Below are 136,932 nucleotides of genomic sequence, written 5' to 3'. Positions count from 1 at the left end.
GGTATCACAAAGATAGCCTACAAGAAATTCAGAAAAGGCAAGAAGTTTTCCAGGAAACATGGAAGTTCTGATAAGAAAGGATTTAGAAAGTCTGAAGGTAAAGGAAAGTCTGACAGATGAGACAACTCAAATGTCAAATGCTACAATTATGGTGAAAGAGGCAACATATCTCCTGACTGCAAGAAAGGAAAAAGTGACAAAGGCAATGCACTTGTCACAAAGAAGAAAAGCTGGACAGACACTTCAGATTCTGAACATGAGGTAAACTATGCCTTGATGGCAAATGCTGATAGCAGTACTAAAACTGCTGAATTGAAGGTACCTCAAACAACTTATGCTTTTTATACTGATGATATTACTTAGTTGAGATTATATCTTGAAACCATGTTCATTAGTTATAGAGAACAGACTTTAACATGTGAAAGATTAACATCTGAAAATCTTGCTTTTAATAATAGAAATGACTATTTAGAAAATGAGTTAGTTTTTCTTCATCAAACTAAGAAAAAAAGATATGATGCTTTGTATGTTAGAGATGAAGTGTTAAAATTGAATGAATCTCTAAAAGTTGACTTAGAAAAGGAAAGAGAGATTATCAGAACTTGGACTAACTCTGGCAGAACAACTCAGAATTTAATAAGTAGCGGAAACTGGAAAGAGGGCTTAGGTTATGGAGATGATAAAAGTGAGAAAGGAACTGTGCAAATTGAGCCAATGTTGTTAAACAGACTGCTAAGCCAAAGGTAAATCCTGTTAAGTTTTTAGCAAAAACTGTAAAGTATGATTCTGAAAAGATGAAAGAGTCTAGGATAGAAGTTAAAGAAAAGTCAACTTCTGATAAAAGGATAAACCAGCTGAAGTAAACATAGGCTTAATGACAAAGAAGCAGCTTAAGCATAAGCTAAAAGAGATTAGAAATGTCAACAAGGTAAAGGAAGCTAGGAAAAATAGGAATGGAAAGGAAGGTGTGAATAATAGCAATAATTATATGCCTGTTCCTAATGCTCTTAGAAAGAAATGTTATAACTGTGGAAACTCTAACCATCTTGCTTCTTTTTGCAGGAAAAATAAAGATATAAACTCTTTACCTCCTAGATCAGGAGTTAAGAGTCAGTCTGTTAGGTTTAAGCCACAAAATCCTTGTTTTCATTGTGGTAGTTTATGGCATTCCATTTATACTTGTAAGGAATATCATAGTTTGTACTATGATTATTATCAAATAAAACCTTCTTTGAAGAAAGTTAATATTATTCCTTCTAGTATAAAGTCTGATGCAAAGTCTGATATAAAGTCTGATAAACATCATATTAGCATAAACTCTGAAATTAAATCCACTGCAAATGCTAACAAACTTAAAAAGGTCAAAGGATCCAAGCAAGTCTGGATCCTTAAAACTAACCAATAGTGGTCTTTGTGATTACAGGGCAACAGGAAAAATATCCTAGTGCTGGACAGTGGATATTCAGGACATATGACTGGAAATAAAGCCCTGCTATCAGACTTTGTGGAGAAAGCTGGCCCAGGAGTTTCTTATGGAGATGGCAACATGGGAAAAACTCTGGGATATGGCAATATCAATCTTGGGAATGTCATCATTGAATTAGTAGCTCATGTCTCAGGACTTAAACACAATATGCTAAGTGTGAGTCAAATTTGTGACAGAGGTTATCATGTGGATTTCTTTGAAGAAAACTGTGAAGTTGTAAGCAATTCTACAGACAAAGTGGTTCTGAAAGGTTACAGGCATGGTAACATTTATGAAGCCAGACTTTCAACAAGTTCTGATGATTCTGCAATCTGTCTGTTGAGAGAGCATCAATTGAAGAAAGCTGGAATTGGCACAAAAGGCTCTCTCATTTAAATTTCAACAACATAAATGAGCTAGTAAGGAAAGATCTTGTGAGAGGACTGCCAAAATCAGTATTTGCTCCTGATGGCCTTTGTGATTCATGTCAAAAGGCAAAACAAAGAAAATCTTCATTCAAGAGCAAAACTGAATCTTCAATTCTTGAGCCTTATCACCAACTGCATGTTGATCTATTTGGTCCAGTTAATGTTATGTCTATTGTAGAGAAGAAATATGCTATGGTCATAGTGGATGAGTTCACCAGATACACATGGGTGTATTTCTTGCACACAAAAAGTGAAACTGCATCTATCTTGATTGATCATGTCAAGCAACTGGATAAATTGGTCAAAGATTCTGTGAAGATCATAAGGAGTGATAATGGCACTGAGTTCAAGAATTTAATTATGAAAGAGTTCTGGAAAGACCATGGAATAAAGCAGGAATTTTCTGCTCCTGGAACTCCACAACAAAATGGAGTTGTTGAAAGAAAGAATAGAACACTTATTGAAGCTGCATGAACTATGCTTGATGAAGCAAAGTTGCCAACCTACTTTTGGGCTGAAGCTGTGCAGACTGCTTATTTTACTCAGAATGCAACACTCATTAACAAGCATGGAAAAACACCATATGAGATGGTGAAGAAAAAGAAGCCAAATATGAAGTATTTTCATGTATTTGGATGCAAGTGTTTTGTTCTTAAGACTCATCTTGAACAGCTATCCAAATTTGATCTAAAAGCTGATGAAGGAATTTTTGTTGGATATCCACTTTCTACAAAAGCCTTCAGAGTCTACAATTTAAGAACAAGGGTTATCATGGAATCTATCAATGTCTCTTTTGATGATAAGAAGATTACTGGACTTGAAGATCTCAATGATCATGATCAGCTGAGATTCAAAAATGAAGTTTTAAATTCTGATTATGTAAATCCTGATACTGCAAACTCTGATGGATTAAACTCTGATGTTATTGAAACTGTGGTGACTACGCCTAAGGAAAATGCACCTGTGCAGGGGGAGCATACTGAAGATCCAACCACATCTCAAAAAGCATCAGAACCTACAACAGGCTCTTCAAGTTCTGATGGGCCAAGTTCTGATAATTCTAGAAACTCATGTTCTGATATTTCTGGAAACTCAAATAATGAAGGATCCAACTCAGAGAGCATAAGTTCAGGGGGAGCATCAGAAAATGTTGATGGAGACAGCATGGATCATGGGGGAGCATCCAGTTCTAGAGAAAACCTTCCATCTGCAAGGAAGTGGACTAAAGCACATACACCTGACTTAATTATTGGAAATCCTGATGTAGGTGTCAGAACTAGAACAGCTACATCAAATGAATGTCTTTATCATTCTTTTCTTTCTCATACTGAACCAAAGAAAGTGGAAGAAGCTCTTCAAGATGCTGATTGGGTGCAAGCAATGCAAGAAGAGTTAAATGAATTTGAAAGAAATAAAGTCTGGACCCTAGTGCCAAGACCAAGGAACAGATCAGTTGTTGGTACAAAATGGGTATTCAGAAACAAAACTGACAGTGACGGCATCATTACAAGGAACAAAGCAAGGCTGGTTGCAAAAGGATACTCTCAACATGAGGGAATTGATTATGATGAAACATTTGCACCAGTTGCTATATTGGAAGCCATAAGGATATTTTTGGCTTATGCTGCTCACAAGAAGTTTAAAGTCTTTCAAATGGATGTGAAAATTGCTTTTCTTAATGGAGAATTGGGAGAGGAAGTATATGTTGAACAACCTCCAGGCTTTGTAGATCCCAAATTTCCAAATCATGTCTACAGGCTTGATAAAACACTTTATGGCCTTAAGCAAGCTCTAAGAGCATGGTATGAGACTTTAGCTTAGTTTTTTCTGGAAAGTGGATTTAGCAGAGGAACTATTGACAAAACACTATTCTACCTCAACCATGGAAAGGACTTACTTTTGGTGCAAATATATGTTGATGATATCATTTTTAGTTCTACTAATGATAGACTTTGTAAGAAGTTAGCCAAACTGATGCAGTCAAGATATCAAATGAGTATGATGGGAGAACTTAACTATTTTCTGGGCCTTCAAGTCAAGCAGAATTAAGAAGGAACTTTTATTTGTCAATTTAAGTACACCAGAAATTTATTGAAGAAATTTGGAATGCAGGATTGTTCAAGTGCATCCACTCCTATGGCCACTGCAACAAGTTGGATAGGGATACTGGTAAATCAATAGATACTACTGATTACATAGGTATGATTGGCTCACTACTCTATCTAACTGCAAGTAGACCTGATATCATGTATGCTACCTATCTTTGTGCAAGATTTCAAGCAGATCCAAGAGAACCTCACTTAACAGCTGTGAAAAGAATTTTCAAGTACCTTAAGGGTACAGCTGATCTGGGATTGTGGTATCCTAGAGAATCAGATTTTAAGCTAATAGGCTACTCAGATGCAGATTTTGCAGGCTACAAAATTGACAAGAAAAGCACAAGTGGAAGCTGCCAATTTCATGGAGGCAGATTGGTTTCTTGGTTTAGCAAGAAACATAAGTCAATTTCCACATCAACTGCAGAAGCAGAATACATTGCTGCAGAAAGCTGTTGTGCACAGATTCTTTGGATGAAGAATCAGTTACTGGATTATGGGTTAGAATTTTTTAAAATCCCTATTTACTGTGATAATCAAAGTGCTATTGCTATGACAGGTAATCCAGTTCAACACTCAATGACAAAGCACATCATCATTAAGTACCACTTCATAAGGGAACATGTGGATAAAGGTACAGTGGAATTACATTTTGTTCCCACAGATCAACAACTAGTAGATATCTTCACAAAACCACTGTATGAAGCTACTTTTACAAGATTGGTAAATGAACTTGGAATGATTTCAGGTTCTTTCTCTAAATCTGCTTAGTTTATGTTCTAATACATCAGACTTTATGATCAGTATTTACAGATATTACTATCTTTGTGTATTCTGTGCTTAAATTGAAAATTACTTAAGTGCTGATTGTTGTCTGATGTGAATTTCTAAACTCTGATAGTGATATGAATATTTCTGTGACTATTCAATCCAATGAGGATAACTGTGCTAAATGCTGACTTAGTAATCTTTAATATACTAAAGATCCCATGTTTGAAGTAATTAATTATGTGGAAATCTTTTAACACAAGCAAATTCTGATATTGAGCTTAGTTAAGTTTACTTTGTGTATCTTATTACTAAGTCAAAAACTAGAATAGTGCTTCTTATCTGTTAAGTTCTGATGTTAGTAAATCTGGTGAATGTACTAAGTGCTGATAAGCCTCACTTATCAAAAGAAAAAGAAAAGAAAAGAAATAAAAATCAGGTACTCCTTTGAGATCTAGAGTAAAAATGTGGAAGGGAAGACCCAAGTGCATTGCCGATATTAAGTAATATGCATTAGAAAAGCAAAATAAAATTTTTTTGGTGACTTTTTACACTCTATGATTACTGGAGAAATACTCTGATAAAAGCATAAATTCTGATAAGCAGTCGTGACTCACTTACACTGAGAAGCCACTGTAAAATAGAATTTCAAAAGATGTATAAAATGAGCACAAAACAGTTGAGGTGGATTCATGCATGAACTCATTCAATAGTAGGCTTCAGAATAATGACAGATTGTGAGCAAAGTTCTTAGTTATGCCTTATTTCTAAGATGTACTGAAGTGAATCAGACTTTACTCTTTGTCTGATATTTAGCTTAATGCACACACATACACTCCATATGAATGATGAAAATTACTGTGGTGATAAATGTTGTTTTAGATGAATAGTTTATGTGTCAGATTGCATAAATTCTGAGGACAAGTTCTGATGGAAGTTCTGATGATTAAGTTCTGATGTAACCATATCAGTACTTGTGTGAAGAATTACAGGAATACACATTCACTTTTCGAGTTAAGGAGCCATATTCTGATGACTTTTAAATCCTGATAATAATCAAGTTTTGATGCTGACGTGACAATATTTATTTACTTGGTTTATTTTTGGTCATTACTTGAACGATAATATTTTTACAGAATATTGGTTAATGTGAGATAAAACAGTCATAATCATTGTGGGTTAGTGGTTAACGTGTATGTCCTGAAAAGTTGCATGTGCACGGTAATTATTGCTTATTTTACGTGCCCATTAACTCTCATTCTAACCGTTTACTGACTGTTCAAATGGTGCCAGGTGTAAAGTGTATCACATGCTTCAAAAATATGACTGTTGAGTGGAGAAAGTATATTTATGAGAGATAAAAGATTTTCTGATCTTTTACTTAATTTTCTATTTTAAATCTCTTTTTTTTCTCTATCTCTCTTTTATTTTCTGAAGTTGTTTTTCTCTCAGGACTTTTTACAAACACTTTGCGAAAATTCTCTTATTCACTGAATTTCTTACAGAGATGGCACCAAAAGATGTAATTTTTGATGAAGCTAAGTTTGTTCCTAATAACTTCTCCGCTATTCTTAGCAAGTCAGAAGCCCTATTATAACTTCATTTCATTCAGGACTTTCTTGCTAGTTCTGATATTGGGTACGCTCTGACCGCACCTGATGTAGTCTCTGGTACTCAAGTGCTGGAGTTCTGGAGAAGCGGAGTATATGATGATGGTGGTGCTCAAGGGTCCCCAAGTATTATTTTTTCATCAGGGGAGGATGAACATGTTGTGACATTGGCTAAGGTCCGACAAGCACTGCAATTGCCTGAGAACTGTGTTTATTCTACTGTTGAAGAGCCAGTTCTTCAAAACATGATGGCCAGTCTGGGGTATGAGAGGACATTGGCAAAGCTGGGTCAGTTGAAGAGATCTTTCATAAGGAGGAAATGGAGTTTCTTCTTTGACTGCATAACCAAGGCTTTTATAAACAAATGCTCTAATTTTGATGCAATCCCCATATTCAGCCAACAAATCGGGTATGCTATCATTAATCAAACTGATTTTGATTATGCAAGTGTTGTCTTAGGTTTTATTGGGGATATAATGACAAAAGATAGAAATACTGTTTATTTTTCTAGATTCTGTCAGCTTATCTATAGTTTTTGTTGTGATGATAAGCCCCAATCTGCTAGTGAATTAATAACACCATTCAGACTAGCTAAAAGAGCTTTTAATGACTTATTATCTACTGATAATAAGAAGGATGTGTTAAGATCCCTCCTAGTTCCTTTATCTGTCAAACAATCCTTAATAACCTATGATCCGGTTAAATATACTGAAGTATATCCTGATGTCCAACCATCAGAACCTCATCCAGCAGCACCTACCACCTCTACACAAACACCTCAAAATTCTCAACCTCAACCTTCTGATCTTACAGTGCAGCCTTCATCTTCCAAACCCAAGAGGACTAAGAAAGTACCTCAGACTCAACAGAAGAGAAGGAGAATTATTCTGCGAGATGAATCAGATGCTGAGGAACAGGTTCTAATATCAGAACCTGTTATTGTAGACGCTGAGAAGGTTTCTTCTCAGAAAGATACTGTAACTGGAAGTTCTAGGCCCCTCAAAAGGCTTAGAAAATTAAATTCTGATGATAAAACTCCTACAATGTCTCCACCTTTGAGGAAATTAAAGAAACAGAGAGCTCATAGGGACATAGTTGAGTCAGATTCAGAAGATGTAGTGGAAGCAGCTAAGGAAGGGGATCAGGACTCTCTGATCTCAACAGAACCAGTTGTTATTGAATTACTTCCTTCTGCACAACATGAAACTGCTCAAGCTAAAATACCTACACCTCCTATGTCACCTATGGTTGATCCAGTACATACTGAAGAACCAGGTACAAGTGCTGAAATTGATATTCATAACCTGATTGTGCCTAAGGTTTTGTACTTAGAAGCTCCACCAATTCAACTCACTCCACCAACAACATCACTTTTAAATGTTGATCGAAACCTGGCTGTAGATCAGAATTTAGAGGAAAATATTGAAGCCTCTATAGCCTCACATACTGCTATTTTATCAGAGGATGCTGATACTGCAGAATCTACAAGTTCTGATGCTGCTAATGAAGAAACTACTGGTGAAGCTGCTGTTATTTTAGATGCCGGTCCATCAGGACATGCACCTCAATAAACTGTTCATAAAGCTGATTTAGTCAAGAAGTTTGTTAGGGGAAGCACCAGTACCTTGGAGTGAAACTCCTAGAGGAAAGGAGTGGACTAAAGAATGGAACTTAGTTAGTTTTGTTCCTTCTGAAAAGATTCTTGCTGAGCATCTTGCAAAAGCTGATGAAATGCTGATAAATGATGATTTCAAGGCACAGCTGAGAGTTACTGCATTGAGTACAAGGCACCTTCAAGGTCAACACTCAATAACTCATGACAAGGTGAATAAAATTCAAGAAAACTTGATCCAGCAAGATATGAATGTGAAACTTGAAAAGAACAGATTTTTCAAGCCAGCCTTTGACAGAATTGCCTACATTGAGAAAACTCAGGAGAAGCAATAAGCTCAAATTGAAGAAATTCTGAAGAATCAAGCTTCTCACCAAAATCAACTCAATGAGATCCAATCCTCAGTGGAATTACTTGTCTCTCTTCTATTACCTGCTGATGCTAAAAAGGGGGAGAAAGTGATTAAGTCCAAATGCAAATCTATTCAGACACTGAAAGGAAAGGATGATGGAAATGATGACCAGGGAAACTCTGATAAGGGTAGAGGTCAAGGTCAAGGTAAAGGAATTTTGTCAAGTATAGCTAGAATTACAAGTCAAGGAATAAGTTCTGATACTGGGAGAAGAATAATTTCTTATACTGGTAAAAGGATAAGTTCTGGTGAATATCTAGAACTTCATGAAGAAATTTCAAAGCAGTTATTTCTTAAAGAAAATCCAGGAATGGACTTTGAGAGTCTAAAGGAAGAAGAAGCTAGACTCAAAGTAGAAGGTGTCAAGACAAAATCTGAAGCTTCTGTTGTTGAAAAGAAATTTCCAAAGCCTAAGGGTATTGTGATAAAGGAAAGAACAAGTTCTGAGGCAACCAAGGCCAAATCATAAATGGAAATTGATCCAAGGTCCAAGGGCAAAGAAAAAGTTGATGAACCTGTAAAGGTTTATATGCTAGTCATGGATGAAGAAATAATTGATGATGAAGCAGATGCTAATCTTACTCTGATGCATAAGAAGATTTTTCAAGCAAACTCTAACATGCTCATATTGTTCAGAGTCAAGATATAGTAAGTTCTGATATAACAGAGAAGCAAGCAACCTCTGACATAGCTCAAGTTGGCTTGATATTAGAAGATAAGGAAAAGGAAACCTCTGACATTGCTCATGTTAAACCTTCAAAGATACTCCTACCAGAATTCACCAAAGCTAAACAGACTCAACCTTTGAAGACTGCAACAAGTGGTTTTGAAGCAAGAGTTGTTACAGGAAAGAAAGTAAGAGATAAATCTGGGTTGGGTAGTTCTGATGAAAGAAGAGTACATAACACTACCAATGATCCAACTTCCTTAAGTGAACTAGGTGTTGGAGCAACTCCTGAAAGATTGAATCGACTTGAATCTGTACAAATGGTTTACCATACCTTCTTGAAAGAACATATCTTGTTATATTTTATGACAGTTGGAAGGGTATACCAGATTAAGAAAAATGCTATACCAGTGAAGTATTTTGAGGAACTGGAACATGTTTTATTCCTACTTCAAGTGAAAAACAGATTAACAGATAGTGCTGCAGGATATTTAAAGTCTCAAATTCAAAGACAGAAGAAGCTTTATTCTGTAAAGTCTGACAGCACATACTGTCCCAAGTACAGAGATCACAAAGGTGATATTGTCGATATGAAGCCTAACTCTGCTAGGATTATAACTACTTTTCTGGGTTATAAGGCTGTGGAATTCAATCTAGAGTCTGACAAGGCATATTTGATTAGACTAGATCAGGAGATAAGAAAAGCTAAGATAAATGATCTCAGAGCAGCTATTTTTCAAACTGGAGAAGATACAGCTGAATTGATAAATGCTAAAAGGAGGATGGTCAATGAACTTGAATATGCAGAGAGATGTTTGTTGAAGAACTATCTCAGGACAACTCCTGATATCAAAGAGATCAGAAGAAATTGAAAGTTGAAGCCAAGTCAAAGATCTACAACTACTTAAATTCTGAAGTTTATACAGACTGAAGCTGTTATCAAAAGTTAAAGATGGTAAAGTTGAAAGGATTGTAAGTTGTAGTTATCTAGTCAAATTCTCATGCATTTGTACTTAATTTTTTTGACATCATCAAATATATGTTGAACTTGTATATTATGCTAATTTACAAGTTGGGGGAGATTGTTAGATATATTTGATAATATCATGTGTAATATGAATTGTGTTTAGTTTTCAGATCTTACCTAACAGGACAAATCAGTACTTAACTGGAAATCAACACTTATACTGAAGACATAACTTAAGATATCAGAACTTAAGTTATCAAAACTTAAGGTTCAGAAGATATTTATCAGGAGATAATATCAGGACTTAAGATGACTTTCAGATAAGGCAGACAGCTGATTTAAAGGAAAGAAGATCGAGACTAAGACAGAAAGAATTGTGCATGAAGAAGGAATTCTATGAAGAATAGAATACTTGGAAGAAAAGATAACTAGTTGATATATTTTAGGAAGCAGAATTATATTCTATATCAATTAAAAGATTATCTTGTAACTGTGTAGTATATAAACACGGGCATAGAGTTTACACTATAAGTGTTACGATTATCGAAGTTATTATTCTTTGTAACTCTAGCATCTCTCGTGATAATTTGTTCATCACTGAGAGAGGACAGTTCCATATTGTAACAGAGTTTATTGTGTTGAATAAAATATGTTTTCTGTTACTTGTTCTTATATTCGAGTTGATTGTGCTAAACATTGTATTCAACCCCCTTCTCCAGTGTGTGTGACCTAACAAGGTAATCCAGTTCAACACTCAATGACAAAGCACATCAACATTAGGTACCATTTCATAAGGGAACATGTGATGGAAGGTACAGTGGAAATTGTATTTTGTTCCAACAGATCAACAACTAGCAGATATCTTCACAAAACCACTATGTGAAGCTACTTTTACAAGACTGGTAAATGAACTTGGAATGGTTTCAGGTTCTTTCTCTAAATCTACTTAGTTTTTGTTCTCATGCATCAGACTTTATGATCAGTATTTACAGATTGTCTTATCTCCATGTAATCTGTGATTAAATTGTAATACATTAAATACTGATTGTTATCTGATGTGGATCTATATATTATGATAGTGTTTTGAATATTCTGTGACTATTCAATCCAATGAGGATTACTGTGCTAGATGTTGACCTAGTAGCCTTTAACATACTGTAAATCCCATGTTTGAATTAGTTGTTTATGTGGAAATTCATTAACACAAGCAAATTCTGATTTTGAGCTTAGTCAAATTTACTTTGTGTATCTTATTACTAAGTTACAGACTAGATTCTTGCTTCTTATCTGTCAAATTCTGATGTTAGTAAATCTTAAGGATGAACCACATGCTTGATAAGCCTCACTTATCAAAAGAAAAGAAAAGAAAATTGTAGTCAGGCACTCCTGTGAGATATAGAGTAAAAATATGGAAGGGAAGACCCAAGTGCATTGCTGGTATTAAGTAATATGCATTAGATAAGCAAATAAATTTTTCTTGGTGACTTTTCACATTCTCTGATTACTGGAGAAATACTATGATAATAGCATAAATTCTGATAACAGTTGTGACTCACTTACACCGAGAAACTACTGTAAAAAAGAATGTTAAAAGATGCATAAAATGAGCACAAACAGTTGAGGTGGATTCTTGCATAAATTTATTCTATAGTAGACTTTATTATTAGTGACATATTTTAAGCACTTTTCTGAGTTATGCCTTATTTCTAAGATGTACTGATGTTTATCAGACTTTAATCTTTATCTGATATTTTGCTAATGCACACACTTTCACTCTATATAAATGATGAAAATTACTGTGGTGATTAAGTTGTTTTTGACAAACAGTTAAGTGTCATTTGCATAAATTCTAAGGACAAGTTCTGATGCGTAAACTCTAAAGAAACAAGTCAGTATTTGTATGAAGAATCACAGAAACAGACATTCACTTTTTGAGTACAGAAGCCATGTTCTGATGACCGTTAAAATCTAATTATAGTCAACTTCTGATATTAAATCCTGATGCAAACTCTGATGCTTATGTGGCATTATTTATTTACTTGACTCATTTGTGGTAAATACTGTAACGATCATATTTTATCAAAATATAATTAGGTGAGATAAAAATAGTCATAATCATTTAGTAAGTGAGAAACGTGTTTTCCTTGAAATACTGCATGTGCACATTTATTACTGCTTAATACCCGTGGCCACTAATAATGTTTTGACTAATGATATGTTGCCAGGTGTCTAAAGTCTATTCTGCTTTAATCATAACAGTTGTTAAAAAGAGATTATAAATATGGGAGTTCAAAGGTTTTATAATCTTTTACCTACTTTTCTTTCTCTAATCTCTCTTATTCTCTCTCTCTAATATTCTCTGAAGCCTTTTTCTTACAGGACTTTTATCAAACACCTTGTGCATTCTATTTTCTCACTTATTTTTCACAGAAATGGCACCCAAAGACATTGTTTTCAATGAAGCTAAGTTTGTTCCCAATAACTACTTGGCTATTCTTAGCAAGGGTGGAGCTCCATCAGAACTTCACTTTATTCAGGATTTCCTTGCTAACTCTGAGATTGGGTATGCTTTGACCCAACCAGAAGCCATCTCTGGAACTCAAGTGCTGGAGTTTTGGAGAAGTGGCATGTATGATGATGGTGGTGCTCATGGGTCCCCAAGTATTATTTTTTCAACAGGGGAGGATGAGCATGTAGTGACTCTGGCTACAATTCGACAGGCTTTACATTTGCCAGAAAACTGTGTCTACAGTTCAGCAGTTGAGGAACCATCCCTTCTGCAGATGATGGCTAGTTTGGGCTATGAAAAGACATTGGCAAAGCTGGGTCAATTGAAGGGACCTCACATAAGGAGGGAATGGAGTTTCTTCTTTGACTGCATCACAAAGGCCTTTGCCAACAAATGTTCTAATTTTGATGCAATCCCAATTCTCAGTCAATAAATCGGGTTTGCTCTTATTAATCAAACTCATTTTGATTATGCAAGTGCTATTTTAGGCTTTATTGGGGATAAGATGACAGAAGATAGAAATACAATTTACTTTGCTAGATTCTGTCAGCTTATTTATAGTTTTTGTTGCTGTGATGCACCCCAATATCAAGTGAGTTAATTTAACCATTTAAACTTGCTAAGAGAGCCTTTACTGACTTATTAGTTATTATCTATTGATAATAAGAAGACTATTTTGAGACCCCTCCAAATTCCTACTTCTGTCAAACAGTTTTTGGTAAATTCTGATCTAGCGACATATTCTACCATATATCCTGATGTCCAACCATCCCAACCTCCATCAACACCTACACAATAAACAACTTCTCGACCTCAACCAACTCAATCTACCATCAGAACTTACTTCCAACCATCAACTCAATCCTCACAACAACAACGATCAGCACATACCATCAGAGCTTCATCTTCCAAGCCTAAGAGGGTAATGTCTGTTCCTCAACCTCCACAAAAGAGAAGAAAGATGATTCTCATGGATGAATCTGAAAGTGAAGAGGAACAAGTACAGGTTCATGCATCAGAATCTGTGACTGTTGAAGCTAAAACTGTGGTTTTTCAGAAAGAAACAGAAGCTGAAGGGTCAACCCAACAGATAAATGTTGAAGCTCAAAGTTCTGATACTTTGAAGAGGAAAAGAACTGCTAGTTCTGATGCTCAAGCAACTCCTTCATTATCAAGAAGATTGAAGAAAATGAGGGCAAAAAGGCACATGGCTAAGCCTCCATCAGAAGATATTGAAGAAGCTGAGGAAGGAGATCAGGAATCTCTGATCTCACAGCCAATTGTACTTGAAGCTTTTCCATCTCCAATTCAAGCTCAAGACACTTCTCAAGATACTGTGCTCACCCCTCCTCTCTCTCCAATAAAAGCAACAGATGATGCTGAAGAACAAGCAACAAGTTATGAAATAGATATTCACAATCTGAATATTCTTACTGTTCTTTATCTAGAAGCTCCTACAATAACTCAGACATCTCCAACTCATTCTCCAATCTTAAATGCTGAGATACCATCCGCACCAATTCTTGATCAGGAACCTGAAGATCAGAATTTAGAAGAGGTAGTTCCAGAATCTCCCATTGACTCACATACACTTGTCTTATTAGAGACTGATGAGTCTTCTTCCAGTGTTGGAGACAGTGTTTTGGTTGATACTCCAGCTCCCATTCTGGGAAAGGAAGCATTGGTTAAGAAGTTTGTTGAGCAAGATGCACCTGTTCCTTGGGAAGAAACTCACAGGGGAGTTGAGTGGACCAAGAAGTGGAATGAAACTGATTTCATTCCAAGCTCTAAATTTCTGAAAGAGCACATTGCCAAGGCTGATGAGCTGATGACAAGTTCTGATTTCAAGACTCACTTTAAAGTCACAACTCTAACTACCAAAAGCCTTCAAGGTCTACACTCTGAAACTCAAGAAAAGGTTGATAAACTACAAGAATCAGCTAATAAGCTAGATATGCAGATCAAGCTTGACAAGACAAGGATTATCAGACCTACTCTTGAAAAGGTTGAAGCAATTGAGAAGATTCAAGAGAAGCAACAGGCTCAAATTGCTGAGGTTCTACAAAATCAAGCCTCTCAGAAAGCTCAATTGGATGAAATCCAATCTTCAGTTGAACTTCTTCTCTCTCTCCTACTACCTGATGATGCCAAAAAGGGGGAGAAGATAGTTAAGTCCAAATGCTCTAATGATCAAGTACTGAAGAAGAAAGATGATGAAGCTGATGACCAGGGAAACCCTAGCAAGGGTAGAGGTCAAGTTCAAAGTAAAGGGCAGAGCAACAAGGTTTCTTCTAGGAAATTAATTACTGATGCAAGCAGATATTCTATTCATAAGAAGACAAGTTCTGAAGCTGCTAAAACTCAAAATATGATAGCAAGTGCTGATACTCAAAACTTGATATCAAGTTCTGATGAGCAAAGTCTGATGACAAAGCCTGATGTTCTGATACAAGGTGGAAGTCAAGACTCTCAAAAGTTTATGCAAACTTTGAAGCTAAAGGGGAAGCAGACTATAGTCTACTACAAAGATCCCAAGATTCAGACACTTGATGAGGAAATTTCTAGAAGATTATTTTTGAAGCATAATCCAGGAATGGATTTAAAAAATCTCAAGGAGGAAGAAGCTAGATTTAAAGCTGAAAAGAAAAATCTAAATCCAGAAGCTTCTGTTGCAAAGAAACCTCCAAGGCCTAAGGTAAAAGGCATTGTGATCAAGGAGAAGTCACATATTGAGGCATCAAAGCCCAAAACAAGATCACAATCTGAGATTGATCCCAAAGACAAAGGGAAGGGAAAAGTTGATGAACCAACCAAGCCACTGGAGATGAAAATTCCTCAAACCCTGATAAAACTAGTGTGCAAAATGGTTCAAGTTACTGATGATACTCTTGCTGAAGATGAAGATGTTCAAACTCTGAAAAGAAGGAAGATTTCTAAAGAATCAAAGACAACCTCTGACAGAGCTCAAGTTGTTCAGAGTGAAGAACTGTAAGCTACAACAAAAACAGCAAGTTCTGATAAAGTCATCAAGACATCAACCTCTGACAGTGCTTAAGTTGATTTAGACAAGATGGAAGTAGCTAATAAAAAGAAACTTTTGTGGAAAAATGTCAAACCATCAGATCCAAAGAAAAGCCAATTGTTATCTGATTTCATGACTGTTGGATTGAAAGCCAGAGAAGCAAGAGACAGGGCTGGGCTAGGTTCTGATGAAGCTAAGATCAAAACAGGAGTTGAAGTGCTTACAAGAGATCCATTTCTATTAACTGACCACCCTCTTGAAGATGTTACAAAGAAACACCTTGATAAGGTTATCTCTGTTCAAGTGGTACTGGATGCTCATGACAAGCACAATGTCAAGGAAAATCTGATTCTATTTCTTGAAGATGGAAGGACATATCAGATGTTAGAATCAGATGTGCTAAACAAATCACTAAAAGAAGTTCAATTCTTTCATTACCTTTTAGAGATAAAGTCTGATATTACCAGGAGATGGTCAAATTTCATATTGAAGACTATTAGAGATAAAGCAAGAATTTCTGGTTCAAGAGTTATATAATTCATTCCTAGTATTGTTAAAGATGATGGAAGTGAAACTCCAATGAAGAAGGATTCTGCTAAGCTTGAAGTGTTACTGAATGAGAAATGTCTGTGCTACAATGAAGATTCTTCTCATCCAAGGGTAATAAGACTGAATGATGGTTTAGAAAGAAACCATATCTCTGCTTTAAGGACTACAATCTACCAGATTGGGAGTCAAGATGAAGAGATGAAGCAATTTAAAGCTACAATATCTCAAGTCCTGAGGAGTAAAGAAGAAAAGCTGATATCAAGCTTTGTCAAGAATCATTATGGATTCAGATTGACTCAGTGAGATTGGTAAAAGCTACAAGGACTGTAAGTTGTAGTTAGTTATCTAGTTAAACTCTTATTTGCATTTGTACTTAAATGTTTTTGACATCATCAAATCTATTAACTTGTATATTTTGCATAATTTACAAGTTGGGGGAGATTGTTAGATATATTTGAGATATCATGTCTAATATGATTCATGTTTAGTTTTCAGATCTTAATAAACAAGACATATCAGGACTCACTGAAGTCAGGATTTACTGGAAGTCAGAACTTAATATCAGAACTTAAGGTCATATCAGAATTTAAGTGCGGGAAGACTTATAGTTAAGGAAGGAAGCTGATTTACAGTAGAAGATCGAGACTAAAATAAAAGACGATATGCATGGAAAGAGTTAGAAGACTGGAAGTCTTGTAGAAGATATCTGATTGATATATTTTAGGAGATAGAATTATATTACATATCAATTAGAAGTTATCTTGTAAATGTGTACTATATAAACACAGACTTAGGGTTTACACTATACGTGTTATCATTATCGAGAAGATTATACATTGTAACCTAGCAGCTCTTAGTGATATTTGTTCATCACTGAGAGAGAACAACAGTTCTTATTGTAACAGAGTTTATTCAGTATACTTGAGCTTTGTTACATACTTGTGTTAAATCGATTTGATTGTATAAACACTGTATTCAACCCCCTTCTACAGTGTTGTGTGACCTAACATAGTTCCTTGTGTTGGTATGATATTTGATTCGTTGGATGAATTGGAAAGTTTTTATCGGGGTTATGTTTGAAGTATAGGGTTCGAGATAATTATTCTAAGTAGTCATAGGCATTCAAGAAATGGCGGTATATCGTCATGTTTGTATATATGTCGAAAGGGTGGAAGATTGGGCCCAAATCCCTTGAAAGTTGAAGATAAGGTTAAAGGGAAACGACCTCGAGATGTCATTCCTCGAACTTGTTATCGTGCTCGTATGTGTGTTGCTCACAAATAAGCTCAAACAAATGGGAAGCAACCAAGGTTAACCTAGAGCACAATCATGCTATGGTTACATCATATAAGGTACAATTCATGCAAAGATCACGCAACATAGATCCGTTTACCTGATCTCTGATTGAGTTATTCAACAAATCGAATATCGAGACCCCGAAAGTGATGAATTTACTTAGTGAGACGTGTGGTGGTATTGAAAAAGTTGGTTTTTCCGCTCAAGACGTACGAAATGTAATACGTGACATTCGAAGACGGGTTTTTGATTCCGGTGATGCGGAGTGTGGATTGGTTTTGTTACGAGACTTGCAAAAACAAACTAATGGAAATTTTTTCTACCGAGTGGATGTGGATGAGGAGAATCGGGTTAGGGGTTTGATGTGAGTTGATCCTCGTTCGCTTAACGCGTACAAGAATTTTGGAGATGTGGTAACTTTTGACTCGACATATCGGACTAGTAGGTATGACATGCCTTTTATTCCAATTACGAGAGTGAATCACCACTACCAAAATATTTTTTTTGGATTTACACTTGTAAGGGACGAGAAAGAGACTTCTTATAGATGGGTTTTTAAGACTTGGTTGGAAGCGGTCGATAACAAGCCACCTATTACCATTATTACGGATCAAGACATCGCTTTAAGTAATGCCATTGCCGAGGTTATGCCTAACACCAATCATACATATTGTACGTGGCATATTAGTAGCAAGTTTCCCGATAAACTATCTACTTTGTATACTCAATACTCGGAGTTCAAGACGGATTTTAGTGCATGTATCTACAAGTCATTGTCACCAACGGAATTTGAAGGTAGGTGGGAGGATTTGAAATAGAAATATGATCTTGAAAATCACAATTGGCTAAATGATATGTATGCAATTAGACGATAATGGGTTTTTGCTTTCACGAAATAATATTTTACCGTCGGTATGACTACCACCTCAGGGAGCGAGTCTATGAATTCATTTTTTGATGAGTATGTGAAATCGTCGACCGGTTTGAAAGAATTCATTGAGAATTCACAAAAAAGCTTTGGAGTCACAATATTTACGGGAGGTTCAAGCCGATTTTGACACCGAGTACAAGGAAATGAGACTATTCTCTAACTCGTCAATGAAGATACATGCCTCCAAGATATACACAAAAGAGATGTTTAAGCGATTTCAAAAAGAGCTTCAAAAAATTCAATCTTTTGTTGTGAAAAGCATAAAAGGTTGTGGAGATTATCTTTCAAAGATGTATTTGGTAGAAAAGTCCACCTTGCCGGAGATTTATAGAAGGAATTTTTTCTTGACGATTTCCATCGACGAGAGTTATTCTTATACATGTAAAAAATTTGAACATTCCGGGATGATTTGTAGACACATGATCCGTTACCTTAACAAGAAATAAAAGACGATGATACCGCCAGATCTTGTCACAATGAGGTGGATAATAAACGGAAATAAAGTTGCGGGATCTCTACCGTGTTGAGATCTAGAGTAAAAAATGTGGAAGGGAAGACCCAAGTGCATTGCTGGTATTAAGTAATATGCATTAGAAAAGCAAAATAAAATTTTCTTTGTGACTTTTCACATTCTCTGATTACTGGAGAAATACTATAATAATAGCATAAATTCTGATAAGCAGTTGTGACTCACTTACACTGAGAAACCATTGTAAAAAGAATTTCAAAAGATGCATAAAATGAGCACAAAACAATTGAGGTGGACTTATGCATGAACTCATTCTATAGTAGACTTCAGAGTAATGACATATTTTAAGCAAAGTTCTTAGTTATGCCTTATTTCTAAGATGTACTGAAGTGAATCAGACTTTACTTTTTGTCTGATATTTAGCTTATTGCACACACATACGCTCCATATGAATGATGAAAATTACTATGGTGATCAATATTTTTTAGATGAACAGTTTAAGTGTCAGTTGCATCAATTATGATGACAAGTTCTGATGGAAGTTCTGATGATTAAGTTCTGGTAAATCGATAGACACTACTGATTACAGAGGTATGATTGGCTCACTACTCTATCTAACTGCAAGTAGACCTGATATCATGTATGCTACCTATCTTTGTGCAAGATTTCAAGCAGATCCAAGAGAACCTCACTTAACATCTGTGAAAAGAATTTTCAAGTACCTTAGGGGTACAGCTGATCTGAGATTGTGGTATCCTAGAGAATCAGATTTTAAGCTAATAGGCTACTCAGATGCAGATTTTGCAGGCTACAAAATTGACAAGAAAAGCACAAGTGGAAGCTGCCAATTTCATGGAGGCAGATTGGTTTCTTGGTTTAGCAAGAAACATAAGTCAATTTCCACATCAACTGCAGAAGCAGAATACATTGCTGCAGAAAGCTGTTGTGCACAGATTCTTTGGATGAAGAATCAGTTACTGGATTATGGGTTAGAATTTTTTAAAATCCCTATTTACTGTGATAATCAAAGTGCTATTGCTATGACAGGTAATCCAGTTCAACACTCAATGACAAAGCACATCATCATTAAGTACCACTTCATAAGGGAACATGTGGATGAAGGTACAGTGGAATTACATTTTGTTCCCACAGATCAACAACTAGTAGATATCTTCACAAAACCACTGTATGAAGCTACTTTTACAAGATTGGTAAATGAACTTGGAATGATTTCAGGTTCTTTCTCTAAATCTGCTTAGTTTATGTTCTAATACATCAGACTTTATGATCAGTATTTACAGATATTACTATCTTTGTGTATTCTGTGCTTAAATTGAAAATTACTTAAGTGCTGATTGTTGTCTGATGTGAATTTCTAAACTCTGATAGTGATATGAATATTTCTGTGACTATTCAATCCAATGAGGATAACTGTGCTAAATGCTGACTTAGTAATCTTTAATATACTAAAGATCCCATGTTTGAAGTAATTAATTATGTGGAAATCTTTTAACACAAGCAAATTCTGATATTGAGCTTAGTTAAGTTTACTTTGTGTATCTTATTACTAAGTCAAAAACTAGAATAGTGCTTCTTATCTGTTAAGTTCTGATGTTAGTAAATCTGGTGAATGTACTAAGTGCTGATAAGCCTCACTTATCAAAAGAAAAAGAAAAGAAAAGAAATAAAAATCAGGTACTCCTTTGAGATCTAGAGTAAAAATGTGGAAGGGAAGACCCAAGTGCATTGTTGATATTAAGTAATATGCATTAGAAAAGAAAAATAAAATTTTCTTGGTGACTTTTCACACTCTATGATTACTGGAGAAATACTCTGATAAAAGCATAAATTCTGATAAGCAGTCGTGACTCACTTACACTGAGAAGCCACTGTAAAATAGAATTTCAAAAGATGCATAAAATGAGCAAAAAATAGTTGAGGTGGATTCATGCATGAACTCATTCAATAGTAGTCTTCAGAATAATGACAGATTGTGAGCAAAGTTCTTAGTTATGCCTTATTTCTAAGATGTACTGAAGTGAATCAGACTTTACTCTTTGTCTGATATTTAGCTTAATGCACACACATACACTCCATATGAATGATGAAAATTACTGTGGTGATAAATGTTGTTTTAGATGAATAGTTTATGTGTCAGATTGCATAAATTCTGAGGACAAGTTCTGATGGAAGTTCTGATGATTAAGTTCTGATGTAACCATATCAGTATTTGTGTGAAGAATTACAGGAATACACATTCACTTTTCGAGTTAAGGAGCCATATTCTGATGACTTTTAAATCCTGATAATAATCAAGTTCTAATGTTGACGTGGCAGTATTTATTTACTTGGTTTATTTTTGGTCATTGCTTGAACGATCATATTTTTACAGAATATTGGTTTATGTGAGATAAAGCAGTCATAATCATTTGTTTAGTGGGAACGGTTTTTTTTTAAAACTGAACATGCAATGCAATTATTAGTTATTTACCGTGCCCATTAACTTTTGCCTTAACTGCTGCATGCCTGACAGGTGTAAAGGTCTGTTCAACTTCTTATTAACTGCTGTCACGTGGGGTGTCTAAGTACAAGAGATAAAACATTTTCAAATCTTTTATTTTCATTTTTATTATACTCTCTTTCTTTTCTTATTTTCTCTCACATTTTCTGACGGTTTTCTTTACAGACATTTTCTCAAACACCTTACAGGCACTCTAACTTCTCACTTATTTCTGATGGCGCCTAAGGATTTAATTGTTGATGGAGCCAAATTTGTACCAAATAACTATGCTGCAATCTTAAAACAGATTCTGGTAAATGCTGACCCACAAACATACATAGTTGTTTATCCTGATGTCCAACCCACCAACACATCACAGCCAACTCAACAGCCATCAGAACCTACCATCTCTCACCAACCTCAAACATCTCAACCTCAACCAACTCAACCATCTATCAGGACATATTTCAAACCATCACAGTCATCTCAACCTCAACCTTCAGCACATCCTGTGAAGCCTTCATATTCCAAACCCAAGAGGACTAAGATAGTACCTTAGACTCAACAGAAGAGAAGGAGAATTGTTCTGAGAGATGAGTCAGACAATGAGGAACAGGTTCCCATATCAGAACATATTGTTGTAGAAGCCGAGAAGATCTCTTCTCAGAAAGATACTGAAACTGGGAGTTCTAGGCCCCTCAAAAGGCTTAGAAATCTAAATACTGATGATGAATCTCCCAAAGTCTCTAATTCTGCAAAGAGACTTAAAAAGCAAAGAGCCAGGAGGGCTGTAAGTGTATCATCACACTCTGAAGAAACTCTGGAAGAAGCAGCTAAAGTAGGGGGTTAGGAATCTCTGATCCCAACAGAACCTATAGTAATTGAATTACTTCCTACTGCTGTATCAGCTCACAAGTCTCCTATTCAAGAACAAGAGGATATTCCAGAGAAAGTGTCTACACCTCCTGCGTCTCCAATAATTGATCAAGTACATACTGAAGACCCAGGTACGAGTGCTGAAATAGACATACATAACTTGGTTGTGCCTGAGGTTCTGTACTTGGAAGCTCCACCAACTCAACTCACTCTACCAACAACACCAATTCTAAATGCTGATGTCAATCAAAATATTCCAACCACACCAATTCTGAATCTGGATGATGAAAATCAGATTGAAGGTGGGCATCAAGATTTGGCTGTTGATCAGAACTTAGCTGCGGATTAGAACTTAGAGGATGATGTTGAAGCCTCTATAGCCTCACATACTGTTATTCTATCAGAGGATGTTGATGCTGCAGGCTCTGCAAGTTCTGATGCTGATAATGCTGAACTTACTGGTGAAGCTGATGCAAATATAGATGCTGATGCAGCTGGTCCATCTGGACATGCACCTCAACAAGCTCCATGCAAAGCTGATTTAGTCAAGAAGTTTGTTCGAGGGGATGCACGAGGAAAGGAGTGGACTAAGGAATGGAACACAATTAGTTTTGTTCCTTCTGAAAAAATTCTTGCTGAGCACCTTGCCAAAGCTGATGAAATGCTGATAAATGATGATTTCAAGGCACAGCTGAGAGTTACTGCAATGAGTACTAGGCACCTTCAAGGTCAACACTCAATAACTCATGACAAGGTGAATAAAATTCAAGAATCTTTGATCCAGCAAGATATGAACATAAAATTGGAAAAGAACAGATTTTTCAAGCCAACCTTTGGCCGAATTAAGTATATTGAAAAGACTCAGGAGAAGCAACAAGATCAAATTTCTGAAATTCTAAAGAATCAAGCTTCTCAACAAACTCAACTCAATGAGATCCAATCCTCAGTGAAATTGCTTGTCTCTCTTCTTTTACCTGCTGATGCCAAAAAGGGGGAGAAAATAATTAAGTCCAAATACAAATCTATTCAATCACTGAAGGGTAAGGATGATGGAAATGATGACCAGGGAAACTCTGGAATGGGTAAAGGTCATGGTCAAGGCAAAGGTTTTTCATCAAGCAAAGCTGGAATTACAGGTCAAAGAACAAAATCTGATACTAGGAGAAGAATAAGTTCTGATACTGGTAAAAGGATAAGTTCTACTGGACATCTGGAGCTTGATGAAGAAATTTCAAAATATTATTTCTTAAAGAAAATCCTGGAATGGACTTTGAAAGTCTAAAGGAAGAAGAAGCTAGACTTAAAACAGAAAAAGTCAACTCCAAATCTAAAGCTTCTGTTGTTGAAAAGAAACTTCCAAAACCTAAGGGTATTGTGATTAAGGAAAGGACAATTTATGAGGCAACCAAATCCAAATCACAGGTGGAGATAGATCCAAGATCCAAGGGCAATGAAAAAATTGGTGAACCTGTAAAGGTATATATGCCAGTAATGGATGAAGATGCTAGTCTGATTTTGAAGAAAAGGGATATTCAAACAACCTCTGACATAGCTCATGTTGTTCAAGATCAGGACTTAGTTAATTCTGATATGACAGTGAAGCAAGCAACCTCTGACATAGCTCAAGTTGGCTTGATATCAGAAGATAAGGAAAAGGAAACCTCTGACATTGCTCATGTTAAACCTTCAAAGATGCTACTACCGGGATTCACAAAAGCTCAACAGACTCAACCTTTGAAGACTAAATCAAGTGGTTTTGAAGCAAGAGTTGTTACAGGAAAGGAAGCAAGAGATAAATCAGGATTGGGTAGTTCTAAAGAGAAGAGAGTACACAATACTACCAATGATCCAACTTCCTTAAGTGAACCAGGTGTAGGAGCAACTCCTGAGAGATTGAATCAACTTGAATCTGTACAAATGATTTACCAATCTGTTTTGAAAGAAGACATCATGTTATACTTTATGACAGATGGGAGGGTATTCCAGATCAGGGAGAATGCAATTTCATTGAAGTATTTTGAAGAACTGGAACATGTTCTATTTTTGCTTCAAGTTAAAAATAGATCAACAGATGGTGTTGCAGGGTGTTTAAAGTCAAATATTCAGAGACAGAAGAAGCTTTATTCTGTAAAGTCTGACAGCCCATACTGTCCCAAGTACAGATCTCACAGTGGAGAAATTGTTGAAATGAAGCCTAATACTGCTAAAATCATCACTACATTTTATGGTATTAAGGGACTTGAATTCAATCTTGAGTCTGATAAAGCCTATATCATCAGACTAGATCAGGATATAAGGAAAGCTAAAATAAATGATCTCAGGGTAGCTATTTTTCAAACTGGTGAAGATACAGTTGATTTGAAGAATGCTAAAAGGAGAATGATCAATGAACTTGGATATGGTGAGAGATGTTTGTTGAAGAACTATCTCAGAACAACTCCTGACATCAAAGAGATCATAAATTGAAGCCAATTCAAAGATCTACAACTACATAAATTCTGAAGTGTATACAGACTGAAGCTGTTATCAGACCTTAAGGATGGTAAAGCTACAAGGACTGTAAGTTGTAGTTATCTAGTCAAATTCTCATGCATTTGTACTTAATGTTTTTGACATCATCAAATATCTGTTAAACTTATATATTATGCTAATTTACAAGTTGGGGGAGATTGTTAGATATATTTATGATGTCATGTCTAATATGATTTGTGTTTAGTTTTCAGATCTTACTTAACAGGACAAATCAATACTTAACTGGAAATCAGTACTTATACTGAAGTCAGGACTTAAGATATCAGAACTTAAGTTGTCAGAACTTAAGTTATCAGGAGATATTTATCAGGAGATAATATCAGGACTTAAGGAGACGCTCATATAAGGAAGGCGGCTGATTGAAAGGAAAGAAGATCGAGACAAATATAAGAAGAAATAAGCATGGAGAAGAATTCTATAAGGAATAGAATACTTGGAAGAAAAGATAACTAATTGATATATATATATATATATATATATTAGGAAGCAGAATTGTATTCAATATCAATTAGAAGATTATCTTGTAACTGTGTAGTATATAAACACAGGCATAGGGTTTACACTATATGTGTTATCGTAATCGAGTTTATTATTCATTGTAACCCTAGCAGCTCTCGTGATAATTTGTTCATCACTGAGAGAGGACAGTTCTTTGTAACATAGTTTATTGTGTTGAATAAAATCTGTTTTCTGTTACTTGAGTTCTTATATTCGATTTGATTGTAGTAAACACTGTATTCAACCCCCTTCTACAGTGTGTGTGTCCTAACACATGATCCGTTACCTTAACAAGAAACAAAAGATGATGATACCGCCAGATCTTATCACAATGAGGTGGACAATAAACGGAAACAAAGTTGCGGGACCTCTACCGTGTACCCCTCGGATGCTTGGTAATGTTGTAGAATCTCAAACGGCAAGATATAATGGATTGTGTAAAGCTTTCCAAGGTTTGTTTGTTGTTGTTAGTTGCTCCGTTCCGTGGTACAATTACTTGATGAGCGTGATCGAGAGAGAAAAAAATAAATGAGGACTATGAAAGTGATGATGAAGAAGATGATAAAGAAGATGATCCGTTATTAGATCCCCCAAGGTCACAAACAAAAGGACGTCCAAAAGCGGGTAGATTCAAAAGTGGTATCGAGACGTCAAGTTCAAATAAACAATTTTGAAAGTGCGGTTTTTGTGGGGCGAGGGAAGAAGGCCATGATAGAAGAAATTGTCCCTTGAGATTATTAGAAAAAAAAATGAAAAAAATGATTGTAATTTCTTATCATGTACTTTGAAATATTAATGAATTTTAATTAAATATTTTCAATGTTGTTAGTGTTAGTACTTGATGGCATTATTAATAATCCCCAAAAAAGAAGTGACTCCAAAAAAAATTGAAAAAAAAGTTATTTTTGAAGATTTTTTTTTTCAAAGTTGGGCGGAAAATTTTCATTTTTAATCCATTTTACAAGTAGTTATAGGGAATTAATGATAATTCACGGGAAATTAACCTAAATAAGTCCTTATTTTCATTTTTAATCTATTTTACAAGTAGTTATAGGAAAACAGGTAAAGACTATAATTGGAAACAAGTAAAGAATACCATACCGCATCACCCATCATCTGCTGAGGGTACTAGTCACGGGGCTGTATGATATCGCCCTCAGGGGGTACACAACGAGCGATCCTCATCTTACTTACCCGTCTATACCACTGCATATACTCGGCGAGAGATACAAACCCGCCCTCAACAATCTCCGGCCCGCCCGTAGCCATATAACTCTCCCACTCGGCAACATACTGCTGATGCATAGCAAGACGGTGAGGCCGCTGAAAAGAAGACTATCTCTCCAACCTCAGAACAGCGTGGTCAAATGGATCATCCGGTATATGTTGGCACATCTCAAACTGTCTCAGTACCCTATCAGAATACTGGTACTCAATGATCTCAAATGCCACCAGCGGGATATGACCAAGAGCCATATGATGGCACACCGGGAAATGAGTAGCATCAACATCATTAGGATCAACCTCTCTCTCATAAAGTCTGGCATACGACTGCCATGTCACCCAGTGTAGCTGTAAACTGTTCAAATCACCCTGATAGTTACGTGTATGGTGGTGGGGGTTTACTCTACTAACCTTCACTGGCTCGGCCCACGCGCACGCCCTCAGCCACCGAATCTCCTGTTGAGGCGCAATCTCCGGCCTCCCGGGTGCCAATCTCTCGTAAGCCCACAATATCAATAGCAGACTATACCCGTTAAAGGTGCGAACAGACCTATCAGCCGACAAAGTCAGTGATCTGTACAAGTGTGCCAAAACAGCCGCACCCCATGCATAATCACGAATCTTCGACTCCTCCATCAGCCGCTGCATATACCGGGGATGCACCACGTCCCGCGAAGATGTAGGGAAAAGCACGCCTCCAATAATAAATAACATATAAGCCCGTGTATGAACTCTGCACTGCACCTCAATCTGAGCAGCATCCATATCTCTGGTATCCGCTCTCGCCCCGTACCGGTTCCTCAACTGGTTAAAATGCAGCCCATCCTTATAGAACTCCCTGCGCTCCTGCTCTGACATAGATGGATCTTCCCAGTTCTTCATGAACCACGCCTTCGGGTGCTCAAGCTCGCCGTGGGTGAGAGGACGACCAGTAACCGGTAATCCCAGAATCATATAAATATCCTCCAAAGTATAGTCATCTCCCCACACGGCAGATGGAATGTGTTAGTCTCTGGCCTCCACCTCTCAATCAAGGCCGTAATGAGTCTGATGTCATTCTGCCGAACCACCTGGGGGTTGCCGAACGCCCCAAAACCATATGCATCCAACAGAGCCTGCTGATCTGGAAGTATATGCCACTCACCCATCCTCGATGTCAGCTGTCTAATATCTACAGTATTCATGTCCCCGCCCTCCCAGATCAGACTGCTAATATGGCCGTCCTGCATAGTCAGCAAGGATCGATCAAGAGGTCCACACTCCATATGCATAGTATCTGCAATATTTTAAACCAAAAAGCACATCAGTACAACTCCAAACAAACAGTAATTAAGAAAAAGAAAACAAACAAATGCGTGAAAATATCATCTCAACACAATCAAATGATTACAACACATGTTTTCTAAATTTTTAAGTGCAAGCTTTTTATGCTTGAGTGATGACCGGTGTCGTATTTTGTTACTTTTTAAAAGTTTTTTAAAAGATTTAATTGTATGAATCCAAGGGATTTTAACTAGGTTTTGCTTGGCAGTAGTTATCACTGTTCATTACTGCTGCGGTTAAGCCCTAAGCAACGTCTGCTTCCCTTGATGCTCAGGTTAGAGCTTACAGTACAAACCAAGCCACCTTCTTGACCGACTTTGCCAATGCTATGGTTTAAATAGGAAATCTTAGCCCACTCACTGGCACTTGTGGTCAGATCAGGATAAACTGCAGAAAAACCAACTAAATATTTCATACGTATAACCATGCCAATTGTGTTTTTCCACTGCAGCTTAATTATGGTTTTCAAATTATGTTGTCACATTATAAGGTGGTCGTTTAAATGACAGTACTTGTGTAGCATTTATTATGGTTCTCAGTGTAACTGTGGAAAGAATTAGTGGTGCAGTCACGCTTCAAGTTTTTTAAATGAAGAGCAAATTATAAAAGAGCACAAGTCATATTTTATTTGCATATACAATTATAATTCATACATACATCATGTTTTAGAAAAGAAAGAATAATTCTACTATTTAACTTTACTTTAATGCTCAGTGGACTGGAGGTCATCCCTTCAACTCATCAATTTAGTTTAAAAATGCACTGTGAATGTGAGTGTCCAAGTCGGCCACTATTAATTACAATGAAATTACCCCACCCCCCAACTTTTCCATAGTTGACCGTCCCAAACTTTTAAAAATGTTAGAAGGATCATAACAATTTCGTACCATTTTTTTTCAAATATTTGTTTCAATTTTCATTAATTTGAATTATTTCATTTCATTGCATTACATTCACCACAAATGAAACAGGTATAAAATAATACTAGTGAAAATAAGAAATAATTATATAACAAAAACGAAATAGAGTATCTAACCAACATATAGTTGGTTCAATAATTATATTGCTGCATTCCCAAGCCCTCGAAATGACCACTACTACCACTACTCCCACCAATTAACTTATTCCCCTCGAAACAACCAACAAACAAAGAACAGGACTCGAAACAAGTATTACCCTAATTTAACCTAATTATTAACTAATTTACCCCTAATTCGAACCCTAATTATCACATAATCAACACAATTTCGAACAAATATCACATTCATATAAAAAAGTCGAATAGTAATCGAACAAAATCGCACAAAATCCAGTGCGTTCAAAATAAAACCAGATGAAGTGTTGGTGTAATTGTGTGTATAATCGCACTCAAACTCGAACTCATTGTATAATCGTGTGTATAAGTGTGTGTATAGCTATAAATCGTTTGTATACCTGATGGACAAGAAGATCAGTGGAGTGATTGTGATTGAAATCGTCTCAAACTGCCTCAATGTCGCTGATTGAAATCGTCTCAATCATCTCAAATCGCCTCAAATCGTTTGTATATGTTTGTTTTTGAGTTTTAGGTTGTTTTCTGGGTAAAGAAAAACGACTACCGCAATGAACCATTGCGGATGCCGCAATGAAACATTGCGGTGGTATATTCATTTTTATTAATATTTAACATTATTAATATTTTCAAATATTCAAATATTTTTATTTATTATTAAAAATATTGAATAATTAAAATATTTAAATATCAAAATATTTTCATTTATTATTTTAATATTTATTATTAAATATTTGAATATATTAATTTCATTTTAATGTTTCAATACTTTTAAAATATTAAATATTAAATATAATATTTAATTATTTAATAATATTATAAAAATATATTATAGTATTTTTTAATATACAATCTTTAATCAGAAATATTAAGAATAATATCTTATAAAATTAATATTTATGCAGATAAAAAAGCATTGATAAATGAATTAATATAGATAAGGGCAAAAAGGGAAATTATGTATGTGGGCCACTGCCACAATGTTTCATTGCAGCCTCCGCAATGAAACATAGCGGCAGTAGCGGATCCTAGCCTTCCGTTTACCACTTCAACGGTCCTGATTTGTTGGTTATAAGGGGTCCCTATCCAACTATGACTGTGGATAGGGTCCCATCACATATATATATATAATATGTAGTCACATGATCAAATAACTATTAAAATTAAAATTAAAATTAAAATGAAAACTAAAAACTTATCTAAGAGCATCTCCAACGGGATGCACCTATTAGCTAAAAAGTCTATATGGCAGTATCATATACATATTAGCTAAAAAAATTACCCCTACAACCCTCACACCTGTTAGAAATATTTTTACATATCTTTTATCCCGTCTTCTTTATTTATTGATCGTGTAGCCATTAGCTAAAAGATTCACGTCATATTTAAACATCTCTCTACCTAATTTAAACCTAAACTCATTGATACATATATGTATTTATATTATTTAAAATATATGTTTTAAAACTCTTATTTTATATTTAACATATGTAACTTTAATACTTATTTTAAAAATTCTAATATTATACTATAATAAACTATGCTTCACTTATAATTTCTATATATTTGTAAGTAATATTTCTATGTATTAATTTTATTATACTTATAATTGTAATGATTTTTTAATTTTATAATATTTACTTTAAAATATTTACATAAATATAAAAAAATAAAAATATCATTATTTTAAACAAATATATATTATTTTCAATTGTATTGAATATAATTAGCTTAAATTTATTTTAATTGTATATTTAAAATTAAAAATAAAATAATATTCTGGATATAGCTAATGAATATAACTAACATCACTGGAGCACTGTTTTTATGTTGACGACTAGTCATCGACTAGTCGGCGACTAGTCGACAAGTCGACATGTGGGAAAAAGTCGAGGCTCGACTTGTGAGTTTGAAGTTCATGGGCTTTACCCGGCCCGAAACCCGACTAAAAACCCGGTTTATTACTGACCCGACTTGGAAAAAAAAGGTTTGTTGGAGTTTAACTTACGCTTTGTTTGTCTCAAACACAAAGAAAGAAAGGGCACAACCGCAATACGACGACTTCAATTCTATCTCTTCTCCGGCGGCGGCTCGTCTCCATTTTCTCCGGTAAGTCTATCTTCTCTTCGTCTCTTCTTCTCCAATCTTCTATCTCTTCATCTCTTCTTCTTCTCTTTGTTTCTTCTTCTTCCCTCTTCATCTTTTTAACTTCTTATCTCTTCATCTTTTTTAACTTTTTTTAACGTCGTGTGCGTATGTATATACTTGTATATACATACAAGTATATATATTAAACTTTCTTTTTAAAAATTTAATATAATTTCTTTTTACTTTCTTTTTAAAAAATTTAAACTTTCTTTTTTAAAATTTCAATTTTGATTTTTACTTTAATTATCAAAAATTGTTTTCATTATTTTCATTTTGATTTTGTTCACTGGTTTTTTCATTACTTTTATTTTTTTAATTATTCTTATTTCACATAATATTATTGTTATTCTTTCAAAATAATTTTAATATTTAATGTAAAAAACAAAGTCCCCTTATTTTTTAATTACATCTGAATTTTAATTTATCAATTTTCCAAAATCAAGTTTTCAATTTTATTTATATTTCACAATCAAACAAACTTTGTGTATATTTACACATCGTCATCAAATTATAGTGGGTCTTTCTTTTTAACTATTTTTACACCTCTGTTGCAAAAAAAAAAGAACATAATTAAAAAATGATCTCCTGCTCCCACTCTGCTTCACTGCACTCTGCTTCACTTCACTCTGCTTCATTACAGTACACCCACTGCTACACCTCTGTTGCACCTGTATAACATTATAACATTAATTTCAACATACTTTCTACAGAAAAAAATGGATATCGAAACTGAAAGTACGCGGAGGGAATTGGCTAAAGATGCTAAAAGAAAAGCTAGTCGATTAAATGATCCCGGATGGAAGTATGCTTTTTATCCTATGCCGAAAGTTAACAAAGATGTTGTTAAGTGTATTCTTTGCGGGAATTCAAATCATGGGGGAATTAATCGATTTAAACAACACTTGATTGGTGGTTATCCAGATATTGTTAAATGTCCCAAAACAACCAAAGATATTACAAAAATAAACGACTTTGTTCAAAATAAGAAGAAGATGAGTAAGGAAAATGTGCAGAATTTTGAAGAGGACAACGGCGATGATGATGTTCAGGAAATTCCATCAACCGCAGCATCAAATACCTTACCAAGTTTAAAATCTACTGCTGGAAGTAAAGGGAAGGCTGCTGCCCAACCATCTAACTTCAAAAAGCCGCCGTCAGGGAGCAGCAAGTCAATAGCTTCCATGTTAATGAAGACCCCAGAACAGGTTGTGGAAGATAGGCATAGAAAAGGGGCAAGTCAAACCACTTTGGAGAACCGCCTAAGAACTTCGGAAGAGAAAGAAAGGGTCCATATGCATATTGCAAATTTTTTTTATGAATGTGGGATTCCTTTCAATGCGGCGAACTCTAGGAGTTATGAGGTGATGGTTGAGTCCATACGCCAATATGGCCCGTGTTTAAAGCCTCCAACATATCATGAATTGAGGGTTCCTCTACTTAAAAAGGCGAAGGACGAAACTGAAAAATTGAAAAAAAAGCATGAAAAGGCTTGAAAGAGGTATGGTTGTACTCTTATGTCCGATGGGTGGACCGATAGGCGAGGAAGAAGTCTCATAAACTTCCTTGCAAATAGCCCCGAAGGTACTTTCTTTTTGGGTTCGGTTAATATTTCAAGCGAATCACATGATGCACAAATGTTGGCAAACTTGCTTGAAAGCAATATAAAGGAAATTGGTGAGAAAAATATTGTGCAAGTTGTGACGGACAATGGGGCGAACTACAAGCTAGCCGGTCAGATCTTGGAGATAAGGATGCCTACTTTATTTTGGACTCCATGTGCTGCACATTGTGTTGATTTGATGTTGGAGGACATTGGCAAAATTCCAGCATTTAAGAAGACAATCAACCAGGCAAGAAGATGCACTACATTTATCTATAGGCATGAGCATGTTCTTGATGCTATGAGGGAGAAGACTAATGGGAGGGACCTAATCAGGACTGGAGCTACGAGGTTTGCCACTGCTTTTCTTATATTGGATAGTTTGCAAAAAATAACAGAAACCATTGCGTTTCTTGTTTTGTGGGTCGGATTGAACCATGTCAAAGTTATCAAAATCAGAAAATGGAAAAAAAATTTGTGACACTGTTCTCCCGTCCGTCTTTTGGAGTTATGTTGGAGATTGTGTAGATGCATCACTGCCACTTGTTCAAGTGTTGCGCGTTGTTGATGGTGATGAAAGGCCTGCTTTGGCTAAAATTGCAGCTGCTATTGATTATGCAAAAGCCGAAGTCAAGAAGAAATTTGGAGGTGGAAAAATGGAAATCGGGAACAAAGTGGTGAAAATCATTGATGATCGTTGGAATATTCAAATGGGAAAACCATTACATGGAGCTTTTTTATTTCTTAATCTCGGGAGATACTTTGAACTTCTTGAAAACGATCCCGACTATGCCTCACGACTTAGAGAAGATTTCAATGATGTGCTTGAGAAGATGGTCAAGGATAGGGATACAAGGAACAAAATAAGTGATTATGCGGATGCCTACAAAAAAACTCGGGAAGGCTTTGCAAGGGAAATGGCATTTGAGCATAGAATGTCAAAAAGTCCTCGTAAGTTCATTTCAAAACTTTGTAAATTTCATAAAAAAAGAATGCTTATTTTGTGTTATTCTTGTTTATATATTAGTTGATTGGTGGGATGCATATGGAGGCCGTGCGATTGAGCTTCAAGCATTTGCTAGGCGTATTGTTGGTTTGTGTGCATCATCTTCCGGTTGTGAACGTAATTGGAGTACATTTGAGTTTGTAAGTGCCTCGTCTTTTTTAAAGTGTTTATTACTTTATTGCCAATTTGCAAGTATTTCTCTTAGTGTTGACCTAATTACATTTAATTAATTTAGATACATACGAAGAAGAGGAATAGGTTGGAACATCAACGTTTGAATGACTTGGTGTATGTCCAATACAACCAGAAGATTGTTTCAAGATTCAAAAAGAGACGTGAGCTAGGAAGGAAATTTGATTCACTTGTATTTGAGGACTTGGAATGGGCTAATGAGTGGGTTGGCATTGAGGATAGGTTTTGGGAAGCGGTGGATATAGCTTCGGGTGCATCCGAATCACTTGAGGGACGTAATTTTCCGACGAGAGCTAGAGGTGGTTCCACTCTAACCTATACTCGACGGAACACTAGTTCGACACAAGATCAGATTGATGAAGAAGATGAAGATAATATTCCTTTCGATGATGAGGAAGTGGAAGATGATTATGGTGTCCCACCCGACGGAACACTAGTTCGACACAAGATCAGATTGATGAAGAAGATGAAGATAATATTCCTTTCGATGATGAGGAAGTGGAAGATGATTATGGTGTCCCACCCGAGGAGAATACCCAAGGAGGAGATGGAGATGATTCCGAGATGGATGATTATGATGCATGATTGTGTTTGTTTAGTTAATTTGACTCTTTAGTTATTTTTTATTTGATTAGAGATGTTTGACTTTGGGTATTTGAACTTATTATCTATTAGTTTTTACTTGAACTATTATTTTGAAGTTTGTTTACTTATATTATATATTATAATCACTCTAAATATGATATTGTCGACTATTTACGACTAGTCGGGTGACTTGTCGACTAGTCAATTCCACAATACTCGGGCTCGACTTATCGACTTAACGACCATGCACTGGAGCATAAACCCTTATAGGTTCAACAAAATTTGAGCTAATTATATTTTAGCTAACAAGTTTACCTAATACCCTAATACCCTTTGAGATGCTTAAGGCATTAGATCAATGTCCCCCTAAAAGCACCACACCCAACTAATCTGCACCCTCCCACACACAATCTCAGTTTTTCCTCCGTTTTTATTTGATTTTTCCCGTCAAACGGTATTTTTTTTTAAATCCGACTTCATTGTGTTTTTCTGTATCTCTTAATGATCGATTTGCATACCATATATGAGATATTTCAAAGTAATTTCTAAAAAAAAATATTTGGTTTCTAGTTTTTATTCTAAAATTGGTAATTGGTTTCTATTAGAGTAGCCCCCTATGCACGGATCACACTTTTTTTATTATTATAGAAATTACTTGATTTCTAGTTTTTATTCTAAAATTGGTAATTGGTTTCTATTAGAGTAGCCCCCTATGCGCGGATCACACTTTTTTTTATTATATATATATTTTTAAAAAAATTGAATTCAATGTATAATTTTGTTCATTTGAACTTATATGTTCATAGCCTTTTAGAACATTTAAACTTATTTAAAGTGATATCATTGGTAATGAGGGAGATGTTATTATAACGAAATTATTATTTTATTGAGGCTAAAATTATAATGTCTTCATTACGTTAGGACCATAAAAAATATTATTTTAGCACGTTGATTACTTAATCGATTAACAGTAATTCTGTAAAAGATATTTGAAAAATACAATATTATTGATTGAATGATATAGTTTTATTGATAATACTATGTGTATTTTAAAAAAATATTCTAGATACATGGTATAACATAGGTATAAATAACGACCTCCCTGTTTCTTTCAACTCACGCAGCCATGTGATGAGCACAGAGTGAACTATTCTTTCGCCTTTTACTAAAGAATACCGTGTGCTCGTCACTTATACTGGCATACGCCCATTTTTGGAGGGGTCTTCCTTTGTGTTGGCACCCTACAATTTTAAGTAAAAGATTTGCCTTTTTTGAGTGAAAGAATTTGTATTGGGCTCTGCACAGTAAAATTTCTAATGCTTTTTCAAATTTGTATTAGGCTATGTCGTAGTAAAATTTACAATGCCCTTCCAAATCAACAGCTACTCCCTCGGTCCCTTCCAATTGTTTACATTTTTTAGGAAGTGTTCGGCACGCATTTTAAGGTGCATAAAAATTATAGTTATGTAACTAATTTTAACAATTTTCTTTTTCTGAATAAAAGTTGAATGTTTTAATTTTTATTCAGATAAATAAAATTGTAAAAAAAATTTACAGAACTATACTTTACATGCATCTTAAAATGCGTGTCGAACACTATCTAAAAAATATAAACAATTGAAAGGGACGGAGGGAGTATTATTTTTAAGACGCTTGTTAAAAAATTTATCATACAAAATTAAAGAAGAAGAATTTAAACATATCCGGTCAAGGTCCGCCCCTTCGGTGCAACTTATGACTATATTTTAGATATTTAATTTACACATTTATACCAATACGTTTGTACTTTAAATTTGTTTAATTAATAAATTACTTGAGGGTCTTAGTCAACAACCATTTAATAGACTATGTTCGATGATATTAGCCAGTTTATTCTTATTCTTTCTATGTTCCAGAATATTTGCTATACGAGAGTAAAGAAGCAAAACTCTGTAGCACAAGTATAGAATAAATTGACATGCCAAGTAATAACGATTTCTAATTTTAAACCTTGTGTATAATAATACACAACACACGATTAAAAAACTCAAGAAAGGAATGAGAAAAGATAAGGAAAACACTGGAGCATTGCTGACACTTGCCAAGATAGTTTATACCACATTGCTCTGTCTATTAACACAGTTAGGAGGCAACATTTTAAATAGGAAGGAGGACAGATAAAAAAATATTTTTGCTCTTGGGGCAATGACGCAGCTAGTGAGGTACTAACCGAGGTGCGTCAAAATTGCTGGTTGAAAACTATTTCCAAACCCCCTCCTCCTCTAATCAAGGGTAAAGACCTATAATTCAAGTTTTAAATATTACATTAATTTGAACGTTTTGTCAAGCTTTTTAATGTTCAGAGTCTAGAAAATAGTCCTACCTCAATAAACCTATCAACATTACACATATACATAATCCTCCGGGTAAATTACATAAGCAAGAACAAAATACTGTTGATATACGTTGTAGTTTGATTGTGCAAATAATAGTTGCTCCATCACTTTCTATCAAGAAAAATACAGATCGAGAATGAATGTCAAAGCCAGTAACGGGTGTGGCCCCAATGAGGGAATTGAATGAGCCTAAAGGGTTAATCTCTCCAGTTGTAGCAATATACATCAACATGATACTGCATCTTATATAGTAGATGCAACAATTGCATTGCATTTACGTGCTCATGCAAGGGGTTGACTCTTTCTTTCAGTTGGTTTAAGTCACGGATGGATATAGTTGATGATAAAAAGGGATAAATTTATTCATCATATAGCCATCTAAAATCTTCTTCAACATATCTGGGAAATGACCCTGGTCAAGTTAAGACTGAATTTTTAATTTTAAACTATGCTGAAGCTTGTCGCCGCAGACAAGTAACAACTAAACATGTGCACAATTGGGGCTAAGAGCCAACTAACAAGTAATAAAAAACGTAAACAGTGATCATTCCCTAAAGAGTCAAATTTTATTACATTCAGCAAACAACATTTGTGATGGGCTTATAAATATTGTTAACTGTGTTCCAGGTCAAGTCTCATTGTAAACATTATCACAATGGTATGTGCTCATATCTACTGATTGATGGTTGATAAAGAATTACAATCATATAAGAAACTTATTGTTACCTAGAAATTGCATTAGTGCAAATGGGAAGTAGAGAACCGGAAACACAAAAAATTCGGCATGTATTCCCTACATAAAATAAAGTCCATTCTGGATTTATCCGCAGGAAGAAATAGGTCACAAGAAATAACGATTGAAGTATAAAGACTTCAATCGTTAATAAAGTTCAACAGATTATTAACTGACGCAGCTAGTAAAGTCCATTTGTTTCATTCAATCAAGTATTTATACTTCATATTTCCGAAGCCAGTCCAATTGACGCAGCTAGTGAAGTTTAATAACTGAGGCGTGTCAATTGCTGGTTGAAAACTATTTCCAAACCCCCTCTTTGGCCATGTGCCATCGAGAATTTTTGGACGGGCTCCCTTCTAATCCAGGGTGAATCCCTACAACTCTAGTGATTAAATATTTAATTATTCATTAAAATCTGTTGGAACAAATAAAACAGATTGAAGTATAAAGACTTGATTGAATCAGCCTTGATGAAGCTTATATGTCTTCTCTAGCACACAAAAGTCAATTGGATTTTCTGCTTAAGATCCCTTTTTGCAATTTGTCTAAATATCTAGAGAATAGACATAAGTCCTGAATGTGTATCAAATCTAAATGGGACTAATTAAAAGTTAAGACAAGTATAAACAAAATACAAATAATTCAATGTGTGTACAGCTGAAGCAGATTGATGACTGGTTTTTATGCTAGTGTTGTCTATTTAGTTTATACTTATACAATGATGCGATCACAAAAGTTCTCATGAATTTTTTTAAAAAAAAACAATACAAAAAGATTTAGCAGCATTCTAGTATAACCATGTTCATCTAGGTAATCAATAAATTTGGAACAAAAGACTGTGGGATAAACTTCAAGTTTGAGTATGCAATTACTAGTTGGTGAATCAGTATTTTGGAGAGATACAAATCAATAATGATGTCAAAGGACAGCAGAACACTTTTTAGTTCAATAGGCAGACTATGTATATTGCAACAAGTTTGTTTTTGTCCCTCGTCGAGGTCTATGAGAATGTCTGATTTTAGGTGTTGTATAAAATTAAATTAATTTTTTTAGGGGGGAGGCCCACCACAATAGCTTGCTATTGGGGTCTTCACGAGTCGCCCTTGCACTAATGCTTAGGCCTGGCTCACCCCACCAGAACATAGTTCAATATATTCCTCAAGTAAATAGATAGAGTAAGGTTATCAGCCTTCATAACAATTTGAACATTTATTTTTATAACCAACATTCTAAATAAGATTATCAGCCTTCATAACAATTTGAACATTTATTTTTATAACCAACATTCTAAATAATCCGGGATACCTGCATATTTGCTTGTTTCAGCTTGGATTGAATATGGGTTCCCAGCGACCATATTACATAACTGCCTTGCTTAATGTCAGAAACCTGTCTATGAATGGTAAGATATCATGAAGGAATTGTATTAAATAACGAGCACAACATAAACAAAGGTTTAACCACAATATCAAATAAGAAAAGGAATATAATCAAAGCACATTAAATAAAGTCGTGGCTCTGAGAATTAAGTGTTTTGAGAATGGAAGACGGCTCAACTTGTTTCAAGTCTCGATCTTTCAAGTGCATGTTTTTTAATCAGTTTTACTTGGCCCGTGCTCCAGAAATATGTATTGCAACCTGTCACCATACTACACATCATACTAATAGGATAAAAAAAATAGGTTCTCAAGAACCCAAATTTGTACACTGTTATTAATCTTGTACGATAAAGACATTATTATATATATATATTGAATATATAACTAATTCATAAGAACATTGCTAATTCTTAAATCACATAAGCATATAAGAATTAACAATTAAATTAGGAGAAGGGTTTGAGAAAACAAACAGAGATTGGATTTAATCTCGAGTCCAGAAAACTGTCTCCTTAAAGCAGTTTCGCCCCGCACGATCCATGTTTAGCGACCTGCTTCCCAGGATAAAACGAGATACTAGTATAATCGATAGATCAAATATACTCTCAGCGAACTTGAACTGAGCCCGAGAACTATCACCGGAATATTGGAAAAATTTAAGACTAAGAAGACCGAGAATGAAAGAGATGACTCTTATTTCCTCGACTTAATAAAACTGGTGCCCTAAGACTCTATGTATAAAGAGAGGCTTGAAAGGACTTGTTTTTCTTTTCGATGTGGTACATGGTATTTATAAGAAAAACTAAGGAATAGATTTGTGCTACTCTCGATGTGGTACAAAACCACTTTTTATATTAAAAGGTAAAACTTTGGAACATCAGTTCTCATTCACCTTTTACTCATTTTGAGCGTGTAAATATGCGTTAGAATCCCCTCGAAGAGGAGAATACGTTCCAATAAATACACACCACTAACACATAATGTGTCTCACTCATATACAGTCTCAAAATGATTCACAACTTAGTCTAAAATACTAAGTTTGTCCAACAATCCCCCATAAATGAGATTGATGGTCCAACAACACGCACCACATAGGCACCACATAGACAGACAGACGTGGAGCTTGACTTGGTGATAGTTTCGGAGGTCAGATATAGCATACGATAAGTAGAGAATGCTCCTTGAACCTTCGCTCGAATAAGTATATCGACTTTACTGGTAGACAGTATGACGCGATGTCCTTGAACCGTTCGACCGTTTGTGTAAATGATGACATACTCATCACTATATCTTTCCTGACTCATTCAGTTCTCATGATTATATCCATTTCGGCCCTGGAACATCGTCCTGGTTCTGCAAGAGTTTCTAAAGAATTGTGCCTCGCAATTCTCCTTTGAAGCGGCCATACTTCTCTCTTACATAGGTGATCTTTATCTTATAGAGTAACCCGCGTTTACTCAACCGAATATTATGTATTCAAACTTGAAATCCTTGTATTCGTCAAAGATCATTAAAAGCATAAAGCTTAACCTCGTACCTTACGGGTCTCACTGTTTCATCATCATAGAAATAGGCCAGGGGTTACCCCCATAGTGATTTGGTCATCATGATTTAGTTGTCCCATTGAACCAAGTTCTTGGGATCTCCAGTCAGCAAGGTTGGTTGTCCACCATGACGCCGTTAAGCAATAGGCAAGGCTCATTCCTCTCGATGATTTGACAACTATCTCTCGGTCTAACTAGATTCCCTTGGCTTAAACAGATTCGCTCAGTTTAACCATCTAGTTAGTGGATCCAAACATTATCATTTGACTTTACATAGTCAATCATGATAATTCTCGTTGAGAATAGTTGTTTAATGCTATTATGTCCTCATCATAGATGTGAGACATACCATTTCATACACAATAATGTGATCTCCCAGTTTGCATATTGATTACACGAAATATGCATATTGAAGACACATTTTCCTTGTCATTTAGGAATATCCTTACAAAGTGGCTACTCAGCCTTTTAACTGCATTTATTTTATGCACCAGACTCGTATTCCATCATGAATCGAGCTAAGTTTAGGATTTTCTAAGTATAAAATGTATTCTCGAATGACTTTTAAGGTCTTAAAGTCAAATATCCAATTTACATACTATATTCACATAGTATAATTAGATATCTTTCGTATTGCAGTCGAAGCATATGAGCACATATTATACACCTTAAATCTCATTACAATCACTTCCAAGTGACCAATTTCCATTGTACTCGTGCATCTACACAGTTTACCAACTGTGTAGCCTATGTCTAATTCTGTACAATTTTAAAAAGTACAACAGACTTGCAATCCTTCTTGAGAGATCCTTGTTCATCTACGTTTGGATAAATATAAATCCATTCTAGCTATGACAACTTTAGCTTTGTTGATCTCTTCAAAATTCACATCACCAACATGTGACATGTATCATCTAAAAATTTTAAAGTCACGAAGATTGTAATCTTCAAATCAAAACTTTTCAATCTCATCAAGATTTTCAGAGATGATCTTCTTGTCATTACTTCTCGTAATGATCAGATCACTCACATGCAATCAATTATGACTTGCATATCATGTGTAAATAACACATGTACACTTGTCAATTCTCTGATTTTGAATCAGTTTGACATCTCATATTGACATATTTCACATTTATGAAATAACTTTACTAGTTATTACTTAAGGCTTCACTTGTTATTGATATTACCAGCTTTTAGCGTCCCAAAAACCAGCAATTTCAGTTTGCATCATTACCGAGTTTAAGGGTCCTTAACTGGCAATCCTTATTCACATAGCAACCAATTTTGAGCGTCCTCAAAATGGAAACCATGTCATTTATTTGAAGCCATTGCTTATCATAGCAATATCAAATTTAATATGCCATTATTTCATGTCAATGTTGTTTCACTCAACATGATCACCAAAAATACAGATTTTCTACTCTTGCTTTATCTAGAGCAACCCTCAGGTTCACGTAAATATATATTTCTCCAAATATTTATTTAGAAAGACCATCTCAATGTTCATTAATGCACTTTTAAATTTCACAATACAATAATTTTAGTATCATCTTAATGAACCTTATTCTCAAAACTTGGAATATTTCATAAATTATATAAGGTCATCACTTTTGACTGTAATATTTTATTATCAGTCTGACCTTATACTTCCTTCAGACCCACATATATTTTCCCAATTTGAAAATTCATTTGGGTCCTAATGCTTCTATCTCGTAAGAAGATCTATATATTTTTTTTAAATAAGATTCTGTCAAACAGAACCACTCTCTCTATTTCTTAACATCCTTTCCCCCCACAAAGGACATAGAGAGAACATACACAATCCATTTTCTAGTACACGTGCTAGAAAATCTTGATTTATTGACTCTCAGCAATAGTCAAATTTTCTCTTGATATATTCACTTATCAAGGAATTATACGAGAAGCGCATTGCTTCTATTAAATTTACGAGTTCACCTTCAAGCAAATTATCAAGACATTCGGGACTAGCAATTATCGAAGTCTTTTGCTCTTTACAGGTTCATCCTCACATTCATCCAATAACTCGTAAGTTCATTTAGATGACTTTTAATTACAGATCTACTAGGATCTACTAGCTTATCGCATAAGCATTCCTAAACTCTGTAATAGTATTCTTACGAATCTCAAAAAAAATAGATTCATATATCAGATATTATTAGACTCAACCATTGTCTATGTATCCATCCAAAATATCTCAATTGATTTTGGATCTCATGCTACCAACAGAGGTATTGGTATCAAGTTTCGAGATACCCCCACATTTCAATTATTTTCAAGAATGTTTCATTACATTTCACTATTCATAGAAAATTCAATAATTTTCTGTTTTAGATACCCCCACAATTTTAATATTTTACAAAATGTCAGAAGACATTCCAAAACTAATAGGAAATTTAATTATTTCCTTCTGTGGTATCATGTTTAAGGAACGATTAGCCCTTCGTAACTAATATCCTCAAATTCAGTGATAGTCTGAGCTGATCACAGTCGTTTTGCATCTCTCTCAGAGCGCAACTCAAGCCTGCATCTACTCCATTTATATAATGCGAGTAAGGTGCAACAACCTCATGAATATTCACGTTGCAAACATAATTTGCCCGGTGATTATTCATCATCAAATTTATTCACTACCATCTTAATTATCTGTATTAAGTTGGATTTACCCTTGAGTTTATAGAGCACACATCTCTTTATTTAGCTTCAATATTGACTCGACTACGAGTACGAGTGACAAATGTTTTACTATCAAACTAGAAAGTAAACACATATCGTGTCACTACCTCTCATCTGAGCAGGTTTTACGTCATTCATTAAAACCTATAAGATTTTAATATCATGTTTAAAGAACTTCTTGTGGTTCTTATCATTAAAAATTCAAACACCGAATTTCTTAAAAATATTTATATGGTTCACACGAACCTACATTTCTGGCTCACCTACTGGTACAACCAGAAAAGGCCCAAGGAAAAACATAAATCTTCAATAAACCCACATTCAGTGATCCTTGATCAACTGATGCGTTAGGGTTAACAACTTTTCGGATTCTCTCCGAAGTTCAGCATAAATACTGATATCAATATTCGCCGTATTAAGTATCACATGGATCACTATAATAGGCTTGTGTGTCACTGCCGCAGATGGACTGTGTGGTCAGGTGTCCTTTCTCCATCAGAGCTGTCTTGGGATGTTTACCAATGGACGGCTGGGATGTCATTGTTCCATCTTGGGTAACATGAGATAGTTGACTCTTTTATCCTGTGCCACGTGGCACCGGGGACCACCCCGGCTTGGGACTGGGGTGTTATCTCTCTTGGGCCTCTGTTCTTTTATCTGGGCCTGGTTACTTCTGGCCTATCATTTGCCTCCCACTCCCTTATGCGGGTTTTCCCAGATGGGGGAGTAGTTGTCTTGGAAAAATTTTCACTCCTTTGATTTGTGGCCCCTGACCCCGGGATGTTGTTGGGGTACAAGTCCCCGGGGTTGTGTTTGGGTGGGCCCTTTGGTTCTTCGTACTTGGAAAAATTTTATCATTTTTCCTTTGATTTGTGGCCCCTAACCCCGGGGTGTTGTTGGGTACAAGTCCCCGGGGTTGTGTTTGGGTGGGCCCTTTGGTTCTTGGCACTTGGAAAATTTTTGTCATTTTTCCTTTGATTTGTGGCCCCTAACCCCGGGGTGTTATTGAGTATAGGTCCCCGGGGTTGTGTTTGGGTAGGCCTTTTAGTTCTCGGCACTTGGAAAAAATTTGTCATTTTTCCTTTGATTTGTGGCCCCTAACCCCGGGGTGTTGTTAGGTATAGGTCCCCGGGGTTGTGTTTGGGTAGGCCTTTTAGTTCTCGGCACTTGAAAAAATTTCGTCATTTTTCCTTTGATTTGTGGAACCTAACCCCGGGGTGTTGTTGGGTACAAGTCCCCGGGGTTGGGTTTGGGTAGGCCCTGGGTGCAGATGTGACAGGTAGGTAGTACTTTAGCGCTTTTCCCAGAGTGTCAGGCGGCGGTTGAGCTTCTTGTACGAATATGTGTGTAGGTATATGTATATGCACGAAACGTTGCAGTCCCCCCCCCTTTTCTCCTCAAAAGTCGCGCCTATTAAATAATTACAGCGATGTAATCATTAACTGCAGCGATTATTTTCTGGACGCTCAGGATTGTGCCACGTGTCTTCGATCAACGGACCGGATTGCGAGGCAGTTGAGTGGGTTACCTCTCACACTGTGCCTATAAATACTCCGCCTTTCTCATTTCTTTTCTCTTTACGCAACTGCAAACACAAAAAACTTTCTGCCATTTTTCTCCAAGTCGAATTTGGGAGCTCTTTTGTTTTTTGATGGGGCCCGGATGGATCAGCTTTTCTATAAAGTTAAAAGTGCACAGTTACCATTGAAAATAATTGAAGAAACCAAAAATATTGTAATGTTTAGGTGTCATATTTATCAAAATATGGGGGCAAAACAGTAATTTTTTACAGGATCGAGCTCGAACTTCAAATTACTCGGCTCATAAGGTTCACGAGTCTTATCGAGACGATACTATTTATTTTACTATAAATATATTTGTATATAATATTTAATATTTTATTTATATTATATATATTTAATAGAATCGATTTTGAGCATAACTTATCATATTTCGAGTTTTTGTAAATATTTGGTGAAACTGATTCAAGCCTTCGACCTGAACTTGAGGCTACCGGACTATTTACGACTCAAGTTTCAAGCTTGATTTAAGATTTGGTTGAAACCGAGCTCGTGCTCGAGCCCGAACATTTTTAATTGAGTTCGAGTCAGTAAGTTTTTTTACTCGGCTCGACTTGATTATAACCTTAGTTATTGTACACAAGTGTAAAGTTAGTATTTCAAAATTGAGCCTCTAGCTCAATTGGTTGAAGTTATATGTTTGTTATAAGTGTGTCATGAGTTCAATTTTTCATATTTATTCAAATACGAAAGCAAAATAGTAATTTTGAATTAAATGCTTACCCATAAAAGTCATGTTGCAGTATTATATATATAGAGGAAGTAACTTGGATGAATATTTACTTTTAACCCTAGTCTATTTATTTGAATCCGAGTTATTACGTTCAAAACCGATATTGTAAAGAATCAGTTAAAATCAGTTTGACTTTGAGTGCTCCAAAAGTGACATATACATGACTTGAGGGATGGTTTGTCATGTATTAAAATATTAACTAGCGTAAAAGTCCGTGCGAGACACGGATCTGTATTTATATCAAAATATTATCTCTAATGAATTTATGTTTATAAGAAACTAATTTTTGAATACAATAAATGATTATTTTAACTCTATTTTATATCCATACATCAATTACGTAATAATGAATAATATATTTTTATAAATATAATTACATTTCATAAAAATTTAAATAAATAAATATGCCATGAAAATGAGATGACATAAAAGTCATCATTATATTTTTTTTTTCCTTTTCGAACATATAGACAACTTAAGTGGTCAAAACTTATTTTTGTCGTAAAGTTCGATTTTCGCTCACCCCGATAATTTTTATATTAGATACCTAGTTTAAGGTAGATAAACCTAATTACTAAAAAAATTAAAATTGTAATGTTATAACAAAAATACTTGTAGTTTGTTTATAGGGATATGAATCGGGTCATTTTAGGATCAGGAAGCGCTATCTGATCCCCAAACGGAGATTTTATTTCTTCTCAGTCCTCACCCGAATGGGAAATCCTACGAGAATTCTGGATATAATTAAAAATAATAATCATGTATTTTTATTTTTATTTTTTTTAAAAAATCTACTAATTCGTATTATACAAAAATATTAGTAATATCTCATATTTTTAAAATCAAATCATATTAAAATTGATTTATAATATAAAAGAAATGATAAATTAAAATTCAGACAAATATTTTAAATTATAATGTAAAAAAAATTAATCAACATAATTTTAGATTAATTTAAGAATAAAATAATATTTTATTAATATTTTTATAATAATTAATTTAATATAATATATAAATATGTTGTTATGTATATATACATATAATTGGGGTCGGGAAAATGAGGCGGAGAGACACTAATCCTAAACTCCGCCCGATACCCGAAATTTTATAAAACCTTTCTCGTTGCTAGGCCCGTCTCCGAAAACTTCTCGAAATCACCCAAACGGGCTGGGATTGATCGGGATCTGGAGGGACGACGTTAATTCTCATTCCTATTTATTTTATTGAGATTAAAATAATGAAGAGTAAAAAAAAGAGCAAATTCATTACTAATTTGTCTCAATTCTCAATTATTAACACTTCGGTTGACTAAGCGCGTAAATTAATAAGAGTGTAAAATATTTTAAAACTAATAAAAAACTAACATTCTCTATTAGAAGATAATAACAAATGAAGTACACTCAAAAAAATATCATGATAAAAAATAAATTTTCCAAAATGAGGGTATAAAAATGAATGTTGTCGCGAATATAAAGTTAAGAGTGCACTCTTAGCATTGAAAATAATTGAAGAAACCAAAAATACTATAATGTTTAGGTGTCATATTTATCAAAATATGGGGGCAAAATAGTAATTTTTTACAGGGTCGAACTCGAATTTCAAATTACTCGCCTCATAAGGTTCACGAGTCTTATCGAGCCGATACTATTTATTTTAATATAAATATATTTGTATATAATATATAATATTTTATTTATATTTTATATATTAATAGAATCGATTTCGAGCATAACCTATCATATTTCGAGTTTTTGTCAATATTTGGTTAAACTGATTCAAGCCTTCGAGCCGAACTTGAAGCTACCGAACTCTTAACGAACCGAGTTTCAAACTTGATTTAAGATTCGGTTGAAACCGAGCTCGTGCTCGAACCCGAACATTTTTAAACGTGTTCGAGTTTGTAAGTTTTCGACTCGGCTCGGCTTTATTATACCCCTAGTTATTGTACACAAGTATAAAGTTAGTATTTCGAAATGAGTTAATTACCCAAGTCTCGGTAATTAATAAATTTTTATCATACAGTAATATATTATCAACAAGTTAATATGGTAACATACCATCAATAAGTTATTTATTTAATGTTTGTAATTTTTTATAAATAAAATAAATAATTATAATCCCATGGTTGTACGTGAGTATAAAATTAGCATATTGTAGTGAACTGATTATCAAAGTCTGAGAATAATTTTATTCTATATCAATATTAAATTATATAAGTTTAGCCATCCATGATGTTATCAAAATATAATCAAATGGGCCTCTAGCTCAATTGATTGAAGTAACATGTTTGGACATAGGTGTTACGATTTCAATTGTACAAGCGAACAATATGTTTCCATATTTATTCAAATACAGGTGCAAAATAGTAATTTCGAATTATATGTTTTCCCTAAAAAATTTGAGCGTATCAAACTTTTTACGACACGAGTTTCAAGTTTGAAGTTTAAGGTTCAGTGAGTCTATCAAACTTTTTACGACCCGAGTTTCGAGTTTAAAATTTAAGGTTCGGTTGAACTCGAGTTCGTGCTCGAACCCGAATATTTTTAATCGAGTTCAAGCCTCTGACAGTTTGAAATTTAAGTTTCAACTCGACTCGGATTGATTATATCCTTAGTTGTTACACGAATATAAAGTTAGTATCTCGAAGCGAATTAATTACCCTTATTTGAACTAATTTTCTATATTTAAGTTACATATATAGAAATACAATTAGTATGTAATTGATAAAAATTGATTTCGAATTAATATGTTTAAGCAATATATGTAGAAATGTGATATTACAGTTTTAAATTGAAAAGTTTTAATGTTGTGCTTGATGATATTTGCCATTTTTTATGTTCCAATATGTTTGCAATACGAGTAAAGAAGCATACTCTGTAGCACAAATACAATAAATTAACTTCCTATACATGCCAAGTAAAAACGATTTATAATTTTAAACCTAGAGTATAATACACAACAAGATTAAAAATTTCCAGAAAGTAATGACAAAAGTTTAGGAAACCTTGGAGCATTGTTTCCCAGAGAATTTCGTATTAGTCATACACTAAAGTACCACATCGCTCTGTCTACTAACATACGAGGCAACAGTTTAAATAATAGGAAGGACAAGCCTAAAAGTATATTTGTGTTTGGGGCAATGACGCAGCTACTGAGGCGCGTCAATTGCAGGTTGAAAACTATTTACAAACCCCCTCTTGCTCATCGAGAGATGCTCTTGGCTTTGCCTTGTGTCATCGAGAATTTCTCGTCCCCACTTGCTCGGTAAATATCCTCATACTTCTCTCTACTCATGTCTAACTGATGATTAAAGTAAATGAGGCCCCCCTGAAAATTGTGATAAAATATACAACTCGATTAACCTAAAATTAAATAAATAATTACAGAACTGAATTAAAAATTACTCATTAAAGTAAATGAGGCTAACCGAGGCAAAGTATAAAGCAAAGTATACGGGGGATAAATGACTCTATCGACGGATAAATGACTCATTGACGAAAACTTAAATGCGATAAACATAAACGGATAAATGACTCATTGACGATGTTCTCTTGAACATTGTTAAGCACATACTGGTCATGCAGTCTTCCTTTATTAACTAGACATAGTCACTCATCTCCGGGGAAGATAGTTTAGACCTAAGTAATGAAATACATTCCATAAAGTATTCTATTGGTATCTTTTTTTCATATGATATACGCCATAACATAAAATCATGTAATACATTCTTAGCAATGAAATTCTGTTTCATTTTGCATCTCTATATTACATAAAGTATTCTACTGGTATTTTTTTTAAGTATTTGCTTGATGGATGCAAATAACTTCGAGGCAATCACCAAAGTTAATCACATCAATATAAATCAATAATTTAAGATAAAAAAAGAAGCAATTACAATAGGAATTCCAAGAATGAAGATGTCACCAACAAAGGGTTGGTGCGGTAGTAGGGAGGGAACGGATTGAGCAAGAAGGTTAACCCACTCCAGTTGTAGGAATACATCAACATAATACTGTCTGTTATATAGTAGATGTAACAGTTGCACTGCATTAACTCATGCGTAGAATAGGATGAAGTCTTTCTTTTATTTGGTTTGAGGCACATGGAGGGACCCGGTTCATGATTAAAAAAAGGATAAATTTATTTATCACAGAGTGTTAGGTCACACTTTCACTGTAGAGGGGGTGAATACAGTGTTTATTACAATCAAATCAAACTTCAAGAACTTATGTAACAGAAAACAAACTTTATTTAAACGATAAACTCTGTTACAATCTGGAACTGTTATCTCTCAGTGATGAACAAAATATCACGAGAGCTGCTAGGGTTATAGTAAATAATATTCTCGATTATGATAACACTTATAGTGTAAACCCTATGTCTGTGTTTATATACTACACAGTTACAAGATAATCGCTAATTGATATGGAATATAATTCTGCTTCCTAAAATATATCAATCAGATATCTTCTATTCCAAGTATTCCATTCTTCACGGAATTCCTTCTTCATGCATATCTCTTCTTATGTTTATCTTGATCTTCTTAACTTTAATCAGCTACTGTCCTTATCTGATCGTCCTTCAGCACTTAAGTTCTGATATCTATCTCCTGATGCTTATCTCCTGATAATCATAAGTACTGATATCCCTTAAGTTCTGACTTCCAGTATAAGTACTGATTTGTTCTGTTCAAATAAGATCTGAAATCTAAACATAAAATATATTAGCCATGACATTATCAAATATATCTAACAATCTCCCCCAACTTGTAAATTAGCAAAATATACAAGTTTAACAGATATTTGATGATGTCAAAAACATTAAGTACAAATGCATGAGAAATAGACAAGATAACTACAACTTACAGTCCTTAAAGTTTTTACCAATTCAACTTCTGATAACAACTTCAATCTGTATAAATGTCAGAATTTAAGCAGTTGTAGATCTTCGACTTGGCTTCATCATTTTCTGATCTCTCTGATGTCAGGAGTTGTTCTGAGATAATTTTTCAACAAACATTTCTCAGCATATCTGAGTTCATCAATCATTCTCCGTTTGACATCTTTAAGCTCTGCAGTATCTTCACCAGTTTGAAATATTGCAGCTCTGAGATCATTAATCTTTGCTTTTCTCAACTCCCGATCTAGTCTTATGACATAAGCTTTGTTAGACTCTAGATTGAATTCAAGCCCCTTAATACCAAGATATGTTCTGATCTGTGCAGTATTAGGCTTCATATCAACAATATCACCATTGTGATTTCTGTACTTTGGAACATATCTGCTGTCAGACTTAACAGAATAAAGTCTTTTCTGTCTCTGAATCTGTTCTTTTAAATAGTTTGCAGCAGTCTCTGTTATTCTGTCATCCACTTGAAGTAAGAATAATACATGCTCCAATTCTTCAAAATACTTCAATGGAATGGCATTTTGTCTTATATGATAAACCCTACCATCTGTCATGAAATACAACATGATGTATTCTTTCAAGTAGGTATGGTAAACCATCTGTACAGATTCTAGTTGATTCAATCTCTCAGGAGTTGCTCCAATACCTGGTTCACTCAAGGAAGTTGGATCATCGGTAGTGTTGTGTACTCTTCTTTCATCAGCACTTCCCAATCCAGTTTTATCTCTAGCTTCCTTTCCAGTAACTACTCTTGCTTCAAAACCACTTGGAGTAGTCTTCAAAGATTGAGTCTGTTTTGCTTTAGTGAATCCTGGTAGGAGTGTTTTAGATTTATTTTCTGATATCAAGTTAACTTGAGCACTGTCAGAGGTTACTTGCTTCTTCTGAATATCAGAACTTACAATTTCTTGACTCTGAACAACTTGAGCCATGTCAGAGGTTGTTTTAAGAACTTTTCTTGAAGTCAGAGCAAGATTATCTTTTCCATCAGTAATTTCTTCTTCCTCAGGAGGTACATAAGGCTTGATAGGTTCACCAACCTTTTCTTTACCCTTGGATCTTGGATCTATCTGTGGTTGTGATCTAGCCAAAGTTTCTTCAGTATGTATCCTTTCTTTGATCACAATGCCTTTAGGTTTTGGAAGTAACTTTTTACCAGAAGCTTCAGATTTAGATGTGACTTTCTCTGATTTAAGTCTGGCTTCTTCTTCCTTTAAGCTTTCCAAGTCCATCCATGGATTTTCTTGAAGAAATAACTGTCTTGACATTTCCTCATCAAGATCTAGAAGTTCATCAGAACTTATCCTTTTACCAGCAGCAGAACTTATTCTTTTCCTAGTATCAGAACTTGTTCTGTGACTAGCTTGTCTTGATGTAAACCTTCTACCTTGACTATGACCACTACCCATTCCAGAGTTTCCTTGGTCATCTTTCCCATCATCCTTTCCTTGCAGTGACTTGTTGGTTTTGCATTTGGACTTAATTACCTTCTCCCCCTTTTTGGCATCAGCAGGTAATAAAAGAGAGATAAGTAGTTTCACTGAGGTCTGGATTTCAGTAAGTTGCGATTGCTGAGAAGCTTGATTTGTCAGAATTTGATCAATCTGAGCTTGTTGCTTCTCTTGAGTTTTCTCAATATAAGCAACCCTGTCAAAGGTAGGTTGGAAGAACTTTTTCTTATCAAGTTTCCAAACTTGTTCCTGTTTAATAAAGTTCTCCTGAATCTTGTGTAGCTCTGCATGAGTGTTGGAATGAAGACCTTGTAGATGTTTAGTACTCAATGCAGTGACTCTAAGCTGGGTTTTAAAATCATCAGAATGTAACATGTCATCAGCTTTAGTCAAGTGCTCAGCAAGATGTAAAGCATTAGGAACACATGAAACTGAGTTCCATTCCTTAGTCCACTCCTGACCTGCAGGAGTTTCACTCCAAGGTACTGGTGCATCCCTAATAACAAACTCCTTTAGCAGTTCAGACTTAGGAAGAGTCAGTGGAGGAGTATGTCCTGAAGGACCTGCTGCATCAGCATCTACAGTTGTAGCAGCTTCACCAGTATCTCCAACATTTGCAGCATCAGAACTTAAAGAATCAGTATCTTGTGATAAGACAACTGTGTGAGTAGCAATGGAGGCTTCAACATCCTCTAATTGCTGATCTGATACTAAATTCTGATCAACAGCCATATCCTGATGCTCACCTAAAATCTGATCATCAGCATTTTGATGCAGAGAAGGTGTTAGTGATAACTCAGAAGTTTGAATAGCATCAGTAACAGGTGTTGTGGAAGGATTATTTGTTGTTGGAGCTTCTAAGAAAAGTATGTCAGGCACAACCAGGTTCTGAATATCAATGTCAGCACTTGTGCCTGAATCAACAAGAGACGTAGAAGGTGAATTAGCCTTGTCAGATACAGGTTCCGTAGATGGAGTTGATGGAGAAGAAGTGATTGGAGCAAATTCCTTGTCTTGTGAGATCAGAGATTCCTGATCCCCTTCCTTAGCTGCTTCCTCCTCATCATCTGAAACTGGCCTCTGTGCCCTCTGTTTCTTGTACTTCCTTGTTGATTTGGATTCCTTGGGAGTTTCAGGAACCGTCATACGTCTAAGCCTCTTGAGAAGCCTAGAACCCCCAATTGCAGAATCCTTCTGAGAAGTTGCCTTCTCAGCTTCATCTACCACAGGTTCTGAAGAGGGAATCTGATCCTCAGAATCTGATTCATCTCTCAAAGTAATCCTCCTCTTCTTTTGAGATGTTTGAGGAACAGTTTTTGTTCTCTTTGGCTTAGAGGATGTAGGCTTCACAGTAGGTGCTGAAGAAGAAGGTTGAGCAGTCGTTGGACACCTGTCAGACATGCAGTAAAAACGGATAGTTACTGGGCTCGAGAAAACAGGAATGATTACTTACCCAGTTGCCTTGTTTCAAGGAAAAAACCATTTTAGTTATCAAGAGACACAGTTTTAATTCAAAATTAAAACCGTTAGCACTGATTGAATTATTTTTCACTGCAACATTAATATTCTGAAAAAAAATCAATGTTAAAAATGACCGAGATAATTTCGATGAATAAGTGCTGACAAAGAATCAGAACTTAAATAAAGACAAAATTTAAATGGTCATCAGAATATCAAGCAGGATTTAACAACACAGATAAAATAACTCAGAGAAAAAAATCTTGAAGTAAAAACAATTTTCATTAATATATCAAGTCAATACATATATGAAATAGAAATTACATCAGTACAAGATTTTTCCCTAAGCTTCTAATCTAACGTCAACAGCTTTAGTCCTAGCTAAGAAGCGTGACAAAGCTGAGGATGAAGAAGAACAGGAAGAAGACGAGATTAAGTCATCTTCCTCTTCCTATCTTCGACAAACAAGATGGCGAGTCGTATGATTCGCTCTTGCTGACGGATACGACAAAGGTGAAGGTCTCTTCGAACGGCCACCAGATCACGTTTGATAACCTCTGGAAATTGAATCCAGAGATTGTGAGGGATATTGGTGATAGGGTAGGGAGTTGGAATTCCATTCAAAAAGACATGCACAGTCTCATCACCGTAATTGTAGAACCAGCCAAATTCAGCCATTTGTGATAGTAAATGAAAAACAAGACTGAATTTGTGATACAAGTGGGATGAGAAGAATAATGTGAAGTGGCTGTTTATATAGGCAAGAGAATGCCAAGAGACGCAAAGATATTTAATGCTGACAGGTAGAAGTAATTCTACCTCGTCTCCCTAGACTTTGAAAAAGAATAACAGTCATTTGAAAAGGAATGTGCACATGTAACAAGAGTGAACTGTTCAAGGACGAGTGCCATTATGTTTTAACCATAGACTATTAATCTTCCACTTCAACATTTCGAAATTAATCTGAGACTGTTACCAAATTTTACTCATAGATAAGTCAAGTAAAGGGTTAGACTGAAAAATCAGAACTTAGACCTATACCAGAACTTAACAGTCATCAGAACATAATGTCTTAACTCGAACAAGGAATATCTATCTTAGTAAATACTCATACAAGTTCTTAGTTATGAACGTCAGAACTTAATCATCAGAACGTGTAACTAGAACTTGTCCTCAGAATTTGTGCAAAAGTGACACAATGACTGTTTATCTAAAATAACATAGACCACCACAGAAATTTCATCATTCATATGGAGTGATGTGTGTGTGCATTAAGCTAAATAACAGACAAAGAGTAAAGTCTGATCTACTTCAGTACATCTTAGAAATAAGTCATAATTAAAATTTTGCTAAAGAGCTGTCATTATCCTGAAACCTACTGATAAATGAGTTCATGCATGAGTCCACCTCAACTGTTTTTGTGCTAATTTTATGCATCTTTTGAAATTCTATTTTACAGTGGCTTCTCAGTGTAAGTGAGTCACGACTGTTTATCAGAATTTATGCTATTATCAGAGTATTTCTCCAGTAATCATAGAGTGTGAACAGTCACCAAGAAAATATTTTGCTTTTCTAATGCATATTTACTTAATACCAGCAATGCACTTGGGTCGTCCCATTCACATTTTTACTCTAGATCTCAAAGGAGTACCTGATATTATTCTTTGATTCTTTTTCTTTTTCTATTGATAAGTGAGGTTTATCAGCACTTAGTACATTCAGCAGCTTTACTAGAATCAGAACTTAAACAGATGAGTAGCATTATTCTAATTTGGGACTTAGTAATAAGATGAATAAAGTAAACTAAACTAAGCTCAAGTATCAGAATTTGCTTGTGTCATAAGATTTCCACAGAAATAATTACTTCTTTCATGGGATCATTTGTTTATTGAAGACTAGTAGATCAGTATCTAGCACAGTTATCCTCATAGGATTGAATAGTTACTGAAACAGACATATCACTTATCAAAGTTTAGAAACATATATCAGACAACAGTCAGTACTTAAAGACATTTATCAATTAATGCACAGAATATACAAAGAGATTAATTTTGTAAATACTGATCATAAAGTCTGATAACATAGAACAAGTTTAAGCAGATTTAGAGAAAGAACCTGAAATCATTCCAAGTTCATTTACCAATTTTGAAAAGGTAGCTTCACACAGTGGTTTTGTGAAGATATCTGCTACTTGCTGATCTGTGGGAACAAAATGCAATTCCACTGTACCTTCATCCACATGTTCCCTGATGAAATGGTACCTGATGCTAATGTGCTTTGTCATAGAGTGTTGAACTGGATTACCTGTCATAGCAATAGCACTTTGATTATCACAGTAAATAGGGATTTTGAAATATGTTAACCCATAATCCAGTAACTGATTCTTCATCCAGAGAATCTGTGCACAGCAGCTTCCTGCAGCAATATACTCTGCTTCTGCAGTTGATGTGGAAATTGACTTTTGTTTCTTGTTATACCAAGAAACCAACCTGCCTCCAAGAAATTGGCAGCTACCACTTGTGCTTTTCCTGTCTATTTTGCAACCTGCAAAATCTGCATCTGAGTAACCTATTAATTTAAAATCTGATTCTCTAGGATACCATAATCCTAGATCAACTGTTCCTTTAAGATACTTAAAGATTCTTTTTACAGCTGTTAAGTGAGGTTCTCTTGGATCTGCTTGAAATCTTGCACAAAGACAGGTAGCAAACATGATATCTGGTCTACTAGCAGTTAGATAGAGAAGTGAGCCAATCATACCTCTGTAATCAGTAATATCTACTGAATTACCAGTATCCTTATCCAGTTTTGTTGCAGTGGCCATGGGAGTGGATGCACTTTAACAGTCTTGCATTCCAAATTTCTTCAGCAAGTTTCTGGTGTATTTAGATTGACAAATAAAAGTTCCTTCTTCACTCTGCTTGACTTGAAGGCCCAGAAAATAACTAAGTTCTCCCATCATACTCATCTGATATCTTGACTGCGTTAGTTTGGCAAACTTTTTGCACAGTTTGTCATTTGGAGACCCAAAAATGATATCATCAACATAAATCTGGATCAAAAGTAAGTCCTTGCCATGGTTGAGATAGAACAGTGTTTTGTCAATAGTTCCTCTGTTGAATCCACTTTCCAGAAGAAACTGAGCTAAAGTCTCATACCATGCTCTAGGAGCTTGCTTAAGTCCATAAAGTGCTTTATCAAGCCTGTAGACATAATCTGGATGTTTGGAATCTACAAAGCCTGGAGGTTGTTCAACATATACTTCCTCTTCCAATTCTCCATTGAGAAAAGCACTTTTCACATCCATTTGAAAGACAGTAAACTTTTTGTGAGCAGCATAAGCCATGAATATCCTTATGGCTTCTAACCTAGCAACTGGAGCAAATGTTTCATCATAGTCAATTCCCTCCTGTTGAGAATATCCTTTTGCAACCAGCCTTGCTTTGTTCCTTACAATTATGTCATCACTGTCAGTTTTGTTTCTGAATACCCACTTTGTACCAACAACCGATCTACTCTTAGGTCTTGGCACTAAGGTCCAGACTTTGTTTCTTTCAAATTCATTCAACTCTTCCTGCATTGCTTGCACCCAATCAACATCTTGAAGAGCTTCTTCCACTTTCTTTGGCTCAGACTGAGAGAGAAAAGAATTGTAAAGACATTCATTCGAAGTACCTGTTCTAGTTCTGACACCTGCCTCAGGATTTCCAATTATCAAATCAGGTGTATGTGATTTTGTCCACTTCCTTGCAGATGGAAGATTTTCTCTAGAACTGGATGCTCCCCCATGATTCATGCTGTCTTCGGTTTCATTTTCTGATACTCCCCCTGAAACTATGCTCTCTGAGTTGGATCCTTCAGTATTTAGATTTTCAGTACTGTCAGTACTTGGCTTATCAGAACTTGACGAATCAGAATTTGAAGAGCCAGATGTATGTTCTGATGCTTCTTGAGATGTGATAATATCTTGAGTATGCTCCCCCTGCATTGGTGCATCTTCCTTTGACGTAGTCACCACAGTTTCAATAACATCAGAGTTTAATCCATCAGAATTTACAGTATCAGGACTTAGACTGTCAGGACTTGAGGTATCAGAATATGAATCTTCATTTTCAAATCTCAGCTGATCATGATCAATGCAATCTTCAAGTCCAGTGATCTTCTTGTCATCAAAAGAGACATTGATAGATTCCATGACCACTTTTGTTCTCAAATTATAGACTCTGAAGGCTTTTGTAGAAAGTGGATATCCCACAAAGATTCCCTCATCAGCTTTTAAATCAAACTTGGATAGCTGTTCAGGATGAGTCTTGAGAACAAAACACTTACATCCAAATACATGAAAGTATTTGAGATTTGGCTTCTTGTTCTTCACCATCTCATATGGTGTTTTTCCATGCTTGTTAATGAGTGTTGCATTTTGAGTAAAACAAGCAGTCTGCACAGCTTCAGCCCAGAAATTGGTTGGAAGCTTTGCTTCTTCAAGCATTGTTCGTGCAGCTTCAATGAGAGTTCTATTCTTCCTTTCAACAACTCCATTTTGCTGTGGAGTTCCAGGAGCAGAAAATTCCTGCTTTATTCCATGATTTTTGCAGAACTCTTCCATTATCAGATTCTTGAATTCAGTGCCATTATCACTCCTCAAAATTTTCACAGAATCTTTGATCAATTTATCCAGATGTTTGACATGATCAATCAGGATAGATGCAGTTTCACTTTTTGTGTGCAAGAAATACACCCATGTGTATCTGGTGAACTCATCTACTATGACCAACGCATATTTCTTCTTTGCAATAGACATGACATTCACTGGACCAAATAGATCAACATGAAGCAGATAATAAGGCTCAAGAATTGATGATTCAGTCTTGCTCTTGAACGAAGATTTTCTTTGTTTAGCCTTCTGACATGAGTCACAAAGACCATCAGGAACAAACACTGATTTTGGCAGTCCTCTCACAAGATCTTTCTTGATCAGTTCATTTATCTTGTTGAAGTTTAAATGAGAGAGTTTCTTGTGCCAATTCCAGCTTTCTTCAGTTGAGGCTCTACTCACTAAACAGATTGCAGAACCATCAGAACTTGTTGAAAGCTTAGCTTCATAAATGTTACCACGCCTGAATCCCTTCAGAACAATTTTTTCTTTAGATTTACTAACTATTTCACAATGTTCTGCAAAGAAATCAACATGATAACCTCTGTCACAGATTTGACTTATACTCAGTAAGTTGTGTTTAAGTACTGAGACCAGAGCTACATCTTTAATGATGACATTCCCAAGATTGATATTGCCATATCCCAAAGTTTTTCCAATGTTGCCATCTCCATAAGAAACACTTGGGCCAGCTTTCTCCACAAAGTCTGATAGCAGGGCCTTATTTCCAGTCATATGTCCTGAACATCCACTGTCCAGAACTAAAATATTTTTCCTGTTGCCCTGCAATCAAAAAGACCACTAATTATTAGTTTTAAGGACCCAGACTTGCTTGGATCCTTTGGCCTTTTTAGGTTCGTTAACATTTGCAGCGGATTTAGCATCAGATTTTATGTTAACAGTTTTCTTATCAGAACTTATACTACCAGACTTTGAATCAGAACTTACACTAGAAGGAACAACAGAAACTTTCTTTAAAGAAGGTTTTATTTGATAATAATCATAGTACAAACTATGATATTCCTTACAAGTATAAATGGAATGTCATAAACTACCACAATGAAAACAAGGATTTTGTGGTTTGTATCTAACAGACTGACTCTTAACTCCTGACTTTGTAGATAAGGAGTTAATATTCTTATTCTTCCTGCAAAAAGAAGTCAGATGGTTAGAACTTCAACAGTTATGACATGCTTTCCTAGGAGCATCAGGAACAGATTTATAGTTATTGCTTTTATTCACACCTTCCTTTCCATTCCTGTTTTTCCTAGGTGATTTTACCTTGTTTGCATTCTTAACATCTTTCAGCTTATGCTTAAGCTGCTTCTTTGTCATTAAGCCTATGTTAACTTCAGCTGTCTTTTCATGTTTTAGTTTGTCAGAAGCTAATTCCTTTTTAACTTCTGATTTCTCATTTTCAGATTTTTCAGTTACAAACTTAACAGGTTTTAACTTCGGCTTTCGCTTATCAACAGGCTTAATTTCTACAGTTCCTTTTTCATTTTTATTTTCTCCATAGCCTAAGCCCTCTTTCCAGTTTCCACTGCTTAGCAAATTTTGAGTTGTTTTGCCAGAGTTAGTCCAAGTTCTGATAATCTCTCTCTCCTTTTCTAACTCAGTTTTTAGAGATTCATTCATTTTTAGCACTTCATCCCTAACATAAAAAGCATCATCTCTATCCTGCTGAGTTTGATGGAACATGACTAACTCTTTTTCTAAGAAATCATTTCTTTTCCTAAAAGCAAGATTTTCAGAAGTTAATCTTTCACATGTTAAAGTTTGATCTCTATAACTAACAAACATGGTTTTAAGATATCTTCTCAACTAATTAATATCATCAGTATGAAAAGCATAAGTAGTCTGAGGTACCTTTGTTTCAGCAGCTTCAGAACTGCTCTCAGAACTTGATTTATCAGCATTTGCCATCAATGCATAGTTCTCCTCACTTTCAGAGTCTGAGGTGTCTGTCCAGCTTTTCTGCTTTGTGACAAGAGCTTTGCCTTTGTCACTCTTGGTCTTCTTGCAATCAGGAGATATGTGGTCTTTCTCACCACAATTATAACATTTAACATTAGCGTAATCTCCTATGTCAGACTTTCCTCCTCTTCCTTCAGATCTTCTGAAATTCTTCTTTTCAGAACTTATGCCTTTTCTGGAAAACTTCTTTCCCTTCCTGAACTTCCTGTATGCAATCTTTGTGATTCCTTTCACCATAAGAGCACACAGCTTCATGATCTCCTCATCAGCATTAGTTTCAGGCAAACTTTCAGACTCTGAGTCATCATCACTCTCAGAACTTGATGACTCAGTATCAGACTTTATGATAAGAGCTTTACCCTTGTCTTTCTTTGAGGAAGGTGGTTTGGGGGATTCCTCTTCAGCCTTGAGAGCAACTGTCCTTGACTTTCCTCCTTTCCTCTTGCTTCTTTGTTCCATCTCAAGTTCATGAGTCTTGAGCATTCCATAGATTTCATCAAGAGTTGTTTCATCAAGATTGTAGTTGTCTCTTATTGTTGTTGCCTTCAAATCCCAACATTCAGGAAGAGCTAACAGGAATTTAAGGTTTGTATCTTCAAGATCATACTCCTTATTTACTAATGACAAGTCATTCAAGAGTTTGACAAATCTATCATATACATCAGTCAATGACTCATTAGTCCTAGAGTCAAAGTGTTCATACTCTTGAGTGAGTATTGTCTTCCTGTTCTTCTTAACTGTTTTAGTTCCTTGACACCTTGTCTCCAGTGCATCCCATATCTCCTTAGCAGTCTTGCAGTTGATTACCCTGTTTGACATTACATTATCAATGGCACTATGCAATAAGTGTCGTACCTTGGCATCCTTAGCAATAGATGCTATATCTTCAGCAGTGTAATCACTCTTTTCCTTTGGTACGGTCATTGCTGCTTCACCTGCAACTACAACAGCGAGCTTGGTAGGTTTGTGAGGCCCTTCCTTGATTCTATCAAGGTATTCTGGATCTGTTGCTTCCAGAAACATGGTCATCCTTACCTTCCATATGGGATATTCAGATGGTCTCAATATGGGAACTCTGATAGTCTCATAACGACTCTGAGTTGATGTCTTTGATGATTCCTCAGTTTTGGTAGGCTTAGTTGGAGTTTCTGTGTCAGACATGATTGTGTTTGGATCTTTAACTGTATGTGTGTTAACAGAAGGCTCTGATACCACTTGTTAGGTCACACTTTCACTGTAGAGGGGGTGAATACAGTGTTTATTACAATCAAATCAAACTTCAAGAACTTATGTAACAGAAAACAAACTTTATTTAAACGATAAACTCTGTTACAATCTGGAACTGTTATCTCTCAGTGATGAACAAAATATCACGAGAGCTGCTAGGGTTATAGTAAATAATATTCTCGATTATAATAACACTTATAGTGTAAACCCTATGTCTGTGTTTATATACTACACAGTTACAAGATAATCGCTAATCGATATGGAATATAATTCTGCTTCCTAAAATATATCAATCAGATATCTTCTATTCCAAGTATTCCATTCTTCACGGAATTCCTTCTTCATGCATATCTCTTCTTATGTTTATCTTGATCTTCTTAACTTTAATCAGCTACTGTCCTTATCTGATCGTCCTTCAGCACTTAAGTTCTGATATCTATCTCCTGATGCTTATCTCCTGATAATCATAAGTACTGATATCCCTTAAGTTCTGACTTCCAGTATAAGTACTAATTTGTTCTGTTCAAATAAAATCTGAAATCTAAACATAAAACATATTAGCCATGACATTATCAAATATATCTAACACAGAGCCACCACAAAATCATCTTCAACATATGGACATGAAGCTGGTTAGGTTGAGACTGAGTTTTCTATTTTGGACTATACTAGTACACGCTACATTAAGCTTGTCACCACAAACAAGTACAAACTCAACATGTGCACAATTGGGGCTAAGCGCTAACAAATAAGTTATAAATCACGTTAACAGCGAACATTCCCAAAAAAAAAAGCAATATCAATAAGAATTGAAACTTTGACGATTAAGAAAGGGATAAAATTACCATAGAGCCATCTAAAATCGTCTTCAACATATCCGGGAAATGACCGTGATCAGGTTGAGACTGAGTTTTTTTATTTTAAACTATCCTAGTACAAAGTATCTTAAGCTTGTCACCGCAGACAAGTAACAACTCAACATGTGCACAATTGGGGCTTAGCGCTAACAAACAAGTAGCAAATCACATTAACAGCGAACATTCCGGAGAAGTAAAATTAATCACATTTAGCAAACAACATCTCTGGCAGGTTTATAAATAATGTTAATTGCCAGATTAAGTCTCATTTTAAACATTAGCACAATGGTATGTGCTCATATCATTATAAATGGTTGATGAAGAATTATAATAATCATATGAAAAACTAAAAATAATCATATGAAAAACTAAGCGTCACCTAGAACATGCATTAGTGCAAATGAGAAGCAGAGTATGGATTTGCTACATAAAATATAGTGCGAAGATGTTTTCATTCCAAGGTAAAGCCCTACCGGTTTTAAATTTTATATTCCAAGACTGTATTCATTTCTGCACACACTTAATTAGGTTTTGTCAATTGGAGGAAAAAAGAATAATAAATTAAGAAACGGGAGAAAATCCCAAACCATCTCTCATTTAGCTTGCCATTCAGTTTTTAATTTTTCCAAATAAAGCATTTGTATTAGTTTGTATAGATTGCTCAGTATTTTGCAGGTCAAAGTCAAGCAGCTCAGAATCATACCTGTACAGTGTTTGCTGTCCAAGAGCACCAACTTGTTTGAGATGGCAGTCTGGCACGCTTTCACGATACCACCAGATCGGACCAATCAGTCTTCACTGTCAGGGATTTCTAGAACCGAACTCCAAGACATGCCTAGAAGATAATGTGGTGTCATGGATTGGTAGATGCACACTAAAACAGATTAATACACATCACATCTACAATGCAGAAACAATAAGCATCGGAATAGTTCACACGGTTACGTTAAGCACCTGGAAGAAATAGGTCACAAGAAATGACGACCATAGATGCGCGCATTCAGGGGGTAGATATAGTCGACGATAAAGAAAGGATAAATTTATTCATCATAGAGCCATCTTAAATCTTCACCAACATATCCGGGAAATGACCCTGGCGAGTTTTCTATTTTAAACTATCCAAGTACACACTATCTTAACTATGCGCAATTGGGGCTAAGCGTCAACAAACAAGTTCTAAACCACGTAAACAGAGAACATTCCTTTATGATATCTTAGGTCGGAGGCTCAGATACAATATGCTTGTGGTTTGAGAGATATCAGAAGCTATACCTCTATCTAATTAAGAGCTTCTATTTTTAATTCAATGAGATAAATCCATAGCAATCAACAAGATAACGAAATCCAGAATAGCTAAATTTGCGGCAATTAACATGATAATGTATACAAGAAAAAGTAATATAAATTAGCTGACTTCAACAATTGTAAGTTGCATTTGCATATTTCATAGACATGTGACACGGATACCTGTCTGTTTCGTTTCGCGCTTCAATGGATCAACTTAATGGAGGAGATGATTTTTCCTTGATGCCGGAACCGCCACAATTCATATATCCTTTTTCAACCTGCCAATGTAAGTTGACCAATGACAGAAAATAAAATTATGCTAAGTGCCACTGTACAAAACTTTTGTGATTAGGCCAACTTTGTGCCCTTACCAGATTCATGTCCACTTGTGTTTTTCACAATAAATTGAGTTCTTTAAACTTTTGTACACATAACAAATTGCTTCCTTGCTACAAGATCGAGTCAAATATACATTACAAATCACTTTTTTTCCAAATAAAACTACATAAAGGAGAGCCATTTTTTTACTAAATAAATAAAGGAGAGTTTTGCTTAATATATTATAGGCTGCACATGACAGGTACTAAATAAATAAAGGAGAGTTTTGCTTAACATATTATAGGCTGCATATGACAGGTACATGCAAAAGGAAAAAATAAGGGCACAGATTACACGACAGGTACTTTCCAGGAAAAACGTAAAGGCAGTTTAACATTTCCTCCTGAGATCTACAAAAGCCCATTCAGATTCAGATCTTCCGTAAAGCATTCTAGAAGTATTTTTCTCAGTATTTGCTTGATGGATGCTTATAACTTTGAGGCAATCGCCAAAGTTAATCAGAAAATAGTAATTAATTAATTTGTTTAATAAAAAAAAGAGGAAGCAATTACAATAATAATTTAACAGCATAAGAGCATAAACATATTCCTCCGGCTAAAATACTTAAGCTAGAAAAACTGATTGTGGATAAATGTTGTAGTGCGAGTGTGCAATTAATAGCGGGTCCATCACTTTTTCCGAGAAAAATACAGATCGAGGATGAATATGTCAAAGCCAGTGACGGGCATGGGCACTAGGGAGGGAACGGATTGAGCATAAAGGTTACCCACTCCAGTTGTACCAATACATCAACATAATACTGCATGTTGTAGGTGTAACAGTTGCATTGCATTGATGTGCGCATTCAGGGGATAAATATTGTCGATGATAAAGAAAGGATAAATTTATTCATCATAGAACCATCTAAAATCTTCACCAACATACCCGGGAAATGACCCTGGCGAGTTTGTTATATTCAGCTATCCTAGTACAAAATATCTTAAGCTTGTCACCGCAGAAAAATAACAACTCAACATGTGCACAATTGGGGCTAAGCGTCAACAAACAAGTTCTAAACCACGTAAACAGAGAACATTCCCAAAAAGAGTAAAATTTTAACACATTTAGCAAACAACATTTGTGACGGGCATATAATTAATCCTGACTCTGTTGCAGATCAAGTCTCATTATAAACTATGTGCTCATATCTACTGATTGATGGCGGATAAAAAAAAATTAAAATCATCATATAAAAAACTAGGCATCACCAAGAACATGCATTAGTTGAGGAAATGAGAAGCAGAGAACCGTAATTCAGCTTTGATTCGCAACATAAAATAAAGACCGGAGATGTTTTCAGTCCAAGGTAAAGCCCTACCGGTCAAAGACTGTTCATTTTTGCACACAATTAATTAGGTTTTGTCATTTAGAGGCAAAAAAGAATAATAAATCAAGAAACGGGAGAAAATCCCCAACCATCTCTCATTTAGCTTGCCATTCAGTTTTAAACTTTTCCAAATAAAGCATTTGTACTAGTTTGTACTATACTTGTAAGATGAAAAGCAGGTTCTCAAGAATCCAAATTTTTGCATAGTGAATAATGTTAGTGCCTCACCACATGTTAAGCCATTTCAACCCACTAAAGCATATTTCAAAAGGCAAGTTACTCACAACTTGGATAAATTATGGTTTGACAAACTAAGATAAAATTTGACGAAAACCAGAAAATTATGACCAAATTTATGAACAAGTGGAATATACAACCTTTGGTTCCTAGAGGATAAAGAGCCTCCATTCACTAATTACAGATCATTTAACCAACTAATTGAAATCTAATATCTATCATCAAGAAGCATGAAAAACACTATTCAACACGCATAAATACAGGTCCTATGGTTTGAAAAAGTCACCACTTAATCATGCTCATTCTACAGAGTAAAGTAAAATACGAAATACTATTTCGCGGGATTTCAGTACTTTTCATGCAATATGCAAATCTAATTTGGAATGCCACCAGCTTCTCCTTATTTGCAACGTCACAATTATATTAATCTTCGATAAATATATACGCTTGAGCAAATAAAAACATCCAGGGTAGGTTAGGTTCCATATTCTGATAGATATGCTATGATCTAAACTTCACAAACATAGATCATTTCCTCCTAAAACTATTATTCATGGATGTTTTATCACAACATTTTAACCCCGTTTCGGAGGCAGGCAACATTGACGGTTTCATGATTTGCTTTTACAGAAAGGCATCTAGCCAGTGACCAGCTTAGAATAATTTAAAGAATAACAGCTAAAAGTTAAAACCATAACAATCCCATAGGAGAGCAACTCAGCATTGTTATCCGTAACATCTAAGGCCTTTCATGAGTAGAATTAAAGATTAAAGGCCTTAATGTTAGCATGCCAACATGTTCTAGATTTCTCAAAAATTATCTCCCACATTGGTGAAAAATAAAAACATAATGTTCTTCAGATAGTAACAGTTCTAGTACATTGCTTGTCCCTTCGGGGACATCCGATAAAATTGGAACAATACAGAGAAGATTAGCATGGCCCCTGCGCAAGGATGACACGCACAAATCGAGAAATGGTCCAAATTTTTTTGCCAACTAAAAAATCTATGAAATGGAACATAATGTTTTGGTCGAAACTAGCCAACAAAATGTTTTTTGCAACTATCCAACAATAAAGAAACCACCATACTTCGAGATTTTCTTAGTGATCGAATCCATAAGGTATCGTAAGATACATATATACATATATATATATACATATTATTATATATAGACGAAACATTAAAAGTGGTACTCAACTTATTTTACCTTATTACCCTTACTTGGTTATAAAATTTAAATAAATTAGATTATTTTAAAATCATTTACATAAAATATTATATATCGTTGCTATAACTGTTTTTTTATCAGGCACCCCAATTTCTATACACTTCTCACCCGACATCCTAATCATCTCCGTTCTTTACGTGAACCCCTGCCACACTGCTTTCACTTTTTTTGGTTAAGTCTGACACTTAATTCTTAAATATGTAATTTATCTAAATTATGTGTTGTTTTTATTTAATTATCATTACTCAATCATTTTTTATTTAATTTTGGTACTCCCCGGAGTATTTTAATTTATTTTAAAAATTTACTCAAAACAAAAAATACTAGAATAAATTAAATATTAAAAAAATAAGTAATATGATAATATATATTAGAAAGGACCCTTGCCATGATAAAAGCAAGTACAAATCAATCTTAATTTAATACATATTACTACTAGTTTTAGTTATATAAGAAGTCTTGGGGATTACATATATAATAATACTAAAAACTATTTCAGTTTTAAGCAGAAACTATTCTCCGCACCTGTATGCACTAATCGCACAATATACCAGTTGAATCGACCAACTTGTGCGGCATTTTAATTCTCAAATGAAATACAATTAATCGACTAACTTGTGCTTTAACTGTATTGAGCCTAAAGGTTAACACTCTCTAGTTGTAGTAACACTTCAACATAATACTGCGTGTTATATCGTAGAAGCAACAGTTAGATTGCTTTCACGCGCGCATACAAGGGGTCGACACTTTCTTTCATTTGGTTTGAGGCACAGAGGGATATAGTTAACGATAAAAAAGGGATAAATTTATTCATCATAGAGCCATCTAAAATCTTCTTCAACATATCAGGGAAATGACCCTGGTCAGGTTGAGACTCAGTTTTTTATTTTTAAACTATCCTAGTGTCACCACAAGGTGCAGACAAGTAACAACACAACATGTGCACAATTGAGGCTAAGCGCCAATAATCAAGTTATAAATCACGTAAAAAGCGAACATACCCAAAAGTGTATAATTTTATCACATTCAGTGATTCAGCAAATGACATTTGTGGCGGGCTTATAAATATTGTTAACTGTGTTCCAGATCAAGTCTATTATAAACATTAGCACCATGGTATGTGCTCATATCTATTGATTGATGGTTGACGAAGAATTATAATCATCATATAAGAAACTAAGGGTCACCAAGAACACGCATTAGTGCAAATGAGAAGCAGAGAACCGTAAGCACCAAAAATTCGACATGTGTTCGCTACATAAAAATAAAGTCCGGAGATGTTTTTATTCCAAGGTAAAGCCTTACCAGTCAGTATTAAAATTTATATTCCAAAACTGTATAAATCCCCAACCATCTCTAATTTAGCTTGCCATTCAGTTTTGATTACAAACAAAGCATCTATATTCGATTGTATAAATTGCTCACTAGCCTGCAGGTCAAAGGCAACCAGCTCAGAATCATACCTGTACAGTGTTTGCTGTCCAAGAGCAACTTGTTTGAGATGGCAGTCTGGCACGCTTTCTGGATACCACCAGATCCGAACAATCTGTCTTCACTGTCGGGGACATCTAGAACTCAGCTCCAAGACATACCTAGAAAAGATAGTGTTTTTCCATAGATTAGTAGATGCACACTAGAACAGATTAATACACATTTACATTGCGGAAATAATAAGCATTGGCATAGTTCACACAGTTAAGCATACGGATAGGTTATATGATTCAAGTGCCCTACGACCTTAACAAAATTAAATTTCATTCTGGATTTATCCGAAGGAAGAAATAGGTAACAAAAAATGACAAACACATACGTTTTCCTGAAATATGAAAAGGGTCATTTTTAAAAATTTTAACGTTACGACAAACTGTATAGTAGCTTCCGTAATTTTGGACCTATTCTGGTCCGTCCAAATATAATGACACATTGACGAAGTCCCCTTGACTGGATATATACGGGTCAGATAGCCTTGTCTTGTAACCTTCTTTCCTCGCGCTCGATATGCATATATATAGTTCGATAAGCCTAAGCCAAATGATATTTTTTTCGAGAATTCTAGAGACCGAAATTTCGACACCAGTAGGATCCATAAATAAACACAACCCTGGCTAATAATCTCTGCACGAGATACTCACCGCATCGCTGATTGCGAAAAGCGTGCAAGGCAAAAGCAGTTTAAAAAAAGAATGTGCAACACATTATTTAGGGCTTCGGCCCTCAATATCCTTGCGCTTGGGGCAGTGATGCGGCTACTGAAGTTTACTAATTTAGATGCGTCAATTGATGGTTGAAAACTATTTCCAAACACCATCTTTGGCCATGTGCCATCGAGAATTTTTGGAAGGGCTCCCTTCTAATCCAGGGTGAATCCCTACAACTCTAGTTTTAAATATTTAATTGTTCATTAAAATCTGTTGGAACAAACGAAACAGATTGAAGTATTAACTATTAAATTGTTCATTAAGATCCCTTTTTGCAAATTGTCTAAATATCTAGAGAATAGATATCAGTCCAGAATGTATCATATCTGAATGGGACTAATGTCAAGATAAAAGTATAAACCCGGGATAAAGGGAGCTTGTAAATAAAAAGAAAATGCAAATAATTCAATGTTCGTGCAAGCTGAAGCAGCCGAAAAGTAAATTGGATTTTATGCTTAAGATCCCATTTTGCAAATTGTTTAAATATCTAGAGAATAGACATAAATCCAGAATGTATCAACTCTGAATGGGACTAATTGAAAGTTAATATAAAGTATAAACCCAGGATAAAGGGAGCTTGTAAATATAAACATAATACAAATAATTCAATGTGTGTACAAGCTGAAGCAGATTGAGGACTGGTTTTTATGCTAGTGTTGTCTATTTAGTTTATACTTATACAATGATGCAATCACAAAAGTTCTTGTGATTTTGTTTTAAAAGCAATAATACAAAAAGATTTAGCAGCATTCTAGTATAACCATGTTCATCTAGATAATCAATAAATTTGGAACAAAAGACTGTGGGATAAACTTCAATTTTGAGTGTGCAATTACTAGTTGGTGAATCAGTATTTTGGAGAGATACAAATCAATAATGATGTCAAAGGACAGCAGAACACTTTTTAGTTAAATAGGCAGACTATGTATATTGCAACAAGTTTATTTTTGTCCCTCATCGAGGTCTATGAGAATGTCTGATTTTAGGTGTTGTATAAAAGCAGAGCTGGCCTATGGTTATAGGCATACCTTTCTCGGCCTTTTGGCTAAGATCAAGTGTAGTATCTGTTCTTATCAGTTTAATATCTGATATGTGGGCCACTGGCCCACACGATATTAAATTAATTTTTTTAGGGGGGCGGCCCACCACAATAGCTTGCTATTGGGGTCTTCACGAGTCGCCCAAGTGTTGCACTACTGCTTAGGCCTGGCTCACCCCACCAAAACAAAGCTCAATGTTCTAAAGGATAAGGTTCACAGCCTTCGTAACAATTTAAACATTTATTTTCATAAACAACATTCTAAATAATCTGGGATACCTGCTTGCTTGGAATGAATATGGTCCCTGACTCTTCTACCTTTAATTTGCCATATCTGCAATCATCAACTACTTGAATAGTCCATCAAACGGAGCATACATGTCTACAATCATGTTTTGGCCTTGCAGTCATTTTTCACTTGGAATCAAGGACGCGGAGGTAGGAAACTTTGAACGATCCTGTTCCAGTATGGTCTAACATGTTTTTATATTTCATTGAATACGGTATTTGGCTGCCATCTGCTCTGTGATAAAAAATCTCCAGTGTTACATAGATTAACATGCATAGCAAATCTAAACATACAATTAAATCAAGTTTCTTCACTATCTAGGCTAGAACACAAAATCATATAACAAATTTTAAATCCATGAAGCATTCTATTAGTATTTTTCTCGGTATTTGCTTGATGGGTTCATAAAACTTCGAGGCAATCACCAAAGTTAATCACATTAATAGTCATTAATTTTATAAGATTAAAAAGAAAAACAATTACAATAAGAATTCAACAGCATAAACATATTCCCCCAGGTAAATTCCTTATGCTAGAACTGATTGTGGAAAAACTGTGCAATTAATAGTTGGTCCATGGGCACGAAGAAGGGAACGGATTGGGCATAAAGGTTAACCCTCTGCAGTTGTAGCAATACATCAACATAATACTGCATGTTATATAGTATTGCATTACATTGACGCGCGCATGCAAGGGGGTCGACTCTTTCTTTCATTTGGTTTGAGGCACGGAGAGATTTAGTTTTTCCAAAAATTACTAACTTATTGTAAGAAACAATGAACTGATATGGTTTTCCAAATTTTACTACTTTCCCAACTTTATAGGTCAAACAACCTAGTCTTGGGTTACCTAAAATACCCGTTGTTTAAAATACAAGTTCAAACTTATTTTCTCATCAATTCTCTAGTCTTGAAGCTCGTATTAATCCTCTCTAAAATCTTTCGTTACTGATATTAGCGTCAATAAAATGAAACATGGTAAACAAAATATAAAATAATGCATCTGACTGGAATCAATATAGGTCACTATTGCACATCATTAGACAGAGAGATAAACTGTTGAACAGTGATAAAATTATGCATCGGACTGGAATCAATATAGGTCACTATTGCACATCATTAGACAGAGATATAAACTGTTGAACAGTGATACTGTTACCTGCTTTTGCGGGTCGGCTAGTTAACTCCTTGGACGCGAGTTTTTTCTAGTGCTTCAAACAATGTATCCGTCATTTCTTTCTCAAGATTACTTGTCAAGATATGAACTCCAAAAAGTATAGGACTAAAAAAGAATAATACAGCAAGTGTAATCCACTGATGCTGCACACAGTGGTGAAGTTTTGGCCGACTTCTATCATCCAGAAGATGTCTTGCACTGTCATGCAAATCAGAAAAATGTTTGTTAAGCACCAGCACAATATAAGCTTTTATACAACATGTGATAACTTTAACTGATTTAATATGCAGAATCACCAAGGTGACTCGAAGTACAAATCAACTGCACGGAAACAATACAACTCTATTGACAAGAATGTAAATATTTTAGAAAACCACTATTTTTAATACGGAGGTGGTTGTAGATTTCAAAACAAAAAAGGAGTTTGCTGTAATAAACTTTGAGCTCACAGACGATCGATCAATGTAAAGTTTAAAATGGACAACAATAAAGATTCATATCATATAAATTATAAATCTGTTGTGTAAGATTAATACCGACAATTAGACCTTTTGACCTGTTGCAAGTACAAACAGGGTAACTCCCAATCTTAATGACTAAACACATATGCCCCGACCAAAAGGCAGAGCCTAAGTAGTTCCAAATAAAAATAATTAGACAATGTCTTTTATTAATATCTTGGATCGACTCCCAAGGTTGGACCTGGTTGAGGTTATTCTATCCGGCTTCGTCTTTCGAAATAGGACGCAGCAAGAGCCTCAAATTCTTGGCCCGGGGGGGTTAAACTATGCTGATCTGACATCAATGTGTCATGAAACAAAACAACCATTATTTTTAAAGTTTCCCAAACATGAAAAGGAGAACAAAACCTTCTTAGTAACCAAAAAAATAGAGGGTTTATATATTCCAAATTGTCATTTTTTGTATTATTTTTTATAAACACATAGATGATGACTATTTTTTTTATAAACACATAGATTATAAATCTCATTACTACAAAACACATAGATAAATATAAATTACCAAAAAAAATAGATCACATGAATATTCACACTGTCCCTTCCAGTCAAAAGATTCAAAGGGCAATGGCCCTTAGTATCACAATTTGGGGGGGAAAAACCAAAATCTCACAAGTAGCGAAATATGACCCTTTTTGTCACTCAGAAACGCACTTTTTATATGCTTTTTTACTAATTTTTAAATATGTTTTTTGGGCAAAAATTAATTTCTGAAAACGCCAGTCAATGATGCTTTAACCACTTGAACACCGTTTTTCAATGCGTGTATGGGAGCCAAATGCATAAGAAAAATGCGTGTTCTAAAATAACTCAGAGGCCCGTTTTCACGGCCCATTAAGAAAAACAAAGGTTTTATAAAAAGTCATAAAGGCATGGTTTTATTGCATTTCTATCAGACCATTTCCTCCCAAATTATGAGATCAATGGTCATTTTTCAGATTCAAAGCATTCTACCTCTTTAGATTCATTTAAGACTCTAATAACATAACAATAGAGCTCATCACATCATTGAACATAGAATACTTGCATTAATATATTATTATTCACGATGTAATTATGTAAATAAAAGTAGAAATATGAACTCTACACATCAATTTTATTAGGTAATACAATTCTCATTAATTACACTAATCTAAGTCAAAACAAGCTAAATTTAATTATGTGGATTTGTTTGATATAACGGGCTGCTATAATTATCGGGGTTTTTTAAATGTCTATAATATCCATACTATCTTCTTAAAACGAAACCAGGGATAATTCGTCAGTATGTATATTAATGTCGGAATAAAACAAAAAAATATATACACTATTCATTCGGGCTAAAAAAAAGATTTATACAACTAATCAATGAATAAAACAAAACAAAAATAAAAATATATTTAGACCAATTAAAAACAATAAAATATATACTTCTGTTCGGGCTAAAATAAAATTATATCATATATCATAAGCTCAAACAAATTAAATTAAATTATAAAGCTAAAAATAATGGGTTGGACTTGGTCGTAATAACGGGTCTTAGGCTAAAACAAAATAACGTGTACAATTGATCCGGTTTAAAATAAGACTTAAATTAAATTAAGGATAAATCGCACCATTTATCTAGGCTAAATTTACCTTTTAATTAAAACATAATTATAGTTTATCTACACACCTACAAATATCAAGCAAAACTTTATATTTCAGTATTATTGTTCTTTATAAAATACCTTTCATTTCAAAGATATTAGTAACATATGCATGTGTGTGTGTGTATACACATAATTATTATTAAATCAAATTATTAAAATTTTAAATGACAAATTTCATATATTATAATTCACGGTTCAATTTTTTTTTTTTTTTAAATATCTAATAATAAAAAATAAACTTTGCTTCGCACAAGTTCTAGTAAGCAAGAAGCACTAATAATGTAGTTAAGCAAGGACTTACATTTACATTTTTAAGTAAAACACTAGCATGTCACATAGTTGAGATCGATTGTATATGTCCTCACTCACATTGTCCCTCTTTAAAGATAAAAGATAAACACCAAACTCGAAATTTCTTAAAAAATATACACCATATAACACTAGCACAAACACACTAACATCTACTCCCTCCGTCCTCAATTCTTTACAGTGGGGGCTCAACTGAAGCTAATTTTGGTTGGTTAATCCGATCAGTTCATCGATGTAAAAACCCCTCCCCAAACCGTGCATTCCATTGCTGTCATTATATATATATATAGTTCTCGGGGGCTTGGCATGCACTTTAATTCTCTTATAAAATGTAGTTGCATAATTTTTTTTTTTAATTTTTTTCTTCTAAATAAAAATATAATGTTCAAATTTTTGTACAAAAAAAAAGTTTTAAAAATGAGTTACAAAACTATAATTTATAGTTGCCTTAAAATGCGTGTCAAGCATGTGAAAAATGAAAAAAATGTAAAGAAATGAGGGGGACGGAGGTAGTATCTCTTAAGCTAAATCATTACCAAAAAATAATTTCAATATCCAATCTTTTAAAATCAAATTTATGATTAGATATAATAGCAATAGTTGGTATATAAAATAGTTCAAGGTTTGAATCTTATTAACAACTTAAGTAATATTAAATTAAAATATTGTAATTAAAACACATGATCTATTTTATTGGGTCGGGTGGGTATATATTTTTTGGTTTATAAACCTATTTAAATTAAAGCCTAATTATTATTATAAATAGCTATTAGAATATAATGAAATATATATTTGGTTATACTTTTTTAAACGTACTTAATCTTTTAACAATCATAGTTAATAAAATAACAAAATAAAAATAAATAAAATAACAATTATTAAAAACAACTGTGCTATGTACGGGTTTGAGGCTAGTATATAATAATACTAAGAATTAGTTTAGTTCTAAGCAAAAACTATTCACCGCACCCGTATGCACTAATCGCACAATATACAAGTTTAGTCACTTGTGCCGTATTTTAATACTCAAATGAAATACAATTAATGGACCATATCCGTAAGTCAAATCTAGACACATGCCATAAGCCTTTTTGTACCATTTTATACCACGCCCTCTTAAACCTTGCAATTCCGCCTTCTATTTAATGCAGGACCGGCAATAAAGTGATCAAAGGTTTCTACTTGCACAAAATTGAGGTTTCCATCCTAGATTCTTATGTCGGAGGCTCAGATACAATATGCTTGTGACTTAAGTTTGAGAGATATCAGAAGCTATGCCTCTATCTAATTAAGAGCTGCTATTTTGAATTCAATGAGATAAATCCGTAGCAATCAACAAGATAACGAAATCAAGAATAGATAAATTTGCATCAAATAACATGATAAAGTATACAAGAAAAAGTAATATAAATTAGCCGACGTGAACAACTGTAAATTGCATTTGCATAGTTCATAGACATGTGAAACGGATACCTGTTTGTTTCGTTTCACGTGCATACACATGGATCAACTTCTTGGAGGAGATGATTTTTCCTCGATTCCGGAACAGACACAATATATGTATCCTTTTTAAACCTGCCCAAGTAAGTTGAAGAATGACATAATAAGATTATGCCAAGAATACAAAACTTTTGCGATTTAGCTAACTTTGTGGCCTAACCAGATTCATGTCCACTTGTGTTTTTTACCATATATTGTGTTCTTTAAACTTTTGCACACGTTAACAAATTGCTTCCTTGCTGCAGGATCGAGTCAAATATACATTACAAATCACTTTTTTTCCAAATAAAAGTACATAAAGGAGAGCTTTTTTTTAATAAATAAATAAAGGAGACTTCTGCTTAACATATTATAGGCTGCATATGACAGGTAAGTGCAGAAGGAAAAAATAAGGACAGATTACACGCTGAGCATGCAGGTAGTTTCCAGGAAAAGGTAAGGGCAGATTAACATTTCCTCGTGAGATATACAAAAGCCCATTCAGATTCATATCTTCTGTAAAGCATTCTAGTAGTATTTTTCTCAGTATTTGCTTGATGGATGCTTATAACTTTAAGGCAATCGCCAAAGTTAATCACAAAAATAGTCATTAATTAATTTATTTAATTGAAAAAAAGGAAGCAATTACAATAATAGTTTAACAGCATAAAAGCATAAACATATACCTCCGGCTAAAATACTTAAGCTAGAAAACTGATTGTGGATAAACGTTGTAGCGCGAGTGTGCAATTAATAGCGGGTCCATCACTTTTTCCGAGAAAAATACAGATTGAGGATGAATATGTCAAAACCAGTGACGGGCATGGGCACTAGGGAGGGAACGGACTGAGCATATAAAGGTTAACCCACTCCAGTTGTACCAATACATCAACATAATACAGCATGTTGTAGAAGTAACAGTTGCATTGCATTGATGTGCGCATTCAGGGGGTAGATATTGTCGACGATAAAGAAAGGATAAACCAGTGACGGGCATGGGGCACTAGGGAGGGAACGGACTGAGCATATAAAGATTAACCCACTCCCGTTGTACCAATACATCAACATAATACAGCATGTTGTAGAAGTAACAGTTGCATTGCATTGATGTGCTCATTCAGGGGGTAGATATTGTCGACGATAAAGATTGGATAAAATTTATTCATCATAAAGCCATCTAAAATCTTCATCAACATACCCGGGAAATGACCCTAGCGAGTTTGTTATATTCAACTATCCTAGTACACAATATGCACAACTAGGGCTAAGCGTCAACAAACAAGTTCTGAACCACGTAAACAGAGAACATTCCCAGAAAGAGTAAAGTTTTATCACATTTAGCAAACAACATTTGTGGCGGGCCTATGAATAATTCTGACTCTGTTGCAGATCAAGTCTCATTATAAACTATGTGCTCATATCTACTGATTGACGGCGGATAAAAAAAAATTAAAATCATCATATAAAAAACTAGGCATCACCAAGAACATGCATTAGTAGAGGAAATGAGAAGCAGAGAACCGTAATTCAGCTTTGATTCGCAACATAAAATAAAGACCGGAGATGTTTTCAGTCCAAGGTAAAGCCCTACCGGTCAAAGACTGTTTATTTGTGCACACAATTAATTAGGTTTTGTCATTTAGAGGCAAAAAAGAATAATAAATCAAGAAACGGGAGAAAATCCCCAACCATCTCTCATTTAGCTTGCCATTCAGTTTTAAACTTTTCCAAATAAAGCATTTGTACTAGTTTGAATAGATTGCTCACTATCCTGCAGGTCAAAGGCAAGCAGCTCAGAATCATACCTGTACAGTGTTTGCTGTCCGAGAGCGCCAGCTTGTTTGAGATGGCAGTATGGAAGGCTTTCGGGATACCACCAGATCCGACCAATCTGTCTTCACTATCCAGGACTTCTAAAACCCAACTCCAAGACATGCCTAGAAGATAGTGTGGGGTGTCATAGATTAGTAGATGCACACTAAAACAGATTAATACACATCTATAGTGCGGAAACAATAAGCATTGGAATAGTTCACATGGTTACGGTAAGCACCGGGATACGTCATATGATTCAAGTCCCGAAGGAAGAAATAGGTCACAAGAAATGACGATCATAGAAATATTTCCGGAGCCAGTTAACATGTGTTTTCCTTAAATATGAAAAAGGGTCATTTATACAAATTATAACATTACGCCAAATTGTACAGTAGTATCCGAAATTTTGGACCTATTCTGGTCCATCCAATATAATGACACATTGCGAACTCCCCTTGAGCGTGTACATCTAAGGCCTAGATAGCCTTATATTGTAACCTTCGTTCCTACCGTGCTCGGTAGGGATATCGATAATTTAATAAGTCTAAGGCAAAAAATTATTTTTTTCGAGAATTCTAGAGACTAAAATTTTTGTAACCAGCATACGGTTTACCTGCAAGTGTGCTTGGAGTGAATACGGTTTCCCTGCAGGCTAACCTCAGGCAGAACAGTAGAGCGACCATCTGATGATAGAAATCGTACTTCTTCCGTCCTTTATCACTGCTTTTTAAGACTGCCGGGGAAAAAATGATGCCCTCACTCTTCGGCTAGGGGCTGCTTTTTCACCGACCGCTCAGTGACGCTATTGGTGCAATAATTTTATCGCTCCTGAATTGTAGCAACCTGATAAATGCTTTATTTAAATGTCAGGATGCCGCCCGTCTGGGATCCATATGAATGGTAAGATATCATAAAGGAATTGTATTATATGACGAGCACAACAAAAAGAAAAGTTTCACCCCCAATAGCAAACAAGAAAAGGAATATAATTAAGCACATTAAATAAAGTTGTGGCTATGCGAACTAAGTGTTGGGAGGATGGAAGAGACACAACTTGTTTCAAATCTCAAATCTTTCAAGTGCATGTTTTAATCAGTTTTACTAGGCCCATTCAAGAAATATGTATTGCAACCGGTCACCATTCTAAACAATACTATACTTGTAAGATGAAAAGCAGGTTCTCAAGAATCCAAATTTTTGCATAGTGAATAATGTTAGTGCCTCACCACATGTTAAGCCATTTCAACCCACTAAAGCATATTTCAAAAGGCAAGTTACTCACAACTTGGATAAATTATGGTTTGACAAACTAAGATAAAATTTGACGAAAACCAGAAAATTATGACCAAATTTATGAACAAGTGGAATATACAACCTTTGGTTCCTAGAGGATAAAGAGCCTCCATTCACTAATTACAGATCATTTAACCAACTAATTGAAATCTAATATCTATCATCAAGAAGCATGAAAAACACTATTCAACACGCATAAATACAGGTCCTATGGTTTGAAAAAGTCACCACTTAATCATGCACATTCTACAGAGTAAAATAAAATACGAAATACTATTTCGCGGGATTTCAGTACTTTTCATGCAATATGCAAATCTAATTTGGAATGCCACCAGCTTCTCTTTATTTGCAACGTCACAATTATATTAATCTTCGATAAATATATACGCTTGAGCAAATAAAAACATCCAGGGTAAGTTAGGTTCCATATTCTGATAGATATGCTATAATCTAAACTTCACAAACATAGATCATTTCCTCCTAAAACTATTATTCATGGATGTTTTATCACAACATTTTAACCCCGTTTCGGAGGCAGGCAACATTGACGGTTTCATGATTTGCTTTTATAGAAGGCATCTAGCCAGTGACCAGCTTAGAAGAATTAAAAGAATAACAGCTAAAATTTAAAACCATAACAATCCCATAGGAGAGCAACTCAGCATTGTTATCCGTAACATCTAAGGCCTTTCATGAGTAGAATTAAAGATTAAAGGCCTTAATGTTAGCATGCCAACATGTTCTTGATTTCTCAAAAATTATCTCCCACATTGGTGAAAAATAAACACATAATGTTCTTCAGATAGTAACAGTTCTAGTACATTGCTTGTCCCTTCGGGGACATCCGATAAAATTGGAACGATACAGAGAAGATTAGCATGGCCCCTGCGCAAGGATGACACGCACAAATCGAGAAATGGTCCAAATTTTTTTGCCAACTAAAAAATCTATGAAATGGAACATAATGTTTTGGTCGAAACTAGCCAACAAAATGTTTTTTGCAACTATCCAACAATAAAGAAACCACCATACTTCGAGATTTTCTTATTGATCGAATCCATAAGGTGTCGTAATATCTTATTAACTTGCATTGGCTTCACATATTTTAATTATTCAATAAATACTAATGAGAACCTACGAATCTATCTATCTATACTTTAATATACATATATACATATATATATATACATATTATTATATATAGACAAAATATTAAAAGTGGTACTCAACTTATTTTACCTTATTACCCTTACTTGGTTATAAAATTTAAATAAATTAGATTATTTTAAAATCATTTACATAAAATATTATATATCGTTGCTTTAACTGTTTTTTTATCAGGCACCCCAATTTCTATACACTTCTCACCCGACACCCTAATCATCTCCGTTCTTTACGTGAACCCCTGCCACACTGCTTTCACTTTTTTTGGTTAAGTCTGACACTTAATTCTTAAATATGTAATTTATCTAAATTATGTGTTGTTTTTATTTAATTATCATTACTCAATCATTTTTTATTTAATTTTGGTACTCCCCGGAGTATTTTAATTTATTTTAAAAATTTACTCAAAACAAAAAATACTAAAATAAATTAAATATTAAAAAAATAAGTAATATGATAATATATATTAGAAAGGACCCTTGCCATGATAAAAGCAAGTATAATTAAAACACAAATCAATCTTAATTTAATACATATTACTACTAGTTTTAGTTATATTAGAAGTCTTGGGGATTACATATATAATAATACTAAAAACTATTTCAGTTTTAAGCTCTATGCACTAATCGCACAATATAGCAGTTGAATCGACTAACTTGTGCGGTATTTTAATTCTCAAATGAAATACAATTAATCGACTAGCTTGTGCTTTAACTGTATTGAGCCTAAAGGTTAACACTCTCTAGTTGTAGTAACACTTCAACATAATACTGCGTGTTAGTGTTATATCGTAGAAGCAACAGTTAGATTGCTTTCACGCGCGCATACAAGGGGTCGACACTTTCTTTCATTTGGTTTGAGGCACAGAGGGATATAGTTAACGATAAAAAAGGGATCAATTTATTCATCATAGAGCCATCTAAAATCTTCTTCAACGTATCAGGGAAATGACCCTCGTCAGGTTGAGACTCAGTTTTTTATTTTTAAACTATCCTAGTGTCACCACAGGGTGCAGACAAGTAACAACACAACATGTGCACAATTGAGGCTAAGCGCCAATAATCAAGTTATAAATCACGTAAAAAGCGACATACCCAAAAGTGTATAATTTTATCACATTCAGTGATTCAGCAAACGACATTTGTGGCGGGCTTATAAATATTGTTAACTGTGTTCCAGATCAAGTCTATTATAAACATTAGCACAATGGTATGTGCTCATATCTATTGATTGATGGTTGACCAAGAATTATAATCATCATATAAGAAACTAAGGCTCACCTAGAACACGCATTAGTGCAAATGAGAAGCAGAGAACCGTAAGCACCAAAAATTCAACATGTGTTCGCTACATAAAAATAAAGTCTGGAGATGTTTTATTCCAAGGTAAAGCCTTACCAGTCAGTATTAAAATTTATATTCCAAAACTGTATAAATCCCCAACCATCTCTAATTTAGCTTGCCATTCAGTTTTGATTACAAACAAAGCATCTATATTCGATTGTATAAATTGCTCACTAGCCTGCAGGTCAAAGGCAAGCAGCTCAGAATCATACCTGTACAGTGTTTGCTGTCCAAGAGCAACTTGTTTGAGATGGCAGTCTGGCACGCTTTCTGGATACCACCAGATCCGAACAATCTGTCTTCACTGTCGGGGACATCTAGAACTCAGCTCCAAGACATACCTAGAAAAGATAGTGTTTTTCCATAGATTAGTAGATGCACACTAGAACAGATTAATACACATTTACATTGCGGAAATAATAAGCATTGGCATAGTTCACACAGTTAAGCATACGGATAGGTTATATGATTCAAGTGCCCTACGACCTTAACAAAATTAAATTTCATTCTGGATTTATCCGAAGGAAGAAATAGGTAACAAAAAATGACAAACACGTACGTTTTCCTGAAATATGAAAAGGGTCATTTTTAAAAATTTTAACGTTACGACAAACTGTATAGTAGCTTCCGTAATTTTGGACCTATTCTGGTCCGTCCAAATATAATGACACATTGACGAAGTCCCCTTGACTGGATATATACGGGTCAGATAGCCTTGTCTTGTAACCTTTATTCCTCGCGCTCGATATGCATATATATAGTTCGATAAGCCTAAGCCAAATGATATTTTTTTCGAGAATTCTAGAGACCGAAATTTTGACACCAGTAGGATCCATAAATAAACACAACCCTGGCTAATAATCTCTGCACAAAATACTCACCGCATCGCTGATTGCGAAAAGCGTGCAAGGCAAAAGCAGTTTAAAAAAAGAATGTGCAACACATTATTTAGGGCTTCGGCCCTCAATATCCTTGCGCTTGGGGCAGTGATGCGGCTACTGAAGTTTACTAACTTAGATGCGTCAATTGATGGTTGAAAACTATTTCCAAACACCATCTTTGGCCATGTGCCATCGAGAATTTTTGTAAGGGCTCCCTTCTAATCCAGGTTGAATCCCTACAACTCTAGTTTTAAATATTTAATTGTTCATTAAAATCTGTTGGAACAAACGAAACAGATTGAAGTATTAAATATTAAATTGTTCATTAAGATCCCTTTTTGCAAATTGTCTAAATATCTAGAGAATAGATATCAGTCCAGAATGTATCATATCTGAATGGGACTAAAGTCAAGATAAAAGTATAAACCCGGGATAAAGGGAGCTTGTAAATAAAAAGAAAATGTAAATAATTCAATGTGCGTGCAAGCTGAAGCAGCCGAAAAGTAAATTGGATTTTCTGCTTAAGATCCCATTTTGCAAATTGTCTAAATATCTAGAGAATAGACATAAATCCAGAATGTATCAACTCTGAATGGGACTAATTGAAAGTTAATATAAAGTATAAACCCAGGATAAAGGGAGCTTGTAAATATAAACATAATACAAATAATTCAATGTGTGTACAAGCTGAAGCAGATTGAGGACTGGTTTTTATGCTAGTGTTGCCTATTTAGTTTATACTTATACAATGATGCAATCACAAAAGTTCTTGTGATTTTGTTTTAAAAGCAATAATACAAAAAGATTTAGCAGCATTCTAGTATAGCCATGTTCATCTAGATCATCAATAAATTTGGAACAAAAGACTGTGGGATAAACTTCAAGTTTGAGTGTGCAATTACTAGTTGGTGAATCAGTATTTTGGAGAGATACAAATCAATAATGATGTCAAAGGACAGCAGAACACTTTTTAGTTAAATAGGCAGACTATGTATATTGCAACAAGTTTATTTTTGTCCCTCATCGAGGTCTATGAGAATGTCTGATTTTAGGTGTTGTATAAAAGCAGAGCTGGCCTATGGTTATAGGCATACCTTTCTCGGCCTTTTGGCTAAGATCAAGTGTAGTATCTGTTCTTATCAGTTTAATATCTGATATGTGGGCCATTGGTCCACACGATATTAAATTAATTTTTTTAGGGGGGAGGCCCACCACAATAGCTTGCTATTGGAGTCTTCACGAGTCGCCCAAGTGTTGCACTACTGCTTAGGCCTGGCTCACCCCACCAAAACAAAGCTCAATGTACTAACGGATAAGGTTCACAGCCTTCGTAACAATTTAAACATTTATTTTCATAAACAACATTCTAAATAATCCGGGATACCTGCATTTGCTTGGAGTGAATATGGCCCCTGACTCTTCTACCTTTAATTTGCCATATCTGCAATCATCAACTGCTTGAATAGTCCATCAAACGGAGCATACATGTCTCTACAATCACGTTTTGGCCTTGCAGTCATTTTTCACTTGGAATCAAGGACGCGGAGGTAGGAAACTTTGAACGATCCTGTTCCAGAATGGTCTAACATGTTTTTATATTTCATTGAATACGGTATTTGGCTGCCATCTGCTCTGTGATAAAAAATCTCCAGTGTTAGATAGATTAACATGCATAGCAAATCTAAACATACAATTAAATCAAGTTTCTTCACTATCTAGGCTAGAACACAAAATCATATAACACATTTTAAATCCATGAAGCATTCTATTAGTATTTTTCTCGGTATTTGCTTGATGGGTTCATAAAACTTCGAGGCAATCACCAAAGTTAATCACATTAATAGTCATTAATTTTATAAGATTAAAAAGAAAAACAATTACTATAAGAATTCAACAGCATAAACATATTCCCCCAGGTAAATTCCTTATGCTAGAACAACTGATTGTGGAAAAACTGTGCAATTAATAGTTGGTCCATGGGCACGAAGAAGGGAACGGATTGGGCATAAAGGTTAACCCTCTGCAGTTGTAGCAATACATCAACATAATACTGCATGTTATATAGTATTGCATTACATTGACGCGCGCATACAAGGGGGTCGACTCTTTCTTTCATTTGGTTTGAGGCACGGAGAGATTTAGTTTTTCCAAAAATTACTAACTTATTGTAAGAAACAATGAACTGATATGGTTTTCCAAATTTTACTACTTTCCCAACTTTATAGGTCAAACAACCTAGTCTTGGGTTACCTAAAATACCCGTTGTTTAAGATACAAGTTCAAACTTATTTTCTCATCAATTCTCTAGTCTTGAAGCTCGTATTAATCCTCTCTAAAATCTTCCGTTACTGATATTAGCGTCAATAAAATGAAACATGGTAAACAAAATATAAAATAATGCATCTGACTGGAATCAATATAGGTCACTATTGCACATCATTAGACAGAGAGATAAACTGTTGAACAGTGATAAAATGATGCATCGGACTGGAATCAATATAGGTCACTAGTTCACATCATTAGACAGAGATATAAACTGTTGAACAGTGATACTGTTACCTGCTTTTGAGGGTCGGCTAGTTAACTACTTGGACGCGAGTTTTTTCTAGTGCTTCAAACAATGTATCCGTAATTTCTTATTCAAGATTACTTGTCAAAATATGAACTCCAAAAAGTATAGGACTAAAAAAGAATAATACAGCAAGTGTAATCCACTGATGCTGCACACAGTGGTGAAGTTTTGGCCGACTTCTATCATCCAGAAGATGTCTTACACTGTCATGCAAATCAGAAAAATGTTTGTTGAGCACCAGCACAATATAAGCTTTTATACAACATGTGATAACTTTAACTGATTTAATATGCAGAATCACCAAGGTGACTCGAAGTACAAATCAACTGCACGGAAACAATACAACTCTATTGACAAGAATGTAAATATTTTAGAAAACCACTATTTTTAATAAGGAGCTGGTTGTAGATTTCAAAACAAAAAAGCAGTTTGCTGTAATAAACTTTGAGCTCACAGACGATCGATCAATGTAAAGTTTAAAATGGACAAAAACAAAGATTCATATCATATAAATTATAAATCTGTTGTGTAAGATTAATACCGACAATTAGACCTTTTGACCTGTTGCAAGTACAAACAGGGTAACTCCCAATCTTAATGACTAAAGACATATGCCCCGACCAAAAGGCAGAGCCTAAGTAGTTCCAAATAAAAATAATTAGACAATGTCGTTTATTAATATCTTGGATTGACTCCCAAGGTTGGACCTGGTTGAGTTTATTCTATCCGGCTTCGTCTTTCCAAATAGGCCGCAGCAAGAGCCTTAAATTCTTGGGGGGGGGGGGTGTTAAACTAAGCTGATCTGACATCAATGTGTCATGCAACAAAACAACCATTATTTTTAAAGTTTCCCAAACATGAAAAGGAGAACAAAACCTTCTTAGTAACCAAAATATAGAGGGTTTATATATTCCAAATTGTCATTTTTTTGTATTATTTTTTATAAACACATAGATTATAAATCTCATTACTACAGAACACATAGATGAATATAAATTACCAAAAAAAATAGATCTAATGAATATTCTCAAATCCCTTTTAAAATGAGTTAGATCTGCTAAAAAAACATTAGTTAATAATAGCCATGTTTAACCTTTTAACAAGTTGGAGATAAAAAGATGAAAAGAACCATATACTACTACAAAACAAATCTCTCTCTCTCTCTCTCTCTCTCATACTGTATTTTAGGGATCTCTCTCCCAACATCATATCCATTTTCCCTCTACATACCGTACTTTGATCTATACGTGTGTTTAGTATCATATAAGTAACAAACAAGTAACCAAGACAACGAATGTAAAGAAAATATAGAGTTTCTAATTACCGAAGAAGAAACACGGTCATTTTAAACTTGCCGGACGATGATAATGATCGGAGGCTCCGAGTATATGTATGTATTTTTATCAAGTTCATCAATGTAAACCCTTGTTTTGAAGTAGAAAGGGGTTATGACCTTCTGTTTTACTTTTCCGGTTCTTGCACTTCTTTTCATGCATCGGCTTCACACGTGCGCTATGTACGTGTACTCCTAATTATTTTGCTGAAGTACATGACAAATTACGGTCAATCCCCTCATTTCTTTACATTTTTTTATAAATTTTAATTTTATAATTTATTTTTAAATTTTCTTTTTCTCAATAAAAATTTAAATATTGAATTTTTGTTTATAATAAAAAAAATTATGAAATTATACTATATAAAAGTATTAAAATACATGTCGAACTATCTCTCTCAAGTGTAAAGAATTGACAGGGACGGGTGAGTATTATAAGGATTAATCGGATTTCAAATATCGGAGTTGGTCACCTTGTACAAAAATAATCGTAATTTATTAATTAAATCGGGGATAAATGTTTATTGCACCTGTTCTTTTTAATTATAAACTTAACATTAACATAAATATTTATGTTCTAATTTTTTCTAATTTTATCTGTGTTCTAAAAATTGTTACTTCCTCGGTTACTATATATATATATAGGGTAGCACTCCAAATAGTATCCTCTTATATAGAGAATTGTGGAGAAACATTATTTAAAAATATAATATATATTATTTATTTATTTTCATCATATATAATTATAAATTTTAATTATCAAGTTAAAAATTGAAGTTACACAACTTTTTTATTTAAAAAATCATTGAAATTATTGAAAAAATTTAAAATGGTTCTATAGCAGAATCACAAAATTATTCCACTGTAAAAATAAATTTAAAATCAAGTAATTTTATCAAATTTTAGTTGTTAAATTTTTTATTATATTTATTATTCTATATTAGCATTGAATTTTATAATTTTTGAAATAAAATTTTATAATTTGTGATTAGATTCTATAATAAAAATAATGGTTCTTCACGGTTCTCCATATAAGATGGTTCTACACGGAGTAAAGACCTATCTATATATCCTTTTTGGAAAATTAAGAATATTAAGGAAAAATATTATCTCGAATGAATATATGTCTATAAGAAACTAATTTTTGAATACAGTAAATGATTATTTTAACTCTATTTTATATTTAAACATCAATTACGTAATAATGAATAATATATTTTTATAAATATAATTACATTTCATAAAAATTAAATAAATAAATATGCCATGAAAATGAGATGACATAAAAGTCATCATTGTATTTTCTTTTTTTTTCCTTTCGAACATATAGACAACTTAAGTGGTGAAACCTTATTTTTTGTTTATAGGGATATGTGTTAGATCACACAACACTATAGAAGGGGGTTGAATATAATATTTATACAATCAAATCGATTTCAAACACAATTATGTAACAATAATCAAGTACATTCAATATAATAAACTCTGTTACAATTAGAGATGCACAAAAAGCACGGGCCCGAAAATCTGGCTCGGCCCGATCCGGTCAAAGCCCGGTCAAGCCCGACCCGGTCAAAGCCTGGCCCGGTCCCGGCCCGGGCTTCGGGCCTCGACAGGCCCTATATTTCTGGACAATGCCCGGCCCGACCCGGTTAAAAGCCCGGTCTTCGGCCCGGCCCGGCCCGATTAAAAGCCCGAAAAAGCCCGGTTATAATCTGATTATTCTAATATATTTTCTTATATATTTATAAATTCACATTTACTATAAATATAAATAATACTTTAAACACATATATATTTACATATTTGTGATTAAAAATATTATTTATATACTTCGTTGCATAAATAATGAGAGAAGATATAATAAGTACACTATATATATTTGGACAATGATAAAACATTTTATTCTATAAACATGTTTATTTTTGTCGAACTTAAATGTTTTTAATGAAGTAATGTTTTCATAAAATATTCCATGTAAACTAATATATTTTTACGATGATCTAGTTGATAACATATGTATTCTTCGGAATCTCTAATAATACTCGATCCGATTTAAATTAGAAAAAAGCCCGGCCGGATCCGATCCGGCCCGGAAAAAAAAGTCCGGTTAGGCCCGCCTCGAGGGCCCAAACGGGCTCTGACATTTTCGGAAAGCCCGCCCCGACCCGGTCAGTCAAAGCCCGAAAAGCGCGGCCCGGTCAAAGCCCGAGCTTTTTATTGCTCGGTCAAAACCCGACCCGGTGGCCTTTTGTGCATCTCTAGTTACAATAGAACATTTGTTCTCTCTCAGTGATGAACAATATCACCAAGAGCTGTTAGGTTACAATGTATAATGTTCTCGATAATGATAACACATATAGTGTAAACATTAAGCTGTGTTGATATAGTACACAGTTACAAGATATCTTCTAATTGATATGGAATATAATTTTGTCTCCTAAAATATATCAATCAGATATCTTCTACAAGTCTTCTAGTCCTTTAACTCTTCATGCATATCTTCTTTTGTTTTAGTCCAAATCTTCTCCTGTAAATCAGCCACATTCCGTATCTGAAGTCTTCCCGCACTTAAGTCCTGATATATATCTTCTGACGCCTTAAGTTCTGATATTAAGTTCTGGCTTCAGTAACTTCTGATTTCAGTAAGTCCTGATAAGTCCTGTTATTAAGTTCTGAAAACTAAACACAAATCAGATTAGACATGACATCTCAAATATATCTAACAATCTCCCCCAACTTGTAAATTATGAAAAATATACAAGTTAATAGATTTGATGATGTCAAAAACATTTAAGTACAAATACAATGAGAGTTTAATTAGACAACTAACTACAACTTACAGTCCTTGTAGCTTTAACCAATCTTACTGAGTCAATCTGAATCCAAAGTGATTCTTGACAAAGTTTGATATCAACTTTTCTTCTGCATTCCTCAGGACTTGAGCTATTGTAGCTTTGACTTGCTTCAATTCTTCATCTTGACTTCCAATCTGGTAGATTGCAGTCCTAAGTGCTGAGATAGATGTTCTTTCAAGACCATCACCAAGTCTGATTACTTTTGGATGAGTTGAATCTTCATTATAGTACAGACATTTCTCTTTCAGAATCACCTCAAGTTTAGCAGAATTTTTCTTCATTGGAATTTCACTTCCATCATCTTCACCTATGTTTGGAACAAATTATGTAACCCTTGATCCAGAAATTCTTGCTTTGTCTCTTATGGTCTTGTTATTCCTAGTGGACTAACAATGAGATTTACAGAAGGGGGTTGAATGTAAATCTCAAAACTTTTTCAAGTTTTGAGCAGTTTCTAAGGCTAAGTGTTTGAGTGATCAAATGTGTGTGAATTGCTTGAAGCTGATGCAGACAGATATATATTCAAACACAAATGTAATGAGCACAAAGAACTTAAAAACTTTTCTGGTGGATTTGTTGTTCCACCAGAGATGTGTTATTTCAGAAAATCTATGATTCAAAGAATTAAATCACAGTTGCTTCCTAGTACAAACTAGATGATTTTCTCTTTTGATATTTCTAAATAGCTCAGGAAAATTCATATATAATTACTAGCTGCTACTTGGTTTATATATCACCAAGTTTACAAGTGAAGACAAACTGTAAAATACAATTGAAAAGATTCTTCACATGTTTCTTCTTTATTTCTCTATCCAATGCAATCTAGGATAATCTGTAAATCTTTGAATACTTCCTTGTTTGCATCAGAATGGAAATGCTGCATTTTCTTGATTCCTCCTAAAGGCTTCCACATTCCAGTACGTCTCTGTCAACCCATGTGCCTCTGTCAGCTTGTGAATTGTCAATATCAACTGCTAATGAACTAAGCATCCGTTGAAGCTTTCATCCGTTGATGCCTTATCCGTTGAGGCTTTATCCGTTGAAGCTTTATCCGTTGATGCATTATCAGTTGAAGTCTTTATCCGTTGAAGCACTTATCCGTTGATGGATATTATCCGTTGAAGCATTAGAGACATCCGTTGAAGCTTTGTTTCTTATCCGTTGAAGGTCTTCAATATCCGTTGACACTTCTTCACTTATACAAAATTACAAGGCATGAAATATTTACAATTAGCCCTCCTATTTGTACATCCATTAGTAGTCAACAAGACTGATTATTTCCTAACAACATCTAAGAATTACAGCTTGAAACCAGAGAGTGAAATGTGCTACAATACTAAACTTATTGCTAAGTAAAGCTACTCCTTCAACGGATAGCCAAGATGGTCTTATCCGTTGAGGCTACAAACACTAGATTTCTACTTAAATATTTTGCTTAACTTATCATCAAACTAATACACATATTCCTAACAATCTCCCCCTATTTATGTCTACTAGAACTGTAGGCATAAATTTGGGTTTAGCTTGATGATAACAAAACACTTAACAAATATATAAACTGTAATAAAGCAGAAATTCAAAAGTGCTACAAAAATGTATATGTTGAGATGGAATTGAAGAATTACATTGTTTCCAAGGGTGCTCCTTTAGCCTGAGCAAATTACTTTCTTTTCCTTTGATCCCTGGTTTTCTTTCCTAACCTCCTGTCATTCTCCTTTATTTGAAGTTGAAGTTGTCTGTAGAATTCAGTTTCATCTTCTTCATTGATATCTAACTTAGATTGCATATCCTTGAGAGTTTCATTACTGGCAATCTTTAGCTGATCTTCAATTCTGAAAAATCTTCTGACTCCTTTGTTGTCTCTGAACTCCATCAACCAATGAGGTGATTTGTGAATTATAATTCCTCTTTCTTGAATGAGTAAAGTTCTAGGCAAAGCATTGGGCTCCCTCCAAGTTTTCCTTATGTTGGCAATCTTGTTGAGAATCTCAGTCTTGGCAGTCCTGGTAAAGCCAGAATCCCTTTGTATGGCTGAGTAGACTCTAATCAAGGTAGAGTAGCCTTCATTCAGAATTCCGTGAAGAGGCCATGTTCTTTCCCCAGCTCCTTTGTATTTGAACACTAGTCTTTCTGGTAGCTGTCTGTAGGCAGCTATTCCCCTTACTTCCTCCAGCTCATCCAGATAGAGTTCAATGTCTGAAAATTCTTTTATGTCACAGATGTGAACATAATCATCTTTAGAGGTTTGAGGTTTAGGCTTAGGCTTCTGTGTGAATTTGATTGAGGCTTTAGAGGGTGTTGATTTGATTCTTCTTTTCTGCTTCTTTGATGGTGGAGAAGAGGTTAGGAAGGTGGGAAATTTGATGGTGTCCCAATCAATTGGTTCCTCCTTGGGAATGATTGTTTCACCATGAATATTCATGAAGGGGTCAGGTACAATGGGTTCAGGAATAGAGGGTAGTGGTTTGGATATTGATTGGGTTTCTTCAGTCTTATCTACCTTCTTTCTCTTTGCATTGACCTTCTTTCTTTTCCCTTTCTGCCATTCTTCCTTACTTCTTTCCTCCATCTCAGTACCAACCATGTCCCCCATAGCTTCATCTTCACCTTTGTCTTCAATTTCTTTCTGTTCTTCAGCCTGACTTGACTTTAGCTGTTTTTCAAGCTTTGCTTGTGCTCTTTTGTCAGCCTTTAGCTGTTTGGCTTCTTCCTTCAACCTTTTGGTTTCTTCCCTCTTGGCTATTGAGAATTTGGGATGTCCTTGCATCACACATATGCTCTTTCCCTCTCTGAAGATAATAGCCATATTTCTCCTTACAGCCTCATCCATGGTCTCTTTGAGATATGCAATACTTCTACCTAAAAGCTTGTCCTCATCAGCTTTTGGAAGAGGAAAATCCACCTCTTTTAGAGGATTCTTTGTAGAGTCCTTATTGGATCTGTTGTTGGGCTTGAGAACCATAGGTTGCAGATCTTTGGAAGAAGTTTCTCCATCCTTATGCCTCCCTACTGGCTTGAGTTCCATAATAATTGATTCCACTTTTGTGTTATGCTTCACAGATTGTGATTGAGAAGTTGTAGAACCAAATATTAGTTGCATCTTTTCATCAATCTTCTTCCTTTGCTCTTTGACTTGCAATTCAGCTGCTGCTATCTGGATTAGATCAATTCCATCTAGCTTTCCTTTGACTTGAATAGTTGGAGAAGTTGTGATGACAGGAACTAGCACTTGAGAAATCTGAACTGTTGTAGATGGCTCTCCTTCCCCTTCCCCTTTATTCTCCCCCTTTTTGTTATCATCAAGGGTAGGGGTCAAGCCTTGTGCTTTTGCCAGCTGCATGAGTAGATTTGTTTGAGTTTGTTGATTCTGAAGAATGGTGATCATAGAGTCTTCAATGATTTGAACCCTATCTTCCAATCTGGCCAGCCTCTTGCCAGCATCAGATGCTTTCCTCAGTCTCCCCAACAAATCTTGCATAGTACCATAGGGTATAACTGAATCCAATTTCTCAGCATTGTAGGATTTCAGATCAGCAATGTCCTGCTTGAGCTCATCCACACTTAGATTTTGCTGGTAATGCTGCAACTACAAGAGATGCAGAGATTCCAGATGAGCTTGAAGAATTGCCTTGGTACCAGCATCTTGAGTCTCCTGAAGGGCCTTCTGAATTGTCATGACTTGTCTGACCAAAGTGACACCAAACTCTCCTGGTGTTGATGGTTTTGCCCATGCCCATTCAGGAAGATCAGGAACAGAACTTGGGCCTGCTACTCCCCCTAAGTTCATGCTCTCATTCAAAGAATTAGAGTCATCATCATTAGAATTTACTCCAAATTCTTCAGATGGCTCACCAGCTTGAGAAGGCAGCCTGTTGACAGCAGTTTTGTCTCTGAGAAGAGATTCTGAAGTGTGTACAATGTGTAGTGTCTGTTCTGCCTCCACATTGCCCTGTGCAGCCAATAATTGATAGGCTGAAACAGGGTGAGTAAAAGTGTCAGCATCCAAGGAAATGTTATCAATGACAGCTTTGTAATGTTGCTGAAATTGTCTTCCCTTTTCTGCATCATCCACTTTCATTAACTCACTAGCAATGGTTGGATCCACCCTTATAGCTTATGTACCTGCCTTTCTCTCAATTTCTCTCTGTTCTTGCATCAGGGGCTCCCCCTAGCTCACACACACCCTCACACCCTCACCCTCACCTTCTAAGGTGGCACTCCTCTCACTCACTTTTGCCATGCTGGAAGAAATAGCATGCATATGGTGACTCTCAACCTCTCCTTTTGCCTGGGAGCAACCCAGCCTCTCACTCAAAAGATCACTCCCTTCCCTCAAACCTAAAAGTGATTGTACAGTTGCCATGTCCTCTACAGTTGGAATTGTTTCTTTTAAGTGTGTAGAGACCATCAACGGATAGGGAATATCCGTTGAAGTGGAAACTGATGGTATCAACGGATAACTGCTGTTAAGCTTATCCGTTGAAGAACAACCACTTGTCAACGGATGAGAGATATCCGTTGAAGAAGGAAAAGATGTAGATATAGAAAGTGACATAATTGTTGAATCTGTGTGGATTGATTTTAAGTGTGGTGACACAGATTCTGCAACTACATCTGAAAGAATTGGCTGATGATCCAACAAATCATTTAAAGGATGATGATCACCAGGTTTTGAGTGGGGCTCCTCCCTGAGTTTTAATGAGGGAGAATCAGGAATTGATGTGAATATCATATCCACATCCAGAGAGGGTGTTGGAGAGTTTGATGAATGGTGTGTTTCTATATTGAGAGAATGGGGCTGTGATTCCACATTTGCTGGAATCACATCAAGCTGAATTTGAGAAGGCACAGATACAGGTGGATGTATCTGTGCTGTGTGTGTCCCTTGTGTGGAAACTAGGGTCTTGGCCTTCTTCTTCCTTGAAAAGGCTTTAAATGGTGAGTGTGTGGCTTCAGTGTCCCTCCCTCTTTTGTTCTGTGTCCCTGGTTGGGGACTATTTTCAATAGTTACAACCTTTTTGGAGGATGCAACTAGGGATGTGTTGGACTCCTTTTGAACCACCACAGTCATTTGAGAGACTGTGGCTTGGCTGGTTTGGGTACCACTCACCTCTCCCACCTTATCCTGGGGGGCTTTTTGATGTTCACCCCTCCCCTCACCACTCACACCCTGTTCACTCCCTTCAGGGTTTATGGTAGTTGTTACAACTGTTGTCTTTTGAGAAATAACAGAGGTAGGTTTCTTTGACTTGACTTTGGAAACTTTAGATTTGGTGGCTTTGGTAGGAGCCTGTTTGGACAAAGACACAGGTTCCATAGCCACACTAGAAGGCAAAGAAACATTGGGGTTGGAAATAGTAGGAGTTATAGAAGTATTTACCTCACTTACCTGTGGTGCATTCATGATTGGCAAGTATACCAATGGCACCTGGCTGTTGAGGTTCATTCTCAAAAGGTCTGCAAGGACCCTTTTCTCTTGTGCCCAGCATTTGAGTTTATTATTCTCATTGGATATAACCAAACCTTCAGCAACATGGTTAGCCAATAACATAAAGAATCTAGCATAGTAGATGTTATGTGGTCAATTAGCTTTGTTACCTAATCTGGAACCTAATTCTAGCATAACACAGTTGCTAAAATTAAAGTACCTATCAGAAACTAGCATATAGAGCATATTAACAAGAGATGAAGTGATAGCATCAAAATTGCTAATCTTCCCAGAGAAAACCTTAATAAAGGCATCTCCAAGAAAACTCCATTCCTTCCTAAGGCCTTTCCTTCTAATACTACCTAAACTAGCAGAATCAAAAGTATAGCCTATGGAATCTAGCATAGCAGAGACATCTTTATCAGTGTGTGCTGTCATGGCATTATTCTCAGGCAACTTAAAGCAAGATTGTATATCATCACAATTAATGCAATAGTCCTTACCTTTGAGAGAGAAGACAATAGTCATATCTGTGGAGTTGAACTCTGCAGTTGTCCAAATCTCCTCAATCACCTCACAGTAGATGGTTGGGGCTTCCAGCATTACATAGTTTAGTTTGCAGTTTTTGATGAAGTCCATCATCTTGTGATAATCAGAATGGGCTTCATTCTTTTCAACCAAGGCTATGAAATTATTCTTTTCATAAACAAATCCTGTTTGAGACATAATTTTGACTACTGGTGCCATTGTTGTGAGTAGAGGTTGCAGAGAAAAACTTGAGAATTTAGAGAGAAAGAGAATAAGAATTGCAAGAAAGCGTAAAGTGAGAATAAGAGTTCAATTGGGCTTTTATACTTTCTTGAATTAAAACGTAAATAAAATGATTAAATGATACTTTTAAGTAAGTTACAGTCGTTCAAGAATAAATAAAACTGTAGAAATTCTGAAAACTACCTTAAATACAAATACATACAACACTGTATATCTGTATCAACGGTTGAGTAAAAGAATCAACGGCTGTGACTCACTTATAGTAACTGACGTGACACTTCAACGGATAAGGGAAATAGTTATCCGTTGATGAACAACACCATTTTATCCGTTGAAGGATAAAATTACCAGAAATGTATTTGTCTTTCAACGGATAATGAACATCCGTTGATAGAACAATTTTGGCTTTCAACGGATAGAGAATATCCGTTGATAGGATAAGTCTTAATTAAAGCCAGCTTTGTTCTTGCAGCAAATTCATTTCAGGCTTCAAGACAGATTATATAGATGACATAGATTATGAATAATTAAGCATACCTAACTCACTTACTAAACTTGTGAATGTTGATTCATCAAGTGGCTTGGTAAATATGTCTGCAATCTGCTTTTCACTTGGAACAAAATGAAGTTCCACTGTACCTTTCATCACATGTTCCCTAATGAAGTGGTACTTGATATCAATGTGCTTGGTTTTTGAGTGTTGCACTGGATTTTCAGTAATGGCAATGGCACTTGTGTTGTCACAGAATATTGGAATTTTGTCAACAGTCAGACCATAGTCAAATAGTTGATTCCTCATCCATAGTATCTGTGCACAGCAACTACCAGCAGCAATGTACTCAGCTTCAGCTGTTGATGTGGAAACAGAATTCTGCTTCTTGCTGAACCATGATACAAGCTTGTTCCCTAGAAATTGACAGGTGCCTGTTGTGCTTTTCTTGTCTATTTTGCAACCTACATAATCTGCATCTGAGTAGCCAATTAGATCAAAACCAGACTCTCTAGGGTACCAAATTCCTAGATTTGGAGTCCCCTTGAGATATCTGAAAATTCTTTTAATAGCCACTAAGTGAGATTCTTTAGGGTCAGCTTGAAATCTAGCACAGAGACATGTAGAAAACATTATATCAGGTCTACTAGCAGTTAAATATAAAAGTGAGCCAACCATGCCTCTATAACTTGTAATATTCACAGACTTTTCAGCCTTGTTTAATTCAAGCTTAGTGGCAGTGGCCATGGGAGTTTTTGCAGGTGAACAATCCATTAAGTCAAACTTTTTTAAAAGATCATAAATATATTTAGTTTGACTAATGAAAATTCCACAACTAACTTGTTTAACTTGTAAACCAAGAAAGTAAGTTAGCTCTCCCATCATGCTCATTTCATATTTACTTTGCATTAATATAGCAAACTTTTTACAAAGCTTATCATCTGTAGATCCAAATATAATATCATCTACATAAATTTGTACAAGTATCTTAGAGCCATTAACATTTCTAAAGAAGAGAGTTTTGTCAACAGTTTCTCTTGTGAAGTGATTATCTAGAAGAAACTTTGACAAAGTCTCATACCAGGCTCTAGGTGCTTGCTTTAGTCCATAGAGTGCTTTCAACAGATAATACACATAGTCTGGAAAATTTTGATCTTCAAAACCTGGAGGTTGGCTTACATAAACTTCTTCCTCCAATTCCCCATTTAGAAATGCACTCTTGACATCCATTTGATAGACTTGAAATTGGCATTAGCTGCATAGGCTAGAAAGATTCTGATGGCTTCAAGTCTGGCAACTGGAGCAAATATTTCATCAAAATCTATTCCCTCTTGTTGAGAATAGCCTTTAGCAACCAATCTGGCTTTATTCCTTATGACAATTCCATTTCATCCATCTTGTTTCTGAATACCCATTTTGTGTCAATAGAACTCTTGTTCTTTGGCTTGGGTACCAGCTTCCATACTCTGTTCCTCTCAAATTGGTTTAGCTCCTCTTGCATTGCTAAAATCCAATCTGGATCCAATAGAGCTTCTTCCACTCTCTTAGGTTCCTCCTGTGATAGAAAGCTACTATACAGACATTCATCTTGAGTAGCCCTTCTAGTTTGTACTTTTGATGTAGCATCACCAATGATCAGTTCAAAAGGGTGATTCTTGGTCCATTTCCTTTGAGGTGGTAGATTAGCCCTAGATGAGGTTGCCTCAGTATTGTCATGATATGAGATAGAATGTTGATTTGTTGAAACTCCCCATGAGTTGCTGATCCTTTAAAAGGAATTGGGAGCTCTATCAACTGATGAAGTGAATTGATTATCCGTTGACAGACTGTGATCAACGGATGCTTCATTATGACTTTCAACAGATGATGCACTTTGTCTTTCAACGGATGCTGCATTGCTTCTTTCAACGGAAGCTGAATTATGACTTTCAACGGATGCAGCATTCTGTGCATTATCCACAGGCAGATTCTGAATTCTTCTTGAGATGCCTTCTTCATCATTCTCATCTTCACTATCATCACAGTATATCTCAATGTTGTCAAATTTGAGTCCTTCATGATGTCCCTCATCTGTTAGTCCATCAATCTTTTTATCATCAAACACAACATGTACAGATTCCATGACAATGTTGGTTCTTAGATTGTAGACCCTATATGATTTTCCAGCAGAATAACCAACAAATATTCCTTCATCAGCCTTTGCATCAAACTTCCCTTTGTGATCAGATTGATTCCTTAAGATGTAGCATTTGCAACCAAAGACATGTAGAAAGTTTAAAGTTGGTTTTCTTCTCTTGAATAATTGATAGGGAGTCATGCATTTTGCCTGATTGATTAGAGAAATATTCCGAGTGTAACATGCACAGTTAACAGCCTCAGCCCAAAAATAAGTTGGGAGTTTTGACTCTTCAAGCATTGTCCTTGCAGCTTCAATTAGTGATCTGTTCTTCCTTTCCACCACACCATTTTGTTGTGGAGTTCTTGGAGCTGAGAACTCATGCATGATCCCACTTTCTTCACAGAACAACTTCATGGTTGAATTCTTGAACTCAGTTCCATTGTCACTCCTAATATTCCTTACTTTGAAATCAGGATGATTGTTGACTTGCTTGATATGATTGATGATGATTTCACTAGCTTCATCCTTTGATCCAAGAAAATAAACCCATGAAAACTTTGAGAAATCATCTACAATCACTAGGCAGTATCTTTTCCTTGAAATTGACAATACATTGACTGGTCCAAAAAGATCCATGTGTAGAAGTTGTAGTGGTTCATCAATTGCAGATTCAAACTTCTTACTGAATGATAATTTCTTTTGCTTTCCTTTCTGACAAGCATCACACAGTCCATCCCTTGTGAATTCCACTAGAGGCATTCCTCTAACTAAGTCCTTTTTGACTAGATCATTCATTGTCTTAAAATTTAAATGGGACAGCTTCTTGTTCCATAGCCAACTTTTAACTGGACTTGCTTTGCTGAGAAGACAAGTAATTGATTCTGCATCTGTAGAGTTGAAATCAGCTAAGTACACATTCCCTTTTCTAACTCCATTTAGAACCACTTTATTGTCCTTTTTACTTGTGACAATACAGGCTTCAGAATTGAAGGAAACAGTATTCCCTCTGTCACATAGTTGACTGATGCTCAATAAATTGTTTTTGAGACCATCAACCAATGCAACTTCATCAATGATGATATTTTCTTTTGAAATCAAGCCATATCCCATAGTGAATCATTTGCTGTCATCTCCAAAGGTTATGCTAGGGCCATCTCTCTCCTTAAACTCTGTGAGCAGGGTGAAATCTCCTGTCATGTTTCTTGAACAACCACTGTCCAAATACCATAGATTCCTTCTTTGTCCTTGCACACAACAAAATCAATCAAGTTGATTTTGGTACCCAAGTTTCCTTGGGTCCAGCCTTGTTAGTCTTTTTCCTAGACTTCATTCCTCCTGTATCTTTTGACTTAGGTAACTTTGGGTCAACCTTGGTCTCGAGTGTGGTTGGTTGAAGTGTAGGGTTAGTCACAGAATCATTTAACACATTTGATTGAATTTGATAAGGCATAGGTTGTGCAAACATGTTATTCCACATAGGCATATTGTATGGCATTTGAGGCATACTAAATGCAGTAAAATAAGGATTGTTAATATATGGCATGTTTGCAAAATGTGTATGGGGATTCTGGTGAGACATAACAGGCATAGCATGCAGAGGTGACATAGACATGTTAGGCATGGAGGGATTTGAAGGCATGGGAGCATTTTTAACAGATTTGTAATTATCAGATAGGTGATTAACACTTTTACAATGCACACAGCTTTTTCTAAGAGCATACCTATCAGGTGTGTAATTGTTATGTTTATTAATCCCTACCTTCCCATTTCTTTTAGATTTTCTTTTAGTTTCCTTCTTATCCTCAACCAACTTAAGCCTATCTTTTAGCTGATCTAAAGTCATGTGTCCTATATTCATCTTACTGACATCTCTGGATGTGCTAGCTCCTTCTTTGACAAAGTTCTTGAGAGTTGAATCATTCTTTTTATTGAGATTTTTATTTTTAAAAGAACTTGCCTGTTTTAATTGATGAGCCTTCAACGGATGCTCCTTTTCTTCCTTCAACGGATAACTTTCATCATCCGTTGATTCCACATCCGTTGACAATCCATCAATTAATTCTAACTCCTTTTTATTTTTCTTCCAGGCATCCTCACAGAATGATTCAATTCCCTGAACCTTTGCAATCTGAACACTAACATCCCTAGATGTTTTCCAGGCCTTGTTTACCTCTTGCTCACTTTCTAACTGTGTAGAAAGAATTTATACTTTCTTAACAGCTTCTGCTAGTTCACTCTCAACAGTCAAGCATTTAAGTTTTATCTTTTCAAGCTCAATTACCTGATCCTCTAACACAGCATTCCTATCACTTAAAAACACATTATTCTCCTTGATCCTAGTGTTTTATTTTGCTAGTGATTTAAGGGAAACACGCAAATGATATAATTCATTGGTCATATCATTTATGGCTTCATTGCATTCATGTTTAGAAAGCTGAGAGAGATCAGTAGTAATTACCTGGTTGCTTGATGAACTAGTTTCATTTTCATCAGAATTAGCCATCAGGGCTAGGTTGACATATTCCACATCATCATCTTCATTTACCCCATCTGCTGCCCAATTATCTTGAGTGAGAAAAGCTCTTTCCTTTTGTTTGAGCAAATCAAAATACTTCTTTTTGTAATCAACTTGCTCAAATTTCTTTTTCTCAGAATTTGGCTTCCTACACTCACTTGCAAAGTGTCCACTAATGCCACAGTGGTAACATTTGAACTTTGATTTGTCCACCATGTTTTTGTTTGGCTTAGTGAACTTTGTGTTTTTCCTGAACTTCATTTTTGCAAACCTCCTGGACAGAAAGGCTAAATGTTCTTCAATATCATCATATTCATCCTGACTGGAATTGTCTTCATCCTCAGCAACTTGCTCTTTACCCTTGCTTGATTCTGATTTGCTTGTGCCAATTTTGAGACTTGGCATTGTCTTCTCCTCATTCCTGGCTTCCATCTTCTCACTGTCAGCTACAAGAGCAACTGTTCCTCCTTTTCTCTTTCCCTTTTACAACAGCTCATCCTGCTCCATTTCAAGTTCATAAGTCTTCAGAATTCCATATAATCTTTCAAGTGTGAAGTTCTTATAATCTTGAGAATTTCTCAAAGAGACACTCATGGGCTTCCATTCCTTTGGCAGAGACCTAAGAAATTTTAAGTTGGAATCCTTGACTTGGTACACTCTACCATACAGCTTCAATCCATTCAACAATTTCTGAAACCTGTTGAAGGTGTCATTTAATGATTCACCTTCTTCAAAGTGAAAATATTTATACTGTTGAATAAGAAGCTGCATCTTGTTCTCTCTGACCTGCTCAGTACCTTCACAGATGATTTGTACAGTATCCCAAACTTCCTTTGCAGTTTGGCTATTGATGACATTGTCAAACATATCTTGATCTAAGCCATTAAACAAAATGTTCATGGCCCTCTTATCCTTGCGGATTTCTTCCATGTCTTCAATAGTCCATTCTGCTTTTGGCTTGGGAATGGACTGTCCAACAGCAACTGTTGCAGTAGCAGCTGTGGCTACTTTGTGAGGGATGTGAGGACCATTTTCAATACAGTTGATGTAGCTTTCATCTTGAGAAAGAAGATGTAAATGCATCTTCACTTTCCAGTGATGATAATTATCTTTTTCCAGGACTGGGATCTTTACACCAATATCCTTCCTACTCATGATGGTAGCAAGAGGATTATTCTGTGCACTCATGATGTTAGCAGAATAGATCTTTAAACTCTTTGTATGTTAAGAGCTTGCTCTGATACCAATTGTTATTCCCAGTGGACTAACAATGAGATTTACAGAAGGGGGGTTAAATGTAAATCTCAAAACTTTTTCAAGTTTTGAGCAGTTTCTAAGGCTAAGTGTTTGAGTGATCAAATGTGTGTGAATTGCTTGAAGCTGATGCAGACAGATATATATTCAAACACAAATGTAATGAGCACAAAGAACTTAAAAACTTTTCTGGTGGATTTGTTGTTCCACCAGAGATGTGTTATTTCAGAAAATCTGTGATTCAAAGAATTAAATCACAGCTGCTTCCTAGTACAAACTAGATGATTTTCTCTTTTGATATTTCTAAACAGCTCAGGAAAATTCATATCTAATTACTAGCTGCTACTTGGTTTATATATCACCAAGTTTACAAGTGAAGACAAACTGTAAAATACAATTGAAAAGATTCTTCACATGTTTCTTCTTCATTTCTCTATCCAATGCAATCTAGGATAATCTGTAAATCTTTGAATACTTCCTTATTTGCATCAGAATGGAAATGCTGCATTTTCTTGATTTCTCCTAGAGGCTTCCACATTCCAGTACATCTCTGTCAACCCATGTGCCTCTGTCAGCTTGTGAATTGTCATTATCAACTGCTAATGAACTAAGCATCCGTTGAAGCTTTCATCCGTTGATGCCTTATCCGTTGAGGCTTTATCCGTTGACGCTTTATCCGTTGATGCATTATCAGTTGAAGTCTTTATCCGTTGAAGCACTTATTCGTTGATGGATATTATCCGTTGAAGCATTAGAGACATCCGTTGAAGCTTTGTTTCTTATCCGTTGAAGGTCTTCAATATCCGTTGACACTTCTTCACTTATACAAAATTACAAGGCATGAAATATTTACAATTAGCCCTCCTATTTGTACATCCATTAGTAGTCAACAAGACTGATTATTTCCTAACAACATCCAAGAATTACAGCTTGAAACCAGAGAGTGAAATGTGCTACAATACTAAACTTATTGCTAAGTAAAGCTACTCCTTCAACGGATAGCCAAGATGGTCTTATCCGTTGAGGCTACAAACACTAGATTTCTACTTAAATGTTTTGCTTAACTTATCATCAAACTAATACACATATTCTTAACAGGTCTTTATGATAAAATTTGACCATCTCCGGGTAATCTAAGACTTTATCTCCAAAAGATAATAAAAGAATTGAAGTTCTTTCAGAGATTTGTTTAGCACATCTGATTCTTACATTTGATATGTTCTTCTATCTTCAAGAAATAGAATCAGTTTTTCTTTGACATTACTTTCATCATGAGCATCCAGTACCACTTGAATAGATATAACCTTATCAAGGTGTTTCTGTGTAACTTCTTCAAGAGGTTTGTCAGTTAATAAAAATGGATCTATTGTAAGTAATTCAAATCATGTCTTGATATTAGCTTCTTCAGAACCTAATCCAGCTATGTTTCTTGCTTCTCTGGCTTTCAATCCAACAGTCATGAAATCAGATAGCAGCTGGCTTTTCTTAGGATCTGATGGATTAACATTCTTCCATAGGAGTTTTCTCTTATCGGTAACTGTCAATTTGTTCAAATCAACTTGAGCTTTGTCAGAGGTTGATGTCTTGATAACTTTATCAGGATTTGTTGTTTCTTCTGTAGCTTGCTGTTTTTCACTGTGAACAACTTGAGCTCTATCAGAGGTTATTTTAGATTCTTGAGTTATCTTCCTTCTTTTCAGATTTTGAACAGTTTCATCTACTGCAGCTGTATCATCAAAAACTTGAACCATTTTGCACACTGGTTTCATCAGGATTTGAGAAATCTTCATTTCCTATGGCTTTGTTGGTTCATCAATCTTTCCTTTCCCTTTATCTTTGGGATCAATCTCAACTTGTGATCTTGTCTTGGGCTTTGAAGCCTCAGAATTTGACCTTTCCTTGATCACAATGCCTTTTGCCTTAGGCCCTGGAGGTTTCTTTGTATCAGAAGCTTTAGACTTTAGATTTGTCTTCTCAGCTGCAAATCTAGCTTCTTCCTCTTTTAAAGTCTCTAAATCCATTCCAATATTATGCTTGAGAAATAGTCTTCTAGCAATTTCTTCATCAAGTGTCTGAATTTTAGGATCTTTGTAGTACACAGTAGTCTGCTTTCACTTTAGCTTCAGAGTTTGTAAAAACTTCTGAGAGTCTTTAGATCCTGACCGAATCAGGATATCAGAACTTGACATCAGACTTTTAGCATGCACAACATCAGAACTTGACTTCTTATGTATAGAAGATTTGCTAACATGAGAAATTACTTTTTGTGAAGATTTTCCTTGACCTTTTCCTTGACCTATACTCTTATCAGAGTTTCCCTGGTCATCACCTTTATCATCCTTCTTCTTCTGTATTTGACTAGTTGAGCATTTGGACTTAACTACCTTCTCCCCCTTTTTGGCATCATCTGGTAGTAGGAGAGAGAGAGAGAGAAGAAGTTCTACCGAAGATTGAATTTCATTCAGCTGAGCTTGTTGAGAGGCTTGATTTTGCAAGACCTCGGTAAGTTGGGCCTGTTGTTTTTCTTGAACCTTCTCAATAGCTTCAACTTTCTCATGAATAGGTCTGATAAACCTATTTTTGTCTAACTTGTGCATCAGGTCCATCTTATCAGCATTTTCCTGTAGTTTATCAACCTTAGCATGAGTAATAGAGTGTTGACCTTAAAGTGATTTGGTACTAAGAGCTGTGACTTTGAGTTGAGTTTTAAAATCAGAATTTGCCATCAACTCATCAGCTTTAGCAATATGATCAGACAGAACTTTTGAGCTTGGAATAAAATCAGCTTCATTCCACTTCTTGGTCCATTCCACTCCTCTGTGAGTTTCTTCCCATGGAACATGAGCATCTTGTTGAACAAACTTTTTAATCAGTGCCTTATTTCCAAGAGTTTGAGCTGGAGTACTTGCAGAAGCACTATTTCCAGAATATGATAAAAGCTCATCATTTTATGACAACACAAGTGTGTGTGTAGCTGTTGGAGATTCTGGTACAACTTCATCTGTTTCCACATCCAGAATGAGAGTATTTGGAACTTTAGCATGTAGTGGAGAAACATGCGGTGTTGTCACTTTTGTTTGTGGTGCTTCCAGATACAATACAGATGGAATGTTCAGCCTTTGAAGGTCAATTTCAGGACTTAATCCCGAATCTTCAACTTGAACATTTTCTTTCATTGGAGAGGTGTAATCACTGTTTCTGAAACAGTGTCTTTAGCTTGAGGAAGGGCTTCAATGATAATTGGTTCGGATGAGATCAAATATTCATGATCCCCTTCCTCAGCTTCTTGAGTATCCTCAGAGTGAGGTTGTGCCAAATGCCTTCCTACTCTCTGTTTCTTTGATCTCCTGGATAGTGAAGGAGTTGCCTGAGCAGCATCAGAACTTATAGTTCTTTTCCTCTTCAAAATATCTGAACCCTCAACTTCAATCTTTTTTCTGATGGGTTGACCCTTCAGCTTCAACTGTCACATATTCTGTTGCATGAACCTGGACTTGCTCCTCTTCTTCATCAGACTCATCCCTTAATATCATCCTTCTTCTCCTTGATGGAGATTTAGGAACAAATTTTGCTTTTGAAGGTTTGGGTCTAAATGTTGTAGCAGATTGTTGTTGTTGAGAAGATTGAGCAGGTTGGAAATAAGTTCTGATGGTTGGTTGTGGTTGAGAGGATTGTGCTGTTTGAGTTGTGGTTGAAGGTGCTGATGGAGGTTGAGTTGGTGCTACATCCGGATATATGGAACTGTATGTGTGAGGATCAACATTAACTAAGAACTGTTTGACTGATTGAGGAATTTGGAGGGGTCTTAGTAAAGTCTTCTTATTATCAATAGATAATAAGTCAGTGAAAGCCCTTTTAGCAAGGTTAAAGGGTTCAATTGTCTCCCTAAAATTCTGAGGTGCATCAGAACAACAGAAACTGTATATAAGCTGACAAAATCTAGCAAAATAAACTGTGTTTCTATCATCTGTCATCCTATCACCTATGAAACCTAGCACAACACTGGCATAATCAAAATGACTTTGATGAATTAGAGCATACCCAATTTGTTGACTTAAGATTGGTATAGCATCAAAGTTTGAACACTTGTTGGCAAAAGCTTTTATAATACAGTCAAAGAAAAAGCTCCACTCCCTCCTGATGTGGGGTCTCTTCAATTGTCCCAGCTTTACCAAAGACTTTTCATAGCCCAGATTTGCCATCATTTGTTGAAGAGCTGGCTCCTCAACTGATGAATTGAAAGTGCAGTCTTCTGGAAAATGTAGTGCTTGTCGAACAGTTGACAAAGTCACCACATGCTCATCTTCCCCTGTTGTAAATATGATGCTTTGGGACCCATTTGCCCCACCATCATCATATACTCCTAACCTCCAAAACTCCAGAATTTGCTTCCCTGAGAGAGCCTGAGGTTGGGTCAGTGCATAGCCTATTTCACTTCGAGCAAGAAAGTCTTAGACGAAATGAAGTTCTTAAGGAGCCTCGTCCTTAGAATGAATAGCCATGTAATTATTAGGAACAAACTTGGCTCCATCATAGATTAGATCTTTGGGTGCCATTTCTGTAAAGAAATAAGTGAGAAAATGTTTGTTTGCAAGGTGTTTGATAAAATGCCTGTAAGAAAAATGGCTTTAGAGAATATTAGAGAGAGAGAATAAAAGAGTTTAGAGAATAATAAAAGTAGGTGAGAGATTGTAAAATCTTTTAACTCCCATATATATACTCTCTCCACTCAACAACTCTTTTTGGAAGTAAAAGAGACACTTTACACCTGTCAGCTAGTAAATAGTTAAAGCAGTAGTGAGTGGGCACGAGAAATAAGCAGTATTTATTGTGCACATGCAGTTGTCAAGGTAAACACGTTTCCCACTAACCAAATGATTATGACTGTTTTTATCTCACTTAATTATTTTCTGATAAAATTTGACCGTTACAGTAAAAGCACAAATAAGTCAAGTAAATAAATAATGTCACGTAAGCATCAGAGTTTCCATCAGGATTTGCATCAGAACTTGACTACTATCAGAATTTAACGGCCATCAGAATATGGCTTTTGTACTCAAAAAGTGAATGTCTGTTTCTGTGATTCTTCATACAAATACTGACTTGTTTCTTCAGAGTTTAATCATCAGAACTTGTCCTCAGAATTTATGCAAATAATACTTAACTATTTGTCAAAAATAACTTAATCACCACAGTAATTTTCATCATTCATATGGAGTGAGAATGTGTGCATTTGCAGATAATCAGAAAATGATTAAAGTCTGATAAACTTCAGTATATCTTAGAAATAAGGCATAACTAAGAAAAGTGCTTAAAATTTGTCTTTAATTTTGAAGTCTACTATAGAATAAATTTATGCAAGAGTCCACCTCAACTGTTTGGGCTCATTTTATGCATCTTTTGACATTCTTTTTATAGTGGCTTCTCAGTGTAAATGAGTCACAACTGCTATCAGAATTTATGCTATTATCAGAGTATTTCTCCAGTAATCAGAGAATGTGAAAAGTCACCAAGAAAAATTTATTTGCTTTTCTAATGCATATTACTTAATACCAACAATGCACTTGGGTCTTCCCTTTCACATATTTACTCTAGATCTCAAAGGAGTACTTGACTTCAATTTCTTTTCTTTTGTTTTCTTCAGATAAGTGAGGCTTATCAAGCATGTAATTCATCCTTAAGATTTACTGACATCGGAATTTGACAGATGAGAAGCAAAAATCTAGTTTGTGACTTAGTAATAAGATACATAAAGTAAATTTGACTAAGATCAAAATCAGAGTTTGCTTGTGTTATGGATTTCCACATAAATAACTAATTCAAACATGGGATACACAGTTTGTTAAAGACTACTAAGTTAGCATCTAACATATAAGCCTCATTGGATTGAATGATCACAGAACATTCAAAACACTATCAAAGTATATAGAATCACATCAGATAACAATTAGTATTTAATATATTACAGTTTAAGCACAGATTGCATGGAGATCTGTAAACACTGATCATAAAGTCTGATGCATGAGAACAAAAACTAAGCAGATTTTGAGAAAAAACCTGAAACCATTCCAAGTTCATTTACCAGTCTTGTAAAAGTAGCTTCACATAGTGGTTTTGTGAAGATATCTGCTAGTTGTTGATCTGTTGGAACAAAATGCAATTCCACTGTACCTTCCATCACATGTTCCCTTATGAAATAGTACCTAATGCTGATGTGCTATTTCATTGAGTGTTGAACTGGATTACCTGTCATAGCAATAGCACTTTGATTATCACAGTAAATGGGTATTTTAGAAAATTCTAACCCATAGTCTGGTAACTGATTCTTCATCCAAAGAATCTGTGCACAACAGCTTCCTGCAATAATATATTCTGCTTCTGCAGTTGACGTGGAAATTGACTTATGTTTCTTGCTAAACCAAGAACCAATCTGCCTCCAAGAAATTGGCAGCTTCCACTAGTGCTTTTCCTATCTATTTTGCATCCTGCAAAATCTGCATCTGAGTAACCTATTAGCTTAAAATATGATTCCCTAGGATACTACAATCCGAGATCGGCTGTACCCTTGAGGTACTTGAAAATTCTTTTCACAGCTATTAGAAGAGGTTCTCTTGGATCAACCTGAAATCTTGCACGAAGACAGGTAACATACATGATATCAGGTCTACTTGCAGTTAAATAGAGTAAAGAGTCAATCATACCTCTGTAGTTAGTAATATCTACTGATGCTCCAATATCTTTATCTAACTTGGTTGCAGTGGCCATGGGAGTGGATGCAGTTGAACTGTCTTGCATTCCAAATTTCTTGAGTAAATTTCTGGTGTACTTGGATTGATTTATGAAAGTACATTCTTCAGTTTGCTTGACTTGAAGTCCCAGAAAATAGCTAAGTTCTCCCATCATACTCATTTGATATCTTGACTACATTGGCTTTGCAAACCTTTCACAAATTTTAGAATTTGTAGAACCAAAGATGATATCATCAACATATATCTATACCAAAAGTAAGTTCTTTCCATGGTTGAGGTAGAACAGAGTTTTATCAATTGTGCCTCTGTTAAATCCACTTTCCAGAAGAAATTGAGCTAAAGTCTCATATCATGCTCTTGGAGCTTGCTTAAGGCCATAAAGTGCTTTATCAAGTTTGTAGACATGATTAGGAAATTTTGGATATACAAATCCTGGAGGTTGTTCAACATATACCTCTTCCTCTAATTCTTCATTTAGAAAAGCACTTTTCACATCCATTCGAAAGACTTTGAACTTCTTGTGAGCAGTATAAACCAAAAAGATTCTTATAGCTTCCAATCTAGCAACTGGAGCAAATGTTTCATCATAGTCAATACCCTCATGTTGAGAGTAACCTTTAGCTACCAGCCTTGCTTTATTTCTTGTAATTATGCCATCACTGTCAGTTTTATTTCTGAACACCCATTTTGTACCAACAACTGATCTGTTCTTTGGTCTTGGCACTAGGGTCCAGACTTTATTTCTTTCAAATTAATTTAACTCTTCCTGCATTGCTTGCACCCAATCAGCATCTTGAAGAGCTTCTTCCACTTTCTTTGGTTCAGTCTGAGATAGAAAAGAATGATAGAGACATTCATTTGATGTTGTTGTTCTAGTTCTGACACCTGCTTCAGGATCTCCAATTATTAAGTCAGGTGTATGTGCTTTAGTCCACTTCCTTGCAGATGGAAGTTGATCTCTAGAACTGGATCCTCCCCCATGATCCATGCTGTCTCCATCAGCATTTTCTGATGCTCCCCCTGTAGTTATGCTCTCTGAGACTTCAGAATTTGAGTTGGATTCTTCAGGATTTGAAGAATCAGAGTTTCCAGAATTATCAGAATTAGGCTCATCAGAACTTGATGAATCAGAACTTGAAGAGCCAGTGACAGGTTCTGATGCTTCTTGAGAGTCTTGAGATGTGGTAGGATCATTAGCTTGCTCCCCCTGAACATGTGCATTTTCCCTTGGAGTAGTTACCACAGTTTCAATGACATCAGAATTTAACCCTTCAGAACTTACAGGATCAGGATTTAGGTCATCAGAATTCACAGAAACAGAATTTAAATCTTCATTTTCAAATCTCAGCTGATCATGATCATTGAAATCTTCAAGTCCAGTCATCTTTTTATCATCAAAAGAGACATAGATAGATTCCATGACAACCCTTGTTTTTAAATTGTAGACTCTGAAGGCTTTTGTAAAAAGTGGATATCCAACAAAAATTCCTTCATCATCTTTTAGATCAAACTTTGACAGCTGTTCAGGATGAGTTTTTAGAACAAAACACTTGCATCCAAATACATGAAAGTATTTCAGATTTGGCTTCTTTTTCTTCACCATCTCATATGATGTTTTTCCATGCTTGTTGATCAGAGTTGAATTCTGTGTAAAACAAGCAGTCTGCACAGCTTCAGCCCAAAAATAGGTTGGAAGCTTTGCTTCATCAAGCATAGTTCGTGCAGCTTCAATTAGAGTCATGTTCTTTCTTTCTACAACTCCATTTTGCCGTGGAGTTCCAGGTACAGAAAATTCCTGCTTTATTCCTTGCTCTTTGCAGAACTCTTCCATGATTGAATTTTTGAACTCAGTGTCATTATCACTTCTTATGATTTTAACAGAATCTTTGACCAACTTATCAAGATGTCTGACATGATCAGTTAGAGTAGATGCAGTTTCATTCTTCTTGTGCAAGAAATACACCCAAGTGTATCTTGTGAACTCATCCATTATAACCATAACATATTTCTTCTTTGCAATGGACATGACATTGACTGGACCAAATATATCAACATTCAGTAAGTGATAAGGCTCAAGAATTGAGGATTCAGTTTTGCTCTTGAATGAAGATTTCCTTTGTTTTTCCTTTTGACATGAATCACAAAGGCCATCAGGAGCAAATACTGATTTTGGCAGTCCTCTCACAAGATCTTTCTTTACTAGCTCATTTATGTTATTGAAATTTAAAGGAGAGAGTCACTTGTGCCAATTCCAGCTTTCTTCAATTGATGCTCTACTCAACAGACAGATTGCAGAACCATCAGAGTTTGTTGAAAGTTTAGCTTCATATATGTTACCATGTCTATACCCTTTCAGAATCACTTTGCTTGTAGAATTACTTACAACTTCACAGTATTCTTCAAAGAAATCCACATGATAACCTCTGTCACAGATTTGACTCACACTTAGCAGATTGTGTTTAAGTACTGAGACAAGAGCTACTGATTCAATGATGACATTCCCAAGATTGATATTGCCATATCCCAGAGTTTTTCCCATGTTGCCATCTCCATAAGAAACTCCTAGGCCAGCTTTCTCCACAAAGTCTGATAGCAGGGCTTTATTTCCAGTCATATGTCCTGAACATCCCTTGTCTAGAACTAGGATGTTTTTCCTGTTTCCATTCAATTCAGCAGTTTCAGGACTGCTATCAGCATTTGTCATCAAGGCATAGTTCACCTCATCTTCAGAATCTGAAGTGTCTGTCCAACTTTTTATCTTTGTGACAAGTGCCTTGCCTTTATCACTTTTTCCTTTCTTGCAGTCAGGAGACATGTGGCCTCTTTCACCACAATTGTAGCATTTGACATTTGAGTTGTCTCCTCTGTCAGACTTTCCTCCTTTGCCTTCAGAATTTCTGAACCCTTTCTTATCAGAACTTCCACCTTTCCTGAAAAACTTCTTGCCCTTTCTGAATTTCTTGTAGGCTATCTTTGTGATACCCTTCACCATAAGAGCACACAGTTGCATCATCTCTGCATCAACATCCACTTCAGGTAAACTTTCAGTTTCTGAATCATCATCATCACATTCTGATGATTCTGAATCATACTGTATAATGAGAGCCTTTCATTTGCCCCTCTTTGATATAACAACTTTAGGAGATTCCTCCTCAACTTTAAGAGCAACTTTCCTTGACTTTCTTCCCCTCTTGCTCCTTTGATCCATCTCAAGTTCATGAGTCTTGAACATACCATAAATTTCATCAAGAGTAGTTTCAGTAAGGTCATAGTTGTCTCTTATGGTAGTAGACTTCAAATCCCAATTTTCAGGAAGAGCTAAAAGGAATTTTAGATTTGAATCTTCAAGATCATATTCCTTGTCCACCAGTGACAGATCATTCAAGAGTTTGGCAAACCTGTCATATAAATCAGTTAATGACTCATCAGCTTTTGAGTCAAAGTGCTCATACTCTTGAGTGGGTATTGTCTTCCTGTTCTTTTTGATTGCATCAGTTCCCTGGCATCTTGTCTCCAAAGCATCCCATATCTCCTTTACAGTATTGCATCCAATTACCCTGTTTGACATGACATTATCAATTGCACTATGCAGCAGATGCCTTACCCTTGCATCTTTGGCAATAGATGAGATGTCTTCAGCCGTGTACCCACTTTTTCTCCTTTGGTATGGTCTTTGCTGGTTGATCAGCAACTGCAACAGAGAGCTTGGTAGGCTTATGTGGTCCATCATTAATTCTATTAAGGTATTCTGGATCTGTAGCTTGCAGAAATATAGCCATCTTCACTTTCCATATAGGATACTCAGATGCTCTCAGTATGGAAACCCTAATAGTCTCATATCGACTGTGGGTTTGAGTGTTTTGAGTAACTTGAGTTTTGGTGGGCTTAGTTGGAGTTTGTGTTTATTCAGACATGATTGATTGTTTGGATCTTATTGTATGTGTGTTAACAGAAAGGCTCTGATACCACTTGTTAGGTCACACAACACTATAGAAGGAGGTTGAATATAGTGTTTATACAATCAAATCTATTTCAAACACAAGTATGTAACATTAATCAAGTATATTCAATATAATAAATTCTGTTACAATAGAACAGTTGTTCTCTCTTAGTGATGAACAATATCACTAAGAGCTGCTAGGTTACAATGAGGTGATGTTTAAAAATACCCATTTTTTGGGTGCAATGGCTGAAAATACCCATTTTTAAAACACATGGCTGAAAATACCGTTTTGGTTACGCAATTTGTAATTGGGTAAGTGTAATACGTGAGAATTGGGTATCCAAGAAAATTACTAAAGATACGCATTAGTAGTTTGGGTATTACCATTGGGTTACGCATTTGCCAAATGTGTATCTTAAAAAAAATTAAAATAAATAAATTGGATACCCATTTGACAAAGGCGTATCTAGTACAAAACAGGATACCCAGATGACAAATGCGTATCCAAAACGGTATTTTCGGCCATCCACTTCCAGAATGGGTATTTTCAACCATTTGCACCAAAAAATGTTATTTTTAACATTCTTTCCGTTACAATGTATAATGTTCTCGATAATGATAACACATATAGTGTAAACCCAAAGCTGTGTTTATATAGTACACAGTTACAAGATATCTTCTAATTGATATGGAATATAATTCTGTCTCCTAAAATATATCAATCAGATATCTTCTACAAGTCTTTTAGTCCTCTAACTCTTCATGCATATCTTCTTTTATTTTAGTCCAGACCTTCTACTCTAAATCAGCCACATTCCTTATCTGAAGTCTTCCCGCACTTAAGTCCTGATATATATCTTCTGACGCCTTAAGTTCTGATATTAAGTTCTGACTTCAGTAAGTTCTGATTTCAGTAAGTCCTGATAAGTCCTGTTGTTAAGTTCTGAAAACTAAACACAAATCAGATTAGACATGACATCTCAAATATATATATAACAATATGCATCGGGTCATTTCAAGATCAGGAAGCGCTACCTGATCCCCAAACCCACCCTACACCCCAAACGAAGATTTTATTCCTTTTCAGTCCTCACCCGAATGGGAAATCCTACGAGAATTCTGGTTATAATTAAAAATAATAATCATGTATTTTTATTTTTATTTTTAAAATCTACTAATTCGTATTATACAAAAACATTAGTAATATCTCATATTTTTAAAATCAAATCATATCAAAATTGATTTACAATATAAATAAATGATAAATTAAAATTCAGACAAATATTTTAAATTATAATCTAAAAAAAATTAATCAACATAATTTTAGATTAATTTAAGACTAAAATAATATTTTATTAATATTTTTATCGTAATTAATTTAATATAATATATAAATATGTTATTATGTTAATATACATATAATCGGGGTTGGGGAAATGAGGCGGGGAGACACTAATCCTAAACTCCACCCGATACCCGAAATTTTATAAAACCTTTGTCGTTGCTAGGCCCGTCCCCGAAAACTTCTCGAAATCCCTGACCCGAACGGGCTGGGATTGATCGGGGTCTGGAGGGACGACGTTAATTCCCATTCCTATTTATTTTATTGAGATTAAAATAATGAAGAGTGAAAAAAAAGAGCAAATTCATTACTAATTTCTCTCAGTTTCAATTTTTAACACTTCGGTTGACTAAGCGCGTAAATTAATAAGAGTGTAAAATATTTTAAAACTAATAAAAAACTAACTCAGAAAAATATCATGATAAAAAATAAATTTTCCAAAATGAAGGTGTAAAAATGAATGTTGTCTAATTTAATAAAACTTTCAACACTAATTTTCTTATTTTACAAATATACTTAATACAAGTAATGAAATGCATTACATTTAATATAATATTTATATTATATCAAATTTTAGTATTTTATTTTTCCGTGTCACTGCTCGACTAACCCAATTCAATGTTATAAAACTCGAACGTTTTAGCCAAGATATCGATCGAGTACACATAATTGAACTTATTCACGAGCTGATTTTTTTTAGTCGAATAAACCTAATTTTGAGTCTAAATCGGGTCAAACTTATATCTACTCGGATTAAATATTAAGAAGTCTAAAAATAAATATAAGGTACGAAAAATATTAAACCAACACAATTACCTAATTATTTAAGAGTCTTACAAAATTTACTTACTCATCTCGTTATGTAATCTATATATGTTCTATTTTGTACAAAATTAACATTTTAACCTCCGTAATGAATTATAATTAATATTTTTCTGTTATGTAGGAGTATGTATATAATAATGATAAGAATAAGAGTAATGCATATTGTTTCGTTTGGTTTCATCTTTAAAAGTAATATATAATTTTTTATATGATACATATCTGTAATAACTGCATCTCCAATCACATCTATATATGCAATATTACTTCATTTCTTACTTTATATATGAAGTTAAATGGCTCCAACGATGAATTACCCTATCTTTATAAATAAAGGAAAGCACCGTGCAACTTCAAATTTGGAGTTACACGGTAGATATGAAGATATTGGTTTTATAATAAACCATCTCACATGTTTCTATATCATGTAGGCCCAACTCTATGTGTATTTTAAAATTATTTAATTATTGTACATAGTGACTAAGTAGATTTAAAGTAAAATTTGAAGGAATGATTGAAGATGAAATGGTAATATAAGTAAAAAAAGATGAAATATGAAGATAAAGTTATTTTAAAATAGAGCAATGCTTGGAGATGACCTAAGTAATTAGTTTTTAAAGTTAAAATTTTAATATATTTGATTTTTTTTAGATCCAACTACTCTTTCCAAGTACTCCCGGATTAAACCGAATATTTTTGACTCGACAATCACACAAGTCAAACTGAATAAAACAGAATTATGATTTTTTGAAAACAAATCCAAAAAAGTATGAAAAATGTTTAATTTTATAAAATATATTTAAAAACATAATTGATATGTATGTGCGTCTAACTACAAAATTTAAATTGCAACTATATAATTATATAAACTATCATTTTATTTACTCAAAAGTTAAAATTAAAAAAAAGGAGAAAATATAATTTTTTAAACAAAACTTTTAAAATAAAATCAAAAATCATTATAGCACCATGGTTCTAAGATAAAATTTAGTCACAAGTTTGATTCTCGTATATTTGATTACTCATTCCAAGTATTTCTGGATTTAACCGAATACTTTTGACTCGATAAACACACAAGTCAAACTGAATTAAATGAAATTATGACTTTTTGAAAACAAATTCAAAAAAGGTTTAAAAAATATTTAATTTTATAAAATATATATCATAACAATTACAACATAATTGATATATATATGTGTGTGTGTTTGTCTAACTACAAAATTTACATCACAACTATATAATTGTATAAACTAACATTTTATTCACTTAAAAGTTAAAGTAATAAAAAACAGAATTTGATAAAAGGAGAAGATATGACTTATCTAATAAAAAATTTAATTTGGACTTAAAATGTTATGTAGCTTGATGGCAGTGACATGAAATTTGTGATTAAGAGGTAAGAGGTTTGATTCCTATTGCATACGACAATTCTACTTATTTTTAACAAAAATTGTGTGATAGTGACATTTTTATAATTTTTCAAAATAAAAGGGTAAAATTGTGATTTCACAGCTATTAAAATGACTATTTTTACCCTTGATTGACATATAATATATAGTAAGAGAAGATATATTTTTTGCTATCCTCTAATATTTTATATAATTTTTTAAATTATATTTGACCAAATTATATCTAAAGAAAAAATACAAATGTGAAATTTATAAGTTTTGACTTTTTTAACGTATTTGCAATTATTAAAAAAGATACGTAATTATTTATGAAAACTAATATTAATATTTTATCAATAAATATCAAACATATAATATATATTTTAACATCATTATTGCTAGTGTATTGTTACACTATTAATATTATTAAATTATCATTATTTAATTAGCATGTAAGTATGTATTATATAACAAAAAATATATAGCTATCATGTTGTAATAAATCTAGACTAAGATTCGAATGAAATGAACTTGATATATGAAAGAGAAAAAAATGCCCGATTTTTTGATTATTTATTGAAATGATTATATATTGTTAAATAATTAATTATCGATTTCTGAAAAATTGGGTAATTTTTATAACCGGGCTAAGGATTATTTTAATTTTAAATAATGGTAAACTCTCCGCACAAGCATATGTAGTCACCATCCATAACTGTATATATATTAGTTCAGTCCTTTAATTTGACGAATCGACTAAAAGACGCAGCTGCATTAGTTTCATTCTCAAATGAAATATAACAAATAGACTATACTTCCAAGTCCGGTCTAGACATTAGCAATTAGTCTTTTGTATCACGCCCTCTTGTACCCAGCTATTTAGTCGTCTTTTTTTCTTTAAAATGCAGGTCTGGAAATGTAGTGACTAAAAGATTTCCCTTTGTACAAAATCGAGGTTTCCATCTTAGAATCCTAATTTGGGTGAGATATATAACTTATGAATTTAAGTTTCTAGAGAAATTAAAAGTCATATTGTCTATCTAATTATATTGCTATTGAATTTAATGAGATAAATCAGTAACAATCAACTTGATTACGTAAACAATAAAATATAAAATTGTATAGGAGGAATTAACATGATAATGTAAACAAAAAAATGACTTAAATAACACCTCATGAAAAAGGTACACAGAGCTAATGAACTGATATGGGTAACAAAGGAATGAACTATAAAATGGGACTATAGAGCTGATAAAGAATTAACTATTCATACGATTTTCAGTTAATTTGACAATATAAAAGGCATGGTGATGGTAATAGATTGGTAAAAGTAAAAATTTACTAGGCAACAAGTTATGGACACAATAAAACTGAAGTGACTCTAAGATTTAGCACAATATTGTCACCACCATAGAGAACCACATATGATCCAGAAAAGTCTAGAAATAATTTGTAGATAGCCTTCCCATTTTTCAGTATACACTTCACGTATTACACAAACACCCATGATCGAGTACAATGCGGTCACTGTCATGAGTAATTGCATATGCTCTATCAAAGTTTGCATAAACTCATATAAGAGTAATTGCATATGTCCTATATATATATATTACAGAGTTTCCAAAATTAGTAGTTCAAGGAAATTGGAAGGCTGAACATGTTTTGGCAAGTCATTTCACTAATAGTCATGTTGAACTGCTCCTCTGATCCACCCTGTCAAAATATCAATGCACCCCAGGAAATCCCAAAATAAGCATCTGCTTACCGGGAAAGTTTCCCTAGACTGGTGATAGAATATCAAACGGACATGAATGTTGACAAGCAGCCAATAACATAAGCTTTTCTCTGTAACTGCATATGGCCTGCATTCTTATGTGCTGTGTGCAGGACTGCAGGCTATGGCCAATACTGTAAATTGCGAGTTACTTTTAAGGCAGTACACTCAACATTTACGATACAGGAAAACACTTACAAATTTTAATGTAAACATGTTTAATACTATAATAAGACCTCCACCTGAAGACAGATGCACAATTGGTGTAATTGAAGCCAACATCCCAAACCATGTTCAGTCTAGCGTTCAGCCCTCAACTTACCAATGGCAATGGGTTGATTTATATGGCTTAACATTTCTGGCCTTCTTCAACTCTTTCTCCCGATTAGCCAGGGTCTTCCAAATTTTGCTTTCCCCGTTGGTGGAACAACCGCATCTACTTTTTGGGACCGATCATTGGCAGCATAAAAGTCTTATTAAGCTAGGTAATGATTTTATGATTTGATTATAATTAAGAAGATACGACAAATAGCACAACCTTCATTTTTTCAAAAGCTACTTACATGTTGTGCATAATAACATATTTAATTAAGAAAATCACTAAATGAATGACGTAAAAATTCCAGCCCTGGTTATATAGGGCCGATGTTGAATGATTTTTTTGTAATTGTCTATGTTCCAGATAGATCTAGTTTTTCCCTAATTAAAAGAAAACCTATTAGATCTTCGGCTCATAAAATTTTAAACCTCCTCTAAATTCATCATTTATCATTATTGTGCCCAAAATCTTGCATGAGTTAGATTAAAGACCCATAAATGGCTGGGCTTAATTGGTATGGAATGATGTAGATTTTGGTGAGGTTCTTGGCTCAAAGGATCATGGTTTCATAGGTACCTGCACAAAGATGCAGGGGTCTTAGTAAAACAACAGTTAACCAAGAGGTTCAACTGGCTCTTCACAGGTTGTGTGGTCATATAAGGTACTGAGATACATCAGAAATAGGTCTTTCTAGGCTGGTGAGGTGCTCCTAAATAGATAAAAGGATGGTTAGGTGCTGATATAGGAGAATGAACATACTTTAGCTGGCTGGGACAGTGAACCTCTACTGGCAGAGGTAGTGTACAACTAGGAATGTACCTCCCAAAATAAAGGAAAACAACCTCTATCTACGTGAAATGGACTTTTAACATGATTCTATCACCATAAAACATGATAAAAATTAATAATTACAGGATAAATACATAAATTAATGGAAATCACATCCCAGTAATGGATTAAAGTGGGTTTCTAAGTGTCCAGCCACACCTGGACACTGAACCTCATTTAAAAATAGTTGGAATAACTGTGGTAACTGGTTTGACTTATGAAAAACGTGGATTATTGGCCAAGGAATGGAGTCCAACCCTAGAGAACTACATTGAACTTGATCCCTATATATAGGGTATGTAGAAAATTGGAAAATGGGTTCGAATACTCACTTTTGACACATATTGGTACGTGTAACCATCGTGATTATTTTCCAATTGCATTTGGCAGGAATTGAGCAGGCATTTCTCAGCCATTTTAGTTGGTTGTTTGCTAATTCAGTTCATATTTCATACATAATCACAGCTGTGTTTCCGCTATTGATCCTCTGTTCAGCAGTTACGACAGTTACATTTCATCCGAAAACCAAGGGTGAATTTAGTTAATGAAGCACGATTAATCTGAGGTGTTATAATCAATTTTCTCTCTCAATATTTTTGGCACTATGAGGGGACTCCAATATCTTTTTTGAGAGAGAAAGATGTCAGACATTTCTAACAAGAAACCAACACCGAGAAGAGGTCAAAATGGCAATAATGGCAATCTCAGTGAAGAAGTTACCAACAAGGATATCCTGAATCACCTGCAATAGATGAGCAATAGGATTGATTCCTTGGATAAGAAGTCCATGGGGTTAAGCAAGCAAATATGGAAGCAGAAACCTGTGGGGAAGAAATATGTTACTCCCGTTCAATTGAACTTCGAAGGTGAAACGGAAGAAGATGGTGTTGAGCCAAAGAAGCCTAACTTTTCTGATGTGGAAACTAACCAAGAGAATGCAGATTGGGATCCTAAGAAGAAGCTCAAAGATGAGGCTGAACCTACAGCTACGCACAACGTAAGTGTCTTTGATCGTATGGGGAAGAAGCTGACAAATAAGGATCTCAGGCTGTAGCTGGATAAAATGAATGAGAAGATGGCAGACATGGTGAATGTAGAAGGTTCAGTGTTAAAAGGTTCAAAGGGTAAAAAGAAGGAGAAACAGCCCTCCCAGGTGAAGGCAGGCAAGAGTAATACTACACCTGAAGCTCTTGTGCCAGAAGAATATGGAGGTTCCAGTTTTACCCAAAGCTCAACACATAATACTAATGGAGGTTCCAGTACAGAGAAGAAAGATGATAAGCAGCTGTCTGATGGGGAAGGATGCACTTATAGGTTTAAAGACCTCCGTAAAGCTCTGGAAAAGATGAAGGCAGCAAAGAAGGGCATCTCTAAGCTGGCTGTAGCTTCCCCCTTAACCAAGAAGGTTAGGGACTCACCCCTTCCATGACCATATAGGGGTAGGGGATTTGAAATTTGATGGTGCTATTGATCCAGTAGAGTATCTCAGTCGGTTCAGTACTGAGATGGAGGTTTACCAGATTAAGGACCTACCTAAATGTAGTTTGCTAGCTGCTATATTGAGGGATAATGCCCAACAGTGGTTCAAGAGGCTTTCAACAAACTCAATTCATTCCAGGAAGCAAATGTGCCAGATCTTTGTCACTCAATTTCAAGCATCAGTTGCCTATGCACCACCTGCTAATACTTTGGCTAACATTAAACAGCGAGAAGATGAATCATTGAGGGAATACTTTAAGCGTTCCAATGCTGAGGTATTTAAGGTAATGAGATCTCGTGATCAAACCTACAAGAACTTCCTGATAGTTGGGGTGAGACCATGTATAGAATTCTGGAAGGAGCTTTAACGTGAGGAACCTAAAACCCTCAGTAACTTCTACAACAATGCATAGTCTCATAAGGTGGTAGTGGAGTCACCGGCGAACCTCAAAAGATTTTTTTTGGAAATAATGGGAATCGGAGCAAGAATAAAAGGGCTAGGTCCATCAGCCCTAGGGATAAAGGATTTGGTAAATGACCTGCCTGTGGTAGAGGTTCGAATAAAGAGGCTCCACGAGATAATAAACCTTCTCTCATCACAGTGAATGCAACCTCAAACAGGAAGAGATTGGGGTATGTCTATCTGCGACAAAGGGAACGATCTAGATACGTGGAATACACACCCTTGAAAGCACCAATTAGATATATCTTTGAGGTGGGAGACAAGACATGCATCTTCAAGAAGCCATACAGGTCAGGGCCATCAGGGAAGATAGATGAAGGAATGATTTGCGCCTTACATGATGCTAATGGCCATGATACAACTGACTGTCGTCACCTGAAGGATCATATCGAAGATTCGATGCGTAATGACTGCTTGAGAGAATTTGTGACTCAAGAAGCTATGAAGTACAAAGATGATAAGGCCAAAAAGGAGGCTGAGAAAGAACCTGAACATGCCACCAGGGCAAGGAGCATTAACACAATTATTGGGGGTCCTTATTACGGAGGTTCATCCTGAAATTCGATGAGGAGGTATACAAAAGAGGCTCAAGAGCAGCCATACTTTGAGGTCCATAATCTGAATGAAAGACCTTCAAGGAACTTTGGAGGTAAAGCTGATGATATCACCTTCACAGAAGCAAATGCGGAACATGTCCATCACCTACACAATGATGCTTTGTGGTAACTATCATCATTGGAGGCTTGAATGTGCACAAGGTACTAGTAGATAATGGATGCTCCTGCAACATACTCTCTTATATAACATATCATAAAATGGGGCTTCTTAATAACAAATGTCACCTGCATATAATGAGTTATATGGTTTCACTGGGGGGCCAATGTGTGTTGTGGGAAGGGTGAAGCTACCAGTAACACTAGGAGATGAACCTCTGTCAGCAACCCAAGTAGAAGAATTCATGGTGGTCAATGAGGAAATATCATACAATGCCATAATAGGTAGGCCCCTGCTGAAAGATATGAGGGTGATAACCTTCATATATCACCTCTTCCTGAAGTTCCCAACCCCAAGATGAATTGGCTGTGTTAAGGGAAATCAAGGTGAGTCAAGGGTGTGCTTTGTTTAAGCTTTACGAGCATCTGGGCAAATATATAAGCACGTGTTATTGGCAGATGGAGGACCTACTCTAGACAGTTGCTACAAGCAAGTGGAACCACCAACATAAGGTACCATACATGTGGGAAATAAAAGTGGGAGGTCCTCATACAATGCTATTAGGATTATCCAACATCCAGGAGAAGCTCCTTATACTGATGTTGTCTGTTGTATTTTCTTCGAGGGTAGATGCCCATGGTGAGGTCCTTATGCTGGAAGCACTCCCACCAAAAGTTTTGGAAGATGGTGACCTTTTGATGGAAGGGGTCATTGAAGAAGTGAATGATAGTGATTTTGAATGTCTTGACAACACACCTGAACGACTCGAAAAGGAATATAAGGAGGTGCCATTGGATATTGATTTGGACCCAAGGATACCTGAGTTGAAGGAAGCAACATGAGATGCTGGAGGTACAGTTTCCATAATGGTAGATGAAGCTGACCCAACAAAGGAGCTAAAAATTGGACAGCAGTTCATAACAGACGTGAGGGGAGATTTAGTTAGGATAGATCGAAGTATTATTTGTCTTCATCTAAATATTGATCCTGAAAAGAAGGCTGTAATATAAAAGAAGTGAGCTATCAGTGGAGAGATGGCAACAACTTTGAAGAAGGAGGTGGACAGGTTGCTGAAAGCAGGTTTGGTTAGGAAATCATACTACCCAGAATGGTTGCCAATCCTGTTTTGGTAAATAAGCCAAATGAAAAATGGCGTACTTTTATGGATTTCACGAATCTTAACATAGCATGTCCCAAGGACAGCTTCCCTTTGCCTCAAATAGATCAGTTGATTGACACTATAACTGGACACGATTTGCTCAGCTTCATGAATGCATATTCTGGCTATAATCAGATTTCTATGTACAATCCAGATGAAGAACATACCTCCTTTATAACAGATAGAGGTCTCTATTGTTATATTGGGATGCCATTTGGGCTGCTGAACGTAGGGGCAACATACCAAAAGTTAGTCAATCGAATATTTAAGAACCATATTGGAAAGACGATGGAGGTGTACATGGATGATATGCTCGTGAAGTCAAAGATTGCAACTGATCATATAGCACACCTCTCTGAGATGTTCAGTATTTTCAGAAAATTCTGCATGAAGCTGAATCCCCAAAAATGTGTTTTTGGGGTAGAATTGGGAAAGTTCTTAGGGTTCACATTAAACCATCGAGGTATTGAGGCCAACCCTGCAAAGATAAAGGCTTTAATTGAGATGCGTTCACCATGAACTGTCAAGAAGGTTCAGTGTTTAACTGAAAGGGTAGATGCTTATACAAGTTCATGTTAAAATCATCTGATAGGTGTAAGGAGTTTTTTGTAGCAATCAAGAAAGGAAAGAATTTTGAATGGACTTCAGAGTGTGAAGCTACATTCAAGAGGCTGAAGAAACAATTAGAAAGCCCCCCATTATTGTCTAAACATATGGATGAAGAGTTCTTTATTCTCTATTTAGCAGTTTCAGAGTATTCCATTAGTGCGGTGATGGTACGTGAGGAAGGCAGGGTCCATTTTCCAGTCTATTATATTAGCAAAAAGTTATTTGATGCTGAGACTCGATACACCAATATGGAGAAGCTTGCATATGCTTTGATACTTATAGCCAGAAAGCTCTGACCATATTTTCAGGCTCATAAGGTAGAGGTTCGTACCTCATACCCATTAAGGTGGGTTCTAGTTAAGCCAGAAGCTTATGAGAGGTAATGAAATGGGCCATAAAATTGGTTCAGTTTGATGTGGATTATAAACCGAGAACAACAATTAAGGGGAAAGTCCTTGCTAATTTCTTGTTGGACTTTTCAGAAACATTCTCTGTGAAAGGTAATGAATATGCAGCTGAACTAAAAATGAAAGTCCGGGATGAGGAAAACTGCTCGCCATGGTGGACCTTGTATATGGATGGATCGGTGAATGGAAAAGGAGCTGGTGCAGGTGTAATACTGATAAGCCCAGAAGGACATAAGCTACAAAGTGCAATTCATTTTGATTTGTATGCAACAAATAATGATGCAGAATATGAGGTCCTGATTGAAGGCCTGAAACTAGCTTTGGAAATGAAAGTTGAGAATCTGAATGTCTAAAGTGATTCAATGTTTGTGGTCTGGTATATGCGAGGAGGTTTTCAGGCTAGTGGTCCGCGGACAGACCTATACATGAGGTACTCACAGGAATTAGTGAAGAAATTTAAAAAGGCTCATTTGGAGAAGATTCCAAGGACAGAGAATTCAGATGCTGATGTTCTTGCAAAGTTGGGTTCATAAAAGGAAGCTACCTTATTAGGTGTCATCCCATTGGAGCTGCAACAACAACCAAACAGCTACCCAATATTCAGGGGATCATTTCCCCGAACCCATACGTGTTTCTGCGGGAATGGATAAATAACACATAAATCGAGGGGTATGCGGATCCTCAGATATATATGAAATGGAATAAAAAAGGAATTCTTTTTTTGTATGTGCGCTTGGGAGGAGGGTTTTCCTCTTTTCTTAGAGAGTTCGAATAGAATAAGTAGTCAGATGTAAGATAATTTCTAGAAACATCCTCAAAATGGAGACTGCCACAATTGAAGTAACTACTAAGGGAACCTGGATGAGTCCCATTTATGACTACATAATAAAAAGAATTCTCCCAGAAGGAAAGGAAGAGGCAAGGAAATTAAAGTACAAAGTTGTGAGGTATGTGGTGTATGAGGGAACTCTCTACAAAAGGGCTTCAATAAGCCACTTTTGAGGTGCATATCAGGAAAGCAATGTGAATATATTATGGGAGAAATTCATGAAGGGATCTATGGGAACCATTCAGGAGGAGCTTCCTTGGCTCACAAGATAATACGTCAAGGATACTATTGGCGTAGTTCACAGAACAAATGTTACCTCTATATGAGGTCATCTGATCATTGTCAAAGGTATGCAATTTCAACAGTAAGCCAGCAGTGCCATTGAAGCCTCTTACAAGTCCATGTCCATTGGCTATGTGGGGGATTGATCTAATTTGGAAGCTTTCCAAAGGAAAAGGTGGGGTGAAGTATGCAGTGGTTGCACTAGACTACTTCACCAAATGGGAAGAAGCTAAACCACTAGCTACTATTACAGTAACAAAGCTCAAGGAATTCATGTTTAGAGTTATTGTGTGCAGGTATTGGGTGTCTTTCAAGCTAATTTCTGACAATGGGAAGCAATTTGATAATAGGGAGATGAGGCAGTTATGTGAGGACCTTTACATAAAGAAAGGGTTCTCAGCAGTGTGCCATCCACAAAGTAATGGTCAAAATGAGGCCATTAACAAGATTATAAAGCATATTTTAAAGTCAAATTTGGATGAAAGCAAGGGATGTTGGCCAGAGGAGCTACCTAGGGTGTTATGGTCCTATAACACCATACCCAGAACCACCACATGTGAATCTTCTTTTACACTCACCTACGGGTGTGAGGCAATGGTGCCTGTGGAGATTGGGGCAGGTTTATTCAGGAGGGAGAATTATGATCCAGACAACAATGATCTTAATCATCGTTTGTACCTGGATTTGTTGGAAGAAGTACGTGAGAATTCACAGCTGAAGCTGACAGCTTATCAGCAACGTACGAGGAAATATTTTGACAAGAAGGTTCGAGCTTGACCTGTAAGGGTTGAGGACTTGGTGTTAAGAAGGATGATGCAAAAATATGCAGACTCCTGGACATGGTGTCTTTGGTGCTAACTGGGAAGGTCCCTACATCATCAAGACAGTTATGTGGGAAGGAATGTACTACTTGGCAGATTTGGATGGGAAGTTGATTCTCAGTGTTGGAATGCCGAGCACCTCAAGAGGTATTATCAGTAAAATTGCTTTGATATTTATTTTAAGTAGGCCTGTTTTAGGCATAGGAAAATAAAATCAACTCATTAGTTGTAGTTTTCATGATAGGTTCAGATTCAGTATGATAGCTGATTACTTTGGTCGACACGGGGGGTAGTGCATGTACACCTCACTGTTAGGATTTCTTGTTTTCTTTTTTGGAATAAAAAAATGAAGTTTACTTCACACATATTGCTTTTATGTTGTTTGGTTAAATTTGGATGCATGTATGGATGGATTAGATCAATAAGATTCACCTGTTATAGTTCTTCACCTTAATGAATTAAGGATAAAGAACTAGGGGGTAGTGGATATATGGAACATATGAATTTAGCTGTTAAAATCTGGTAGATTTTAAATTTTTTGGTAATTATTCTTGTAATGGATGTATGACTTAAATGAATGCATGTTATAAATGATAAAGGTTTTATACATTGGATATGGATATTATATGGAGGTGTGTCTAATGATACATAACTCAAAATAATTATGGTTTGTCAGATAAATGACATGGAAATACAATGGAATTTTGGAAAAAATATTTAATTTTTGGAACATGAGGAATGTACACAAGGAATTGCGTACTTGGATGAGAATGTATATGGTTGATCTACCAAAAAGTGTATGGTTTATACATAGGATATATGGTTTATACATGGAAAGACCCAAAATATTTTAGCCTACGTGATTCTCTTTGGGTAGCAAGGCATTACTTATGCAAGAACATGCCTATTGATATGTGGGAAAAGGATTAATCTGAGTAAATACTTGATTCCTGGATGAGGTTTGCTTGGGTCTTTGAACCTGTATGGATAGGTTCATATGAAAAATACGAGTCTATAGGATTTCCCCAGGTGCATGTCGATCTCAGGGAAACTGTGTTAGTGTAGATCCTGTGAGGTTTTGCATAAGTATGGTTGAAGTGTGAGGTACTTGCACAGGGAATAGGGGCTTGCAGGGACGCTGTGAAGTTCAAGGACTTACGAGGATGTAAGTTCAGGTTTGAATGCGAACCTTGGAATATGAATGGGAATTAGAGGTAGTCATAGGACTATAGAAGATAGTTGAAAAGCTAAACGAGGTAATCCTGATCTTTTCTGATGTTTAATTTGTTTTGTTAAAATACTGTATGATTGCATGTGTATAGTAGATTTAATAAGGTGATTAGTCATTATAAAACCTTAGAATTAATTAAAAATATGTTTAAAAAAAAGAGAAAATTTGTTAAGTAAGTTTTAAAGAAATCTTTACAAGTAATGGTGAGTAAGCAAGCTTAAATTTTATGTTAATGTTAGGTTCATATTTTATCTTCAGCTTGAGGTATTTGTTTGGTGAGGTACCTCAAGAATGAAGCTCTAAGTATGAACCTCTTTTTTTTACTTAGCATCATTTAGATACAGAATTAATATCCAGTCAGTTTATACTCAGATGAGTACTTCATATACACCTAGTTAGCTTTATTGGGGTGTATGGTCACTCTTAATAAAAACCGTGTTAGGTGTTTTTATATGTTGGAACCTGAATCTTGGTCGTCATTATGTCCGGGTTGAAAAAAAGTGTGATTAGTATGTTAAAAAAAGCATGCTAAGTTGAGGTATATGCATAAGAATTGAACTTTTAGTTAACATTTGTTAGGCAACTTTTGAGGAAAGGTGACATTATGTAAGTTGTAATAAGGTCACATGTGTATATCTGTTGTTATTCCCTAATAATACAACAAGAATTAAAGAAGGGGGGTTGAATGTAATTCTGGCTACTTTTTCAAGATTTTAAAACAGTTCTTACGTGATAATATATATAAGTGTTTGATTTGCAGAGAGCAGAATGAATTATTAATATGAATCAAAACACAAAGTAATAAAAACACAGGCTTTTAAAACTTTCTGGTGGATTTGAAAGTATCCACCAGATATATATATATATATATATATATATATATATATCGAATGAGAATCCTGTGAAGCTTGAATAGCTCACAGCTACTTACAAGTAGAACAACTAAACTTACAGAGAAATGCTACAGAATACAGCTTGAAAATATTTCTCTGAAAATGTGTGTGCTTAGTTAATTATTCTACTAGCTACACTTGGTTTATATATAACCAAGTTTATATGACAATAAGACAAGATAATAAAGCAAAACATATCTAGTCTAACTCCATGCTACTTCACTACTCTATTCCAGCATCTTTGAATATCTTCATAATAGCATGAAAATGGTAATGCTTCTTTGTTCTCAAATTCCCACTTAACAGGCTGCCACATTCCTTTTGCAAACACCCAACGCATGTGACTGTGTTGTCACTGTCAACGGATATTTGAATTTGATCATCCATCGGGTACATACTTGTCATCCGTCGGGTAGCTTTGTTGATCATCCGTCGGGTAGCTTTGTTGATCATCCGTCGGGTAGCTTTGTTGATCATCCGTCGGGTAGCTATTTGTCACTTGACTCCATTTTACTTATACAGAATTACAAGACATCTCATATTTACAATTAATCAACATATTCTGCATATCTATTAGTAGTCAACATGACTCATATGCTCCTACAGAATCTACACAAAGTTGTTTGCAGAAATGTGCTACAATACTTATTTGTTACATAAGCTACTCACCCGGTAGATGTCAAATCATCATCCGTCGGGACTATTGAATCATCCACCGGGACTATATTTGATCATCCGTCGAGTGCTACAAAATTCACTAAGTTAAATCTACTAAGGTGTTTTGTTTAATTTATCATCAAGTTCACAACATATTCCTAACAATCTCCCCAAATTTATGTCTACTAGAATTGTAGCCATAAATTAAGAGAAACTTGATGATAACAAAACATCTAAAAGATATAGAATAAAAATAGTAGATAAAACTGATAAGTGCTATAATATTTAGTAAAAATTAAACAAATCAAAGTATACAAAGAAGTTGCTCACAATCATTATCAAGGTGATCCTCTAGTCTGAGCAGATAAGTCTATTTCCTTGATTGTCTAGATTTCTTCCCAAGCCTCCTGTTGTTCTCTTCTATCTAATTTTGGAGTTGTCTGTAGAACTCAAGTTCATCAGCTTCTGAGAGATCTAGCATTTCTTGCATTTCCAGTAGAGTCTCATTGCTAGAGATACTCAACTGGTCCTCCAATCTGAAGAATCTTCTTACTCCATTTTCATCCCTAAATTCCATCAACCAATAAGGCCTCAGATGCACTCTCTTTCATGTGAAGGGAATTGACAGAGTTTTTGGTAGTGCATCTTTAGCTTTATTACTCCTCAGCTCCTCAATCTTCTTTAAAACTAATCTCCTTGCAGTCACATTGTATCCAAAGTTCTTTTTGAAAGATGAGTAGATCTTTATTAGAACAGATTGGCTTTCTAGAAGAATCCTGTGAAGTGGCCATATTATCTTTTTTCCTCCCTTATATTTAAACACCAGCCTTTCAGGAAGATGTATGTGAGCATCAATTCCTCTTACTTCTTCCAATTCATCTAAGTAAAGGTTTATGTCAGAGAATTCCTTGATGTCACAAATGTATAACAAATCTCCCTTGTTGACTGTAGATTGAGATTTGGTTAGGGTCTTGGATTAGAGAGTCACAGGCTTCACTTTCTTGCTTGCTCTAGTCTTTGTCTTTTTTGGCTTGTTGAAGATTGGAAAGTTTAGTTCAGGAATTGGAAAGCTATCCCAGTCTACTGGCTCATCCTTTGGAATTATGGGCTCACCATGAATATTCCTTGTTGGATCCACCACCTTGAATTCTTCAAATACCATTGCGGGGTTTGATGTCTGAGTTGAAGTTGTAGACTTTTTGGGAATGTAGTCTTCCATTTCCCCATCACTGAAGTCCAATTTTCTTTTGGAGTGGAGCTTGTATCTGAATCTTCTTTTCTGTTGTGGTTCATCTTGCACTTTTTGATCTTGAGGTTCAGCAATTACAGATGGTTGTACAGAAATCTCAGTTGTAGACTTTGCAGCTTGAAGTTTAGCCAAGATAGCAGCTTGCTCCTTCTTTTGTTTGAGCTTCTTAGTATCTAAGGCAGCTTCCTTCTTTTCTTGCCTTATACTTTCCTTCTCTTCCTTTTTAGCTTTTACAAACTGAGGGTGTCCAGCCACCACACAGATTTCTTTACCATTTCTGTAAATCTTGGCAATTCTTATTTTAAGTGCTGAATCAGCTGGATCCTTGAAAAATACAATTGACCTAGCCAACAACTTCTTCTCATCTGGCCTAGATGTTTCATACACAATATCCATAGGATTTTTGTCTGAAAACTTTGGGTAGTTTCTTTTAGGCTTCATGATCAGCTTTGCTTTTGGAGATTTGATGCAAGATGTTTGACCGTTTTCCAGATAATTCAAACTCATTTCATTCACAGAGATGTGCTTGACTTGAGAGTGATGATTAAAGACTTTGTCTGGTTTCTGAATTGGTCCAAATTTCTGTTGAATTTCTGCATCTATTTTCCTCCATTTCTCTTTTAACTCCTTCTCAGCTGCTGCTACATCAATCTTTAGCAGTTTGTCATTTGTTTCCAGTTTTGCTGTTGCCAGATTTATGATGTCAATGCTATCCATGGCTGGTGGATTTGTGAAAGTAATTGTTGGCACAGTCACTTTGCTGACTTGGATATTGAGCTGTTTCTCCCCCTCACTAGATGAGCCTTTCTCCTCTTTTTTGTTAGCATTAAGTTGGAGAGTGGAAGGGAGTTGAGCAGCCACCAACTGTTGGAGTAGAGCAGTCTGAGTTTTTTGATTATCAAGTATCTTGGCCATTGACTTCTCCACATCAGATAATCTAGAGTCCATGGCCTCAACCTTTCTATTGAGATCAACCTCCTTCCTTAGCTTCTGAGCTATCTCAGTCATGGTGGTTCCAGGAAGTCTAACATCCAACCTTGCTATGAAATCCTGTTTTACTTCAGAGACTTCTTACTTGATTTCATCCACACTTTGACTATGTTGGAGAGCTTGAATCTTATGCAACTGGAGTGCTTCAAGATGTGTTATTAGTAGCCTCTTTGTGCTGGCATTTGTAGATGTCTGAATGGCTGTTTGGGTGTCATGAATCAGCTTGAATAGTGTTGATTGAAGATGTGAGTAGGAACATTCTTTTGTTAGCATCCAGGAAGGAACATATGCATATCCCCCTATGCTCATGATGTCTTCCTCATCATCCTCACCAGCATCCCCAAATGAGTCTTCAGCCAGTTCAAAATCACTGCCAGTAGTTGAAGGCATAACAGTGATTGCATCCTTTGCTTTTTGTAGACATTGAATAGTATGCACCAAATTAAGAATTCTTCCAGCCTCCTCATTGCCCTGTACAACTAATGTTTGATAAGCTGTAACATGATGAGTAAATGTCTCAGCATCTAGGGAAATAGAATCTATGACAACTTAATATTATTGCTGAAATAGTCTTTTCCTTTCTGCATCATTGATATTCATTAACTCACTAGCAATGGTGTCCATCCTTATCTCTCCAGTACCTGTATTTCTCTCATGATTTCTCTCTTTTTACATCAAGGGCTCCCCTTGGCTTCCCACCCTCACACCCTCACCTTCACCATCTAAGGTGGGACTCCTCTCACTCACTTTTTCCAATCCTGAAGAAATGGACTGCATTTGTTCACTCATATTCTCTCATTTTGCCTGGGAGCAACCCAACCTCTCTGTTATTCCTAGTGGACTAACAATGAGATTTACAGAAGGGGGGTTGAATGTAAATCTCAAAACTTTTTCAAGTTTTGAGCAGTTTATGAAAGTTGTGTGTTCAAGAAGAACAAGTGTGTGAATTGCTTTAAGCTAATACAGACAGATATATATTCAAGCACAAATGTAAAGAACACAACAGACCTTAAAAACTTTTCTGGTGGATTTGTTGTTCCACCAGAGATGGTATTTTAGAAAATCTGTGATTAAACAATGTTGATCACAGCTGCATCCTAGTACAAACTAGATGAATTTTCTCTCAATATTTTTCTAAACAGCTCTGGAAAATCTCACATCTAATTACTAGCTTCTACTTGGTTTATATATTACCAAGTGTACAAGTGAAGAACAATATAAAATACAGTAATAAAATAAGATCTTCACTTGCTTCTTTTCCTGTTCACTCCAGTACTTTGTTGACTATTGCATCTTTGTACTAGAGAAGAACGGCTGCTTTTTCTGTTGTTCCTGAAATTCGGCTACCACATCTCAGTTGTCTCTATCAACCCATGTGCCTCTGTCTGTAGGTACAACTACCCCTTATCAACGGCTAATCATCAGAACATCCGTTGAAGCTTTCATCCGTTGATGCACTCATCCGTTGAAGGATGTTATCCGTTGAAGCTTTCATCCGTTGATGCACTCATCCATTGAAGGATGTTATCCGTTGATGACTTTATCCGTTGAAGCTTTAGAGACATCCGTTGAAGCTTAGCTTCTCATCCGTTGAAGGTCTTTAAGTCATCCGTTGATACCACTTCACTTATACAAAATTACAAGGCATGAAGTATTTACAATTGGCCTTCATATCTGCATATCATCTAGTAGTCAACATGACTCATAGTTTCTCTCAACTTCCAAGAATTACATTTTAAATACAGAGACTGAAATATGCTACAACACTAGACTTATTTCTAAGTAAAGCTACACCATCAACGGATAGCCAAAGTGGTCTTATCCGTTGAGGCTACAGACACTAAATTTCTACTTAAGTATTTTGTTAAACATATCATCAAACTAATGCACATACATTCCTAACAATCTCCCCCTATTTATGTCTATAAGAATTGTAGGCATAAATTCAGGGTTAACTTGATGATAACAAAACACTTAACATATATATGAATTGAAACTAAGTAGAAATTTAAAAATGCTGCAAAAGTGTATGTACTAGGAGATAATTGAAGATTTACAGTGTTTCCAAGGACACTCCTTTAGTCTGAGCAAATCATCTTTTTCTTCTTTGTTCCCTGGTTTTCTTTCCTAGCCTTTTGTCATTTTCCTCAATTTGGAGTTGGAGTTGTCTGAAGAATTCAGCTTCATCTTCAACACTGACATCCAACTTAGATTGCATTTCTTTGAGAGTTTCATTGCTGGCAATCTTGAGTTGGTCTTCAAGTCTGAAAAATCTTCTGACTCCTTTATCATCTCTAAATTCCATCAACCAATGAGGTGATTTGAGAATTTTCATTTCCCTTTCTTGAATGAGTAAAGTCCTGGGTAAAGCATTGGGCTCCCTCCAAGTTTTCCTTATATTGGCTATCTTGTTGAGAATTTCAGTCTTGGCAGTTCTGGTAAAGCCAGAATCCTTTTGTATAGCTGAATAGACTCTAATCAAGGTAGAGTAGCCTTCATCCAGAATCCTGTGGAGAGGCCATGTTCTTTCCCCAGCTCCTTTATATCTGAACACTAATCTCTCTGGTAACTGTCTGTAGGCAGCTATTCCCCTTACATCCTCCAGCTCATCCAGATAGAGTTCAATGTCTGAAATTTCTTTTATGTCACAGATGTGAACATAATCATCTTTAGAAATGGGTGACTTAGGCTTAGGTTTTTGTTTTTGAGTGAATTTCTTAGAGGTTATGGGAGGTGTAGATTTTGGTTTTCTTTTCTGTTTCTTTGGTAGTGGAAGAGTGGTTAGAAAGGTAGGCAATTTGATAGTGTCCCAATCAATAGGTTCCTCTTTTGGAATGATTGGTTCACCATGGATGTTTATTGTGGGATTAGCAACAAGGGGTTCAGGTATGGAAGGTAGTGGTTTAGATATAGATTTGGTTACTTCAGTGTTATCTCCACTCCTTCTATGTGCCTTGGCCTTTCTTCTGTTTCCCTTCTGCCATTCCTCTCTTTCTTCCACACTCTCACCAAATATACTCCCTAAAACCTCATCTAGGTTTGTAGTCTTGTCTTCACCCCTGACTTCAATCCCTTTTTCTTTTTCAACTAGACTTGACTTTAGCTGTTGTTCAAGCTTTGCTTGTGCTCTTTTGTCAGCCTTTAATTGCTTGTCTTCTTCCTTCTTGGCTATTGAGAATTTGGGATGTCCTTGCATCACACATATGCTCTTTCCCTCTCTAATGATAATAGCTCTATTTCTCCTTACAGCCTCATCCATGGTCTTTTTGAGATAAGCAATACTTCTGCCTAAAATCTTGTTCTCATCAGCTTTTGGAGGAGGAAAGTCCACTTCTTTTAAAGGATTCTTTGTTGAGTCCTTATTGGATCTTTCATTGGGCTTGAGAATTATAGCTTGTAGTTCTTTGGAAGAAGCTTCTCCATCCTTATGACTCCCTACTGGCATGAGCTCCATGTTGATTGGTTCAATTTTTGTGCTGTATTTCACAGATGTTGATTTGTCTTGAGTAGAACCAAACAACAGTTGCAACCTTTCATCAATTCTCCTCCTTTGCTCTTTCACTTGAATTTCAGCTGCTGCTAGCTGAATCAAATCAATTCCATCAGGCTTGCCCTTGATTTGAATGATTGGAGAAGTAGTGATGGCAGGAACTAGCACTTTAGATATGTTGACTTTTGTAGATGGCTCTCCTTCCCCTTCCCTTTTACTCTCCCCCTTTTTGTTATCATCAAGGAGAGGGGTCAAGCCTTGTGCTTTTGCCAGCTGCATTAGGAGACTGGTTTGAGATTGTTGATTGTGAAGAATGGTGGCCACAGAATTTTCAATAACTTGAACTCTGTCTTCTAACTTGGCCAACCGTTTTTCAGTAACAGATTCTTTCTTCAATCTCAAAACCAAGTCCTGCAATGTACCATAGGGCATGACTGAATCCAATTTTTCTGAAGTATAGGTTTTCAAGTCAGCAATATCCTTCCTGAGATCATCCATACTCAGATTCTGCTTCACTTGCTGCAGCTTCATGAGATGCAGTGAGTCCAGGTGAGCTTGAAGGATAGCCTTGATACTTGCATGTGAAGTATTCTGCATGGCCTGTTGAATAGTGTTGATTTGTTTGACTAAAGAGACATTGAATTCCCCTGATCTGTACTCCTTAGTCAAGGCCCATTCAGGTAGATTTGGAATTGAACTAGGGCCTTCATCTCCCCCTAAGTCCATGCTTCCATCAAAAGAAATAGAGTCATCATCATCAGAATTTGCTCCAAATTCCTCAGATGGCTCACCAGCTGTAGAAGGCATTTTGTTAATGGCAGCTTTATCCCTTTGAAGAGATTCTGTTGTGTGCACTAGATTTAGTGACCTTTCTGCTTTCTCATTGCCCTGAGCAGCCAACAGTTGATAGGCTGTCACAGGATGAGTAAAAGTGTCAGCATCCAAGGAAATGTTATCAATTACAGCTTTGTAATGTTGTTGAAATTGTCTTTCCTTTTCAGCATCATCCACAATCATTGACTCATTAGCAATGGCTGGTTCCACCCTTGTATCTACTGTACCTGCTTTTCTCTCTTTTTCTCTATGTTCTTGCATCAGGGGCTCCCCCTGGCTCACACAACTCACTCCCTCACCTTCACCTACTAAGGTGGTACTCCACTCACTTACTTTTGCCATGCTGGAAGAAATAGCATGCATTTTTGAGCTCTCAATCTCTCCTTTTGCCTGGGAGCAACCCAGCCTCTCACTCAAATTGTCACTCCCTTCCCTCAATCCTAAGAGTGATTGCACAGTATTCATGTCTTCTACACTTGGGATTAATTCAGTTATTTGTGTAGAGACTGTCAACGGATGTGGAATATCCGTTGAAGGTGAAACTGATGTTATCAACGGATAACTGCTGTTAAGCTTATCCGTTGAAGAACAACCACTTGTCAACGGATGAGTGATATCCGTTGAAGAAGGAAAAGAAGTTGAAATTGAAAGTGATATAACTGTTGAATCTGTGTAGATTGATTTGAGATGTGGTGACACAGATCCTTCAATTATATCTGAAAGAATTTGTGGGTGATCCAACAAATCATCCAAGAGATGATGATCACCTGTATTTGAGTGGGGCTTCTCCCTGAGTTGTAAAGAGGGAGAATCAGGAATTGATGGGAATAACATATCCACATCCAGAGATGGTGATGAAGTGTTTGGTGATTGATGTGTGATTATTGTGAGAGAATGGGGCTGTGACTCCACATTTATTGGAGTCACATCAAACTGAGTTTGAGAAGGCATAGATACAGATGGATGTATCTGTGCAGTGTGTGCACCCTGTGTAGAAGATTGGGTTCTAGCCTTCTTTCTTCTAATAAAGGCTTTTGTTGGTGAGTGTTTGGCTTTAGTGTCCCTCCCTCGTTTGTTCTGTGTTCCTGGTTTGGAACTATTTTCAATAGTAACATCCTTTTGGGAGGATGCTACTAGGGATGTGCTAGATACCTTTTCAACCACCACAGCTTTTTGAGAAACTGTGGCTTGGCTAGCTTGGGAAGCATTCAACTTTCCTTCCTTATCCTGGGGGTTTCTTTGATGTTCACCCCTCCCCTCACCACTCACACCCTGTTCACTCACCTCAGGGTTAATAGTTGGTGTTACAATTGTTGTCTTTTGAGAAACAACAGAGGTGGATTTCTTTGTCTTTGATTTTGAAAGTTTAGTTTTGGTGACCTTGGTAGAAATCTGTTGGGGCATCACAGATTTCATGGCCACACTAGAAGATAAAGAAATAGAGGGGTTGGAAGAAGTAGGAGTTGTAGAAGCAATTACCTCACCTACCTGAGGTGCATTCATGATTGGTAAATATACCAATGACACACTGCTGTTAAGATCCATTCTCATCAAGTCTGCAAGAACTCTTTTCTCTTGTGCCCAACACTTGAGTTTATTATTCTCATTGATTATGACTAAACCTTCAGCAACATGGTTAGCCAATAACATAAAGAATCTAGCATAATAGATGTTATTAGGTCTATTAGCTTTGTTACCTAATCTAGTACCTAATTCTAGCATCACATAGTTGCTAAAGTTAAAATACCTATCAGAAACAAGCATATAGAGCATATTAACCAGAGATGAAGTTATGACATCAAAATTACTAATTTTCCCAGAGAAAACCTTTATAAAGGCATCCCCAAGGAAACTCCATTCTTTCCTAAGGCCTTTTCTTCTAATACTCCCCAAATTAGCAGAGTTAAGAGAATAACCTATGGAATCTAACATGCTGGATACATCACTATCAGTGTATGGTGTCATGGCATTGTTCTCAGGCAATTTAAAACATGCTTGTAAATCATCACAGTTAATACAGTGAGTTTTACCTTTGAGAGTGAAGGAGATAGTCATATCCATGGAGTTGAACTCAGCAGTTGTCCAAATCTCCTCAACTACTTCACAGAAAATTGTTGGGGCTTCCAGCATTGCATAGCTAAGTTTACAGTTTTTGATGAAGTCCATCATTTTGTGATAGTCTGAGTGGGCTTCATTCTTTTCTACCAAAGCTATGAAATTGTTCTTTTCATAGATGAACCCAGATTGAGACATAATCTTCACGACTGGTGCCATTGTTGTGAGTAGAAATTGCAGAGAATAACTTGAAGTTTTTGCAGAGAGAAAATGGTAAATGCTTGAAATTTTAAGAAAGCGTAAAGTAAAAATGAACAATCAGAAGGACTTATATGCTTTCTCAAATTAATAAGCAAAAATATAAAATAAAGATTTATCAATCAATATGCGTTAGTGAATTTCAGCCGTTTTAAGAATAAACTGTAAGTATTCTAAAAACTACCTTTAAAACCAATACATACAGATGTATGTATGAGTATCAACGGTTAAGAGAATAGAATCAACGGCTGTTAAACACCTGAATCGATTGATGTGACATTTCAACGGATAAGGCAAATTGTCATCCGTTGAAAGGTACTTCAGTTTTATCCGTTGACGGATAAAAATTCCAGAAATGTATTTGTCTTTCAACGGATAATGATTATCCGTTGATAGAGCAATTTTGACTTTCAACGGATAGGGAACATCCGTTGATGGAATAAACTATGTTAAAAGTCAAATTTGTTCTTAGCAACTAATATATTTCAGGCTTCAATTCA

The 136,932-nt window shown here is 35.5% G+C and overlaps 2 protein-coding genes, 3 long non-coding RNA genes, 6 other non-coding genes and 4 pseudogenes across 25 annotated transcripts; 13 read left to right on the top strand and 2 right to left on the bottom strand.

The window, feature by feature from the left end:
* The first annotated feature begins 31,669 nt into the window (after positions 1–31,669).
* Positions 31,670–34,367, top strand: LOC141696056 (uncharacterized). The gene is made up of 4 exons (XM_074500247.1): positions 31,670–32,314; positions 32,450–32,973; positions 33,062–33,389; positions 33,795–34,367. The coding sequence occupies exons 1-4, from the start codon at positions 31,670–31,672 to the stop codon at positions 34,365–34,367; spliced, it is 2,070 nt and encodes a 689-aa protein (XP_074356348.1).
* A 1,091-nt stretch (positions 34,368–35,458) lies between these two features.
* Positions 35,459–35,575, top strand: LOC141698781 (U5 spliceosomal RNA). The gene has a single exon (XR_012565283.1). It is a non-coding gene; the product is annotated as a U5 spliceosomal RNA (small nuclear RNA).
* A 726-nt stretch (positions 35,576–36,301) lies between these two features.
* On the bottom strand, positions 36,302–39,571 carry LOC141698503 (uncharacterized). The gene is made up of 2 exons (XR_012565137.1): positions 39,300–39,571; positions 36,302–39,085 (listed from the first exon to the last, which is right to left on the bottom strand). It is a non-coding gene; the product is annotated as an uncharacterized LOC141698503 (long non-coding RNA).
* Positions 36,503–36,674, top strand: LOC141699555 (U4 spliceosomal RNA; annotated as a pseudogene).
* On the top strand, positions 37,673–37,810 carry LOC141699567 (U4 spliceosomal RNA; annotated as a pseudogene).
* Positions 39,572–48,297: 8,726 nt separating the features above from the next.
* On the bottom strand, positions 48,298–81,123 carry LOC141698223 (uncharacterized). Of its 15 annotated transcripts, none has more exons than XR_012565004.1 (10): positions 80,839–81,118; positions 77,440–77,669; positions 76,817–76,948; positions 75,221–75,271; positions 75,006–75,107; positions 67,836–67,964; positions 63,571–63,648; positions 63,380–63,477; positions 62,616–62,747; positions 48,298–48,707 (listed from the first exon to the last, which is right to left on the bottom strand). XR_012565004.1 is itself a non-coding variant. In XM_074502887.1 (8 exons), the coding sequence occupies exons 2-7, from the start codon at positions 77,507–77,509 to the stop codon at positions 71,078–71,080; spliced, it is 462 nt and encodes a 153-aa protein (XP_074358988.1). In that variant the 5' UTR covers positions 77,510–77,669; positions 80,839–81,123; the 3' UTR covers positions 69,992–70,127; positions 71,057–71,077. The 15 variants fall into 15 exon arrangements, 5 of the variants coding, with proteins under 5 accessions (XP_074358988.1, XP_074358985.1, XP_074358984.1 ...); XR_012565003.1 differs by lacking the exon at positions 48,298–48,707 and adding an exon at positions 49,613–50,087; XR_012564999.1 differs by lacking the exon at positions 48,298–48,707 and adding an exon at positions 61,122–61,596.
* On the top strand, positions 48,502–48,645 carry LOC141699602 (U4 spliceosomal RNA). Its single transcript, XR_012566046.1, has one exon. It is a non-coding gene; the product is annotated as a U4 spliceosomal RNA (small nuclear RNA).
* On the top strand, positions 66,029–66,131 carry LOC141698896 (U6 spliceosomal RNA). Its single transcript, XR_012565393.1, has one exon. It is a non-coding gene; the product is annotated as a U6 spliceosomal RNA (small nuclear RNA).
* Positions 68,592–68,729, top strand: LOC141699591 (U4 spliceosomal RNA; annotated as a pseudogene).
* LOC141699338 (U2 spliceosomal RNA) lies at positions 69,595–69,790 on the top strand. The gene has a single exon (XR_012565807.1). It is a non-coding gene; the product is annotated as a U2 spliceosomal RNA (small nuclear RNA).
* On the top strand, positions 69,910–76,927 carry LOC141698225 (uncharacterized). The gene is made up of 3 exons (XR_012565008.1): positions 69,910–70,047; positions 75,402–75,467; positions 76,789–76,927. It is a non-coding gene; the product is annotated as an uncharacterized LOC141698225 (long non-coding RNA).
* LOC141698871 (U6 spliceosomal RNA) lies at positions 78,948–79,050 on the top strand. The gene has a single exon (XR_012565370.1). It is a non-coding gene; the product is annotated as a U6 spliceosomal RNA (small nuclear RNA).
* A 471-nt stretch (positions 81,124–81,594) lies between the features above and the next one.
* LOC141699579 (U4 spliceosomal RNA) lies at positions 81,595–81,732 on the top strand (annotated as a pseudogene).
* Positions 81,733–82,356: 624 nt separating this feature from the next.
* LOC141698224 (uncharacterized) lies at positions 82,357–84,536 on the top strand. Its single transcript, XR_012565007.1, has 2 exons — positions 82,357–83,054; positions 84,375–84,536. It is a non-coding gene; the product is annotated as an uncharacterized LOC141698224 (long non-coding RNA).
* On the top strand, positions 82,598–82,793 carry LOC141699325 (U2 spliceosomal RNA). Its single transcript, XR_012565796.1, has one exon. It is a non-coding gene; the product is annotated as a U2 spliceosomal RNA (small nuclear RNA).
* Positions 84,537–136,932: the final 52,396 nt, after the last annotated feature.

Source organism: Apium graveolens, chromosome 11 (genome assembly GCF_009905375.1).
Source record: "Apium graveolens cultivar Ventura chromosome 11, ASM990537v1, whole genome shotgun sequence".
Lineage (NCBI taxonomy): Eukaryota > Viridiplantae > Streptophyta > Magnoliopsida > Apiales > Apiaceae > Apium > Apium graveolens.
This window is presented reverse-complemented; position numbering and strand designations above follow the sequence as displayed.

Bases quoted from the DNA above. Each gene is read 5' to 3' on its own strand.
- LOC141698223 (XM_074502884.1), bottom strand. From the start codon at position 77,509: ATGGTCGCTCTACTGTTCTGCCTGAGGTTAGCCTGCAGGGAAACCGTA. The intron at 71,273-75,005 runs GTATCCGTTTCA...TTTGCATGACAG, and splicing joins ACGTGAAACGAAACAAACAG to TGCAAGACATCTTCTGGATG. The intron at 70,133-71,196 runs GTATTATTCTTT...TTTTTATCACAG, and splicing joins ATCAGTGGATTACACTTGCT to AGCAGATGGCAGCCAAATAC.
- LOC141696056 (XM_074500247.1), top strand. From the start codon at position 31,670: ATGGATATCGAAACTGAAAGTACGCGGAGGGAATTGGCTAAAGATGCT. The intron at 32,315-32,449 runs GTGATGGTTGAG...AAGGCTTGAAAG, and splicing joins CGAACTCTAGGAGTTATGAG to AGGTATGGTTGTACTCTTAT. The intron at 33,390-33,794 runs GTCAAGGATAGG...TAATTAATTTAG, and splicing joins ATGATGTGCTTGAGAAGATG to ATACATACGAAGAAGAGGAA.